Here is a 144179-nt window from a genome sequence, read left to right as displayed (position 1 = left end):
TTTGGAACTTACCGCACTAGCAATATAATGTTCACTTAAAGAAAAGTATATTACACAAAAAATATATCGATATAACATAAATACAATTCAGATAGTAACTGAATAAACACACTTCTGTCTAATATTGATAAAAGGGAATTGCTGAATCAGCTGTTTTCATCCTGAGCAAATCGTGCTTGATAAGCTGACCTTTAATCTTACTGTCTATCTACATCAAATATATCATACCAGCTGTTATTACACAGCTGGTGCCGGACAAATACACCCAGTACTTTTATGTAATCGGTTAAGTGCCTTGCTTGTCTACACAGAGGTGTGGTGACATTGAGCTCTGCGACTCTTTCAAGTTCATGGTCAAATGTTAATGTGGTAATGACCTTTCAACACGAGTTTACATCACTTCGTGACTGGGATGTTGCAAGCATGATTTTATGCCATGTTCAGCATTATTCCGGCTGTATCACACTTGGTGACATAATGTGAGGATTCGAACCAGGGTCTGTGGCATGATGTGTAAATGTTGTACCACTAAGCTACTAGTGCCTTGCCCTGATGACTGAGGTGCAAAGGTGGGATTTCACGCCTAATGGATTGATTCTTGGATGCATTTCTCGTACTGTTCATGATCTTGCACACATAATGATAAGTGGATCCTGGCACTGCAAAGGAACATAACTCCTCACAGATTTAGATGGCTTAGCCACCCATGCCATTTTCAATATTGTGATGTGAAGATATGGATATGGTGATGATGATGATTTTAATTATTACTATCATACTAGGGCTGGGACGGGTAACACGGGTACTCAGGTCGGGTGGGTCTTGAGTAGGACCCAGGTACCCACAGGACTACCCGGACCCATGGTTAGTCACGTGATATATTGTTTAATGACAAAAACTCACTGTAGCTCAGTGGTTACACTACAAGTCGCTAATGTTCACATTTCTTTCTGACTATGCACAAATTCCTTTTGACTTGTATATGTTTGAGTAAAGATAAAGCTTCAGTCAACTTCAGTGAACGCATGATCTGATTGTTTGATGCATGTAGCTAAATGGTTTTAGCCAGGGCTGCGGTAAAACAATTACCAAACAGACATTTTGTTCCCAACTCTTGAGACTTGCAGTGGGTACCCGGGTAGGGTCGGGTAATTGGGGGTCGGGTACCCGGGTTATAAATTTGGACTCGTCCCAGCCCTATATCATGCAAACCACATCCTACGCAGTACTGGAAGAAATAAGAGCTCCGATGTTCAGCAAGTCACGACATGTTGGGTGTGGTTCGTGTGATACGAGGTCTGGGAAGAGGGATTATTTCCAGTACATCTATCTCATTGTCTTACCTGACTTACAGAACAACGTTTTCACTCTTAATCCAAACTTTAATGATTCTCATTGCTTTTCAGAAATTATTAATTAGAAAAATTCAATCTTACTTGGAATTCAGACCAAGAACCTAAAGGGTATTCTGATAATGATGGTTTGGAGTTTAAGTTTTAATTTTGGGTTTACTGACCCAAAACATTATTGAAGTGAAATAATTTAATTTCTCCTTTTAGACTGATTTTCATGAAAGTCTAGCTTGATTATCACACTTACAAATATAATGAATTAAAATATATCACAGATATTTCCCTGTCTTTACCAAACAAGAAATAAACGCTCCGTGACCCAAAGCTTAGGAAGAAGCAGTCACCAGTGCTATTTACTGATTCAAGCATTGACTGCATGCAGTGTGTGGCTTTGTTCTTTGCAATTGCTACAAATATGTTTACCATCAGTCACAAAAATTCCAAATAAAGCCCTATTATGTTTACAAACTTTTATCTTTATTTCAACTATCTCACCATATTTTGAGAAAATATAAGTCGGTAACTCAATTAAAAATAGTCATGAACTGGCATTGATGCATTGACAACAAGTGGACTGGGACCAGAAGGCCTGTCCTATAAAGTAATGGCAAAGTGAGGGCAGTGGATGGGTTTAATGCTGATGTCAGCAGTGTTTCCGTATTATCACAGCTGTTTGATATGGGAGGGAAGCCCAGAGTGACGCAGGTTGAAGCACGGACCTGTCAATAGATGTGGCACTGTACCGACAAGCCGGGAATCCTAATCAGGGGAAGAAGGTGGGATGACAGGAGCAGCTGATCACAGCAAGTTTGTGTCACCTTGCAAGCGGACCTGTGGGCGGATTCCAAGATTCAAGTAATCATATTATTATATTCAGTGGTACTGGGTGGGGAGGGCGTCATCTGTGTAGCACCACAACAATACATCCTTGTGGGGAATCAAACCTGAATGGTTGATGGCAAGGGGAATCGGTATCTTTTGGGGGGAGGGGAATCGGTATCTTTTGGGATATCTTTGAGGGAAGGGGAAGCGATATCTTTGGGGGGTGGGGAAGAGATATCTTTTGGGGTGAGGGGTAGCAATATCTTTTGAGGGAGGGGAAGCAATATCTTTTGGGGGAGGGGAAGCAATATCTCTGGGGGGAGGGGAAGCGCTATCTTTTGATGGAGGGGAAGCGATATCTTTGTGGGAGGGGAAGTGATATAGTTTGGGGGAGGGGAAGAGATATCTTTGGGGGGAGGGGAAGAGATATCTTTGGGTGGAGGGGAGGCAATATCTTTGAGGGGAAGGGGAAGCGATATCTTTTGGGGGAGGGGAAGTGATATAGTTTTGGGGAGGGGAGAAATATCTTTGGGGGGAGGGGAGGCAATATCTTTGAGGGGAAGGGGAAGTGATATCTTTGGGGGGAGGGGAAGAGATATCTTTGAGGGGAAGAAGAAGCGATATCTTTGGGGGGTAGGGGAAGAGATATCTTTTGATGGAGGGGAAGCGATATCTTTGTGGGAGGGGAAGTGATATAGTTTGGGGGAGGGGAAGAGATATCTTTGGGGGGAGGGGAAGAGATATCTTTGGGGGGAGGGGAAGAGATATCTTTGGGTGGAGGGGAGGCAATATCTTTGAGGGGAAGGGGAAGCGATATCTTTTGGGGGAGGGGAAGTGATATAGTTTGGGGGAGGGGAAGAGATATCTTTGGGGGGAGGGGAGGCAATATCTTTGAGGGGAAGGGGAAGCGATATCTTTGGGGGCAGGGGAAGAGATATCTTTGAGGGGAAGGGGAAGCGATATCTTTGGGGGGAGGAGGAGAGATATCTTTGGAGGGAGGAGAAGAGCTATCTTTGGGGGGAGGGGAAGTGATATCTTTGGGGGGAGGGGAAGAGATATCTTTGAGGGGAAGGGGAAGCGATATCTTTGGGGGGAGGGGAAGAGATATCTTTGGAGGGAGGGGAAGAGATATCTTTGGGGGGAGGGGAAGCAATATCTTTGGGGGAGGGGAAGTGATATCTTTGGGGGGAGGGGAAGCAATATCTTTGGGGGAGGGGAAGTGATATCTTTGGGGGGAAGGGATGTGATATCTTTGTGGGAATGGGAAGCGATATCTATGGGGGGGTGGGGAAGAGACATCTTTTGGGGTGAGGGGAAACAATATCTCTGGGGGGAGGGGAAGCGATATCTTTGGGAGGCGGGGAAGAGATATCTTTTGAGGGAGGGGAAGCGATATCTTTGTGGGAAGGGGAAGCGATATCTTTTGGGATGGGGGGGGAAGCAATATCTTTTGGGGAGAGGGGAAATGATATTTTTTTGGGGGGAAGGGGAAGTGATATCTTTTGAGGGAGGGAAAGCAATATCTTTTGAGGGGAGTGGAAGCAATATCTTTGAGGGAGGGGAAGCGATGTCTTTTTTTAGGGAGGGGAAGCGATATCTTTTGGGGAGGGGAAGGAATATCTTTTGAGGGAAGGGAAGAGATATCTTTGGGGGGAGGGGAATCAAAAGTGCTCATAATTATGGTACCTCATTTTTAGTGAATATTGTTAAATTTTGATAAGATAAGAATAATGGAAACACTAAGGATAATTATTCCTGTGACTGCAGATTATCAAGTTTTCATGTAATTATTTGTAGATACTGGATTAAGTATGGCTACAACAAGTCATAAGTTGTGTCACATCAAGTGATGTTTCAGCTATTGAAGCAACTGGCAAAAACTAATCACCTCAAAATCAGTAAAATATGTGGAAAAATGAAATTGGATTGGGTGCCAAAATCACGACGCACATAGTTTTTTATTCTTTAATCATAAATCATGGTTCTCAACTTGTGCCAGGCAATCAATAGATAGTGTCATCTTTTTTGTCTTAGAAGAATCAAGAAGCATTAGCAGCAGCCTATCAGCTGTCATATATTTGCATTGTCTTGCATCAAAAAGGTTTCGGAGATCATCTTGTCAGTTTTCATTGAGGTCATTGCACTGAGAACCTGGAGAAAACCAGGAGGAAATATTCACAAAATATTTTCTGGTTTGCATTATTTAGGAAGTACATTTTAAAATGCCAAAAGAAAACATTTCAACTGAATTTCTTTTTTTAAAATTTATATTGACTACATTCCTGTAAGAAGTGAGGTGCTTAAAGGTTAACTGCACGTATTTCAGTCATTCTAACTGTGCATTATAAGCTTTGCTTCATGCTGATTGGCTATTTGTTCCAATAGTTCCATTGCTTTTGTTTTCAAAACCCACCTACCCTATTTTGAAATGAAGTGTAAATTGGAACTACAACATCATTTGTATCAGGCCTTCGGGGTTTGAGCTTTGAGGTTAGAGAGTTGGTGCCGGGTTTAAGATAGCACTCAACATGTTTTTTGTTTTATATTTGTTTAATTACAAAACACACAGCTGAAGACTTGTTTCTTTTGTTTATTCAAAGGCACTCAATTTGTCATAGGGCTACTGAAATATTCATACTGTTTTTAATTTTAAGTAATAAGTAAGTAAGTTCCGAGGTCTTACTTGACACTAATCATGTTTCAAGATCTCCCAATAATCAGTTCCCACATGGAATTATACAACTATCCAAATCCAAGGTTGAATAATATTAGCTCCATTTCCCCAACTCATCAATCCCAGTCCTAACCCTGTTTAACATCGACTTGTCCTTTCCCCAATAAGTCACAGTTCTGGTCAGTGTGGACCATTGCATAATGACCTCACCCTTGACCTTGCCTGACCTGAACAATGACCCCTCATGGCCTCTCATGACTGACTGCCCACCCCCGCTGAGCTGTGGTCAAAATAGATGTATCAACCGGTCAGTTATTGTAATAGTATGGCTGCATGTGGTGATACGGTCAATAACTCTGCGGTCAATGGCTTCGGCATGTCTATTGATACCTACATGGTCAGGGCTGACCTGGCTTTAGAGATTTAGATATCCGTGAAAGATGGTAATCCCTTCACTTGCTGAAACCTTCCTGTGTCATTTCAGAAAGGATTAGGAGAGGACAGTGATGTGGGATTCAGGGATATCAATTTGCAATCTCGTTTCCTCCATGAATGACTTTGTTTCCATACAACCAAGGTCAATATTGATAATATTGTTCACCTTTTTCTGATTCACCATGCTTTTAACAGTAGGTGAAGAATAATTCATACTGACATGAAAATATGCTGACTGACCAAAATGAATTAATTTGTCATCATTAAATTGAAATCACTGTGGTCCTGTGTTGGGTGAAGGATTTACTTGTCAGTTTTATTCTCATATCATATCCCCGTCTCTGCAACCTCCATCCTTATGGCTACTTGGTAGATGTTGGGTTTGCTCAAGACTCAAGACTCAATTACTTTCCAAGATGACACATGAAGATCCAGATAGAGAACAGGTCTTCAGCAACCCATGCTTGCCGTAAGAGGTGACTATTGATGGCGCTTGTCGTAAGAGGCGAATAACGGGATCAAGTGGTCAGGATCGCTGACTTGGTTGATGCATGACATCAATTGAGTAGATCAATGCTCATGATGTCAATCACTGGATAGTCTGGTCCAGACTCGATTATTTACAGACCACTGTCATATAGCTGGAATATGGAATTCTTTCAAACGGACTAGTACCTGGTTTTATAATAAGTTTTGTGATAAATAGTTGTTGAGCATTTATTAGCTAGCGTCACATTTAATGCTAATTATGTTTGTAATGTTATTTATTTGTATGTGTGTTTATCAATAAACTGAGACCTTGTGCAAGTAATGTAACCCATGATGTGTTATCTTATTGCTGAGTGCAGTGTTAAACAACAAACAAAACTTTCACAGATTAATATTCATAGTCTCTGAAATTAAATATTGTAAAGAGTGAGTGAGTGAGTTGGGTTTAACGCCCCTTTTAACAGAAATCCAGTTATATCACGGCGTGTCACCTAAATATGGGAGGAAAGCCCGAAATATTGTAAAGAATATTTTATAAATAACAAATGGAACCTTGTGAATTTTTTCATTTTCAGAAACTGAAACTGAAGAAATCTGGACTAGCCAAGGCATTTGTAGACTTACAAAAACTGAAAGAATGTAGACTCCACAAGGAATAGTTTCATATATTTAATTTTTTTCATTTTTTTTTCTTCATTTTTTAAATCTCAAAATGCTTACTCATTTTGGGAAAAACCCAATAGTGTTGATGAATAGATGAGTGAAAAAATATTGGTTACCGAATGAAAAATGTAATAACCCAATTGAAATAGAAACCTTCGAGTAAAAACTCAAGTGCTCAAAAAGTTATGGAGCTCTGGAACTCCCAATTCATTGTAAGTCAAACCCAGGAATGAGGAGTGACAAGCAAACACTTCAACAGGTTAATTACCGTAAAATATCATCTATTCCCTTTTTCCCTTCTTAATCACCTACAATTGTTTGTTGTTGAATGCCCTCACTCAGAAATACTCCAGCTCTGTGATGGCGGTCTGTAAATAACCAAGTATGGACCAGACAATCCAGTGACTGACATCATGAGCATCGATCCACGCAATTGGGATGCAAAGACATTAATCAAGCAAGTCAGAGAACCTGACCACCCAATCCGGCTAGCTGCTTCTTGCAACAAGCATGAGTTGCTGAAGACCAACACTGAAGACTAACACTGATCTTCACGGATTTCGACTATATACTGTTATTCAACATGAAGTTTGTTTTTTAAATAATTCCTTGTTCAATACATTGTGAATATTTATCACCCACAAAAAATAAAATTGATGCATCATACATGTCACAGGAAAAGATAACAAGGATATAATGTTAAATGAAACTGCAAATGGATGTGAGAGTATGAATATGTTATAATATATCATTATTTGCAATGCAATTAATGTTGGAAGTACTGCTACAATACAGGCCTTTTCATGAGATATCCATGAATTATTCATACAAATGCACAATATTTCATTATATCTGTGTCATCACATCTCTCTACTCCAAGCTTTTTAGAAATCCCTATTACTCATAGAAAATCAGCCACTACAACAACATGACACAAGAGCATCCTATGTTTCGATACAGTAGCCAGATGAGTGACTGGTAACTTGATCTGCACCAGCTGGGCCAGAGTGAGTGAATTAATGATTGATGCAAAAGCAGATTATATATGTTCAACTTTGTCTGCCACTGTAAAACAAACTACCGAATCTAATGTAATTCAGTTGTCATTCAGACATGAATAATTGTAGAGAATGAAAAAATGTCAAATACATATTTAAGAGGTGAGGTGAGGAGAAATGGGGTTTAACGTCGCATCCAAGATTATTGCACTTATACAGCAACGTGAAGGCACGTGTGTGTGTGTGTGTGTGGCTGCTTGTACAAGTCAGGACTAGTGCCAATTTTATAGTGCAGCTCACTGAGATACCATGCCGCAGTTTAACATGAATACCCCACTCAGACACAGTATACAGACTCAAAGCCGACCAGTCCTTGTTTTAGCCCCTAAACCCGAGTGCCAGGCAGGGTAACAACAAGCAACATCTTTCAACGTCTTTTTGTTTGACACGGACGAGGATCGAACCCACGACCTTCCGCTCTCCAGGCAGACGCTCTACCACTAGACAATAGAGGCGGTCACATGTTTAAGAATGTTTGTTTTAAAGCCACACTCAGCAATATTTCAGCTACGTGACGTTGGTACATATTTAAGAATTCTGAACATCATTATAGAAAATATTGATGCAAACAATGATGAGTACTAACTTTTACTTTCGTCAACATCACAGCGGACTCCAAGAGAACTACGTTAATCCACACTCCTATGAAATTTCAACCACTGACAACCTTACTAAGCTTCTTAAGGCCGATGAAAAAGATACATTATATAACACAGCCATAACATTCAATAAAGGTATATTATCAAACATACCATATCCGCCATATTAAACACCTCACTCTCCAACTGGACCAATCTGTAAGTGATCTGTTAAGTACCCTGTACTGAGCCTATTGACATGACAAGCTGATCTCACATGCCTGTAATTGCAGGTGTTTTTACACAACACAGTTTAGAAGGGGTATCTGATTTACAGGTAACTATTATCGAAAAAGATTTAGTTTCATCGACATTTGAACAAGATTGTTTTTTACTGCTCGATTTCTGACAGATTTAACTTGTATATGGTTTTAATAAACGCCTCCCTTCATATATATTTTCCAAGCCCCTATTTTGGTAAATACAGCAGCCTTGTTTCTTCTTCACTATGTCCAGACAAGCCAACAGCTGACACACACTTTACCATAGCGTGCAATTTTGTTGTCAGTCACAGGAGTATTTTGGACTGTAGACCTGTACTGAGATAAATCTATCTGTTATAAATCAAATGACTTTAATTGAGTCAGAATCGTGCATTCTATACACAAAATGGTAGTCTGTCTCACAGTCCTTGAACCATTTTATTTCCCCTTCCCCAGCCCTCACTGTAATGCCATTGCCCTAAATGAAGCAAGTCTAGATTTTCCAAGGCTCACTGTAATGCCATTGCACTAAATGAAGCAAGTCTAGATTTTCCAAGGCTCACTGTAATGCCATTGCCCTAAATGAAGCAAGTCTAGATTTTCCAAGGCTCACTGTAATGCCTTTGCCCTCAATGAAGCAAGTCTAGATTTGCCAAGGCTCACTGCAGCTCTTTTTCAGTTTGAATGTAGTTGCTTGTTGTTTCTACCAAAGTGCCGGGGTAATATATCAACCAAAATTGCTTCATCATCCCTATTTTAGGCACATCTCTAAATGCCCAGCATGACATTCTATGGCCTCAATATGCCCAGGAATCCCTACAGTGTCTACTTCTCTATAACCCAACATGACAGTAATATTTATGACTGCCACATGCGTGGACTATAAGTAATGTCTGTATGTCTACTTATAGTATGCATTATCACTCTCGCAGTGTATCAGATTACCAAGTCCTCGCATCATCAACACTGCTGGCCACTCGGCCTTATGGCCTCTCAACTGGAGGAATAAATCATGATACAAACAACCACGGCCATCCCCTGTCAGAAGTTACAGCGCACCTGGGCCTCATTCCATGAAGCAATCTTAACTCTAGGACTATCAGATATCAAATGCCCTTAGACAAACACACAACATCGATCTTAGTGCTATGATTATCCTAACTCACTTAATCTTACGGAATCACGACAGGGATCTTAGTGCAATGATTATTGCAACTTGCATGCTCTTAGAGGCATATAAAGCAATCTTAGCTCTATGATTATCATAATTAACTCACACGCTCTAACAGAGACATATAAAGTGATCTTAGCACTATGATTATCTAAATTAACTCAAATGCTCTAACAGAGACATATGATAGTGATCTTAGCACTATGATTGTCGTAACTTACATGCTCTTAGAGACAAACGACAGTGATCTCAGTGTTATGACTGTCGTAACTCACATGCTCTTAATGACATATGATAGTGATCTCAGTGCTATGACTGTCATAACTCACATGCTCTTAGAGACATATGACAGTGATCTCAGTGCTATGACTGTCGTAACTTACATGTTCTTAGAGACATATGATAGAGATCTTAGTGCTATGACTGTCATAACTAAAATGCTCTGAGAGACATATGATAGAGATCTTAGCGCTATGATTGTCATAACTCAAATGCTCTTAGAGACATATGATAGTGATCTTAGTGCTATGACTGTCATAACTCACATGCTCTTAGAGACATATGATAGTGATCTTAGCGCTATGACTGTCGTAACTCACATGCTCTTAGAGAAATATGATTGTGATCTTAGCGCTATGACTGCCGTAACTCACATGCTCTTAGAGACATATGATAGTGATCTTAGCGCTATGACTGTCGTAACTCACATGCTCTTAGAGACATATGATAGTGATCTTAGCACTATGACTGTCGTAACTCACATGCTCTTAGAGACACATGATCGTGATCTTAGTGCTATGACTGTCGTAACTCACATGCTCTTAGAGACATATGATAGTGATCTTAGCGCTATGACTGTCGTAACTCACATGCTCTTAGAGAAATATGATTGTGATCTTAGTGCTATGACTGCCGTAACTCAAATGCTCTTAGGGGCATATGATAGTGATCTTAGCGCTATGATAGTGATCTTAGCGCTATGATTGTCATAACTTGCATGCTCTTAGGGGCATGTGATAGTGTTCTTAGGGCTATGATTGTTGTAACTCACAGGCTCTAACAGAAACATACGATAGGGATCTTAGCTCTGTGACTGTCGTAACTCACACACTCTAATAGTCATATGACACAATGGCGCTATGATCATGGCACTATGATTGTCGTAACGTATGTGCTCTTACAGAGTCATACCATAGTGATCTTACTCTAAGAGCAGGATTGACTCTCCACTTGTAGTTAAACTCGTCTTGGGACAGAGAAGTAGCCTTGAGGATAAGGTGGTGGATGGTCATACTTACAGCAGGTTCAATTCCCCATATGAGAACAATATCGATGCCCATTCTTGGTGATCTTGGCATTGTTATGGCTTGCATATTGATGAATACTACACTCACACAATCATCCATCACTGTATTTACTTAAGAAACACTTGATTATAATACGCTCATTCATATATTTATACATTTTGTGAACTCTACAAAGTTAGCCCCAACCACACAAATATCATTGTTTTGACCCAATTATGAATTTGCAAAAAACACATATTTACACACAGCAAAGTGGAAAAGAACCCCTGGAGGAGCTGTTTAGATCACTGGAAAACATCTGATCAACACACCTATTCAAAGGGAAAAAACACCATCCAAAGTGAGCGAGTTTGAAAAATATTTCAGTTAGGTATATATGTTCTAACGTTATGGGTTTTCGAACCCCTAAGTAGTATTCCTCATTGTGTGTCTAATAATCCCAATACACTAAAATTAAGTCTTACCTTGGAGAACATTTATTTCTGTTAACGCTTGGATGGTCAAATGACAACCATGTCTTGTCAATTTTATACTGATAATACCTCTCAGAGGAGGACGAGTCGGATCTTCCCGAGGCAAGAGAGTTAACTGACTTTAAAAGTCCAGTTTCCACCCGTGCCGAACTAGGCTGGTCACAGTTTCGCTGGACTAACGACTCTATGCATAGTCCAATCATAATTGCAGGATTTGCAAAGCATGTGCACCGCCAACTCGTTGTCAACAGATATTTTCCTAATCTTTTTATGTTTTTAATCAAGGTGTTCACATGATTTGATGCACTTCACGATGTAAGACCCGTTTTATCACAATATAGATACTGATTATAGATCAGATCGTCCTGACTGGGCGCCGCCATTTTGTTTTAAACAAATGCAAGTGATACGAGAGGTAGAATCTGATTTGTCCATAGGAGAGGCATAAATGGGACATAATTCGTAATATCCACTGGTGGCGCTACAATCGGGCCCAGGAATTCCAGCCTAGATCGGCAAGGGTGGAAACTGGACTTTTGTAGTCAGTTAACTCCCTTGCCTCAGGAAGGTGGACGAGTCGATCAGGCACCATCTTGTTATCGTTACATGATTTCGAGGCCCGCCATTACAGTCAAGTTAAAAATAGATGCACATGGTCAGTCACGTGACATTACAGACAGGAGGTTTACAAACATCAGCCGATACATAATCAGTAAATATGATTATTCTGATGCAAAACTATCATCAGATAAAGTTTGATAAAAATGTAAATTTGTGAAAAAGTAAGTTTTGAGATATGTTTTCATTAGTCATTAAATATTTTTCCTCGTGAAGTATAATTCGCAACATAAATTCAGCGGTAAGTGGCAAACACTTTGATGTCTTCAATGGGCTTTGAAGTGTCTACCTTAATTACATCATTAAGGTCCTGAAGGATTTAGCTGATTCCAAAGAAGCAAACTGAAACATTTCCATTGCTTACAAGAGTTCAGAATATTTTGAAAATTTTAAGTGAAGATACATTTTTTAAATTTTACAAAAACAAGTCTAAATTAAAATTACAACACAACTAATTAAAATGGGACATAAATAAGCATATGGTTAATCAACAAAACATTCACCTTTCTGTTTTCTTTTACCAAACTCTGAGAAGGCTCATCTAGAAAACAAGAACAAAAATATTGGTCAGCTTTAGCTGGAAACAAAAGTGAAAGTCAGCAACGTTGAGTTTCTGACACGAAAGAGACACAGCATGTACAAGAAAATCTGCTGATTTATTGCCACTGGAAAGGATATAACAATATTTATACCCTCATCAATTACCAAACAATGTTTAATTGCTCAACCCTGACTGGTCAGATGGAACACCCCCCACAGGGGCCAGTTGTTACTGACTGTGAAGTAAGGGTGTGGGTAGGACTATGTTGGTGTATATCAAATTTCATGACTTTCCAAGAATAAGTGGAAATAGTGGTATCTGACTTTAAATGTGTCTGTTGTTGAGTGATGTGAGTGAGAGGGAATACCACATACTGGGAAGAGGATTCTAATTGTTACCAACACTGTTTTAAAGCCTTGGAAATTGCTTAGCTGGCATATGTCAAATGTAATGCCGTTTCATGGGTGTTCAATTCCAATTACCGTAATCGACATAATAAGCGCCCAGGGCGCTCTCAAAATTAGAAATAATGGGCTCTTATTAGAATATCATTTTGGTGAGAGAAAAAACAGAGTTGAAAGATAAATTTCGTGGTTTATGCTGACAGTCTGAAATGTTTATGTACGACAGATATATTTTTTAGAATTTAATTGCCCATAATAAAGGGTGCATATAACACACGAGTACATATTATACGCAAATAAATAAGTCTTGTGTACATTGATCAATCGGAAGGGGTGCTAATTGGGATTGTTCACTAGCCAATATATTTGTTTCCATATCTATCATTTCAAACAATAAATACCCCTTTATAATCAACCACTGACATTTTATGTATAATTATATCATCAAATATGTAATATTGATTGTTTTGTTTTTGTATGTGTCTACAGGAATGTAAATTATGTATGTCTGTATATATGTATGTATGAATCATAATGTCTTGTCTTTTAAAATTGCATCTGTCCCGTAATGGAACTTTTCTGCAATAAATATTATCTAATCTTATCTTATCTTATCTTATTAGCAAATGTTGCCGTTTGCGCGTTTATTACGTCGAATACGGTACATCTTTGTAAAGGATGAAGCAAGATAGCAGCTCTCGCTTGCCCCTCTGGAAATGTCAAATTGTAAAGCTGGGGATACTTTGAAATATTGGTAGGAAAATTATCAGACATTTTCAAATAGCTGACAACTAGCCTTTTTTTCCTTTTTACACATGCCAGTGTTGAACTTCTGACATGATCAAATACATAAGTATGACCAAAATGAGTGAAAAAGCTGAGTTTTCAAACTTCAAATGGAAATCAAAGCATGACCAAGTCTGTGACCAAAGATGCATATTTACCACATGTTTATACTGTCTTTATATACATCTCCAATGAAAACCAGCTTGGTTCAAAGACTTTATCATTTTCCAATATAACAACAATACCTCCTGGAAACCTCCAAGATCTGCCTTTTCAACACATTAGAGCCTTCTGTATACATTATGTTTTGCTATATATCCAAAACATGCAATTATTGAAATAAAGAAAGTCTTGTTCTCATTCATGTGAACACAACTGTCCTAAGAACTGCTAAAAGTTTTGTTCAATTCTTAAACCATATGCATCCTGTAGGCCAATAAGGCCCTTAATCCTACCTTGTCCTTTGATGTTAAAAAACAGAAATCATTTCGGATTTAATACTGACTACTTTATCGATTATATATTAAATTAAGTTGGTTTTAAATTTGAATAGATTTTAGTTCCATCAATACTTGTTGAAGATGTCATTCAGAAACATGTCCCAGGCTATCTTAGCAATTTTTATGTGACCAATGATTTTGTTTGATATTGATCAACTCTGCACTACATGTTGATATTTAGAATTTGATCAAGCGAAATTTAATATAAGTAGTTTTCACCCAGAAACAAGCTGACCTGCTGGACAACATCCAAACCAAGTTTGGTCGAAATATCTGTGGTGCTGGATGCCAGAAAATTGATGATGTCTTCACCATTGTATTAGCATTGATGAAACAAAAACTGGAACGATTAAATTTTCTAATTATGAAAAAACACACCAATATAATCACCATGTTATGATTCCAATCATCTTCCAAAGAATGCAGTTATTAGTCTGAGACTGTCCCAAACCATTGGGGGCACGGGAGGCTCTGTTGTCTAAGCCGCCACAATTCACTGTGCAGAGTTGCGTCCATTGGGCATGCAAGAAATCTACGATCGTTGGTTAGAATCCTTGTTCGCCTGATTATTTTTAAGATTTGTCAGCACCAAACCCATGCTCGTGGGTTTCACCAAAGTGGTAAACTTCTGCACCACTTCGGGCTTCCCTCCCACAGCAAGCTGACACGCCATGATATAACTGGAATACTGTTCGAAGCAGTGTCAAGCCCAACTCACTCACTCCTACCATCATATAACGGAATCTCCTCAAAGCAAGGCACCCAGCTTAATGATGGTATTGGTGGCACCCATGGTTAACTGTATAGGCAGGCTGAGATATTGATCCAAAAAAATTCTATGATTGACATCCTTTCAGTGTTTCCAATATTGTTCAAGATGATTAATCAGCTTCGGAGGCAGTATTCAGTTTAGTATGCATGAAATCGTTTTCAAATAAGCACGAAATACTAACTCTCTCTTTAATCAGTCGATTGTAAAAACCTACACACTTTGAAGTATCAGGACTGAACTACTGGATCAATAGCAAGGAAGAATGTTTTTAACTCTCCCCACAATCATACACTCAGTCTGTGGCTGGCAGTCTTTCAAAACATCTACTTTGATTAGATTTAAATAAAATTTGGATTGTGAGCTGCATTATTCAGTGTTTTCATTGCTTTGATCAAAATGAGTGTTTCTTTTAAAGACACAAGTTTTTTAATCTCTTGCTCAAGTGGAATCCAGAAGGCGTTGTCACATGTCTGTTCCCAGCAAGAACATTGCAGTCTACCATTACTGGTGTCAGTGTTCCACACTTCTAAACACACAAACTTCAATGACATCAAAAAACAATAGTTTTTAATTCCTCCTGTCACTAAACCCAATGTGCATGACCCCCAAGAAAGGGACAGTCCTTTTTAAATGTTATTCTTTCTTTTTATGTGTTTCCATAATTATTGATAAAAAAAATTATTTTTGCAATTAGGGTTGATGTTTATTCAACTTGCCATATCTTGTGTGACCTTGTGTGACCCTGTGTGACCTTGTGTGACCTTGTTAATATTCAGGACTAATGTCTTTTAAGGGGTTATGCAGTTGGTTGTTTTATTAAGAACATTTTACTTAGCTTTTATTTGGGCAGATGTTATTTCAATGCAAGGTCAAGTAGATTATTAATATTGTAAATTACATGTGTTGACCAAATATCAAGTATAGATGACAATGGTAATTAGTTAGTTCCTGGTGTGGAGTGTGAAGCTATTACAGCACACAAGAGTTTTGTTTAGGCAAGACAATTCTCTTACTTTTTTACAGAATATGCCAACCCTAAAAAACAAAATGTGAAAAACAAATAAAATCAGAATTGCATGAAAAAACTTACCTATTCACCCAAGAAATGGGCATACAAGAGCTTAAACAGCAAGAAACTACTGTATTTCCTTGAGTATAGTACACACAGCTGTGTAGAAGGGGGTGCGCATTATTCAAGAAATAATGAGTTTTGATGGTTTTTTCCCCCATGGAAAGATATTACCGTGAGCTCGTAACACCGAAGGTCACCTAGGTTACAATTGATCAACATCGAGACAAACTTGTCTTTGTTTATTTTTGTCCCTTTCCCACCAACTAGCCATGATTTTTCACACAAAACTCGGTATCCTAAATGCAGGATAGGACATTTCTGTCCATGTGCTCAACACAGCAAACGAAAACATGATAAAAGGATCTTCAGTGAGTGAGTGAGTGAGTGAGTGAGTGAGTGAGTGAGTGAGTGAGTGAGTGAGTGAGTGTGTGAGTGAGTGAGTGAGTGAGTGAGTGAGTGAGTGAGTGAGTGAGTGAGTGAGTTTAACATCGCTTTGAACAATATTCAAGTTATGTCATGGCATGTCAGGAAAGCCCGAAGTGATGCAGATCTTAGACGATTATACCAATTTGGTGAAACCCACGAGCATGGGTATGGTGCTGACAAACCTAGAAACATAATTGGGGTGAATCAGAATTTGAACCCATGATCATTGGTTTCTAGCGTGTCCAAGGGACGTAACTCTACACAGTGAATTGCTGCGCCTCAGGCAACTGGGACACCAATGTTCTCCTAAAGATTTCCAAGAGTATGTCATATTTATATGATACTGCATATAACAGGAATACATATGTTGCAGGAACCAAAATGTATCAATAAATAATATAGACATGACATTTGTCGAAATATTTATTGATTCGACAGCGGATTTGTCTCCAATGCCACCAACATGATGGGTGAATAATAATATGACACTGGGGTAAAGGATTGGAGAGGTGAACATTAGTGGAAATAACAGATTTGGACATAACAATAGGCGACAGAAAACACAGCAGACTCGGTGGAAGTAGAATATAACAAACACATAGTATAGCTGTCCCTACCCCTGGGAGTGGTGGGGACTGTCTGTCAGCAGCCATCTTATATAACAAACTGACAGCCCCATGGTGATGGCCTGGACTGTATGTAGCTCAGTTCACACAGTCAGCTGGATCTTCTGTAGGTATTTCATGGTGAACTAGGGTCAGACAAATTCCTTGCATCGATTATAAAAATTGTTCATCCATCTCTTTATCTGTCTCCAAAATCAAATTTTAGGATGTACTTTTGTGACCTTTCAAGATTACATCAATGTCTATGTTATTCACAAGGTAGCTATTATACAACATTATTACACATTAACGAGCGATATACCCCAATAACAGTCAACCGACCATGAAACATAAACCCGCTTTAAGTCTTTGGAGAAACGAATCATCAAAGGATGATGTGTGATAAGGCTCTTGAAGATCTACAAAGATTTTGAAATTAGACAAACCTTTACAAACTGTTATGCATGTTATCAAATATTTTCATAAGAATGAGAACTAGACCTTGTTTATTTCAGAGACCATATACCGAGGGTCGGTATGTGGTCTCTGTTTATTTCAACACTTGCACGTACTGTTATTTGTTTGTAATAAGTCCCAAACAAGCAGGCTAAATGTGTACTGGTATGTAAGGTTTAGTGACATGTGTTCAAAAGCCTGATTTTAAAAGTCTTCACATTAAACATGTATTAATTATATGAAGACAGGCAAGTCTTAGACCCAGCCTGATTGTATAAGGGCATATGGATAAAGACAGTACAACCACATGGTAAGAAAATGGTAAAATAAAAATCTTGGGTCAAAGACTTGCTTTTCACTTGAATTCTGAAAAATCGGCTTTGATGGCTCAGTTTAGCCATTCTGGTGACCTTGAACGTGCCAGGTGTTAAAAATGTGCGGGTGTCAGAAAGTAAAAGGCTAACTGTCAACCACTGGTCCATGTCTGATGATCTTCACTTCATCATTACATAGTTTTACACAACTTTAAACTTTGATATTTCCAGTCTGCCAAATAGGCGCCTTATCCAAAGGCTTCCTTTAATTTGCTCTTGAACCTGGTGTATTTGTTCCACCGGTTCTGTAATCTGTAAGCCTGGTTACACCGGCGCCTTTCATCTACCTGTCCAACACATGTCAGTAGTTGCTCTCCCCACACTGCCCAGCGGTCATTACGGTGAGTTGCGCAGGGGGAGGGGGCAGGCTGGGTCAGTGGTCAGTCAACTGGCTGTCAACTGGTATAATGAGGTTATACAAGGCTGTCTAACGCAAGTTAACCCTGGGACATCGTGGAGGACAGCTGTGCCAGACTGAGGGAAGGCAGGAGTGATTGAGGAAGTAAGGGAGGGTGGAAGGATGTGATGAATGTGAGAGAGGGGGAAGGAAAGAGGGAAGGAAGGAAACATGGGACATGGATAGAGAGAGTTATGTGGGGGTGTTTTTTTTAATGTTGTTTCATTATATCAACAGCATCATAAGCTTGATCACACAGTACATAAAGGCGCTCCTCCACAACCTGAAACAAGATATATGAAGAAATGCTCCATGCAAGTCCATAATTCTTTGGCATGTCTAGAATCCATCACTCCATTTAAGTCTAGCATTATACCGTCCAATGATGTCTACAATACTTTGGCAAGTCTAGAATTATTCAGTCCAATGATGTCTACAATACTTTGGCAAGTCAAGAATTATTCAGTCCAATGAAGTCTACAATACTTTGGCAAGTCAAGAATTATTCAGTCCAATGAAGTCTACAATACTTTGGCAAGTCTAGAATTATACAATCCAATGACGCCTTAAATACTTTGGCAAGTCTAGATTATTTCAGTTTCAGAAAATGAAGAGATTCCCTAGGTTCCATCCTATTGCCTATATATATACTTGCCAAAGTATTGAAGACTTCATTGGACTGTATAATTCTTGACTTGTCACTGTAAACAATTTAATTTCTGAGACTAAAGTAGTAAGCAGTCTTGACCAAACCCATCATCTACCATGTAGCCATGAAGATGGAGGTTGCAGAGACAGGATACGACTTATAGCTGGACATGATATGGTTACCTTCTAGGCAGCCTTTATACTCAGCAAACATTTCAGAATTTCAACTGACAGGGATCAAAATCCACAAATATACTTGTTTGCTCGACTTTAATGTATCTGAGGGAAGGTGGGGTAGCCTAGTGGTTAAAGCATTTGCTCACCATGCTGAAGGTCTGAGTTCATTCTTCACAAGGGTACAATGTGTGAAGCCCATTTCTGGTGTCCCCCGTTGTGATATTGTTGGAATATTGCTAAAGGTGTACAGTGTAAAACCAAACTCACTCAGTCACTTAATGGACTTGACAACTGTTAACTTATAACTTCCCCAGCTGCAAGTACCTAATCACTTGTAAGTAATGCTTGATCAAGTGCAGTGCGTAGTCTCCGGCCACTGCAGATGTTAAACAGAGGTATCTTCTCACAAGTTAACACATACATTCAACATTCAGTACTTTATACAGAATCAGTGTCGTTGTGACCTAATGCTCATGCTATCAACCACTGGTCCATCTATCCAAGCATTGATTATTTACAGCCTGTTGTGATATAGCTGTACTCTGACCGACAGTGGCATTACTAACATTCCCTCACTTACAAATCTGAGATACTTTCCCCTATTACTGATATGATATGACAGACCAGGTAAAGCCAGGATAATCTGGTCCAGAGCGGTTGGGGCTTCACTTCACCTCGGGTGACCAAAGTGACACATGCATTCATTGTACTTGAAAATAATCTCTAATCTAAATATACTTCACCTCGGGGACAAAATGTTACTAAACTATCCGGGGGGTGGGGGGTGGGAGAGAGATTGGATTGAACGTGTAAGTCTGTGAGTGGGACGTTACAAGTGGACATGATCCGACTGGACAAGCCACATGCTGTGGTTACATCAGCTACTTATCTGCCCAACTGACCACAAGGGTGGTCAAGCATTGAGAATGTGTCTAGGAGAGATAGTGAAGTGCCTTTGATGCCAGGGCCAGGGGCTCAGGATGAGAGGTGATGGGAGGGTTGATGGGTGAGGGAGAGAGGAAGCAAGTACAGCTTTCCAGGTTTTTTTAATCATATTACTATGATGGAGATAAAGGTGGGTTGAGGGAGGGATGAGGGGTTACAGAGGGGAGGGGAGAAGGGAGGAGATGAAAGTGAATGAGTACAGTTTTATGGAGCTTTTGGCAATATATAACTTCACAACTAACCAGCAACTTCACACCTTACCAGCAACTTCACACCTAACCAGCAACTTCACATCTCACCAGCAACTTCACACCTAACCAGCAACTTCACATCTCACCAGCAACTTCACACCTAACCAGCAACTTCACATTTCACCAGCAACTTCAAGATATACCTTCACATTTATGTTGAATCATGTGGGCAATCAGGCCACCAGGTAACAAGTGAGTTGGGTCTAATACTGTTTTCATGGGCGAGCAAGCAAAGGTTTTCAAACCTAGTGCTCTCTGCATCAAGAGATCACTTTGCCAAATAGTGCCATGACATGAAGTGGTCACAGGGAAGAGAGGGCAATGACACACAATCACACTGGTCATCCCGAGTGTCCGTCTGTCCAAGTAGTACACATAGTATGCAGGCATTGTGTCCATCTGATCCCCAGTTGAGTTGACTTCAGTTAATTTGGAGGGGTAGATGTGGACTCTGGCACACATAGGAAAGAAGTGAGGTGTCCTGCACAAGAGCAAGGGGCAGCAGGACACTACTGTATGCACAACTGATTATGGATAGTCAGTGAAGTGGACTTCTGTTGAAAATATATAAAAAACATTATAGAGTGATGACCAAAATACTGGACCTGTGGCAGTGAAGTAACAGGGTTAGGATATTCACAGGAAATAGGTACTTAAGACAATGACAGCAGATTCACAAACATCAGGCTACTATTTATAAGTACATTTAAAGATAATGAAATACTGATACACATTTCAAATTTAACTCTGACACATGCTATTCAACGTTTGCTAAGGACCACGCCTTTAACTAAAGATGACTATCTTGGTCCTTAGCAAATGTTCAATAGTACATAAGAACAAACCAATTTTCATATGGGACTAATATCCTGAACAAGTTCAAAATAATAGAGTGCCTGGCCTGAAAACATGTATCTCGGTCAATCTATACCAATACTATAAGACCAATAACTAAAGTCATCTAGCACAATTTTTCAACTGACCACACATTCTAAATAGCCACGACAGCAGTGTACTGAGTCCAGTTCACAATCAGATAGACTTTTCTGACCACATTAGCTTAATTGCCCTTGTGGTCACTGGCTATGAATGGTGGTGGTCGAGCTGCACTGATGGCCTTGGTCAAGGTATATTATCCCAGCGGTCAAGCACCTTGTGTAAAACCTGGCTTACAATAACAGGATCTGGCTGAAATCCCTGTCCGTTTTCTGGACTAAACCTTTTGTGGCAGCGATTGGTGGCATTTTCAGCTGTTGAATATCTCAGAGCGCATGAGCCAGTGGTCACATTTAACATGATTTACATGGATAAGCTCTGTAGAGGTTTTGTGGTGGGGATTAGGAGAGGTTGACAAATGAATTAACATCTCAGCATCTTTGACACTTAATACCTTGATTTCTTGCTTGGTCTTTCTATTTACATATCTAGTTGTTTTTCGGTCATTTGTTTTCTTTTCAAGTCAATTTAGGAATAGCTTGGAGATTGTAAAGTACCTGCATGAATGGTTGGAGATAGGTTGGATGAGCCTCAGTGTGCTGTGGGTTGAAGTGAGGTGAAATGGGGTTTATCGTCACTTCAATGATTATTGCACTTGTATAGTGACGCGCAGGCACGTGTGTGTGGCGAAGTGAGGGGAGGTGTAATGGGGTTTAACGCCATGTCCAAGATTATTGCACTTGTATAGTGACGCGCAGGCACGTGTGTGTGGCGAAGTGAGGGGAGGTGTAATGGGGTTTAACGCCACGTCCAAGATCATTGCACTTGAATAGCGACGTGCATGCATGTGTGTGTGTGTGTGTGTGTGGCTGCCTGTACTAGTCTGGACTAATGCCAATTTTATAGTGCTAGCCTACTGAGATAACATGCCATAGTTTAACATGAATACCCCACTCAAACACAGTACACTTAGAACCAAACAGTCCTAGTTTTAGCCCTTTAAATGCCGAGCACCAGGTATGGTTACAACAAGTCGCATATTTTAGTGAGTGAGTGAATGAGGTTTTACGCCGTTTTTAGCAATATTCCAGCAATATCACGGAGGGGGACACCAGCAATGGGCTTCACACATTGTACCCATGTCGGGAATCGAACCCTGGTCTTCGGCGTGACGAGCGAACGCTTTAACCACTAGGCTACCCGACTGCCCGTAGCATATTTAAACATCTTTTGGTATGACAAATGGGCGGGGATTGAACCCTGGACCTTCCCCTCTCCAGGCGGACGCTCTACCATTAGACCAACCATAGATGCAGTCTGTTGTGGGTTGAGGGGAGAAAGGATGGTTTGGAAGTGGTTGTGTTCTGTGGTGTGTTGTAGGGTAGGGTGGAGTGGAATACAGCAAGGGTGGGTGATTGAGTTCATCAGCAATATCTTAGCCATTTTGCAACTTCAACATTTTATTCAAAATTATGATAAACCTGTTAACGAAGGACAGTACAATAACTAGCAAAATATGACGGATTGACTTAAAACAAGTTGGAGAACATTAAAAGCATTAGACAATGCTATATATATATTTTGGGCTGTGGCTAGGGTATGGCACAGGGTAGGGTATTGAAGGAGGGGTTGTAGGGGTGTTGGATGTGTGAGCTGGGGCAGAATGGGTTGGTCTGTGGTAAGGTGTTGGAGGGTATGTCGGAGGGTGTGGAAGGGGTGGTGTAGGGTGTTGAAGGGCATTGTGGGGGCTGTGATATAGTGTAAGAGAGGGTGTCAGGGGTCTATGATAAAGTATAGGAGTTATGATCTTAGTGCTAAAATCATTTGCCTTGCAAATAGATTCTAACTCAGATGTAACTCACTTTTCGGCCAACAGCCTCTGTCACCTGCAGTCAGAGACCACAGAGCAGTCTCATTGACAACACTGACTGATGTGAAAGTTAAATCAAGACTGCCAGAAAGAATCTTTTGAAAATACATCCCTAATGAGAGTGCACCACATTTGCCAGCTTCCCCTGAAAGCATCCGGAGGACTTATCCACTCCACATCTGTAACTCTACACCATAAAGACATCACAGCCCATTCCGCTGCCTTCATAATCTCTTTGGGGAGCCATCTCTCATTTAAAAAAGATAAAAATTATTTTTAAATGCCCAACCAAAAAATATTCATGAGGAGTTAAAGGTCATCGAGGTTAAAATCCCGAACAGATGATGCGATCTTGAGTTGAGGTTTATCAATAGTAACATCAATCTTTATTGGCAAATTGATAAACCAGGAACATAGAGCTATTAAGGTCAAATTGCAGGTGTTGAAATGTACACCATGTGTAGCCTATATTTAGAATTCCATGAACATTATTAAATAACTGTTCAGGCTCTGTCAGTAATATGAATCATATACTGAAAGAATTAAATACTACCTTATAGAAATATTATATACGACACATGACCTGAGTACCTTATGTTCTACATAGGTTAATATACATTATTAAAATGTATTTCAAACACTATTGACTGTGTGTATACCGTGTCAAGAATAGAATTAGGGAGAGACACCAGTATCCCATAGAGGTTCTGTGGAAGAACAGGCCACCAGTATCGTATGGAGGATCTGTGGAAGGACAGGCCACCAGTATCGTATGGAGGTTCTGTGGAAGAACAGGCCACCAGTATCGTATGGAGGTTCTGTGGAAGAACAGGCAACCAGTATCGTATGGAGGTTCTGTGGAAGGACAGGCCACCAGTATCGTATGGAGGTTCTGTGGAAGAACAGGCCACCAGTATCGTATGGAGGTTCTGTGGAAGAACAGGCCACCAGTATCGCATAGAGGTTCTGTGGAAGAACAGGCCACCAGTATCGTATGGAGGTTCTGTGGAAGAACAGGCCACCAGTATCCCATAGAGGTTCTGTGGAAGAACAGGCCACCAGTATCGTATGGAGGTTCTGTGGAAGAACAGGCCACCAGTATCCCATAGAGGTTCTGTGGAAGAACAGGCCACCAGTATCCCATAGAGGTTCTGTGGAAGAACAGGCCACCAGTATCGTATGGAGGTTCTGTGGAAGAACAGGCCACCAGTATCCCATAGAGGTTCTGTGGAAGAACAGGCCACCAGTATCGTATGGAGGTTCTGTGGAAGGACAGGCCACCAGTATCGTATGGAGGTTCTGTGGAAGAACAGGCCACCAGTATCGTATGGAGGTTCTGTGGAAGAACAGGCCACCAGTATCGCATAGAGGTTCTGTGGAAGAACAGGCCACCAGTATCGTATGGAGGTTCTGTGGAAGGACAGGCCACCAGTATCCCATAGAGGTTCTGTGGAAGAACAGGCCACCAGTATCATATGGAGGTTCTGTGGAAGGACAGGCCACCAGTATCCCATAGAGGTTCTGTGGAAGAACAGGCCACCAGTATCGTATGGAGGTTCTGTGGAAGGACAGGCCACCAGTATCGTATGGAGGTTCTGTGGAAGAACAGGCCACCAGTATCGCATAGAGGTTCTGTGGAAGAACAGGCCACCAGTATCGTATGGAGGTTCTGTGGAAGAACAGGCCACCAGTATCCCATAGAGGTTCTGTGGAAGAACAGGCCACCAGTATCGTATGGAGGTTCTGTGGAAGGACAGGCCACCAGTATCCCATAGAGGTTCTGTGGAAGAACAGGCCACCAGTATCGTATGGAGGTTCTGTGGAAGAACAGGCCACCAGTATCCCATAGAGGTTCTGTGGAAGAACAGGCCACCAGTATCGTATGGAGGTTCTGTGGAAGAACAGGCCACCAGTATCCCATTGAGGTTCTGTGGAAGAACAGGCCACCAGTATCCCATAGAGGTTCTGTGGAAGAACAGGCCATTAGTATCGTATGGAGGTTCTGTGGAAGAACAGGCCACCAGTATCGTATGGAGGTTCTGTGGAAGAACAGGCCACCAGTATCCCATAGAGGTTCTGTGGAAGAACAGGCAACCAGTATCGTATGGAGGTTCTGTGGAAAGACAGGCCACCAGTATCCCATAGAGGTTCTGTGGAAGAACAGGCCACCAGTATCGTATGGAGGTTCTGTGGAAGAACAGGCCACCAGTATTGTATGGAGGTTCTGTGGAAGAACAGGCCACCAGTATCCATTAGAGGTTCTGTGGAAGAACAAGCCACCAGTATCGTATGGAGGTTCTGTGGAAGGACAGGCCAGCAGTATCCCATAGAGGTTCTGTGGAAGGACAGGCCACCAGTATCGCATGGAGGTTCTGTGGAAGAACAGGCCACCAGTATCAAATGGAGGTTCTGTGGAAGAACAGGCCACGAGTATCGTATGGAGGTTCTGTGGAAGAACAGGCCACCAGTATCGCATAGAGGTTCTGTGGAAGAACAGGCCACCAGTATCGCATAGAGGTTCTGTGGAAGAACAGGCCACCAGTATCGTATGGAGGTTCTGTGGAAGAACAGGCCACCAGTATCGCATAGAGGTTCTGTGGAAGAACAGGCCACCAGTATCGCATGGAGGTTCTGTGGAAGAACAGGCCACCAGTATCGTATGGAGGTTCTGTGGAAGAACAGGCCACCAGTATCTCATGCTTGTCTTTCGTAAACATGGACTGAGGTCTGTCCAATATACTTGTCAATGTGGCTGATTGCATGTCATCTGCACAGTGGTTTGCATTGTTGCTCAGGCTTCCAATCACTGGTCTAAACTCCATTATATACAGCCTCTTGTGATATAGCTGGAATATGGCTGACAGCAGTGTGACTCACTCACTCACTCGCCAAATCAACCACCCACTCACTCACTCACCAACCAACAAACAACCAATAGAGCAACTCAGTCATCCACTCACTCACTCACTCACTCACCAACCAAACAACCAACCAATACAGCAACTCACTCACTCACTCACTCACAGTCACAGTCACCAAATCAACTACCAACTCATCCATCCATCCACTCACTCACTCACCAACAAACCAACCAATAGAGCAACTCACTCACTCACTCACTGGCTCGCTCGCCAAACCAACCACCCACTTGTCCATACACCCACTCACCAACCAACAAACCAACCAATAGAGCAACTCACTCGCTTGCTCACTCACTCACTCACTCACTCACTCATCCATGTTGCTGATGTAAGGTGACGCAGTAAGTACCAGCAGCTAATTTCTTCACTCAGTGAGGTGTTGATTTAGCTGTTGAATTCCACCAAAGAGTGTATTTTACCTGGAATGTCGCCAATGTGGAACAGATTATGGCAGATATTTAAACACAGATACATCATAGAAATACTCAGCAACCTATAGCTCAGCCTAAGGAATAAAAATAACCTACATATACTGAAACCTTGTCAGTATGGACGCCGTTATTCCAGAAACCTTGTCAGAATGGACGCCGCTAGTCCAGAAACTTTGTCAGAATGGATCTCCTCCTGTCTAGTGGATATAGCATCTGCCTGGAGACTCCCTCCTGTCTAGTGGATATAGCATCTTCCTGGAGATCCCCTCCTGCCTAGTGGATAGAGTATCTGCCCTGTGATCCCCTCCTGTCTAGTGGATATAGCATCTGCTCCACCAAAGAGTATCTGCCCTGTGATCCCCTCCTGTCTACAGGACAGAGCATCTGCCCTGTGATCCCCTCCTGTCTACAGGACAGAGCATCTGCCCTGTGATCCCCTCCTGTCTACAGGACAGAGTATCTGCCCTGTGATCCCCTCCTGTCTACAGGACAGAGTATCTGCCCTGTGATCCCCTCCTGTCTACAGGACAGAGCATCTGCCCTGTGATCCCCTCCTGTCTACAGGACAGAGCATCTGCCCTGTGATCCCCTCCTGTCTTCAGGACAGAGCATCTGCCCAGAGATCCCCTCCTGTCTTCAGGTCAGAGCATCTGCCCTGTGATCCCCTCCTGTCTACAGGACAGAGTATCTGCCCTGTGATCCCCTCCTGTCTACAGGACAGAGCATCTGCCCTGTGATCCCTTCCTGTCTACAGGACAGAGCATCTGCCCAGAGACCCCCTCCTGTCTACAGGACAGACTATCTGCCCAGAGATCCCCTCCTGTCTACAGGACAGAGTATCTGCCCTGTGATCCCCTCCTGCCTACAGGACAGAGCATCTGCCCTGTGATCCCCTCCTGTCTACAGGACAGAGCATCTGCCCTGTGATCCCCTCCTGTCTACAGGACAGAGCATCTGCCCAGAGATCCCCTCCTGTCTACAGGACAGAGTATCTGCCCTGTGATCCCCTCCTGTCTACAGGACAGAGCATCTGCCCTGTGATCCCCTCCTGTCTACAGGACAGAGCATCTGCCCTGTGATCCCCTCCTGTCTACAGGACAGAGCATCTGCCCAGAGATCCCCTCCTGTCTACAGGACAGACTATCTGCCCAGAGATCCCCTCCTGTCTACAGGACAGAGCATCTGCCCTGAGAGTGAAAAGGTCTGTGGTTCGATCCCCTGGCTGCGTCATACCAAAATAATCTAAATGACAGTACTTCATGTTACCCTGCCTGGCGCTTGGCATTAAGGGGATTAAAAAGGACCAGGTGGCTCAGAGTCAGTTGAATGGGCCTGAGTTGGATATCCATGTTAAACTGTGACATGGGCTAACACTATAAAACCTTGCATTATTCCTGACTAATACAAACAGCCCCACGAAAAAGTATATCCACATTGCTTAATAAGTGCAATACACTTGAAACGGCAACATTAAACCCCATCTCACCTGACATCCCCCGACAGGTGAGTGAGTGCATCATGTTCTATAGCGATGGAATGTGCACTGTACTCGCTGATCAAACAGTTCATAAAAAAACAGCTGTTCACCAAGTGCACAATCTCATATTGATAGAAAGCCTGGTCACATTTATTCACCAATTAAACTAATCAATGTATAACTTTACATAACCCATACATTTTATGATCAATTGCGTACTAGCTCACCTTTTATAAATCAAGAATAGTGTAGTTTCTTAAATAACCAAGAACAAATATGTTCATAATCATTGTTCTTTTTTGTAAAGGCATGAACTCCGCATATTATAGCATGGGTGTATTAATTTGTACAACCAGCATGAAATGAAACAGATTTATTTAATGGGTCATTAAGTCTAACATTACATTTGAATATGTTTTCAGTAAAATGTTATGGAGTAGTTTTAATCAATGCCTAAAAGACAGGCAGTGTGGTAGTATTCTCCATTAAACGCTGATTCAGCATTATTTCTGTAAATATTTGTGTCTTGGCCATGCAGTGGTTGATTATCATGGCTGATAACACACCTATGCCTGACCACCTGATACAGTTTATTCACCTCTTTTGTTTGTTTGTTTGTTGTTTAATGCCACACTCGGCAATATTCCAGCTATATGACAGCAGTCTCTAAATAATCAAGTCTGGGCCAAACAATCCAGTGATTAACATCATGAGCATCGATCCTGTTAGTTGCCTCTTATGGCACGCATGGGTTGCTGAAGACCTACCTCGTATTTTAACATGGATCTTCACGGGTTTGCCTCTTATGACAAGCATAAGGTACTGGTGATCTGAGATGAAAGGAGTTTAACCTTATGTCACCCTCAAGATCATTGCGCTTCTATAGCAACATGTGTGAGGCTGCTTGTACCAGTCCAGACTTATAAACAAGTACAGATTCAAGTACTAACGTGCAGCGACACCCAATTGATGATGTCATACAGTTTTATGACCTCACGAAATGAAATGAGGATACAAAGCATTGATGTTATTGTTTAAAGAACCTTGCGGCCCAACAACCATTAACTTTTGCTGTGAGCGGAACATGATCTCAAATAAAATGGGAGTTAATTGCAAGTTTTGTTTGATATATACTGCTTAAAAGAAGTTAGAGAAAACCCTATTTTGTTTCATATAATATTTTCATCTATCCTTAATCTGTCTTGGTCATGGCAGATTGACAAGAGTCATATGAAAATATCAGGTGTTCTTTGACTTCTTTTGAAAGGGGATGGCAGATTGACAAGAGTCATATGAAAATATCAGGTGTTCTTTAAGGTTTTTTTTAGCAGAATATAATAGCCTGCCTTTTATGCTTTGACTTTTAATCTTTGATTCTTGCCTGCAACATTTTACTTGGGTGATATATTGTCTTCAAACAGCAGATCATTCTGTATCAGTGGGTTCTCCTCAATCGCAACAACTCACCACATGCCCCATTACATTGTGTTTATTTGGACAAATCTTTCAGCGAATGAACAAACTGATGGATTTAGTATTTAATTAAGGGACATCTGGCCACTATGTCTGGACAATGGCCACACACAGAAGGTCAGTTCCTCACTGGCCTGGCGACTCAGTTATCACTGACCCTCAAATATTCTAGTTGTAAGTAAAAGCATTAAAGCACCGGTTCCTTTTCAACACGCTGGTGTATACACATTTATCACTGGAGTATATACATTGAACACTGGAATGCACAGACACCAATACATGGGAAATCTCCCTATAAGGAGCTGAGGCATCAAGGAGAGGCTGCAGGGGCAGATGCAGGATTTGACAAGTGGGGTGGCCACCCTCAGAAACCCACCCACACCCACCCACACCCACCCACCCCCATATGGAGCTGGGGTATCAAGGAGAGGCTGCAGGGGCAGATGCAGGATTTGACAAGTGGGGTGGCCACCCTCAGAAACCCACCCACACCCACCCACCCCCATATGGAGCTGGGGTATCAAGGAGAGGCTGCAGGGGCAGATGCAGGATTTGAAAAGTGGGGTGGCCACCCTCAGAAACCCACCCCCATTAGTAGCTGGGGCATCAAGGAGAGGCTGTAGGGGCAGATGCAGGATTTGAAAAGTGGGGTGGCCACCCTCAGAAACTGACCCACCCACCCATCCGCCTGCTTGCAGGCACCCGCACGTACACACATAGGCACATGCCACTGCATTTAAAAAAAAACAAGAACTTTCATTGAAACACTTGTGTTTATTGTCAAGAAAGATCCTCTGCATCCAATGGCACAAAATTCAAAATATGAACCACCAACTGTTGAGGCCTGTTGCTTTTTAAGATCAAACAACCACTGGGTTTACTACACGCTCTGTCAACTTCAGCTGCCATACACCTTTCAGACCAACTGACAAACTACAGAATAGACTCCACTAGCAATCCTGATACACTGAAATATTAAAACCATACTTGTTATGTTTAAGTAACCTATTGGAAGTTCACTGGCACCCATTAAAAAATGTCTGCTATTATCTGAACATTACATCAACTCAGATACAAAAGGGGTGGTTAAAAGCATTAATCAGTGATCTTTAAATGGATTACCTTTGAGATATATTCCTCCTATAACTAGATATAACCATTGAATCAATACTAACAGAATCTTTCCAGAAAAGAAGAAGATAATAAATAGTTTTAATTGAATAATTCAGTCAAATGCAGAAACAAATCTATAAATCCACTGAAATGACTTCAGAATTGTTGCCGACTTGACACGGAACAGAAATGGAAGAATCATGAATATTTGATGACACCTAAAACTACTTGATGTTCCTTTCATGTGAACAAATAACAAAGGAAACTATGTCTGTGGCTTGTCATTGTTATGTCTAAATAATTACTCTTGTTAAATATTTCTGTTTCCTTGCTCTCTGGAACTATTGCAATCTACACAGGGCAAGTAATGGAATATATGATGAATGATTGTTTGTCTGCAATGGAATGCTGAAGGAGGGAGGGGTATAGTATGACTGACATACTGTTCAGTCAAATGACACTGTGCTGCCTCCAAGTAGTTGCCTCTTTGGGAAATGGAGGACAACATTATCTCTGATCTGCAACAGTAAATACACAAGAGATGAGTGGAGTTGCTACATCAGATAAATATCATAAGTGATGTTGAAGAAGAAGGAGGAGGAGGAAGAGGAAAAGAGAAGATGAGGAGGATATGAGGATGAGGAAAGGAAAAGGAGAAAGAGAAGAGGAGGAAGAGAAGACGAGGAAGAGATAATGAAAAGGGGGAAGAGAGAATGAAAAGGAGGAAGAGAGAATGAAAAGGAGGAAGAGAAGGAAAGAATGAAAAGGAAGAAGAGGAGAGAGAAGGAAAAGGAAGAGAAGGAGAGAAGGAAAAGGAGGAAGAGAAGGAGGAGAGAATGAGGAAGAGAGAAAGAGGAGAGAAGGAAAAGGAGGAAGAAAAAAGGAGAGAAAGAAAAGGAGGAGAAGGAGAGAGGGAAAAGGGGTAGAGAAGGAGGAAGAAAAGGAAAAGGAAGAGAAGGAGAGAAGGAAAAGGAGGAAGAAAAGAAAAAGGAGGGAGAAGAGAAGGAAAAGGAAGAGAAGGGGAGAAGGAAAAGGAGGAAGAGTAGGGGGAGAGAATGAGGAAGGGAGAAAGAGGAGAGAAGGAAAAGGAGGAAGAAAACAGGAGAGAAAGAAAAGGAAGAGAAGGAGAGAGGGAAAAGGGGAAAGAGGAGCAAGAGAAGGAAAAGGAAGAGAAGGAAAGAAGGAAAAGGGTGTAAAGGAGGAAAAGGGGAGAGAGAAGGAAAAGGAAGAGAAGAGAAGGAAAAGGAGGAAGAAAAGGAAAAGGAGGAAAAGCGAGAAGAGAAGGAGAGAGAAGGAAAAGGAAGAGAAGGGGAGAAGGAAAAGGAGGAAGAGAAGGGAGAGAAGGAAAAGGAGGAAGAGAAGGAGAGAAGGAAAAGGAGGAAGATGAGAAGAAAGAGAAGGAAAAGGAGGAAGAGAAGGGGGAGAGAGGGAAAAGGAGGAAGAGAAGGAACAGGAAAACAAGGCGGAAAAGGGGGAAGAGAAGGAGAGAGAAGGGAAAGGAAGAGGAGAGAAGGAAAAGGAGGAAGATGAGGAGGAAGAGAAGGAAAAGGAGGAAGAGAAGGGGGAGAGAGGGAAAAGGAGGAAGAGAAGGAACAGGAAAACAAGGTGGAAAAGGGGGAAGAGAAGGAGGAGAGAAGGGAAAGGAAGAGGAGAGAAGGAAAATGAGGAAAATGAGGAGGAAGAGAAGGAAAAGGACGAAGATGAGGAGGAAGAGAAGGAAAAGGAGGAAGAGGAGGAAGAGAAGGAAAATGAGGAAGAGAAGGAAAAGGGGAAGAGAAGGAAAAGGGGGAAGAGAAGGAAAAGGAGGAAGAGAAGGAAAGGAGGAAGAGGAGGAGGAGAGAAGGAGAAGGGGAAGGAAAGAGGGTAATGGGAAGAGAAGGGGAGAGAAGGAAAAGGGGGAAGAGAAGGAAAGGAGGAAAAGGGAGAAGAAAAGGGGGATGAAGAAGAGGAAGAGAGGAAGAAGAGAAGGGGAAGAGGAAGAAGAAAAGGGGAAGAAGAGAAGGAGGTAGAGAAGGAAGAGAAGTCCATTCATAGAGAAGTCCCCTGATTCCTTTCACCACGTTAATGTTGCTTGGCCTACACATGTTTTAGCAAGTGTTGCTAATCAAAGCTGAGTGAACTAGGATAATGCTGTTTGAAGAGATGGGTTTCCGATGAGCTTTGGAAGATGAGACTGATGCTGACAGTTTAAAATCTGGGGGCAATTTCTTCAACTTCGTTTATGAGACTAGCGAACTCAAAGGCAACTGAATTTTATATTTGACTTTTGAGAAAACAATTTGTAGCCAAGATTTTATCAGCGTTGTTCATAAAAAAAGGGTGAATTGTACATATAAAAGTCTTTATTCTAACAGTATACTTTCAGTATCTTGGTAAGACTTAACAGTACTAATTTGGAAGTTGCAAAAATAATTTAAAAAATTCTCAACCACCTTTATTGAATTTTAGGCATATTGTTTGAAAAAAAACTAACAAAAAATAAAGGCCCAAACGATGATGTATTTCATCATTAATATGCATTTTGACAAAAACAACAGAGGGTGTCTATCCTTTATGATAGCTCTCTTTCTCTGTGTCTCTCTGTGTCTCTCTCTATGTCTCTCAAGTCTTACGTTTGAGTTTTCCTGTTTATACCATGCAAAGATGAATATAGATATATACATCTTTGCACCATGAATTCAAAACAAATTTCTGGGTTTCAAATACTCTATAACACCCCCCAAATACATAATGCTCTATGTCCTCACTCACTCTCAAACTTGTTTTGATTCATTATGTCTTCATGTTTGTTATAAATACAAACAAAGGGGAGAGCATGCAGCATTGCAACTATCTATTCCCTCAATGTCCCCTAATCTTCTTCCAACAATATTATTGATTTTGGACCTTTATTTTGTTATGAGTGCCTCAATAGCTGCCCCATGCCCTACATATGCACAAAGAATCCACATACTGTCCACAATCATGCTCCATTTTGTCCATCTGATCCCCATTGTAGTTGCCATTATACATGATGTATGTGGCATTGAGCCCTGCAACTATAACAGAAAGCAGAGCCAAAAATGAACTCCCCAGTGAATAAGTAACTTTTTATGGAGAAACAGTTAACAAAACCATTTATATGGTTTCAGAAACATATAAAAAAATATATTTGAAAAAGAATGTGGTTAAATTTAACCATTTTTTAAATTTAAAAAACCCCATAAATTTGTTCTAAAATTCTAGACACTGTCAACAGTTTATGGACTAATAAATGTATAAAAATAATCAACAAAGAATCATAACAACAAGATAATCAATCTCTAATTTGATAAATGTTCAATTTAATTGGCCATAATTAAGGGTGCATATAACACACGAGTGCGTATTATACATAATAAATAAGACTTTTGTACAATGATCAATCGGAAGGCGTGCTAATAAATGTATAAAAATAATCAACAAAGAATCATAACAAGATAATCAATCACTAATTTGATAAATGTTCAAATCTATTTTTGTTTAAATTTTTGTAAAGCCATTAAAATTTAATGTGAAAGTCTGCTAACAGTAAATCCATCTGCACAGCATCCTGGGTCACGCCAACCTATCAGGAAGATCAATTTCAAAGGCCAATAGACAAGCAAGGGGAGGCAACTCCTGTCTAAGAAACAGCTGGCATCTGTTTCTGTGGCGTATTTCATCCGCCAAGGGCTGGATTTGACAGGTTGAGAATGGATCACTCTCTTAATGCCACAGATTTTTGTCTAAAGGATCCATAGAAGATATTTTTATGAGAGGTTCTAATCTTTTTCAAAGGGTGACGGCACGCTCCCTTGTTCTTTGAGATGCTGTGTGTGATACATTTCATCTTTCTGGTCGTGTGATAAAAAGCTCCGTGGGAGTGTGGTTTGAATGTATAAAGTTTTATCAATTTACTGGCGCTAAATTGTACAGTGAACTCTACCTCTGGGAAATGAAATGACTCTGGTATTCTCTTATTATCTGAAAACCTCAGATGGATTTTTTAATGTCATCGCTGCAGTGTAATTTTCTTATGTGATAAATAGAGATTATTTGCCATGTGTGTTTCCATACCATAAACATCATATATTTGGAATACAAATTACATTACGTGCGCCTAACAGTTTATTGAGTAAAAAGGCATTGCATCGATCAAAAGCGTATATATACGTCACTGCATCAGTGTATGGTGTTTGAATGGAGTCTACGCTAGGCGACCTCATTGGCATATTTATCGGATTGTGATACCAAGTCTACCGTATTCGTTTTAAGCATTATTACACAAGTCAATATCTGATAAATATGGTTACAAGCCAAGTGTATCCATATCATAAATATGTATTAGGGATAAAAACTGTATTATGTGAGCCTTTGGCCTTATTCCTAATATATGATATTTATGATGATGAAAAACAAGACCTCTTTATCATATGTCATTCTTAAAATAATAAATGTTTTGTAACTTCTCTAGTAGCTCTAGAAACTGTGTATGAATACAATGTGTTTGAGTGAACCTCCAATTTAACAGATACCGTATTCGATGTAATAAGCGCCCAGGGTGCTCTCAAAATTAGAAATAGGGAGCTCTTATTAGAATAATATTTTGGTGAAAAAAAAACAGATTCGAAAGATAAGTTTTGTGGTTTATGCTGACAGCCTGACATGTTTATATACGACAGATATATTTTTCCAGAATTTAATTGGCCATAATTAAGGGTGCATATAACACATAAGTGCGTATTATACACGAATAAATAAGTCTTTTAAACATTGATCAATCGGAAGGCGTGCTAATTGGGATTGTTCACTAGCCAATATATTAGCAAATTTCCCCGTGGGCGCTTATTAGAGCAGGGTGCTTATTTCATCTAATACGGTAGTGTCAAATGACTGGCAGCCATGTTTGTCTACAGAAACACAGAAGCCCAGTAAAAGCATTTTGGGAATGTCAGTTAACAGCTTATTGAGAAAGAAGGCATCGCATTGATGTATGGAGCTTGAAGGTCGTTCCTGCTAGTTGACCTCATTTGCATATTTATCAGATTGTGATACCAAATTTAATGTATTGGTTAATCGCACACTCCGGTACTGTGGTGACAAAGCATAACACCAGTGCCACAGCCTAATTTGCATATCACGTGACCAGACTTTTCTCTTGTTTGTAAACAAACATGCTTTTTCAGAAATCAGAATGGAACGGACTAATGCAAGTACTTAGGGGCGCTTTTTATCTTGTTTTGCATAATTATATAGATACGTTACTACACCTGTGACAGTGAGTTGCATGACAATACATATTGACACAACAAAGTGACCGTATCGCTTGCTCTCCGTCAGGCTTCGATGACACATGGAGCCGTACAACCAATGTAAACATGGGATAACTATGCAAATGGAAATAGTTTTTCACGATTTAGGATGTTTGCTCAATGAAAGTATATGACATATGTTTATCTTGATATGGAGACTTGTCAAAATTGAAACAGATAAAAAACATAACACCATCTTGAATGGACTGTGTAAAATGTGACGAATCGTCACATGGCGATGGCCTGTGGCAGAGTTACTATGCTGGTCGCATGGAACTCTGGGTAGGAGAGTGGGTTTATCGTATCAATAACACTAGCCATTATATGATAACAGTCTATGGATGTGTTCTTTTAATGTATAATGTCTTATTTCAAATTTATGTGTTTAAAAAAACACCCATACCCATATAGTTGGCATTATTTTACTACTTGTATCTCTAGAGTATTTTGAGGTCTATAGTTAAATAAAATGCAAATATTCTTCCTTCAAGAATATTAACACATTAAATATTTTTTCTGATTCTAGCTAGCATTACCTATTTTTATCTCGACAGTTTTGAGGATTTAAAAAGAGATATAACAAAGTGGTATTTTGCTGATGTGTTTTGGCATAAAATAGAGAGAGAAATTGGCTGGTGTGGTCTATCAGAGCATGTGATCAGTGGTGATTTTGTGTCTCGGTTCTCGTAGCTGGGATCTGTGTCTGTGCTGATTGCATGTCCTTGTGCCTGATGGGTGATCGATGCTCATGCTTTTACTCAATGGTTTTCCTGGTTCAGACTTGCTTATCTGAGGCTTCTGTGATATAGGTGCCATATTGCTGACTGCTGCACTAAACGACACTCAGTAAGTTCACTGCAGCTTGATGCCCAATGTGATGAAGAAACATTTACTACTTGAAGGAAACTCACGAGGCTTTGCTTGGGGATGACTGTCAAGATATAACAGCAGAGGCAAATCATGATTGGAAACCATCTGTCGATCCTTGCTAAAGAGTAAAATATTTTGTTATATAATATTTAAATCAGATAATTTACTCTGATATCATCACCCTGCATCAAAATCTGAGGACATCTTCATAGTAGGTGGCATTAGGTGAACTTTCTGATCAAACAATTAGCTTTGAGTCTTATCAGAATAAGAGTCAACTCTGAATATCAGAGAGTGAATCAGCAAAACAAGCATATCTGATTTCTGTTTCTCAAAAATGAATGTAATCAGGAAGTTTCAAATGTAAAGCTGTAAAGCTGTGCTTTACATTGTTGTACATGTTTTACAAAGTCATTTCTGAGCTCAATGGCACCTACACAAAAAAAGGAGCACTATAGAGTGTTTATTTGTGTCTTGTGGTGGTTTGCTTTTGCAGATAATCAAAATTCAGAATCAAGGTGGTAACGAAATGAAGCTGAATCCTTTTAGAGAGCTGAGAACTGATTGGCTCAAGAACCCACACTTCTTTCATTTACAGTAAATTGCAACAGCTTAGAGTACCTGGTCACCTGCCCCTTAACATAAAAGGACTGCATTTGAATCACCATCTTTAGTGTTCAACTTCTTATGATTACATTTTTGTGACAAAAGTTGATAAACAATTATTACACATTCATACTGATATTTGTTTTCATATACTGAACAAAACCATGAGGGATACTTAATATTTTGGGGGTTATTTTTATGAAATTGAGGGTTCAGTCTTCACTACAAATATGTTCATGATACCTAACTCTTTTTGTTCAGTACACATACTTCCAGCCCTTTGATGCTCTGTAAATATGACATCATGAGCATCGATCTATCCAAATGGAATATATGATCGATGATATGCATCAACCATGTCAGCGAGCCTGACCACTTGACCCAGTTAGTTGCCTCTTACGACATGCTAAATACAACCTGGATCTTCATGCACAATTCTAGTTTCTCCTGCTTGTCATCACAGCAGTGTCAGATCATAAACAAACCGGTACTCTCTCACAGGCCAGCACAAACCAGCTGTTGTCACAATTGATAAAAGTCTGGAATTGATTTTTCATTTAAATTGTTTGCAAAATGTTCATTTACATTAAGTAGGACAATTTTTGGTGAAGAATATAAATAAAAGGCTCTGTTTTTAGTAGATATTGTTCTTTTTCTCACAATATTCCCCACAAGCAAAGAATACCACACTGGTCACAGGATGACAGACATTTCAAATCTCACGTAAAATTACTTTTTGGTGTTGTCAGTTATACATGTTTTGTGCCTTTCATGTAATTACTTCCGCATGGGAACATAAACAACTTAAAAAAAACAATAAAACACTTCAACCTTGACAAACTGGATCCATAAAAGAAGTATTTCAGCAATTGTCCAAATGCATCAACTCGTGGGGTGTCTGTACAAACTCAAGAAATTAGAGAAAACATTCTGTTTTTATATCCTATTTTCCTTCGGCCATAATGAAATATCTTTCATCCTCACCCACCCCAAAGCCATCAGTTTATTGTCCCAAGAATGCAGGAAAACGTAAAGGTCAAAGGCTACATCTTGAGCCCAAAATCAAAATATGCCCCAAAACATTTTATATGTCATGTGCCTTGTAGTTTCAAAGGAGATGTTTAAAATGTAAAAAAAGTATGACAGACGACCTTATAGTTGACGATTAATTTGCCATGGCATAAGCTTGCTTGGCTTTCTGTTTGTGTGGTTCAAAGCTACACTCAGCAATATTCGCGCTATATCGCGTTCGTCTAAATTTTCAAATCTGGACCAGACAATCCAGTGATTGACATCATAAGCATCGATCTACGCAATTGGGATACAATGACATGCAATAACCAAGAAAATGAGTCTGACCACCCGATCTATTTTAGAAGCCTCTTGCAACAAGCATAGTCACTGTGGACAATAATTCTTACCCGGAATGTCCACAGATGCACTTTACTTTCAGTCAGGTGAGCTACAAATTCGATGAAATCTATCAATTTAATATGGCCTTGTGCATCACTATTCCATATAATGACTTCTCTATACATTCTCCCTTGTAATGATTGAGAGTGAATACATAGTGTGTTAAAGGCAGACACCTCATACTGAATAACAAGCTGCTTTATAAAAGCAGTTATTAAAATATAAATAAAATAGCAAATGAAAACAGACAATGAAATTGTTTTCTGTCAAAATGCTAATGTACATACATAATAGATTGTGATCCCCCATGCATGCTGGTTTTTCAATATACCATCCCATTATGAAGACTTCAAAACTAATCAGCACATGTGATAGGAGCGTGCCAGGGACAGTGTACAGAGGAGTCATGGCCAATATTGATGTGCAAGGACATGACAAATTAATTAATAGATTTTCATCCAACTTTAAGCTCACCTGACCGAAAGTCGAGCGTACCCATTGGGATTCTTGGTAAGAATATGATTCTGGGTAAGAATATTGGTCCCCAGCAACTTCTGCATGTAGTAGGAATGACTAAATGGAACGGGTGATCAGGTTCGGTGACTTGGTTGATTGCATGTTATGTATCCCAATTGCATAGATCAATGCTCATGATGTCAATCACTGGATTGTACGGCCCAGATTCGAAGGTTTACAGACTGCCATCATATAACTAGAATAGTGTTGAGAGGTGCATTAAAGAAACAAAAACCCAAAACGAATCCAGATCAGCTTGACAATGAAGATCTTAGTACATTGTGGTACATATTTATTGTAAATCTGAACATTTTGGACCCTGTCTTGATGCCAGAGCCATGACACTACGAACTTCTGAAACCAGATAAATTGATCAATAACTGATCTCCTCGTCCCAATTACTTGACTATCCTGCTAATTGAGTGAAAGGACCACTTGGCTTTCATTTACCTGTTCAATGCGTTAGAATTTGTAAGTCTGGTGTGGTCTATGAAACATTCATACCTGTACAGTATGTCCATGTCATGGTGACTCCCAGTACCTGAAGATCAATGGAAGCAGAGACAGAAATATCTGTTAGCTCACCTGGATGAGTGACTGGGGACCTGAGGCAGATCTATTTGTGTTAGCTCACCTGGATGAGTGACTGGGGACCTGAGGCAGATCTGTCTGTGTTAGCTCACCTGGATGAGTGACTGGGGACCTGAGGCAGATCTGTCTGTGTTAGCTCACCTGGATGAGTGACTGGGGACCTGTGGCAGATCTGTCTGTGTTAGCTCACCTGGATGAGTGACTGGGGACCTGAGGCAAATCTATGTTTTAGTTCACCTGTATTTGTGAAGGAATACCTGTGTCAGCTTACCTGGATGAGTTAATGGTGATCTAAGGAAGAAATACCTGTGTCAGCTTACCTGGATGAGTTAATGGTGATCTAAGGAAGAAATACCTGTGTCAGCTTACCTGGATGAGTTAATGGTGATCTAAGGAAGAAATACCTGTGTCAGCTTACCTGGATGAGTTAATGGTGATCTAAGGAAGAAATACCTGTTTCAGCTTACCTGGATGAGTTAATGTTGATCTAAGGAAGAAATACCTGTGTCAGCTTACCTGGATGAGTTAATGGTGATCTAAGGAAGAAATACCTGTGTCAGCTTACCTGGATGAGTTAATGGTGATCTAAGGAAGAAATACCTGTGTCAGCTTACCTGGATGAGTTAATGGTGATCTAAGGAAGAAATACCTGTGTCAGCTTACCTGGATGAGTTAATGGTGATCTAAGGAAGAAATACCTGTGTCAGCTTACCTGGATGAGTTAATGGTGATCTAAGGAAGAAATACCTGTGTCAGCTTACCTGGATGAGTTAATGTTGATCTAAGGAAGAAATACCTGTGTCAGCTTACCTGGATGAGTTAATGGTGATCTAAGGAAGAAATACCTGTGTCAGCTTACCTGGATGAGTTAATGGTGATCTAAGGAAGAAATACCTGTGTCAGCTTACCTGGATGAGTTAATGGTGATCTAAGGAAGGAATACCTGAGTTAGCTTACCTGGATGAGTGAATGGTGATCTAAGGAACGAATACCTGAGTTAGCTTACCTTAATGAGTGAATTTAAATTATTATGGCAAAAAGAGGCAAAACAAAAAACAACAATATTTTTGACAGTTGATTTGCAGTTAACTTCCAAAAGTAACCATGAAACTTTAAACAGAAATGCAAATAATAAGATGTTCATAAAGAATTTATTTTCAGTGAAGTACATATTTTCAGAAAATTTCTCTTACCAAGTATAGGGTCGTCTTTAAAACAACAACACGAGCTGGTCATAATCCAAACTGCTCGGAAAGGTGAAGGACATGTTCTCAACGCCCTCATCCGACACAAATAGTGCTCAGAGAAATAGAGAGTGAAACACAGTTTTCTTTGTGTAGGAATTAACGTAGTGATCAAAATATGCATTGAAACTACAAGTCAGGAAATATTAACCCTGGTGTCTTTTCCTTATTTCATTATCAGAAAAACATCAGGTATGTAATTCAGTTTCACTTTCCATGCAATCCTCCTTGATTAGCTAGTGTTTTAATATTTCTCCATTTCATTATGATGGGCACAGTCATCCAAGGTGCAACAATTCACTGTGCAGAGTTGCATCCCTTGGGCACGCCAGAGATATATGATTGTGGGTTCGAATCCTGGTTCGCCCCAATTATCTTTCCAGGTTTGTCTGCACTATTCCTGTGCTTGTGGGTTTTCTAAAGTGGTAAATAAAATGTCTGAGACTTCAATCCCTTCAGACTTTCCTGTCACATTAAGCTGACACATCATGATATAACTGCAATACTGAATGCTAATGCTGGTTTTATAGTGCTAGCCCACTGAGATACCATGCCGCCGTTTAACATGAATACCCCACTCAGACACAGTATACTGACTCTGATCTGACCAGTCCTTGTTTTAGCCCCTTAATGCTCAGTCCCGAGTAGGGTAACAAGTACCATGTTTTTATGGCTTTTGGTATGACATGGCCAGGAATCGAACCCCCCGAACTTCTTCTCTCCGGGCAAAGACCTCAGAGATGGTGAGGAAAATCTGAACTAACGATGAGTCTGTAAATGGGGGCATTGTATGTGCTACCAGGGTAATCAATTCCAGCAACCTATTTAGCCTATAAGATGAGGTGAGGAAAATGGGATTTAACAGCATCTTAAAGGTTATTGCTTTTTATAGTGAAGACCCAGTGGAAATAAGGTCATCCCAAAAATAAGTAATAAATCCAGATGAAGTCACATGGACTGAAAGGTGCAGTAAGAAGAAATTGTGTAATTAAAGCTTTAAAGTTTTGTCAGGAAAAGAAATTGCAAGTTGTGATCTCTGATTTGGCTTTGAGTCACCAGGGCACTTTACTCCCCACTGATAAACCTTTTGAGGTCTTACATTGATGCCAAAAATACAGTTTCTAGTAAAGAATACAAAAACCAATTCAAAATGTGATTTGGTGAGGTACTTTTGAACTCAGGGACAATCCAAATGTCAACTACATATCCCATTCAGTAATGTTCTTGGTCACTCGCCTGACCAATGGTCATCATAAATTCTCACTCAGCCCATTTTTCACTGACAAATTAGCCCCAGAAATATCTGTGGCCAGTTTCTATTAATTCTCACAATGTGAAGCCTGGAGGTTTTATGTCGACATAATAAATCCTTTTCAACACACAGTTCTCAATTTCAGAATAAATATAAATAAGCAAGGACCTATGACATTCCCTGCCATACTCCATACTGAGATATTTATGGGAAAGCGGTCTCCCGGGTCTGCCCGACTGGGTTAATCGGGCCTAGAGGAGTTATCTAAACAAATTTATAACTTCTCAGTAGCAAGACTAATCTTCCATGTATTCTGGGTGCTGTGCACTGAGATTATTCATGTCAGTACAGGGTCATATCCTCACCTGGCAGTGACAAATATGACAGACTCCTCTCTACCGTGTCTATAGAAATATATTTATGAATGGTTTCCTAAAAAAGGTTTCAATCACAATCATTTCTTTTGCGATTGTACATACATATTGCTTAAATATACAGTAAATCAATTTTCCCAACATGAAATGCTGCATGTTAACAGGAAGGACATGTTTTCAAGCAGTCACAGTCGTTTTTGTTATTGTGAATACATCAGACCAGGAAGTAAATCATTTTTTCCCAAAATAGCTATTCTACATGTTAACATCAATAGCATGTATTTTAGACTGTACATTATACTTTTTGAATGTTTGATATTTAAGAAGAAACAACTATTTATCTTGTAGATATTTATTGATAAAATATACAAACACATGTATAAATGTCTTTGAGGTTGAGCAACACTATTAAATATCTTGTACAAAATATAATCAAGAAAGATGATGACTTCTACAAATAATTCTCAATCATGATAAAGAAGTTTTTTCTCTCTGTAAAAAGGAACAATTCTTCTAATTTTATTCAACAGTTATCCAGAAACAATTTCCAAGATCTGTTATTATATCTACAATATTAAATACAGTCCTTGCATATAAAACATTATCATAATTTTGCTCAATTCTCCTAGTTTCCATACCATTATATTACAGTTGTTCTTTAAATGATATCAGCAGAATTATTTGAGTGCATTGAGTGCAGAAAGTTTACATTAATTTTGTGACATCCATATTTTCAAGCCTCAGTCACTTTTCACTTTTATGGGTGATCACAATTTAGTAAAATGATTGTAAAATGGCCATGTTCTATTTCCCAACAAACAAAAATCTTATACAGATTATATGGGACTCTAGTGAAGTATTCTTGGCATCCCCCATAATCTTGCTTGAGATGACCACAAACACAATAAATTCTCAATCAGTTCTTGTCTCCAACCACAGCCAAAGGGTTAAGTACTTTCCCACATGACTGACAGCTGTCACTCACACAGCCGCAGTGTGGCAGCACAGTGGGCTAGCTGTGTCACCGATCAGCTGATGGAGCTAGCAAACACATGGGGCTAGCAACCTGCTCGTGTCATTAATGACAACACATGTTAGGATGAATCAAATGTGCCTGGCATGTGAGTGAGTGAGTGAGTGAGTGAGTGAGTGAGTGAGTGAGTGAGTGAGTGAGTGAGTGAGTGAGTGAGTGAGTGTTGCTTTACACCACATTGGAAACCTTGCAGCAATTCATGATTTGTTTGTTTGTAGTTAAAGGCCGCACTTCGCAATATTCCAGCTATATGATGGCGGTCTGTAAATAATCGAGCCTGGACCAGACAATCCAGTGATTGACATCATGAGCATCAATCCTGTTACTACCTGATCCCTTTAGTCACCTCTTACAACAAGCATAGTCGCCTTTTATGACAAGCATTGGTTGTTGAAGACCTATTTTACCCCAGATCTTCATTGGTCACAATTCATGGTGATGTTCCTTATAGAAGCAAGTATATAGATTGCAGATGATGGAATTGACATGGAGTAAAGAGGTTAGATAGGCATCACCTTAACTGTATCCTAAACCAACCTGTATACCACACCCATCTGTAGACCACATCCATCTGTATATAACATAGTGGCCCATTAACAATATAGCTCTACCTAGATATGGAGCATAGTGCCCCTTTAACAACATAGCCCTACCAAGATTGTGGAGCATAGTCCCCCATTAACAATATAGCTCTACCTAGACTGTGGAGCATAGTCCTCCTTTAAAAACATAGCTCTATCTGGACTGTGGAGCATATTCCACCTTTAACAACATAGCCCTACCAAGATTGTGGAACATAGTCCCCCTTTAACAACATACCTCTACCAAGATTGCGGAACATAGTCCCCCTTTAACAACATACCTCTACCAAGATTGCGGAACATAGTCCCCCTTTAACAACATACCTCTACTAAGATTGCGGAACATAGTCCCCCTTTAACAACATACCTCTACCAAGATTGTGGAGCATAGTCCCCCTTTTAACACATAGCTCTACCTAGATTGTGGAACATAGTCCCCCTTTTAACACATAGCTCTACCAAGATTGCGGAACATAGTCCCCCTTTTAAACACATAGCTCTACCTAGATTGTGGAACATAGTCCCCCTTTTAACACATAGCTCTACCAAGATTGTGGAACATAGTCCCCCTTTTAAACACATAGCTCTACCTAGATTGTGGAGCATAGTCCCCCTTTTTAACACATAGCTCTACCTAGATTGTGGAACATAGTACCCCTTTTTAACACATAGCTCTACCTAGATTGTGGAACATAGTCCCCCTTTTTAACACATAGCTCTACCAAGATTGTGGAACATAGTCCCCCTTTTTAACACATAGCTCTACCAAGATTGTGGAACATAGTCCCCCTTTTAACACATAGCTCTACCTAGATTGTGGAGCATAGTCCCCCTTTTAACACATAGCTCCGTCTTGACAGTGGTGCATAGTGCCCTTTTAACAACCAAGTGATACCTATAGACAATCTACATTTTTTGCTCAGGAAAACAATTCGAGTCCTCTCAACCAATTTCCCAAGTGTTTCTTTCCACAGCAATCAATCACCTGTTAACCAAATGGTAAATGCCAAAGCTCTCCCATACTGATAATCATCCATCTTAAACAGCAACAACAGCAACAGCGCCAACACCAGTTGGTAACCACTCAGGACCAGGTACAGCTACAGTTGATGGATGAGAGAAGATGATTTTCTCATATTCATCCTCAGCACCAGCTGAACTCTGCTACAATATCTCATAATACATCTACATTACAGTCCAAGAACGGTGAATTCTGAGCGCAATTAGACTTCAACCTATATGAAGGATGCATGGGTTCTACAGCCAATCAGATGTCAGCTTTTCAAAATGATTTGGCTTCATGTCTTTACCATTTTAAATTGAAAAGGAAAGAAAACCCATGAAGACAGAAATATTCCTTTGACAGTCTCCCTTTAGGGTGAAGATGCCATGGAGCTCTGAAACGACAGGGTGTCTTAAGCATTCACGACAATATAATTGCATAACCTTTATTATGTACATTCGGGAATGGTTGATTAAGTTCATTTTCAGGATTTTGTAATTACGACAATAGAGTAGAAATTGTTATGCCTCTTTGTTCCCAAATCATTTACTTTTTAGTTCAGTGTACACATGTATTTTTTTAAGAGTTTAAAAACTAAGGAGTCATTTTAACTGCCTGTCACTATTTTCACTCACAGCGACAGAGGAAGTTAACTCAATCCCTTTGTGTTTACAGGTTCATAACTTTTGCCAAAATGAATTTTCAATTAAAACATTTGGTGTACTTAAAGATAAATGGTTTGGGAACAAAGGGGTATAAGAATGAACACTTATGAAGGCGGGTAGAAGATCATGAAAGTGTGAGTTGTATTTACTTATTAGTGATCAGTGGATGTAAGATAGTAAAAATGGAGCAGTATATAGCTACAAATATGCAGTTAGGGTAGGGTGATGTCAACAAAAGATTTTCTATCAGGGGATTCTGGGATTCAAGCCCATTATCATAGGATTCTGACACACCTATAGAGAGAATTACATTGGCTTAGATGACAAAGCCATGCAGGTCATGCGACTCAACTTTCAGTCAGGGCACAACAAGTTAATTATTTGCTGTTGGAATCTGCTCCCCTTGCCTTAATTTTCAGAAAGACATGACCTCAGTTGGCTCCTGAATGACCTTGTGTTGAAGAGAGTAAAAGAAGTACTGGATAAAATAGGTATTCTGTAATGACTTAGTTTGTTTTCGTCGTTTAACGCCGCACTCAGCAATATTCCAGCTATATGATGGCGGTCTGGAAATAATCAAGTCTGGACCAGACAATCCAGTGATTGACATCATGAGCATCGATCCATGCAATTGGGAGCAAGTCTGACCACCTGATTAGTCCCCTCTTACGACAATCATCGTCGCCTTTTATGGCAAGCGTGGGTTGCTGAAGACCTATTCTATCCCGGATCTTCGTGGCTTAATAGCAAGTGAGTTACCGGTATGTTTAATGCCACTTTGAACAGTATTCCAGTTATATCATGGCGTGTCATCTTCATGTAGGAGGAAAGCCTGAAGTGATGCAGGTCTCAGAAATCCATGAGCACAGGTATGGTGCTGACAAGCAAAGATAGTCGCAGGGAAAGTGTGATTCAAACCCATGATAATATCTTCACAGTAAATTAGATCACTGGGTCACCCGTTCCCAGCACAGGCTCAGTCGGTTACAGTCGGAAGACAGGACCCCCACAGACTCCCATCATTGATGTCCCATCATTTGACATACAAACATCTGCCAAAAGAAAACGTCTAAATCTTTTGATCTTCCAAATAAATAATGGTTTAATTGAAAAAACTTCATTCTCCATATCATTATTTTTAACAAAAATCCTGAAAAATAAATAATTTATTTTGCAAGGCCTTACAGGAATATATTTTAATTTAAGCAAAATATTCACAAAATGTGGTTGTTCACAAAACATCCAAATGTAAACAAACATTTAAAAAAAGTCCCAAAAATCAAACAAAAAACAGCTTTACATGAAACCTTTTCATAACACAATGGACTGGTGTTGACCTTGACCTCTTAACAGGTTGCAAATAGCCTTAGCGGGGGAAGGAAAATTGATAGGCTGGCAAGTCAATAGTGTCAGAGTAACACTATGGTTACCTCACCCCATATGCGAGCTGACATACTGGCATTTGAGGCACTTGAGCATATCAGGGATAAGAGAATGGCCAGTATGTGCCCCGAGGCGTTTACAGCTCAGTGCCCTTAACATTCTCTGTAAGCTTATCAGACCAGGCATATTGCCTATAGAACACGCTTGTCAATCCTGGAACTGCGGTTTCAGCATGGATATTTTTCTATTCAGTTCCTTTTATTTTTTTACCAATAGCTGTAATCTTTCTATCGAGTGGAATGTTGTCTTCTTTTACACATATGTCAGACTGTGTCATCCATGGTTGGATACTGAAAAAGTAACATTTAATCTCCTAAATAAAATATTTTTAGAGTTGTATGTTAAAATCCCATGTCTTGTGAAAGACTTGATTGCGATTTTGTTGCGTATAACAAGTTTCGTACCAAGTCTACAACTACCAGATCAAGTAATGTTAGCTTACAGTTTCTGTCTGAGATGTCCATTTAAGATGAATGGATCAAGTTTGTGTTGGTAAAACGACCAATTTTCGCAATTTGTCAGAATATTTCTCAGGCTGTTGGCTTAGAAGAGGACTGGTTTGGAAGAATACACTGTCCGTTTCTGCCATACTGTCAATTCAAATGCTGTTGAAGCTGAAAAAAGGGCTCATAGACCAGACAACAACATTGCATACATTGTTGAGTGTGTGAAACAACCTCTGATCTTGAAATTGTGGATAATTGAAATAACAAGTGATGTCTGTAACTATCTTTTAATTCCTAACACCCTATTTGAGTACCATAAACCACCTGCTGGCACCGGAGACAAGAGATTACATCACAAATAATCTGCCAGGGATGAATCCCCTGAGCAGACAACTGAAGGTGTCTCTTATGTTGTTATTAGTTCTTGGCATAAGTCATGGACATGACAATTAAATGGATGAGCAGACAGAACAACACTGTAATGAGATTACAAAATCCAAGATGGAAGCAGGCAGGCTGGGCAATCATTGAAATTGCAACAAAAAACTGGCAGCTAGTTTTAACCATTTTTCATTTTCGTGATGATTTAGCCTTTTTATTGTCTGTATAACGCTATCTCCGTTTTCTTTAAATTTTATTTTGGTAAAGCATTTATGATTAAGCATTCCCTGAAGTAAAATCTGCAAAGTTGCTAGTTTCACTCGACTTGTCCTTTAAATTGTCTTTTAATATACAGCAGAAAGGTGCCAATAGAATAACTTCATAAAACTGGTTGTTTTTGTTGTTAAATGTTGCACTCAGCAATATTCCAGTTATAATACAATGATCTGTAAATAATCCAGTCAGGACATGACAATCCAGTGATTCATATTATGAGCAATGATTCACGCAACCAACCGAGCCTGACCACCAGATCCCTTAGTGGCCTCTTACAACCAGCAGAGGTTGCTGGGGACCAATCTTAACCTGAAATCCCCACAGTATTTAACCTGAAATCCCAACAGTATTTTGTCATGAAACTGAGGAAATCTAGACTTGCAAAAGTATTGTAGACTTCATTGGGAGTTGTCAGATATTTTTGTTTTACTGTCTGCAAGACTCTGGAGTTACAATCCCAGATTGATCATTTCTTGTTTTTTTCTCTGAAGACACAACATTCCAGCTTCTACCATACACTGCTAATCAGTGAGTAGGGGCCAGGCACACAAGTGGTTGATAGCATGATCCAGTTCTCTTGGGGTAGATGGACAAACAAAGACACAAAGACACCTAGCTTCACCAACCAATCCTCAACCAATCTCTTCGGACATGAGGCACTGGGAACCTATTTCTGACAAACCGTACTGAATTAAAGAAGACATCATGATTTACACTCTTATCACCAACTATAAAAATACAACTGACCCAAAAGGAAAGTCATTGGTGGCAAAGACTAAGATAGTAAAACAACAAGCAAACTTCTATCTGGGTTCTACAAACCCAGGAGACCTGGTTGTCATGGAAACATGGCATCATCAATTATTTTATTATGGTGCTGTATCAGAAACAAGGATGCTGTCCCTCAGCTGCTGGGGCATGTATAGACATACAAACAGACCACTGTGCAATAAAACACAATGAAAACGTGTGACCCACAGCATAAGTCCGGACACCAGCGAAACAGCCAAAACAAAACTTGAAAATAACTAATGTCGGTGAACAGGATAATGCTCACAGCAACGAAACAACAAAATGACAGGAAAAAGATGATTTCAGCCATAATGGCTGATGAAGGAAAACAATCTGTTGTGGTCAGCAGGATTTGACCTTGCATAGTGTTATAGTGAATCTAACAATCAAATATCACAGTATAACAGCATTACATAGATGCCATTTGATTGCGATACAATGTATATACATTCAAATAAACTGGTAAACAGTTTCATAAGATTTTGGTCTTCCTGACCTCTCTTTAGATTTTTATTTTGATAGAATAAATATATATATTTTTTTTGCATTACCTCATCTGATTGTATGGGGGATGTGATGTATTATGCAACTTCACATTGACAAGGTTGGACTAAAATGAACATATTCTACAGAAAAAACAGTTGTGAAATTATGTTTATAAAAAATAATGCAAAAGGGCCCAGATACTCTCTTCATTTTCATACTGCAGTAGTCTAGATTCTTGGTCTGTATTGGGCATATTTGTTTCAGGGTCTCTGGACAGCCCATGCCAGATACAAAAATGCTCAAGAGGGGAATCAGGAATACCCCCCACCCCCAAAGATCCCCATCAGGATCTCGTTAGTGTATCTGACTGAAGCACTGATGGACAATCCCCAAGAAGAAATCCTACCTAAGTCCATATGAATTGCAAACCAGGACTATGCATGAAGAGTCCATCAATGTGTCATAGTGCGATGGTGCCTCTACCTCATCATCTTTCCTGTTAATCTTCTCCATCCATCATCAGTCCAACATCAGTACCAACATAGCAAGACGAGATGTTCATAATCTCTTCTTAGTGGACTTCTATACACTATTAAGCCAACCATCCATTTTGGACAATGGAAAATATACAAGGAAAACTTAAGCCATCTTCCTGGACTGGCCTGGGTATTAAATGTCAAATCACTCCGCAATTAAAGGGGATTTCGTTGGTCATTGACTGATGCTTAGCTCCAAAACCTGGTGCTGAAGACGTATGTTTATAGGATTGGAGGATATAAGTCCCCTATGTTTCAGTGGGTCAGTAATAGGGATTGATTGACCTTTTTTTCTAGGTTATAGATTTCAGGACAAAAAGTGCCCCAATTGTGAGTTAACACCTTCATAAGAAATGAATATGTTATTATGTCTAAGCAAACATTAATGTTCATTTCATAGACAAGCCTTCCTTCAACATGCAAGAAATAATTGAAATGTTGTATTTAATTCAATGTATTCTTTTTTAACATATCTTTCTGTGTACTTTGATACAGTTAATTTCAAAATCTTGAAATAAAGTAACATCAACACAAATAAAAAAATACATATGTTCCTTAATGTCCTTTGACATATTGATCAAGAAACACTGTGAAACAAGCCATTCAAATTCGTCTGGTCTGAAACCTATTAATAATCTTCAATACCAAGAAAAATTACTTAATAAAAACAGTGCTGACTCCCACTTGTCTAAACTAAGTTCACAATTCTTATGCAAAACAACCTATCTACTTATTTTTTAAAGGAAAAAAATGCTTCTTTGTGATGAAATTGCTTATTAGCTCACCTGGGCCAACTTTCACTCTGTGTTACAACTGTTGTATAAGGAAGTTGCAGTCTTAGTTTTACAACTGTTGTGTAAGGAAGTTGCAGTCTTAGTGTTACAACTGTTGTATAAGGAAGTTGCAGTCTTAGTTTTACAACTGTTGTGTAAGGAAGTTGCAGTCTTAGTGTTACAACTGTTGTATAAGGAAGTTGCAGTCTTAGTGTTACAACTGTTGTATAAGGAAGTTGCAGTCTTAGTTTTACAACTGTTGTATAAGGAAGTTGCAGTCTTAGTTTTACAACTGTTGTATAAGGAAGTTGCAGTCTTAGTGTTACAACTGTTGTATAAGGTAGTTACAGTCTTAGTTTTACAACTGTTGTGTAAGGAAGTTACAGTCTTAGCGTTACAACTGTTGTATAAGGTAGTTGCAGTCTTAGTTTTACAACTGTTGTGTAAGGAAGTTGCAGTCTTAGTGTTACAACTGTTGTATAAGGAAGTTGCAGTCTTAGTTTTACAACTGTTGTGTAAGGAAGTTGCAGTCTTAGTGTTACAACTGTTGTATAAGGAAGTTGCAGTCTTAGTGTTACAACTGTTGTATAAGGAAGTTGCAGTCTTAGTTTTACAACTGTTGTATAAGGAAGTTGCAGTCTTAGTTTTACAACTGTTGTATAAGGAAGTTGCAGTCTTAGTGTTACAACTGTTGTATAAGGTAGTTACAGTCTTAGTTTTACAACTGTTGTGTAAGGAAGTTACAGTCTTAGTGTTACAACTGTTGTATAAGGTAGTTGCAGTCTTAGTGTTACAACTGTTGTATAAGGAGGTTGCAGTCTTAGTTTTACAACTGTTGTATAAGGTAGTTGCAGTCTTAGTTTTACAACTGTTGTATAAGGTAGTTGCAGTCTTAGTGTTACAACTGTTGTATAAGGTAGTTGCAGTCTTAGTGTTACAACTGTTGTATAAGGAAGTTGCAGTCTTAGTGTTACAACTGTTGTATAAGGAGGTTGCAGTCTTAGTGTTACAACTGTTGTATAAGGTAGTTGCAGTCTTAGTGTTACAACTGTTGTATAAGGAGGTTGCAGTCTTAGTGTTACAACTGTTGTATAAGGTAGTTGCAGTCTTAGTGTTACAAATGTTGTATAAGGAAGTTGCAGTCTTAGTGTTACAACTGTTGTATAAGGTAGTTGCAGTCTTAGTGTTACAACTGTTGTATAAGGAAGTTGCAGTCTTAGTGTTACAACTGTTGTATAAGGTAGTTGCAGTCTTAGTGTTACAACTGTTGTATAAGGTAGTTGCAGTCTTAGTGTTACAACTGTTGTATAAGGAGGTTGCAGTCTTAGTGTTACAACTGTTGTATAAGGAAGTTGCAGTCTTAGTGTTACAACTGTTGTATAAGGTAGTTGCAGTCTTAGTGTTACAAATGTTGTATAAGGAAGTTGCAGTCTTAGTGTTACAACTGTTGTATAAGGAGGTTGCAGTCTTAGTGTTACAACTGTTGTATAAGGAAGTTGCAGTCTTAGTGTTACAACTGTTGTATAAGGTAGTTGCAGTCTTAGTGTTACAACTGTTGTATAAGGTAGTTGCAGTCTTAGTGTTACAACTGTTGTATAAGGAGGTTGCAGTCTTAGTGTTACAACTGTTGTATAAGGAAGTTGCAGTCTTAGTGTTACAACTGTTGTATAAGGTAGTTGCAGTCTTAGTGTTACAACTGTTGTATAAGGAAGTTGCAGTCTTAGTGTTACAACTGTTGTATAAGGAAGTTGCAGTCTAACAATTTCTTTTGTGACAGGCTACCGGTACATATAATACACTCTATTAAACTTACATTAGGCGAGGTGAGGTAAGGTAAAATGGGGTTTTAATGTCACATTCAAGATTATTTCACCTGTATAATATATTGACATGCATGCATTGTGTGTGTTTGCTTGTCAACTCCAGACTTTTGCCAGTGTTATGGTGATAGCTCACTGAGATACCGTGCCACAGTTCAACATGAAAGCACCATTCAGACACAGTATATTGATGTCGAACCAACCAGTAACTAATGATGAGCATCAGTCCCATGTTTTAAAATTTATTGGCATGACGCAGCCAGGGATCGAACACTGACCTCTCGCTCACTGGAAAGACGCTTTATCCACTAGACCATAGAGGCGGTCCATAATAAATTAATTATTAGATTTCATCACCACCAGTTTCACTATCACAACCCTCCCCATCATATTTAGTCCCAAGTACCTATAGTTAAGTAGCCTGGTGGTCAAGGTGTTTGTTCTTCATGCAAAAGGCCCAGGTTCAATTCCCTACAATGTGTGAAGGCCAATTGTGGCCAATTGCTGGAATATTGCTTAAAGCATCATGTTACCATACCCACTCATTCCTTCAAATATTGCCAACCATTTAAATAAAAGGGCAACCATATTCACCATACTGAGTGCCCAGCTCCAATAAGTGCACAACCATTAACTTTTACAGCAAGCTGCAAATTATCTGCGCCCGAAAGTTTACATGACAATTTGCTATATTCTGTGGTATAATTCACATTCTTACAGGCATTATAGCTGTTATTTGTTTGTTTGTTTGTTTGTTTATTGTTTAATGCCACACTCAGCAACATTTCAGCTATATGATGGCAGACTGTAAATAATCAAGCCTGGGCCTGACAATCCAGTGATTGACATCATGAGCATCAATCTATGCAATTAGGATATGATGACATGCATCGACTAAGTCAGCGAACCTGACCACCCGATCCCATAGGTTACACCTGACAACCAGCATGGGTTGCTGAAGGCCGTAGCTTAACAGTATCTTCATGGACAATACAGCTGTGTAGGACAGGGTCATCACACAGGAAAGAAGTTACGTTTTCCCACCTTGGGAGCCTGAGAAAAGAGTTTACCTCAAAAATAATCAGAGGACGTCTGTTGAAAATCTAAAGCTTTTCTGGTGTGACGACAGCCAAAGTGACAATTTATGGCTATGATGTAATAGAGGAATTAAGTATAATAACACTAACTATCATGACCCACTCCTCCAGACCCTCAGTTTCAAGTCTTTTTTTATCAGGTGTTTACCCAATGGAGCCTCGTGATCACCCTGCCAAATAAATGTTCACTTGGGTTCAGAGTCATCGTTAACAGGTGTTACCAACATTTATAGAGCACACCAAGTCCCCCAGGCTGTCTACTCTTACATACTCAACTCCCCTCCTATCTTAACACTTGTTCTCACGCTGGATAGGAGGACTACATTTCATTTGCATCTTTGCTGACCTGTGTTGTGCATGGGGGTGGGGTGGGGGTGTCTCAGATGTGTTTAACATTTCTGGACAAAATGTGTTGTGTGCAAAAAATATTACATCATCATCAACATGCTCCTCATCAACAATCATTATAAACAATGATTATGCACTGGAACACAAAATATTTCTATTTTGTCTGCAAAAATTCTCTTTCCATAGATATAAAATTACCCCCCTTCAACTGCACCTCACATCCCCCCCCCCCCCAGTTGTTACAGGGCGGGTGGAGATTACAGTTGGTTCTCACGGTTTCCACTGAGTGACTTTCACACCTCCCTGGCATCTTTACATTGTGTCACCTGGGACTGATGACCTCGAGAAGAAGAGGTCAGAGAGTTTTGTCTGGAATCCGTCTATGTGTCAGTCTGGGTATGTCAAAATGCTCCAGGGAACAACATACCCAAATGCCTGTCCAAACAGTCCGACAAGACCAGTCCTTGGACCATCTTGGCATGCCCACCCCAACAGTCCGACAAGACCAGCCTCTGGATCATCTTGACATGCACGTCCCAACAGACTGACAAGACCAGTCCCTGGAGCATCTTGACATGCCCACCCTAACAGTCCGACAAGTCCAGGCCCTGGAGCATCTTGACATGCCCACCCTAACAGTCCGACAAGACCAGTCCCTGGAGCATCTTGACATGCCCACCCCAACAGTCCAACAAGACCAGCCTCTGGAGCATCTTGACATGCCAACCCTAACAGTCCAACAAGACCAGCCTCTGGAGCATCTTGACATGCCAACCCTAACAGTCCGACAAGACCAGTCCCTGGAGCATTGTGACATGCCCACCCCAACAGTCCGACAAGACCAGTCCCTGGAGCATCTTGACATGCCCACCCCAACAGTCCGACAAAACCAGTCCCTGGAGCATCTTGACATGCCCACCTCAACAGTCTGACAAGACCAGTCCCTGGAGCATCTTGACATGCCCACCTCAACAGTCTGACAAGACCAGTCCCTGGAGCATCTTGACATGCCCACCCTAACAGTCCGACAAGTCCAGGCCCTGGAGCATCTTGACATGCCCACCCCAACAGTCCGACAAGACCAGTCCCTGGAGCATCTTGACATGCCCACCCCAACAGTCCGACAAAACCAGTCCCTGGAGCATCTTGACATGCCCACCCCAACAGTCCGACAAAACCAGTCCCTGGAGCATCTTGACATGCCCACCCCAACAGTCCAACAAGACCAGTCCCTGGAGCATCTTGACATGCCCACCCTAACAGTCTGAAAAATCCAGGCCCTGGAGCATCTTGACATGCCCACCCCAACAGTCCGACAAGACCAGTCCCTGGAGCATCTTGACATGCCCACCCTAACAGTCCGACAAGTCCAGGCCCTGGAGCATCTTGACATGCCCACCCTAACAGTCCGACAAGACCAGTCCCTGGAGCATCTTGACATGCTCACCTCAACAGTCCGACAAGACCAGTCCCTGGAGCATCTTGACATGCCCTACCCAACCGTCCAACAAGACCAGCCTCTGGAGCATCTTGACATGCCCACCTCAACAGTCCGACAAGACCAGTCCCTGGAGCATTGTGACATGCCCACCTCAAGAGTCTGACAAATCCAGGCCCTGGAGCATCTTGACATGCACACCCCAACAGTCCAACAAGACCAGTCCCTGGAGCATCTTGACATGCCCACCCCAATAGTCCGACAAAACCAGTCCCTGGAGCATCTTGACATGCCAACCCCAACAGTCCAACAAGACCAGCCTCTGGAGCATCTTGACATGCCCACCCCAACAGTCCGACAAAACCAGTCCCTGGAGCATCTTGACATGCCCACCCCAACAGTCCAACAAGACCAGCCTCTGGAGCATCTTGACATGCCCACCCCAATAGTCCGACAAAACCAGTCCCTGGAGCATCTTGACATGCCCACCCCAACAGTCCAACAAGACCAGTCCCTGGAGCATCTTGACATGCCCACCCCAACAGTCCGACAAAACCAGTCCCTGGAGCATCTCCAAGATGTGGAGATGCTGCAGGGACTGGTCTTGTTGGACTGTTGGGGCACTGAATCAGCACCATCACCAGCATCACCTTTTTCACCACCACTAACATCATATCACCATCCCCAGCACCATCATCTCCACCATCCCCCCTCCCCAAACAAAAAACAAACATCTCAATCCCACCAAATCTGACATCAACAATTACCCACATCATCTGCACAACAAATGTTTTTCAGTCTGACAGACAAATATGAAAACCAATAAAACTGAGCAAGCCACTCCTCCAAACAAGGATACTGCACCAACAACACTCCCTAGAAACAGGATATGCATACTTTATGTGCCACAGCACTAAATACATCACAGCCCCTCAAAGTAAAGGAAGCAGAAAGCATGCATAATACTCATATTACTTCGCTAAAAAGTCATAACATTCTAAACATAGAGTTATTGCATTATTGTTGATGTCTCTCTCAGGCCATGAGTTGGTCGAGTCCCCATCTAATATGTCATCAGGATAAATCCCAGCACATTACAGATGTATGGGATAATTTTAGCTTGGGGCTGCCAAAACAATTTCCTCTTGATTAAATAACCAGCAGAGAAAGATAAGGGCAGGCTCTGCTTGCAGGGTCTGGCGTGGCTGCTTCGGACCAGAATTACATTTTATTATGTATTTTGATACGATAATGATTATGACCCATGACATACACTTTGTGTTGCCATTTCAAGTACTGTAATTCATTCAAAAAATATATGCTCATTTGTTTTGTTGTCGATAGTTATTTGTTGTTGCTGTACAGTTAATGGGTGGGTGAGTTAATGAGTTGGGTGAGTTGGGTGAGTGGGTGAGTTAATGAGTGGGTTGGTGAGTGGTTAGGTGAGTTAATGAGAGGGTGGGTTGGTGGGTGAGGTAATGAGTTGGGTGAGTTAATGAGTGAGTGGAGTGGGTTGGTGTGTTGGTGAGTGAATCAGTGGGTTGGTGGGTGAGTGAGTGGTTTGGTTGGTGGGTTGGTTGGCGGGTGAGTGGGTGTGTTGGTGAGATGGATGGTCATTGAGTGTGTGAGCAAGTGGGTGAGTTAATGAGTGAGTGGGTTAGTTAATGAGAAGATGGGTGAGTTAATGAGTAGGTGGGTGAGTTAATGAGTTGGGGGTGAGTTATGAGTGGGTGAGTTAATGAGTGGATAGGTGAGTTAATGATTAAATGGGTGAGTTAATGAGCGGGTTGGTTGGTGAAGGCTTGGGTGGGTAGGTGAGTTAGTGGGTGGGTGAGTTAGTGTGTTGGTTGATGAGTTGATTTGTGAGTGGTTGGATTGGTTGGTTGGTGAGTGGGTTGGTTGGTGGTGAATGCTTGGATGGGTTAGGGAGATCATTGAGTGGGTGAGCGAGTGGTTTGGTTTTGTGAGTGAGTAAGTTAATGAGTGGGTGGGTGGTTTGGTTGGTTGGTTGAGTTAATGAGTAGGTGGGTGAGTTAATGAGTCGGTGGGTGAGTTAATGAGCGGGTTTGTTAGTGAATGCTTGGATGGGTGAGTGAGTGTGGTTGATGAGTTGATTGGTGACTAGGTGGGTTGGTTGGTTGGCTGGTTGGTGAGAGGCTGGGTTGGTTGGTGAACATTTGGGTGGGTTGGTGAGTCAGTAGGTTGGTGGGTGAGTAGATGGCTGAATGAGTGGGATGGTCATTTAGTGCACATCGGATCGCGGCACCGGAGATGGTTTGGTTTTGTAGTTCTAAGATAACCATGTGCCCATACTCTTGCCTAGATTTACAGCTCTTGTGCTAAGATTGCTATGTGACACAGGTACCTCTCTGATTGTTTGTAACTTGACAAAGCGACACAGACCCATAAGAGATCAGCTGAACTCTTCAAGACCTGGTTTGAGTCCCGGAACCTGGAACCTCGTTAAAACAAGCCTCTTCTCCATTCCAGTGTGTAAAGCTCATGCATGCTAACAGCAATTACCCTATTTCCCATGTTGTCCACAGCTGCTTCTCAGAGTGCTCTTTTGACATTTCCATGACTTATGGATTTGCCACATGCTACAACCCCCAATTAGCATCTCCGTTATAACATTGTACCTATCTAAGCTGCATTTATACAGGAGAGATCATGGACACCGACTCCGGAGGAAGACACAGGTGAAGGAGCAGCGGGATAGGAGGTTTTGTTAGACACCGCCTGCCCAGCTGTACTTCTGTGTAAATATGGAAACTGTTGCCTCTGTGCTTGTTTATGTGTGTGCAGAGAAGCTTACACTAGCATTATCTGAAAATATTTTCAGATTCCTTTAGTAAATTGTCTTTTAATATATTACTGAAAGGAGCCGGGTGAAACTGAAGAAATCTAGACTTACGAACTTATAGGTGTTTGCCAGTTTGCCTTTACATAGGAGTGTCAACATGATTTATTCAGTGGATGTTTTATAATGTTAATGGAATCTATGCCTGTTTTGTCCTACACCATCACAATCCCCATAACAAGGCCTATCACAATCCCAATCACGAGCCCCATCACAAGGCCCATCTCAATCCACAAATCAATCCCCCAAACACAATCCTCATGACAAGGCCCATCTCAAACCCCACCACAATCCCCATCACAATCTCCATCACAATCCCCATCACAATCTCCATCACAAGGCCAATCACAAGCCCCATCACAATCTCCATCACAATCTCCCATCACAATCTAAAGTCGCAAGGCCCATCACAATCTCCATCACAAGGCCCATCACAATCTCCCATCACAATCTAACATCACAATCTCCATCACAAGGCCAATCACAAGCCCCATCACAATCTCCATCACAAGGCCCATCACAATTTCCGATCACAAGGCCCATCACAAGCCCCATAACAAGGCCCATCACAATCAACAACTCCATCCCCATAACAAGGCCCATCACAAGCCCCATCACAAGGCCAATCACAAGGCCAATCACAAGCCCCATCACAATCTCCATCACAATCTAAAGTCACAAGGCCCATCACAATCCCCATAACAAGGCCAATCACAATCCCCATCACAATCAACAACTAAATCCCCATAACAAGGTCCATCACAAGCCCCATCACAATCTCCGCCACAATCCCAATAACAAGGCCCATCACAATCCCCATCACAATCTAACATCACAAGCCCCATCTCTAGTCCAATAACAAGACCCATCACAATCTCCCATTACAATCCCCATCACAATCTCCTATCCCAATCCCCATCACAAGGCCCATCACAATCCCCATTACAATCAACAACTCAATCCCCATAACAAGGCCCATCACAAGCCCCATCACAATCTCCGCCACAATCCCAATAACAAGGCCCATCACAATCCCCATCACAATCTAACATCACAAGCCCCATCTCTAGTCCAATAACAAGACCCATCACAATCTCCCATTACAATCCCCATCACAATCTCCTATCACAATCCCCATAACAAGGCCCATCACAATCAACAACTCAATCCCCATAACAAGGCCCATCACAAGCCCCATCACAATCTCCACCACAATCCACATAACAAGGCCCATCACAATCCTAATCACAATCTAACATCACAAGCCCCATCTCTAGTCCCCTAACAAGACGAATCACAATCTCCCATCACAATCTCCCATTACAATCTCCCATCCCAAGGCCCATCAAAATCCCCATCACAATCCACAACTCAATGCCTATCACAAGCCCCATCACAATCTCCAACACAATCCCCATAACAAGGCCCATCACAATCCCTATAACAATCTAACATCACAAGCCCCATCTCTAGTCCCATAACAAGACCAATCACAATCTCCCATCACAATCCCCATAACAAGGCCCATCCCAATCCCCATAACAAGGCCCATCACAATCCCCATAACAAGGCCCATCACAATCTCCACCACAATCCCCATAACAAGACCGTTCACAATCCCCATCACAATCTAACATCACAAGCCCCATCTCTAGTCCCATAACAAGACCCATCACAATCCCCAAAACAAGGACCATCCCAATCCCCATAACGAGGCCCATCCCAATCCCCATCACAATCCCCTTAACAAGGCCCATCACAATCCCCATAACAAAGGCCCATCACAATCTCCCATTACAATCCCCATCACAATCTCCAATCACAATCCCCATAACAAGGCCTATCCCAATGCCCATCACATTCTCCATCACAATCCCCATCACCATCACAATCCCCATCACAATCCCAATCTCAATCCCCATCACAAGGCCCATCACAATCTCCATCACAATCACAATCACAATCACAATCACAATCTCCCATCACACTTCCCATTACAATCACAATCACAATCTCCAATCCCAATCTCCATCACAATCACAATCACAATTACGATCAAAATCCCCACCACAATCTCCATCACAATCTCCCATCACAATCACAATCCCCATCACAATTTCCATCACAATCCCCATAACAAGACCCACATCACATTCCCCACCACAAGTCCATCACAATCTCCATCACTATCCCCATCATAATCCCCATCACAATCTCCATCACAATCCCCACTTCAATCTCCATCACAATCTCCATCACAATCCCCAACTCAATACCCACCACAATCCCCTTCTCAATCCCCATCACAATCCCCATCAAAATTTCCACCACAATCTCCATCACAAGCCCCATAACAAGGCCCATCCCAATCCCCATTACATTCCCCACCACAAGGCCATCACAATCTCCATCACTATCCCAATCACAATCCCCACCACAATTTCCATCACAATCCCCACTTCAATCTCCATCACAATATCCACCACAATCTCCATCACAATCCCCACTTCAATCTCCATCACAATATCCACCACAATCTCCACCACAATCCCCACTTCAATCTCCATCACAATATCCACCACAATCTCCATCACAATCCCCACTTCAATCTCCATCACTATCCCCATCACAATCTCCATCACAATCCCCACCACAATCCCCACCACAATCTCCATCACAATCCCCACTTCAATCTCCATCACAATCCCCATCACAATCTCCATCACAATCTCCATCACAATTCCCACCACAATCTCCATCACAATCCCCATCACAAACTCCATCACAATCCCCACCACAATCTTCATCACAATCCCCACCACAATCCCCTTCTAAAGCTCAACCACAATCCCCACCACAATCTCCCATCACAATCTAACATCACAAGGCCCATCACAATCTCCATCACAAGGCCAATCACAAGCCCCATCACAATCTCCATCACAAGGTCCATCACAAGGCCCATCACAATCCCCATCACAATTTCCGATCACAAGGCCCATCACAATCCCCATAACAAGGCCCATCACAATCTCCATCACAATCACAATCACAATCTCCCATCACAATCCCCATTACAATCAAAATCACAATCTCCAATCACAATCCCCATCACAATCCCCATCACAATTACGATCAAAATCCCCACCACATTCTCCATCACAATCTCCCATCACAATCACAATCCCCATCACAATTTCCATCCAAATCCCCATAACAAGGCCCATCACAACCCACATCACATTCCCCACCACAAGGCCATCACAATCTCCATCACTATCCGAACAACAATCCCCATCACAATCTCCATCACTATCCCCACCACAATCCCCATCACAATCTCCATCACAATCTCCCATCACAATCTAACATCACAATCTCCATCACTATCCGAACAACAATCCCAATCACAATCTCCATCACTATCCCCACCACAATCCCCATCACAATCTCCATCACAATCTAACATCACAATCTAACATCACAAGGCCCATCACAATCTCCATCACAAGGCCAATCACAAGCCCCATCACAATCTCCATCACAAGGTCCATCACAAGGCCCATCACAATCCCCATCACAATTTCCGATCACAAGGCCCATCACAATCCCCATAACAAGGCCCATCACAATCTCCATCACAATCACAATCACAATCTCCCATCACAATCCCCATTACAATCAAAATCACAATCTCCAATCACAATCCCCATCACAATCCCCATCACAATTACGATCAAAATCCCCACCACATTCTCCATCACAATCTCCCATCACAATCACAATCCCCATCACAATTTCCATCCCAATCCCCATAACAAGGCCCATCACAACCCATATCACATTCCCCACCACAAGGCCATCACAATCTCCATCACTATCCGAACAACAATCCCCATCACAATCTCCATCACTATCCCCACCACAATCCCCATCACAATCTCCATCACAATCCCCACTTCACTCTTCATCACAATCTCCATCACAATCTCCATCACAATCCCCACCAAAATCTCCATCACAATCTCCATCGCAATCCCCACCACAATCACAATCACAATCCCCACCACAATCTCAATCACAATCCCCAACTCAATACCCACCACAATCCCCTTCTCAATCCCCATCACAATCCCCATCAAAATTTCCACCACATCAATCCCAATCACAATCTCCATCACAATCCCCATCACAAGCCCCTTCTCAAGCTCCATCCCAAGCCCCATCACAATCCCCATAACAAGACTTACCCCAATCCCCATCACATTCCCCACCACAAGGCCATCACAATCTCCATCACAATCCCCATCACAATCCCCACCACAATCTCCATCACAATCCCCACCACAATCTCCACCACAATCCCCTTCACAATCCCCACCACAATCCCCATCACAATCTCTATCACAATCCCCACCACAATCCCCTTCTCAAGCTCAGCCACAATCCCCACCACAATCCCCACCACAATCCCCATCACAATCCCCATCACAATCTCCACCACAATCCCCACCACAATCCCCACTTCAATCCCCACCACAAGCCCCTTCTCAAGCTCCATCACAATCTGCATCACAAGGCCAATCACAAGCCCCATCACAATCTCCATCACAATCTCCCATCACAATCTAAAGTCGCAAGGCCCATCACAATCTCCATCACAAGGCCCATCACAATCTCCCATCACAATCTAACATCATAATCTCCATCAGAAGGCCAATCACAAGCCCCATCACAATCTCCATCACAAGGCCCATCACAATTTCCGATCACAAGGCCCATCACAAGCCCCATAACAAGGCCCATCACAATCCCCATCACAATCAACAACTCCATCCCCATAACAAGGCCCATCACAAGCCCCATCACAAGGCCAATCACAAGGCCAATCACAAGCCCCATCACAATCTCCATCACAATCTAAAGTCACAAGGCCCATCACAATCCCCATAACAAGGCCAATCACAATCCCCATCACAATCAACAACTAAATCCCCATAACAAGGTCCATCACAAGCCCCATCACAATCTCCGCCACAATCCCAATAACAAGGCCCATCACAATCCCCATCACAATCTAACATCACAAGCCCCATCTCTAGTCCAATAACAAGACCCATCACAATCTCCCATTACAATCCCCATCACAATCTCCTATCCCAATCCCCATCACAAGGCCCATCACAATCCCCATTACAATCAACAACTCAATCCCCATAACAAGGCCCATCATAAGCCCCATCACAATCTCCGCCACAATCCCAATAACAAGGCCCATCACAATCCCCATCACAATCTAACATCACAAGCCCCATCTCTAGTCCAATAACAAGACCCATCACAATCTCCCATTACAATCCCCATCACAATCTCCTATCACAATCCCCATAACAAGGCCCATCACAATCAACAACTCAATCCCCATAACAAGGCCCATCACAAGCCCCATCACAATCTCAACCACAATCCACATAACAAGGCCCATCACAATCCTAATCACAATCTAACATCACAAGCCCCATCTCTAGTCCCCTAACAAGACGAATCACAATCTCCCATCACAATCTCCCATCAAAATCCCCATCACAATCCACAACTCAATGCCTATCACAAGCCCCATCACAATCTCCAACACAATCCCCATAACAAGGCCCATCACAATCCCTATAACAATCCAACATCACAAGCCCCATCTCTAGTCCCATAACAAGACCAATCACAATCTCCCATCACAATCCCCATAACAAGGCCCATCCCAATCCCCATAACAAGGCCCATCACAATCCCCATAACAAGGCCCATCACAATCTCCACCACAATCCCCATAACAAGACCCATCACAATCCCCATCACAATCTAACATCACAAGCCCCATCTCTAGTCCCATAACAAGACCCATCACAATCCCCAAAACAAGGACCATCCCAATCCCCATAACGAGGCCCATCCCAATCCCCATCACAATCCCCTTAACAAGGCCCATCACAATCCCCATAACAAAGGCCCATCACAATCTCCCATTACAATCCCCATCACAATCTCCAATCACAATCCCCATAACAAGGCCTATCCCAATCCCCATCACATTCTCCATCACAATCCCCATCACCATCACAATCCCCATCACAATCCCAATCTCAATCCCCATCACAAGGCCCATCACAATCTCCATCACAATCACAATCACAATCACAATCACAATCTCCCATCACACTTCCCATTACAATCACAATCACAATCTCCAATCCCAATCTCCATCACAATCACAATCACAATTACGATCAAAATCCCCACCACAATCTCCATCACAATCTCCCATCACAATCACAATCCCCATCACAATTTCCATCACAATCCCCATAACAAGACCCACATCACATTCCCCACCACAAGTCCATCACAATCTCCATCACTATCCCCATCATAATCCCCATCACAATCTCCATCACAATCCCCACTTCAATCTCCATCACAATCTCCATCACAATCCCCAACTCAATACCCACCACAATCCCCTTCTCAATCCCCATCACAATCCCCATCAAAATTTCCACCACAATCTCCATCACAAGCCCCATAACAAGGCCCATCCCAATCCCCATTACATTCCCCACCACAAGGCCATCACAATCTCCATCACTATCCCAATCACAATCCCCACCACAATTTCCATCACAATCCCCACTTCAATCTCCATCACAATATCCACCACAATCTCCATCACAATCCCCACTTCAATCTCCATCACAATATCCACCACAATCTCCACCACAATCCCCACTTCAATCTCCATCACAATATCCACCACAATCTCCATCACAATCCCCACTTCAATCTCCATCACTATCCCCATCACAATCTCCATCACAATCCCCACCACAATCCCCACCACAATCTCCATCACAATCCCCACTTCAATCTCCATCACAATCCCCATCACAATCTCCATCACAATCTCCATCACAATTCCCACCACAATCTCCATCACAATCCCCATCACAAACTCCATCACAATCCCCACCACAATCTTCATCACAATCCCCACCACAATCCCCTTCTAAAGCTCAACCACAATCCCCACCACAATCTCCCATCACAATCTAACATCACAAGGCCCATCACAATCTCCATCACAAGGCCAATCACAAGCCCCATCACAATCTCCATCACAAGGTCCATCACAAGGCCCATCACAATCCCCATCACAATTTCCGATCACAAGGCCCATCACAATCCCCATAACAAGGCCCATCACAATCTCCATCACAATCACAATCACAATCTCCCATCACAATCCCCATTACAATCAAAATCACAATCTCCAATCACAATCCCCATCACAATCCCCATCACAATTACGATCAAAATCCCCACCACATTCTCCATCACAATCTCCCATCACAATCACAATCCCCATCACAATTCCAATCCAAATCCCCATAACAAGGCCCATCACAACCCACATCACATTCCCCACCACAAGGCCATCACAATCTCCATCACTATCCGAACAACAATCCCCATCACAATCTCCATCACTATCCCCACCACAATCCCCATCACAATCTCCATCACAATCTCCATCACAATCTCCCATCACAATCTAACATCACAATCTCCATCACTATCCGAACAACAATCCCAATCACAATCTCCATCACTATCCCCACCACAATCCCCATCACAATCTCCATCACAATCTCCATCACAATCTCCATCACAATCTCCCATCACAATCTAACATCACAATCTCCATCACTATCCGAACAACAATCCCCATCACAATCTCCATCACTATCCCCACCACAATCCCCATCACAATCTCCATCACAATCTCCATCACAATCTAACATCACAATCTAACATCACAAGGCCCATCACAATCTCCATCACAAGGCCAATCACAAGCCCCATCACAATCTCCATCACAAGGTCCATCACAAGGCCCATCACAATCCCCATCACAATTTCCGATCACAAGGCCCATCACAATCCCCATAACAAGGCCCATCACAATCTCCATCACAATCACAATCACAATCTCCCATCACAATCCCCATTACAATCAAAATCACAATCTCCAATCACAATCCCCATCACAATCCCCATCACAATTACGATCAAAATCCCCACCACATTCTCCATCACAATCTCCCATCACAATCACAATCCCCATCACAATTTCCATCCCAATCCCCATAACAAGGCCCATCACAACCCATATCACATTCCCCACCACAAGGCCATCACAATCTCCATCACTATCCGAACAACAATCCCCATCACAATCTCCATCACTATCCCCACCACAATCCCCATCACAATCTCCATCACAATCCCCACTTCACTCTTCATCACAATCTCCATCACAATCTCCATCACAATCCCCACCAAAATCTCCATCACAATCTCCATCGCAATCCCCACCACAATCACAATCACAATCCCCACCACAATCTCAATCACAATCCCCAACTCAATACCCACCACAATCCCCTTCTCAATCCCCATCACAATCCCCATCAAAATTTCCACCACATCAATCCCAATCACAATCTCCATCACAATCCCCATCACAAGCCCCTTCTCAAGCTCCATCCCAAGCCCCATCACAATCCCCATAACAAGACTTACCCCAATCCCCATCACATTCCCCACCACAAGGCCATCACAATCTCCATCACAATCCCCATCACAATCCCCACCACAATCTCCATCACAATCCCCACCACAATCTCCACCACAATCCCCTTCACAATCCCCACCACAATCCCCATCACAATCTCTATCACAATCCCCACCACAATCCCCTTCTCAAGCTCAGCCACAATCCCCACCACAATCCCCACCACAATCCCCATCACAATCCCCATCACAATCTCCACCACAATCCCCACCACAATCCCCACTTCAATCCCCACCACAAGCCCCTTCTCAAGCTCCATCACAATCTGCATCACAATCCCCATCACAATCTCCATCACAATCACCATCACAACCCCCTTCTCAATCTCTATCACAATCCCCATCACAATCCCCATCACAATCTCCATCACAATCCCTACCACAATCCCCTTCACAATCCCCTTCTCAATCTCTATCACAATCTCCATCACAATCCCAAATTCAATCCCCACCACAAGCCCCTTCTCAAGCCCCATCACAATCCCAATCACAATCCCCACCACAATCCCCATCACTTTCTCCATCACAATCCCCATCACAATCTCCATCACAATCACCATCACAATCTCCATCACAATCCCCATCTCAATCCCCTTCTGAATCTCCATCACAATCCCCATCACAATCCCCATCACAATCTCCATCACAATCACCATCACAACCCCCTTCTCAATCTCCATCACAATCCCCATCACAATCCCCATCACAATCTCCATCACCATCCCGACCACAATCCCCATCACAATCCCCTTCTCAATCCCCACCACAATCCCCACCACAATCCCCTTCTCAAGCTCAACCACAATCCCCACCACAATCCCCACCACAATCCCCTTCACAATCCCCATCACAATCTCCACCACAATCTCCATCACAAGCCCCTTCTCAAGCTCCATCACAAGCCCCATCACAAGCCCCACCACAATCCCCACCACAATCCCCATCACAATCCCCACCACAATCTCCATCACAATCCCCACTTCAATCTCCATCACAATCCCCACCACAATCCCCACCACAATCCCCACAACAATCCCCATCACAATCCCCATCACAATCCCTACCACAATCTCCATCACAATCCCCATCACAATCTTCATCACAATCCCCACCACAATCCCCACCACAATCCCCTTCTCAATCTCCATCACAATCCCCACCACAATCCCCATCACAATCCCGACCACAATCCCCTTCACAATCTCCATCACAATCCCCACTTCAATCCCCACCACAATCCCCTTCTCAATCTCCATCACAATCCCCATAACAATCCCCACCACAATCTCAACCACAATCCCCATCAAAATCCCCACCACAATCCCCATCACATTCTCCATCACAATCCCGATCACAATCCCCTTCTCAATCTCTGTCACAATCTCCATCACAATCCCAAATTCAATCCGCACCACAAGCCCCTTCTCAAGCTCCATCACAATCCCAATCACAATCCCCACCACAATCCCCATCACATTCTCCATCACAATCCCCATCACAATCTCCATCACAATCCCCATCACAATCTCCATCACAATCTCCATCACAATCCTCATCACAATCCCCTTCTCAATCTCCATCACAATCCCCATCACAAGCCCCATAACAAGGCCCATCCAAGTCCCCATCACATTCCCCACCACAAGGCCATCACAATCTCCATCACAATCCCCACTTCAATCTCCATCACAATCCCCACCACAATCTCCATCACAATCCCCATTACAAGGCCCATCATAATCTCCATGACAATCCCCACCACAATCCCCATGACAATCCCCTTCTCAATCTCCACCACAATCTCCATCACAATCCCCATCAGAAGCCCCTTCTCAAGCTCCATCACAAGCCCCATCACAATCCCCATAACAAGACTTTCCCCAATCCCCATCACATTCCCCACCACAAGGCCATCACAATCTCCATCACAATCCCCATCACAATCCCCACCACAATCTCCATCACAATCCCCACCACAATCTCCACCACAATCCCCTTCACAATCCCCACCACAATCCCCATCACAATCTCTATCACAATCCCCAACACAATCCCCTTCTCAAGCTCAGCCACAATCCCCACCACAATCCCCACCACAATCCCAGTCACAATCCCCATCACAATCTCCACCATAATCCCCACCACAATCCCCACTTCAATCCCCACCACAAGCCCCTTCTCAAGCTCCATCACAATCTCCATCACAATCCCCATCACAATCCCCATCACAATCTCCATCACAATCACCATCACAACCCCCTTCTCAATCTCCATCACAATCCCCATCACAATCCCCATCACAATCTCCATCACCATCCCGACCACAATCCCCTTCACAATCCCCTTCTCAATCCCCACAACAATCCCCACCACAATCCCCTTCACAATCCCCATCACAATCTCTATCACAATCCCCACCACAATCCCCTTCTCAAGCTCAACCACAATCCCGACCACAATCCCCACCACAATCCCCATCACAATCCCCACCACAATCTCCATCACAATCCCCATTACAAGGGTCCATCATAATCTCCATGACAATCCCCACCACAATCCCCATCACAATCCCCTTCTCAATCTCCAGCACAATCTCCATCACAAGCCCCATCACAATCCCCATCACAAGCCCCACCACAATCCCCACCACAATCCCCACCACAATCTCCATCACAATCCCCATTCCAAGCCCCTTCTCAAGCTCCATCACAAGCCCCATCACAATCCCCACCACAATCCCCACCACAATCCCCACCACAATCCCCTTCTCAAGCTCAACCACAATCCCCACCACAATCCCCTTCACAATCCCCATCACAATCTCCACCACAATCTCCATCACAAGCCCCTTCTCAAGCTCCATCACAAGCCCCATCACAATCCCCACCACAATCCCCATCACAATCCCCACCACAATCTCCATCACAATCCCCACCACAATCCCCACAACAATCCCCATCACAATCCCCATCACAATCCCTACCACAATCTCCATCACAATCCCCATTACAAGGTCCATCATAATCTCCATGACAATCCCCTCCCCATCACAATCCCCTTCTCAATCTCCACCACAATCTCCATCACAATCCCCATCACAAGCCCCTTCTCAAGCTCCATCACAATCCCAATCACAATCCCCTTCTCAAGCCCCATCACAATCCCAACGACAATCCCCATCACAATCCCCACCACAATCTCCATCACAATCCCCATTACAAGCCCCTTCTCAAGCTCCATCACAAGCCCCATCACAATCCCCACCACAATCCCCACCACAACCCCCACCACAATCCCCTTCTAGAGCTCAACCACAATCCCCACCACAATCCCCATCACAATCCCCTTCACAATCCCCAGCACAATCTCCAGCACAATCTCCAGCACAATCCCCATCACAAGCCCCTTCTCAAGCTCCATCACAAGCTCCATCACAAGCCCCATCACAAGCCCCATAACAAGGCCCAACCCAATCCCCACCACAAGGCCATCACAATCTCCATCACTATCCCCATCACAATCCCCTTCTCAAGCTCCATCACAAGAATCTGTGAGGGGAGAAGCAAAACGTTGTCCCAAACATGTCTGACTGCATTTTCAAAGGTTGTACGGTATGATAAATGAAACAAAACAAATTTTTTCAAAAGAACAATAATAACCGAGATCTGCATCATGAAAGTAGATCAAGGACAAACTCAATTATACTCTACAGGGCTTTTGTTGTGGCATCCGAAACTACAGCGTAATTGTTGGTGAAAATAAACATTGCTACAAGCGGCGAACATTTCAGCTTTGATTGTTCAATGTGCAGGGTCCGTAATAATTTAGGTTATCTGGTTTCAACTCCTAAATAATAAAAGATTGGAGTTACACAAGAGCATGAGAATTCAAGAGAAGAGTATTTGTCAGTTGTTTTCAGCCTTAACTGCCCTTGCATTGAACATTTGCTAAATATTATAGCAGTTTTCAAATTACACTTATCTTAAACACTACTTGGTTTTCTCACTTCAAACAATAATCCTATTATAATAAGCTATTATTATAGTTATTAAAGATTTAATTCTTAAACATCGTGAAGATTCTGAACACGCCTCACCCTCCTATGAGAAACGTTTCTCTGTGAGTGAGTGAGTGAGTTGGGTTAAACACAGCTTTTAACAGTATTCCAGTCTGCCTAATGAGGGAGGAAAGCCTGAAGTGATGCAGGTCTTAGATGTGAAACCCACAAGTATGGGTATGCTGCTGACAAACCTAGAAACATAATCAGGATGAACTGGGATCCGAAACCCACAATCATAGGTTTCAGGTGTGCCCAAGGGAAGCAACTCAGCACTGTGAATTGTGCTGCCTTAGACAACTGAGCCACCCAAACCAGCCTTGTTTGGAACATATATAGTACAGCTTTACAAAGATTCATGGGGAGCTGACAAACTAACATAATATTACGCAAGCAATAGCTTGCTCTGGGGACACCAAAAAATAAATTCACAAACAAGATGATCACAGGTGGCCCAGTTGTATGAGGTGCAGAGTTGCTTCCCTTAGACATGCCAGTAACCTATGGTCATACCCATGTTTGTGGGTTTCACAAAAGAGCAACACATATTACGCCTGTGTAGCGGCCATACAATTTCCGAGTCCTGTGATTGGATTTGAACCACAGACCTTCTGATTAGAGGTCAGATGCCTTGTCCCCTGACCAAAGAGGTGAACTCTGTCAGCAAGACAAGGTAAGGATGTCATCTGTGGGATGACACCCTGCCACGCCTGCATCACCTTGGATCTTCCTCCACATCAAGTTGACCCACCATGATATAACCAAAATACTCTTCAAAGCTGTGTTGAACCAAACTCACTCACTCTCAACACAAGACCATGAGAGGAACCAAGCTGGGTTTTCAACATTCCAAGCAAACTGCTGCCCGTCCGACAGAAAGATGAAAAAAACAGCTCATACATAAAAACAAATGTAAAAAAGTGAAAACAGTTACGAATTTTGACAATCAATCATGCAAGACTCATCAAAAGCCATCTTAGGTCTTTTAGCATCTTTTGAACAAACACACATTCCTATGAAGTTGGAGGCCATAAAACCACAAGAGGAGAAACATTTCCTCCATGACTAAACACATATTTGAACAGTTGCTGTCGCTGTGCGGTGTAATGGAGCAGGAATCGTCAGGCCTGTTTACACCATTTCTAGAAAAGCCATCTTGCATCATAATGATGTGTCTGTGTGATGTTTTGTTATGAGAACAAATACACCATTAACACTGTTTAGAGTGTTACACACTCACCCAATACTTAGTTATTACCTGTTCAATGGAGCATCACACGTTAACACAATTAACACAAGTCACAAATGCAACCACGAAGCTTCAGTCAATGAATCATACTCGTATATTGACACACGTATATACACATTTGTTCTGCTGTTACTGGTGATTTGAAATGAACCTTTATCACGAAATTATCATGGCATTAATCGTGTTTAATCGGTTAATGAGGAATTAAACATGACAGGGTTTGAGGTTTGGGGATGGTGTTGGGTACTCGCTGTTTCATATCAACTGTGTGAGTTGAGGCTTTCGAATGTTTTAATTTTGAATGTTAATATTTCTGTGCAATGGTTTTTACAATCAGATCGTAAATATGAAAACACTGATTGTTTATCAGCATTGCAAATACAAATCTGTGAGAATCTGGATCAAAATAATACGATTCAACTTTTGATTGTGATAATCAGATGTCATTCTGTTTCAATACACACATGATATATGAGAATCAGTATCATGGAAAGATATAAAAATTCCTATCAAAAGTGGAGTAGTATAGGTAACTATCACTGGTTTGTCTAGTCCAGACTTGATTATTTATGAAAAAATATAACCTTCTCAAAATGTGCTTCATTTTAGTTAGACACTCCTATGAGGGCTTGATGAAATTGAACATGTAAGTGAAGGAGACCGTGTCATGACCCAAATGTAAAAATATAACGGTATAAAGGAATCCCGTAACTAACATAGACTCTTATAGAATAGGGGTGGTGGGGTAGCCTAGTGGATAAAGTGTTCGCTCATCACGGCGAAGACCGAGGTTCAATTCTCTACATGGGTACAATGTGTGAAACCTATTTCTGGTGTCTCCCACTGTGATATTGCTGGAATATTGCTAAAAGTAGCGTAAAACCATACTCACTCACTCACTCCTTAACCATACTACTCAAAAGAAGTTAGAACACAGACATGACAGATAAACTATTGTAATAAGAAAGAATCAGGTGTTCTTTAACTTCTTTTGAGTAATATATATAGAATAGAATGGAACCCAGACAACTTCTTCTGAAACTGAGGAAATCAAGACCTAAGAAAGAACTTGCATGGGATTTTTCAGATAGTTTGTTTCAGGGTCTCTATGAAAGGCCCAGGTCCCTAGAATGAAAATAAACTGTACTGCAAACTCCAAGACCTAGACTAACATTTAGTCTCTGAAATGAACATATCGTACATAAAAAAACAGTTGTTCAGTTATCTTAATAAAAATATAATAAAAAGGAGCCCAGTGACTCTCTTCATTTTCAGATACTGCAGTGATCTAGACTTGCCAAACATTATAGACTTGCATGGGCTATTTTTGATATATATTTGTATCAGGGTCTGTAAGACAGACTATCCAAGACCCAATAATGTAGGAATCCTTTAATATCGAAACCTGGAGAAATGTTTGTCCATGGCCAAATTGCCCCTAAGTGAAAATAACCTGAAAATAGCAATACCACCACTTGATTGCCATCCAACTCAATTCTCCCCTCCCTCTTCCACCCCAACCTTCCTCCTCGACCTCCTGCTCCCCCATCCTCCAAACAAATGACAGGTTCCTGACCACTTCAAAATCATGTAATTAGAATTCAGGTCCTCACTGAAACAATACTTTATTATTATGACTGTACACATCTCAGTTGTCGGCTTGTCAATCAAACAATGGAAACAGAGACGATCCTTGACCCCTAATTGTTAACAAATGCTCTTGAATTGTATTCGTGGCACTTTCAGTTGAAACATTCAACACACAGCCTGTCAGCCTTCCAGAATAATATCTTAAATCCATGATATCTTAAATTTACGAGGTTTTTGTAATTTGACCAGTTATCATGAGCCAACCAAATATCATTTGTGATATTTTTTCTTCCAAGTTGGTATTTTTATTCAGCCTCAATGGCAAAAAAAAGTAATTTTTTCAACAGTATTTTTCAAATAAAAACAAGGACAATCTCTCTTTATAAAATAATATTTTCGAGGATTGTTTCATCCTTGTCTCCATAGCGGTTTAGGAAAACACTTGTCCCCACTTAAGTCAAATGGATGGACAGACAACAGACAGTTGGGTGGACAGAGCCCAAGCCTCATATTGCACCAGGCAATTCGAACAAGGAGGGCATTTATACATCAGATGACAGCAGTAACAGATTATGCCCCCCTTTCACTACGACCATGAATAACCTGAATCACCCAAAATCGGAAACTTTTGAAATTTATGATGAATCGGCCAATATTGCAAATTTTCGTGGAGAATCGGTAGGAGGTATGAAGCAGCTACGACAAACGTACGACGGAGTTACAAAAACTCATGGCTAATCGGGTTGAAAAATATGAAGAATGTCAGGAATGGGTTAAGAAACATGCACGAATTGTAAGAATCACCTACGACTAAGTTACAAATATGCTGAATGCATGTACGAATGCAGGACGATCGCAACGAATAAGATATGACTAATACAACATATTTACGAATAGTTTGCGAAAATTGGTACTTTTCCTGATACTTCTGCATGTTCTTGGGTCCCAAAAGGCTGGCCAACCCGTCATTTCCACCATGGAGGTTCAACGGAGTGCATGTGTTGCTATGGTCCTGGCCCTTGTGGAATCGTGTTCTTCTTACTTAATTCTTACAAAATTGCAATTTGGGGACCCTTCCACGAAAGTTTTTGAAAAACAAAATCTTTCTCACCAATTCGACAAACCCCTGCGAACTGTATGAACGTTTGGGAATCAAATAACATTCATTTAAGAACTTGAGAAATGATTGCGATTTATCTACGAACATGAAATATTTCCTATTCAGGGTGATTCGGGATATTCGTGGTCGTAGTGAAATGGGGGCATTAAGGCCACAGCTTTGCATTGTAGGGTTTATAGATTGTACTTGCATTAGATTTACCACCATGGGTGAATTTAGATAACAAATATAAGATAAGACAAATATATAGACGTAACTCAATACTTTATTATCTTAAAGTTTTTGGTGTTGGTCGGTTTCATAGGATGGACCAATGCTTATATTGTTTTAAGTGGAAGATGGTTTAATGTCTTTACAGCATCTTCTTCTGAGTACAATGCATTAGATCAATTATTACGTACAAAAACTACACCCACCCACTCACTCACCCATGAAATTATAACTCTCCAAAATGTTTCGGAGGAAATAAGGAGATACATAACTACAAAAATGTCCTGGTCCAACTTGAATCAGGCAAGTTCTGTTGTGAATACGGTACCTCTTGATTACTGATCAAATCAATTCTTCAATAAAACCTGACCACTCCCCCATGCCTCGGGCCCCACAATGTGGACACAGTTCTGTTAATAGTCATAAGGAACTTGGAACTGCCGTCCAATGAGCGCGTGTGCATCTACCTTCCACACTCACACATCCAGCTCGGCCTCCCATGGTTTGTCGGGCATCCATAGAACTATATATGTTACATACATTATTAAATATGGCCTTCACCTTGGTAGGCTCTATGTAAATTGTAATTTTGCCAGGGACACTGTCCAATAACTAAGCCAGAGACTAGCTGGGTTGTACAAATAGGTTTAGGTTATATTAGGCCTCTTTTAATCAGTTACTTGGTTCACAGGTTTTTTTTCAAAACTGTAGGATTGACAAAAGTAATGACAATAAAAAGTGTTTTGGAGAGTTATTATGTCATGTGTGAGTGAGTGGGTGGGTGTAGTTTTTGTACATAATAATTGATCTAATGCATTGTACTCAGAAGAAGATGCTTATTTCAGATGTAGACTAAAATCTAGTCTCTGAAATGAACATATCATACATTAAAAAAAACAGTTGTTCAGTTATCTTAATAAAAATATAATAAAAAGGAGCCCAGTGACTCTCTTCATTTTCAGATACTGCAGTGATCTAGACTTGCCAAACATGATAGACTTGCATGGGCTGTATTTGATATATATTTGTATCAGGGTCTGTAAGACAGACTAATTTCAGATGTAGACTAAAATCTAGTCTCTGAAATGAACATATCATACATTAAAAAAAACAGTTGTTCAGTTATCTTAATAAAAATATAATAAAAAGGAGCCCAGTGACTCTCTTCAGTGATCTAGACTTGCCAAACATGATAGACTTGCATGGGCTGTATTTGATATATATTTGTATCAGGGTCTGTAAGACAGACTAATTTCAGATGCTGTAAAGACATTAAATCATCTTCCACTTAATACAATATAAGCATTGGAGCATCACATGTTAACACAATCTGAAACCGACTGTTGGTAGGTGATAAAAAGACATAGAAAAATGTTTTTGGGAATGACCGTTGAAAGGGTTACGTCACTTCTTGTACTAACCTTAGTTCAATTTATATACATACAGACATTAATTCTAGACCCTAATTTCTAGCCTATACATAAATAAACTAACTGAAAAATGCTGTCAAGATCATGTTAAATGCTTCACAGCAACCAACACTCAGTGGATGGGAGGGAAATGGGAGGCAAATCAGTAGCATAATGTAGTTGGGGGGTAGGGGAGTGGATAAGGGTCAGATTGGAAAGGTGGGTGGCACGTTGGGGAGGCAGGGGTCAGGAATGGCTATAAAACGGTACCCTGTTCTTATTGTCTTGTATGGACTTGTGCTTGGCTTTGTTTGTTTGTTGTTTAACGCAGCACTCAGCAATATTCCAGCTATGTTTCAGCATTCTGTAAAAAATTGAGTCTCAATCTCATTAAATCAGATCTTAGTTCTCGCTATCGCTAATCGAAGATCTGAGGACATCCCATTACGGGTCACGTCAGAACGATTTTAATGAGACTGATCGAGTCTGGCCCAGACAATCCAGTGATTGACGTCATGAGCATCGATCCACACAATTGGGATACGATGACATGCATCCACCAAGTCAGCGAGCCTGACCACCCGATCCCGTGTGCTCAGCACTAATCAGCTTACAAGGAGAGCAACAATATGTGATATTCAGGTATAAATCAAAACCCTAAGACATTCATAATGCAGGTGTTAAGGAATGGGAAGACCCCCTTACATGAAGCAACCTTAACCACAGCCGATTGTAACACTCATACACAACCACAGACTGAATAAACAACAGTCACATGCATGCCTGGTCCAGAGGAGGGTACGTGCAGGCTTTTGAGCAGTCAAGGATGTCATCATATCCAAACTTCAGCAGAAATTTTTAAACATTTATATTTTTCATATTTACCCTACATTTGGGGAATTAGTATTTGGGGAATCAGTTGACCTGGGATACACGCTGACCTTCCAAGCTCACCCATGAAATCACTTCCTGTATGATATGCAGTGGACTACAGGAATACGTAGGAATATACTGACCCATGTATGAGGCCACATGGGTCAATATTATAAATATTTTTTTGTGTACACCTACGTATTCCTTTGCTTGGACAAAGGACGACTCCACAGTGTAAACAACATACAGTGGATGGACTGATACAGGAATATTTTGAATCCAAGCTCACTGGACAAGCCAGCCTTCACTAATCTTATCAATCCAATCTAATCTGGGACAATCCAACAAATGACATTGCCAAGTCCACTACCAACAGAGAAGACAATGCTTCATTAACAGATAACTTTACCTGTTTACATTCACAAGATTCAATGTTGGTTAAGAGTATCAGTCGACCTCCCTGGATTTTAAAACCTGACATTGACATTAACAATCACGTCACTAAGATATATTTAATACATTGACGATCACATCAGTAAGATATATTTTAATACATTGACGATCATATCAGTAAGATATAATTTAATATATTGAGGATCACGCCACTAAGATATATTTTAATACATTGACAATCACGTCAGTAAGATATATCTAAATACATTGACGATCACGTCAGTAAGATATATTTTAATACATTGTCGATCACGACACTAAGATATATTTTAGTACATTGACGATCATGTCACTAAGATATATTTTAATACATTGATGATCACATCAGTAAGATATATTTTAATACATTGACGATCACGTCAGTAAGATATATCTAAATACATTGACAATCACGTCAGTAAGATATATTTGAATACATTGATGATCACTTCACTAAGATATATTTTAATAAATTGATGATCACTTCACTAAGATATATTTTAATACATTTATCATCTCGTCACTAAGATATATTTCAATACATTGATGATCACACCACTAAGATATATTTTAATACATTGACGATCATGACACTAAGATGATTTAATAAATTGATGATCACTTCACTAAGATATATTTTAATACATTAATCATCTCGTCACTAAGATATATTTCAATACATTGATGATCACGTCACTAAGATGTATTTTAATACATTGACAATCACATCACTAGGATATATTTTAATACATTGACGATCACATCAGTAAGATATATTTTAATACATTGACGATCACGTCAGTAAGATATATTTAAATACATTGACGATCACGTCACTAAGATATATATTTATACATTGATGATCACGTCACTAGGATACATTTAATACACTGACGATCATGTCACTAAGATATATTTTAATACATTGATGATCATGTCACTAAGATATATTTTAATACATTGACGATCACGTCACTAAGATGTATTTAATACATTGACAATCACGACACTAAGATGATTTAATACATTGACGATCATGTCACTAAGATATATTTTAATACATTGATTATCATGTCACTAAGATATATTTTAATACATTGATTATCATGTCACTAAGATATATTTTAATACATTGACGATCACGTCACTTAGATATATTTTAATACATTGACGATCACGACACTAAGATGATTTAATACATTGACGATCATGTCACTAAGATATATTTTAATACATTGACGATCATGTCACTAAGATATATTTTAATACATTGACGATCACGTCAGTAAGATATATTTTAATACATTGACGATCACGTCACTAAGATGTATTTAATACATTGACGATCACGTCACTTAGATATATTTTAATACATTGACGATCACGTCACTAAGATGTATTTAATACATTGACGATCATGTCACTAAGATATATTTTAATACATTGACGATCACGTCACTTAGATATATTTTGATACATTGACGATCACGTCACTAACATGTATTTAATACATTGACGATCATGTCACTAGGATATATTTTAATACATTGACGTTCACGTCACTAAGATGATTTAATACATTGACGATCATGTCACTAAGATATATTTTAATACATTGACGATCACGACACTAAGATGATTTAATACATTGACGATCATGTCACTTAGATATATTTTAATACATTGATGATCACATCAGTAAGATATACTTTAATACATTGTCGATCACATCACTTAGATATATTTTAATACATTAACGATCACGTCACTAAGATGTATTTAATACATTGACGATCATGTCACTAAGATATATTTTAATACATTGACGTTCACGTCACTAAGATGTATGAAATACATTGACGATCATGTCACTAAGATATATTTAAATACATTGACGATCATGTCACTAAGATATATTTTAATACATTGACGATCATGTCACTAAGATATATTACAAGGAAACAAATGAGAAAAAAAAAAAATAGCAAACGGCACAACTACAGCTTATGGTGAATGTGTGTACCACGTTTTTTAAAGGTAGCAATTATAGCCTTTGAGCAAGGAAACAAACGAGCAAACATGGGCACAGGATAACATACGAGCAAACATGGACACATGCAAACACAGACACAAGGAAACAAACGAGGAAACACAGAGGGAACCGGTTTCAACATCCGCTGCCAACTCGGATGTGGTGGGGGACACACATACTAAGATGATGTTACAAATAAAAGTGTACCACTGCAAATATAATTACATACTGGTCACGGCTACCATTGTGACACAGTTGATGAATAATGCCGAGACTGTTAAGTGGTATGCTATTGATGCAACTGTGACACAAAGTCAGAAGTGAGTGAGTGAGTGAGTGAGTGAGTGAGTGAGTGAGTGAGTGAGTGAGTGAGTGAGTGAGTGAGTGAGTGAGTGAGTGAGTGAGTGAGTGAGTGGACAGTCTAAGGAACATAATCAAGGCAAATCTAGAATATGAGTTGCCACATCCTGGTAAGGAGACACTACTCTGCAAAGTCATCAAATTGCCGTATCTAACAGCACATTGATAATTTTCCATTTCACTGTAGTTTTTCATGTATTGAAGCAGACATTCACCATTACATTCCACACCTGATACTGGCCGTGTTCATGTAGAAGCAAACACATAAAAAGACCAAATAATCTATATTTCTCCTTTACAACTGACAATGACCCATCTGTTTTATTTTGTCACATTAATGTTTACATTTATCTTACAAGATTATTTTCTCCCCCCAATAAACTTTTTATTATTCTGTTTTCTTGCATGAAATAACAAGGGAGGTAGATTTTCATCTGAAGCTGACTGCTGCTGACATTTTACAGTCTGTTTCCAGTTTCCCTCCATACAATCATCACTGTGAGAATTTCATTGTAAAGCCCTGAGTAACCAAGGCCAGATGAAGTCATTTTCTTCTTAAGTGGCCAAGGGCTAGATATTGTGTTCTTGATTAAAAATATGTGGTTTTAGTAATTTTACATCTTTTTGTTTATTGGTTTAAGGAGGCATGGGTGGCCCAGTCGTCTAAGGCACTGAAATTCACTGTACAGAGTTGCGTACCTTGGGCATGCCAGAAACCTATAATTGTGAGTTCGAATCCGGGTTTACTAGGTTTGTAGGTTTGTCAGCACCATACCCGTGTTCACCAAATTGGTAAACATCCGAGATCTGCAGCATATTCCAGCAATATCACGGCGGGGTACACCAGAAAAGGGCTTCACACATTGTACCCATGTCGGAAATCAAACCCGGGTCTTTGGCGTGTTGAGCGAACGCTTAAACCACCAGGCTACCTGACAGCCCCTGAAATATGATAAGTTAATAGATGCAGTCATATATTTGAAGTATACTTTAGACATACTGGCACTGTATATTTAAAATTAATTACCAATTATGTATGTAGCATGGACACAAATATAGGCGCATCAACACTGGAGAACTAGTTATAATAATGGCATGTGTTTGTTTATATTTTGCTTATATTATTTTAACATTATCTCTGTTTTTTCTTGAAACTCATAAACAGGACAGGAAACTAATCTGGCCTGATGACAATGATATATCCTCTTGTGTTTTAGAATTTAAAAAATAATAAAAACACAAAAATTGCTCAAGCATCCAGAATGGTGACTTAAGCATGAAGGAATACATAAGTGCATGTGTGCTTGCACATGTATTTTGCAGAGCAGTGTCTTTTTAGGTCAAATCTTTTTACAGGCAAACCACTTGGAACCCGTGATTGAGTTGCACCAAGTCACACCCACTTTCTCCACACAACAACAGTATCGCAAGCAAATACACTCTCTGAATGCCTTGTTAACTCCGCTGGAATGACAGCTATTTCACAACAAAATACGAACTACTCGGATTTCATAAATGAGCGAGCAAGCCGAGTCTATTGTTCTGTTTTCAAACAGGGCCGTGTTGTTGTAGCAGAGCATTGAATAGGGTGCATTAGATACCAGTCCACGTTCAGTGTCTTCCCTCGCAGTGGGGGTCCACCCAACTGGGAAAACATATGCTGGCAGTAATAGTCCGACCAAAGAAATGATTGGCTTGAGAATCAACAAATGTCTACAATAATTTACTACTGTGTACAAACAAAACTGAAAAAAATAATATTTTGTACACTTTGTATGCTTGGCTGCGTATTTGAATATTGAACATTGCATTAGCAGTGTAGGTAAGTAACTCTTAGTATGCACATGTGATGTATCCACCGAGGTTCTGCATGTTGTTTCGCAATAGAGACAATGGCCTCTGCAATGACTCCATATAAAAAATATAACAAGCCTAGTACTGATGCATCTCAATGAGGCAGCAAGTTAATTAGGAGAAGACGTTACATGTTTTCTATTTTGCAGATGTTATTAAACATTCGCTTCCTGGAAATCTCATTTTCCAAGTTGCAGGAGCTGGTGGTTTCAAATTTTAATATTTCACACGTTGACAGGGTCTTACCTTCACTTACAAATAATTAATTTTAAGGCACCATGCAGGCAATATGAGAGTCCTGTAAAGTAATGAAATGGTACTGTGTACTGTACGTTTAGATAATTACTTCAGAGCCTGGAATGAATCAATGATCATGTGGACAGTGGTCATGATTGATGGAGGAGATACAGACACCCACAACTGCTCGCGATGCACGGTAGGCACAGTGAATATCATCATGCATCCTTGGGGACCCAGTATATTTTATTTCTGCATCAATTCTTTACACGTGTGCTGGATGCTGAACATTGCTGAAAACTCACAAACACTTGAGAATTACTTTTTACACTGTTTCAAAACTAATATTGTGATGCACTTTGTTTCATAAAAAGACAATATATAGGAATCTTATCATTTATCATAAAGAAACAGAAACAGGATTTTCTGAACATGGAGAGGTCTTAATCAACATTGTGGAATAGTTCCAAAGTTTGCTATTTGATAAAATACTTCATTCATTAAGTTTACCTCTGCAACTAACCTGTGAAAATGTTGACCTTCTCAGGAAGAATTTCGGAAAGACAAAAACAGAAACCATAGTACTATCCAACTGATTTTATCAAAGCAAAGTCGTGCACAGCACGACACCAACACAACACCAACATAGCAAACAGGCATGACCATACTATCGTCTCACCTCATGTTACCCATAGCTATATAGGCTACAATAGTCATGCCGTTCATTTGTTCATTTTGAAAGTAAAATATGATAACTAGAGTTGTTATTTATTGAATTCATCTGTAAATCCCCTAAAGGCTGAATTGTCAAAAGGAAAGCTTTCAGACCTCCCCCCCTTCCCAACCCACACACAAGCAACTGGAAATCTGTTGTTGTTGTTGTTGGTTTGTTGTTTAACGCCGCACTCAGCAATATTCCAGCTATATGACGGCGGTCTGTAAATAATGGAGTCTGGACCAGACAATCCAGTGATTGATATCATGAGCATCGATCCACGCAATTGGGATCGATGACATGCATCAACCAAGTCAGCGAGCCTGACCACCCGATCCCGTTAGTCGCCTCTTACGACAAGCATAGTCACCTTTTACGGTAAGCATGGGTTGCTGAAGACCTATTCTACCTCGGAATCTCCACGGGTCGAACTGGAAATCTGAAGTGTCCTCATAAGCCAGGGGTGCTAATTACTCCCATTACTGACAACAGCTCCACCCTGGGGCAACATGGCCGACCCCTGAACCCATCTTGGGAAATGAACCTTTCGAATCATCTTGGTTGTTTGTTTGTTGTTTTAACACTGCACTCCACAATATTGTAGCTATATGACTGCAGCCTGTAAATATAGAGTCTGGACCAGACAATCCAGTGATTGATATTGTGAACAATGATTCATACCGTTGGGTACAAAGACCCGCAATCAACTGAATCTGACTACCTCATGCATTCAGTCGTAGCTTTGGACAGATTAGATTTCTGGGAACCTATTCTAACCCGGAATCCCCATGGGTCTGTGACTGATGAACTGATGAACAAAACATCCATTAGGCTACTCCACGTAGCCATACATGACTGTTATGAATATCAGTGAGTGATATTCCAGCTATATGACCATGGTCTGTAAATAATCAAGTATGGACCAGACAATCAAGTGACTGACATCATGGACATCGATCCACGCAATTGGGATACAATGACATACGGCACATCAAACAAGTCAGCGAGCCTGATCACCCGATCCCTTTAGTCGCCTCTTAGGACAAGCATGGGTTGCTTAAGATCTATTCTAATCTGGATCTTCACGGGTGGTTTTGGTCGGTAAACTCTGATGATAATAGCAAGACAGCGAGGATGACCACGTGATCGTTAGTTGCCTCTTATGGCAAGCATAGGTTGCTGAAGACCTATTCTACCCCAGACCTTCACAGGTGTTATGGTGTCTGAAGACAGTCTTGTTAAAAGAGGGTTTAGGGATTCATGACCAACTCATGACCACCAGATCTGGCAGCTAGGCACACATGACCACTTGGAAGATCAGACATGGGTTTGAACCCAAGACAAGCAAGTCCTGGCAGCAATTGCCGTTACTCAAACCACTAGGCCACCTCCTTCCCCCAAATGAAGATCAGACTTGGATTTGAACCCAAGACAAGCAAGTCCTGGCAGCAATGGCCGTTACTCAAACCCCTAGGCCACCTCCTTCCCCCAAATGAAGATCAGACTTGGATTTGAACCCAAGACAAGCAAATCCTGGCAGCAAGGGCCGTAACTTAAACCACTAGACTACCTCCTCCCACATGATTTTTGTTTTGTTTGTTTGTTGTTTAACGCCGCACTCAGCAATATTCCAGCTATATGACGGCGGTCTGTAAATAATCGAGTCTGGACCAGACAATCCAGTGATTGACATGATGAGCATTGATCGGCGCAATTGGGATCGATGACATGTATCAACCAAGTCAGCGAGCCTGACCACCCGATCCCGTTAGTCGCCTTTTACGACAAGCATAGTCGCCTTTTACAGCAAGCATGGGTTGCTGAAGACCTATTCTACCCCGGAATCTTCATGGGTCCCTCCCACATGAAAGAAGATCAGACATATATATATGTATACATCCACCTCCAGGTCCTGACGACCTTGAATGTCCTTCATATTCTCAACTGACAGGAAGCGCAAACTAAAAGCAAATTATCAGGACTTAATCAATATCACAAAGCACTGGGTTGGAACATGCCATTAAGCACCTGCAAATAGATGCAAATACTGTGTTTTGTTCATCATTCAGTCAGGTACACAATGAAAAAAGTCAAACAATTTGCAAAATTTATTCCAAGGCAGACACCACATCATAAATATTCTTTCCATGCCATCAATTTAGGAATACTATCATGAAAACGTCATTGTTATGTATCTCGTACCAAGCACTATCTACACAATCTCACATTATACTGGATGAAAGTAATGAAAGTGTCATATGCTAATGAAACCAGGACAGGAGACTGTTTTGAAACATTAAATATTCGCTATGTTAGTTATTATCAAATAAATGCAGGCATTAAGCCACAGCAAATATTTTACTATATAATGGACAAGGGAGATAATTCTAGTGATAAATACAGTATAAATGGAAATGAGTGAGTGAGTTTGTTTGGACAGTATTCCAGTTAAACTTGTCAACTTGAAGTGTGAGAAATCCCCAAAGAAATGCGTGTCTTTGACGTTTACCACTTTGAGCACGGGTATAGTGCTGACAAACCTAGACACATGATGAGGGTGAACCGAGATTAAAACCCATTACCACAGGTTTCAGTCCCGCCTTAGATACATAACTGTACACAGAGAATTTCAGCATCTTAGATGACTTCCCCATGCTCCCCCAAATGCATCAGAACAATCAGACCCCCTGCACCGTTCTGAACATGTCCTACAAACAATCTGTATGTGGGAGCGTAAATATTTTGGCAGAACCTTGAAACTGTCAGCTTCATGTGTAATCTCCCTGCCTCAGCCTATTGTTTAGATAAATAGGATTATCTGTGCAGTTTTATAAAGACGAACGAGTCATAACTGTTAGAAATCTAGTTTACTTATTCATTCCATAATCAGTGAGTGAGTAGTTTGGTTTAACGCCGCTTTTAACAGTATTCCAGTTACATCACACCGTGTCAGCTTAATGTGGGAGGAAAGTCCGAAGTGATGCAGGTCTCAGACCTTTACCACATGGTGCTGACAAACCCAAGGGACGCAACTCTGCACGGCGAATCACGGCGCCTTAGACGACTGGGCCACCTGTGCCCCCCACTCCATAATCACATTTGTCTGTATTGCAATGTTTCTCTGAAAATCAATATTTAGCAGAACAGATGGATTCGAAGTACAACTCTGGTAACAAAAGCAAAATGCACAAACATGCAGACCATTTATGGAAATTGCAGGAAACGTTTCTAAAGAATAAATGTCAATAATTAAAAAATCATGTAATGATATGCTTAAAAACTCTTTGTGAAACGGAAAGATTTCAATGGCATTGTTAATTACCAGTATTCAAATAGCACTTTTCTTGCATCCTGTTAAATCGTTACAATGGCTACCTTTCATCACTTGTAATGATGCGAGAGTGGAGTGAGGAGGCATGCAAGGAAATTGTTTTTATCCTATTCTTTTTATGACAAGAACACACGGACGGCCATTACTGTACATCAACAGCCGCTCTTCCTCATGATGACAGAAACTGTGTGGAAACCTGGCAAACTGTTTCCCCTGTATCAGGGACCATCTCAAACATTCTTGTGTGACCACAAGTGGTTTTTATTACTTTCTCTACAGCTCACCTACATAAGTGTACAAACGAGGAATGCAGCTAGGATTTTGAAACCTAATTTCTTTCTTTCTTTTTAAAAAGTGCTAAAAATCTCAAAAGGATTGTCACTCAAAGAAAACAACCCAAGCACCAATGTCTTTTCAATAATTGTTTTTACTTCACTTATCTATCAACCATTATTTTCATACATCATACTAAAATATATGTGTTCAGGAATATTTTTAGTTTTATTTCTACCAAAATCATATGTAAGACAGTAGCCTAATGTTGTGGATATGTTTGTAGGATTTATTAATCACTGCTCAACCAGAGAGCTTCTAACCACCACATTATTATTATTATTATTTACAGATTAAAATACAAAATGCAGCAAAGAGGGTTTGGGTGATCCTGGCACAGTCAGGCTGGTTAGGCTCATCATCAGCTCAGGGCCCTTGCCCCTTCTACACGCAGCCCAGACAGCAAAAGGGATATCTCCCAGGAAGCGCTGCTTAGTCAAACCCTCCCACAACTGTTCGGAGAATGTGAAGACTCCCCAACACTGCAGCCTTCTGCATTACCATTTTCAGAAGGGCTGTATTCCTGGTAGCAATCTCGGGTACTCTCCCAATGTCAGTCAACAGATTGGGAGGTACAAACCTAAGCCACCGAGAACAATGGGGAGTCGGACAACTTGGTACTTAGGATGTAACCATGACATTTCAAAAGCGAGATCTGCATATTTGCCATGTTTTTCCTGAACCTTGTCAATCACATTAATGTCAAAAGGGACAGATGATGATGATTATTATTATTATTATTTGCTTTTATAGACATAGAATACTACGTTTATTATCTGCATTCCTTCCAAAAGATAATGAAATTGTCTGACGGCTATGACCATCCGAGTTCCTTGTCACTGCATCTGACAAGAAGATTTGACAGCAGTCACAGCAGAGCCTGACACCATCAGTTCATGGTTGGCACTAAGTGGAGCTTCATGTTAAAAACCTGCAAAAAGTGGGAAGTCATTTGAATAAAAATGGACAATTGGAATTTTCTAAAATGACAGAGGTTATATTTCACATACGTGCCCCCCCCCCCCCCCAATACTCCAGTTTTTATTAGAACAGCCCTTGATTTAATTAAGAAATGACTACTGCAATCTTTTAACGGTATTATTTCTCCACTTTGGGGGGATCTGTTCAATCCTACAGCTTTAACTCAGAGCAGGTTCCGATGCTATGATTGCTCTGTGGAACAAAAGGCTCTCGTGTACAACAGAGATACTTAACAAGGTCCTGGTGTACAACAGAGATATATCAAGAAGACCATCCACTCTACCATCTCTCCATCCCTCCACCTGTTTCAACAGCCCAGACCTCCCCATTCTCCCACTCACCACGTACCCCTCCCCTCCCTCCTCACACCACCCACCATCTCTCTACCCTCCCATCCCTACCCCAGCCAATCGCCACAACCCACAGATAACACTCCGTCCAGGCATATATCAAAACCCATAACTCACACACACAAAACACCTTTCGCAATGAGGCATATCCTTCAAATATAATTTTTTGGCGCCTCATTCAAGAAAAAATAATGTTCAAATGCCACCTAGCAGAACAAGAAGCTATTTTGACCATCAATCACCTTGAGAGCTCTCCTTCAATACCTAATCTAGTAACATATTTCCCTGACACTTAAATGACAGCCCAGACATCCAGAGTTTAGGGATGAAGTTCTTAGTATTCTTCCCAGCATGCCGTTCACTCTTGGGTGCATGACTAAGTTAACAACAGGTCGTAACCCAACCGTCTCCGCACAGGCTCTTGAAGCCCTTGTCCTGGTTGTCGGCCAGTTTCCTGCAACAAAGCTACACACAAGAAACGTGGAGCAGCATGGTATCTACTGTATTAGCGGTCATGCTTGGGGGTTTATTTCACTTCAAGGCAAGAAACAAACACATGCTTGTTTATGCATAGGGTCCTTCTAAACTTTGCAACAGAATGAAACTGTTTTTTTAAATGTTCTGGAATGAAAATATGTCTTTTTATAAATTATTTTGTAACTCAAAATAACATAAACATAGTCTTTGAATGTTCATTGAAACATGTGGTGCCCCCTTACGCAAGTGATTTTGTTTGAAATGTGCTCCTGACTGGGTACCCGGTGGTTAGGCAACTGAAACACCTTGCACCTAAGAGGCAGCTTGGTTTGCATAATCCCCAGGGAGCTGAGAATGAAATGTGAATGCACACTGCATTCTAGCTGACCAGGGTAATGCTTCTATCCAACAGTGTATGATTACCTCTTATCATTTCTTCTAGGTAACTAAAGTCAATGTTAAACCTATAGTAATGTCACCCTATCCTCATCCTGAGTGAGTGAGTGAGTGAGTGAGTGAGTGAGTGAGTGAGTGAGTGAGTGAGTGAGTGAGTGAGTGAGTGAGTGAGTGAGTGAGTGAGTGAGGTTTTATGCCACTTTTAGCAATACACCAGGGCTTCACACCAGGGCTTCACACATTGTACCCATGTCGGGAATCGAACCCGGGTCTTTGGCGTGACGAGCGAACGCTTTAACCACTAGGCTACACGACCGCCCTTCTTCATCCTGAGGTTTCTTCAAATAGCGGAGAAATAACTTGGTCGCTAGTATCCATTCCCAGGGCACGCTCATAGAATGCCCCTGTCTTTTTTAACTTACCACAAGAGTGTTACATCACCAAAGATTCATAACATCCTTTCGATATGCATCTAATGTTGATTTTGACGGGTAAAAAGTCACAAGTATTTTACATGAATCAACCTGCAATTTCACAAATCATGTTTAATATTGTAACCCGCTGTTTTCCCACTGAGCCACTGGGGCAGGTGATTAAAGGGTGTTCACTCCTACATGTCATTGACTTCAGTTGACTGCATGCTGCATGCTCTCGTGTGCTGTCATCAAAATCATTTTATACTGCGACTACTGTATTATTTCACTGTAAGGTATCCCTATGTTTTCTTATTTTTTCTAGTATTCCATGCACTTAGTTCATATAGTTAAAACACACAACTCCAAGGTTCTGGTTGAAAATGAAAAACTGCAAGCGAGGTTTTACATTTTCGAGCAAAACTGAGGTGTGTTTTAACTAATTTATGGATGGTCTAAATGCAGGAAATATTTTGGCTTGGCCTAATTCTACAGTTCAGTGGAGGTGTATGGATACATAGCAACCCTCGATGCATAACAGCCCTCGACTGACAGCAGGTTTTGCTTAACAGGTTTCAGATTTCAAGGTCGCCTGGTAAAAAGCCACTTGCCGGAGAGGGCTGATATTTGAAATGTGTAGTTGTATGCATAATGATGGCATTGATGGGGCAAAATGACAAATAAATACTGGGAGAATTCAAATTTAAACTGCTTGACATTTAGAAATGGTTTTCCTTCAATTAGCTTTTTGTGAAAGGGCTACTTCAAAGTGCTTGGCACAGCTGTATAACAGACTTAAAAATATTGTGCATCAAGCGGAATAGATGAATGATATGATGTTTATCTCTGTAAATACAAGTGGATCTCCGAGAAGGGTTCAGGCAACTGTTTTGTCGCAGATTACACACTTGAAAGGAAAGAATGTCGACATTAAGGACTGATTTCAATGAGGAGTGTATTGATACATCAAAGCCGGATTAATTTTGCAACAGTCATGAGATCATGGCACTTAAAGAAATAACAGTATTGTGATGTTTGGTTAAATGTTTCATTTTGATCGAATGCTTTAAGCAACATTTTATCAAGGCATTATTTCTGTTTGTAACAATTTATTTTCAGAACGCTTGCTTAATGCTTTCATAAAATTGTCCAACTTCGTGTTATATATTGAAATGAAACTCATAGACCATATCATTCTCTCTTGCAAACTCTACGCATAAAAAACATTCATTTTGCCACGTGTTACCATGGTTACAGGCACCTCACATTGTAGAAAAATAAACTAATATAAAATACATCTTAAATAAACATTCTCGTCAAACAAGAAAAGACTTGATAAAAAACTAAGATTAAAAGTTTGTAAACTGCACATATGAAAAGAGATAATCCATAAAAGCATATTGCCCGAAGTATGATCGCATTCAGAACATTTAAAAAATGAGATAGCTATTCATGAACCAACAGTTTCATTGCTCAATTCTGCAGATTTTATTTTCAGGCGAAGAAAAACAATACTCCGGAAGAACCTTAGAACAAAATGTGCAACTTTTCAAAATTGATAAATGAAGACCAGACTTCGATTGTTTACCATTTTGATCAATTTTCTGCATGTCACAAAAACAGGTTGAAAAAACACATCTTGAAAGTAAATCTGGTAAACACATTTACGCCTGTCTGTATAACTGACAAATCGGTCAAAATTCTGATACAAACAAAACAAAACAGTCGCTATAAAAAGCTCTGAAAATTATTGATGTGCTGATGTCAAGAGTACCGATGTTCAGGGCTGGTCTGTCACTCAGAGTATCTCGCTATTGTGGGCCAAATGTTCCCACTGCAGGAAAAGACATGATATTTGACAGGGGCATTTCTCAACCACCTCCCACTTAAAATGTCAAGCAATAAGGCCGCCATGGGAAAACTATAGCAATAGCAGCATTGGCAGACTGACAGGGTGCAAGTTGTTGCTATCAGTCAGTGCATCGAGCTGAAATTAGCCTCGAACCCTGTGTGTACTAAGCCTCATCTTTCATCAGCCGCCAGATTGTACAAGCATCTTTAACCTAAACTGCATCATTTGACCACTGACTGAATTAGTCAGATTCTTTCTCTTTTGTTGGTGTGTGTAACGCGTGAGTTGTATTACTCTGTTGGAGTACTGGTGAAGCTTTGGGAATAGCTTACACTAACATACTCGTTCGTTATCTGAAGTACACAAACAGATATATCTTCTTGGGATGTTTGTGGAACAAATATCACATTATCTTGTCTTTCATGTTGCCCCTGATAGATTTCCAAGATAAGGATAAGCTAGGTGAGAATGTGGGAATTATCTCCTGACTGCTTTTGCTGCTGTTCCACTGCATCACACATACAGATCTGTCTCAGTTGTAGCATGGGTACCAAGAGGTATTTTGGGCATTGTGAAGGACACAAAAACATGCCATTGCTTTAGGATTAGTTGACCATATATAGGGACACCTGGAGGGATGTATTGTGTATGACACAAAAAAAGGCCACTGTTTAAGATCCAGTTCTCTCTCTATATATATGGATACCCAGAGGGATGTATTGTGTATGACACAAAAACAGGCAACTGTTTAAGATCCAGTTCTCTCTGAATATATATGGGTACCCGGAGGGATGTATTGTGTATGACACAAAAACAGGCCACTGTTTAAAATCCAGTTCTCCATATATATATATATATGGGTACCCGGAGGGATGTATTGTGTATGACACAAAAAAAGGCCACTGTTTAAGATCCAGTTCTCTCTATATATATATGGATACCCAGAGGGATGTATTGTGTATGACACAAAAACAGGCCACTGTTTAAGACCTAGTTCTCCCTATATATATATATATATGGATACCCGGAGGGATGTATTGTGTATGACACAAAAACAGGCCACTGTTTAAGACCTAGTTCTCCCTATATATATATATATATATATATATATATATATATATATATATATATGGATACCCGGAGGGATGTATTGTGTATGACACAAAAACAGGCCACTGTTTAAGACCTAGTTCTCCCTATATATATATATATATATATATATATATATATATATATATATATATATATATATATGGATACCCGGAGGGATGTATTGTGTATGACACAAAAACAGGCCACTGTTTAAGACCTAGTTCTCCCTATATATATATATATGGGTACCCGGAGGGATGTATTGTGAATGACACAATAACAGGCCACTGTTTAAGACCTAGTTCTCTCTCTCTCTCTCTCTCTCTCTCTCTCTCTCTCTCTCTCTCTCTCTCTCTCTCTCTCTCTCTCTCTCTCTCTCTCTCTCTCTCTCTCTCTCTATATATATATATATATATATGGGTACCCGGAGGGATGTATTGTGTATGACACAATAACAGGCAAACTTATGGCTGACAGTGTAAACATCAACCTGCTTGACTCACTGCTCATTGAAATACCATTCATACAGCCATTTTGACCAAACAATCCCCTTTAAGTTTACTCTTACTAAAAGCAGTGTCAGTTTTAGAGCTGTAAATTTAACCAAGCAACTTACACTGCCACCCAATCCTCTGTTTAGTAACCCTGACAACAAACAAGCAATGGCACTTTCTGAGAAATTAAAAATGAACTGAAATCTTCCCGAAGTCTGGGTGCTGTCGGCCTGACCTACACAGTGCTGATGCACCTGACAACATTAACACTGTACTACACCCAGGCTATTTCAGCTAAAAGGATGTTTTCCCACACTCCTCTAAAAATAAGTCCAACCTAGAGTGACTTGCCACAGTTTCGACATGCAAGTACATTCATATTACAAGTGTTGTGTTGTTTACCCCCCTTCCTTGCTGCATGGCTCGATGCTGATGCAGCTTCATGTCCCCTTTCTCCTCACCGGATGGGTGGTCAGACTCACTGACTGGGATGCAATTGGAGATCGCCATCATAGCTGGGATATTGCTGAGTGAGGCGTAATACAACATACAAACAAACACATAATGTCCTCCATGTGTATCAGGGCATCTACCTGTCCTTCACACATATACTGTGTCTATCAGGGCATCTAACTGTCCTCCACACATATATTGTGTGTATCAGGGCATCTACCTATTCTCTGTTTATTGTGTGTATCAAGGCATCTACCTGTCCTCCACATGTTTACTTGTTCTCTATTCCTACTGGTGTCAACAGTCCAACTTTATCACAACACCAACACTACAACATCGCTATTCCAAAATCACTACTACAGTATTAACACTACAACATCACTACTACAGTATCAACACTACAACATCACTACTACAGTATCAACACTACAACATCACTACTACAGTATCAACACAACAACATCACTACTACAGTATCAACACTACAACATCACTACTACAGTATCAACACGACAACAGCACTACTACAGTATCAACACGAAAACATCACTACTACAGTATCAACAAGACAACATCACTACTATAACAACATCACTACAACCTCAATACTACAGTATCAACACAATGCTGACTACATCTGTAGGCCTGCACACCTGACACAGGTAAGGTCGAACCAGGCCGGCCCCTGGAAGGGTAATCTGCCACAGGTTGTAAACACACCGTGTATTTCAGTCCTCTACCCTGGCAGGCAATCAACAACAGGCCCCTGTGGCCTACATAGACAGTCATTGCATCACAGCTATTCTTGCTGATCAGCTGCAAACATAAATAAGTTTGAGTTTACAAATGTATGTATATAAGTTTTTGTTTACGTGTCAATTTTTATAGGATGTAGGAATGAAGTAGTTCCATTAAAACATTCTCTAAAACTGCACTGACATCATAGCAGGAATTTGTGAAAACTTTTAGATGCTTTTGTTAGAAATAATTTACAGCAGGCCAAAAAGTATTGTTTTGCTAATCATGATGTCAGGTATGGACGAATTTGCTTGATTATAAATAGTGCTCATAGGTTCACAAACAAGCCATTCCAACAGGTGTCTGTCAGGACACTCCAGTATGTGTGAAGGGTGTGTGTGATCAGGGGGTGGGGTGTGTGTGAGCTGGGGGGTGGGGCATGTGGGTGCTGGGAGTGGGGTGTGTGTGAGCTGGGGGGTGGGGCATGTGGGTGCTGGGAGTGGGGTGTGTGGGAGCTGGGGGTGAGGTGTGTGGATGCTAGGAGTGGGGTGTGTGGGAGCTGAGGGATGGGGCATGTGGGTGCTAGGAGTGGGGTGTGTGGGATCTGAGGGATGGGGCATGTGGGTGCTGGGAGTGGGGTGTGTGGGAGCTGGGGGTGAGGCGTGTGGGTGCTGGGAGTGGGGTGTGTGGGAGCTGGGGGTGAGGTGTGTGGGTGCTAGGAGTGGGGTGTGTGGGAGCTGAGGGGTGGGGCATGTGGGTGCTGGGAGTGGGGTGTGTGGGAGCTGGGGGTGAGGTGTGTGGGTGCTAGGAGTGGGGTGTGTGGGAGCTGGGGGGTGGGGCATGTGGGTGCTAGGAGTGGGGTGTGTGGGAGCTGAGGGGTGGGGCATGTGGGTGCTGGGAGTGGGGTGTGTGGGAGCTGGGGGTGAGGTGTGTGGGTGCTAGGAGTGGGGTGTGTGGGAGCTGGGGGTGGGGCATGTGGGTGCTAGGAGTGGGGTGTGTGGGAGCTGAGGGGTGGGGCATGTGGGTGCTGGGAGTGGGGTGTGTGGGAGCTGGGGGTGAGGTGTGTGGGTGCTAGGAGTGGGGTGTGTGGGAGCTGGGGGTGGGGTGAGTGGGGGGTGGTGTGTGTGTGAGCTGGGGTGTGGGGGGTGTGGGTGCTGGTGGGGGTGTGTGAAGGAGCTGGAGGTGGGGCATGATGGTGCTGGGGGATGGGGCATATTGGTGCTGGGAGTGGGGTGAGTTGGGGGGGGGGGGGGGGTGAGCTGGGGGGGGGTGTGGGGGTGTGTGGGTGCTGGTGGGTGTGTGTGAAGGAGCTGGAGGTGGGGCATGATGGTGCTGGGGGATGGGGCATATTGGTGCTGGGAGTGGGGTGTGTGTGAGGTGGGGAGTGGGGTGTGTGTGAGGTGGGGGTGGGGAGTGTTGGTGCTGGGAGTGGAGTGTGTGTGAGGTGGGGAGTGGGGTGTGTGTGAGGTGGGGAATGTTGGTGCTTGGAGTGGGGTGTGTGTGAGGTGGGGAGTGGGGTGTGTGTGAGGTGGGGGGTGGGGAGTGTTGGTGCACGGAGTGGGGTGTGTGTGAGGTGGGGGGTGGGGAATGTTGGTGCTTGGAGTGGGCTGTGTGTGAGCTGGGGGTAGGGGCATGTGGGTGCTGGGAGTGGGGTTTGAGTGTGATCTGTGTGAGCTGTGGGGAGGGGTGTATGGGTGCTGGATATGGAGTGTGTGGGTGCTATGGCTGTGGTGTGTGTGAGCTAGGGGTGGGGTGTGAGTGAGCTAGGGGGTGGGGCATGTGGGTGCTGGGAGTGGGGTGAGTGGGTGCTGGAGGTGGGGTGAGTGAGTGCTGGGAACAGAGTGTAGGTCGCTGGGATTGAGGGTGTAGGAGCTTGGGGTATGGTGTGTGTGAGCTAGGGATGGGGTGTGTGAGGGATGTGTGTGAGATGCCGGTGGGATGTGTATGAAGTGTCCTGGGGTGTGTGTGAGCTGAGGTTGAGGTGTTAAAAAATAATAAGTTGTTCCAGTAAATGAAAAAAAAAAAAGATCTTGCCTCAGGTCTTTCTAAAAGTAAATAAAATATTTTACAATATTATATCTGAATATGCTTGCTCCAAGAGAATAATAATTGTTTTTCTTGAAAACTATTTTTTCTCAATGAAATTCACAGCCCCCACTCTTAGCTGTGTATACACTGACTGTGTGGTTCATTACAAGAGATATCAGGTCAGTCAGTCTCCCAACACAACCCCTGTATGAGACTAACATATAATCTATCAAACCTTTTATTAAATTTTACATTATTCTCCTCTGAAAAAATCCTCATGCTGATCTCATATCTGGCAAGACTATTTTTGTGATCTAGATTTTGTTTGTTTTCATTAAATACAAATATTCCACAGTCATGGTTCAAAGCAACCTTTATACACAGTACCATGTTTATCTTGATGTCAGGAATCAAAGTTGTCAAGATATTTGCTCATGTATGAAATATGGGTCAGGACTGGCTTCTCAAGATTCATCCATTCTATCTATTTCAGATAGCATCTTTACTCAAAAAATAATATTGCCAATAAAAAGCAGGGGAGAATGTTATGGAGGTGTCGAGTGTCGAGTGTTCATATCGTCAATCCATCTTTACTTCAACAGCTGTATGAACACCTGAGGACTGGAATACGCTGGCCACTACTATCTCATACCAGTGAAACTCTCCTAAATGTTTTGTTGTGCTTTGTGAAAACAAATATAAATTGAAATACATTTTCAGATAGTATGTCATTACTATGAGAACACAGACATATTATACAAAAATATATTGCTATTCATAAACAAAATGCAATATAAATATTTTTATCATATACAGGTCTGTTACCATAAAAAGTATTTATTTAGAATTAGAAATATGTTAAATAGATGTTTATAATATTATTTCTTGTTCATTTTTTATTGCACATATATTTAAAAAAAGAAGAATGTTAGTTTCTGCATTTAAAAAAATATTTATGGTATTCTAATATTGATGTTTTATATGTTGTGAGTATACCAGGGTCCTGTAAGTTGATATGTGGTGTCCGGTGCTCTGTGCTCATTGCTCTGTGTATGTTTATCAAGTGAGAGTCTAATAAACTAATTCTGTCTACAGGGCTCCTCACTTGTCTGTCTTACAGACCCTGATACAAATAAATATCAAATACAGCCCATGCAAGTCTTAATGTTTGGCAAGTCTAGATCACTGCAGTATCAGTATCAGAAAATAAAGAGAGTCACTGGGCTCCTTTTTATTATAATTTTATTAAGATAACTGAACAACTGTTTTTTTCTGTACGATATGTTCATTTCAGAGACTAGATGTTAGTCTAGGCTCCTCACGTTCAGCATCTCAATTTAACACAATAATACCACACTTATTTGTTCTATCCAATTCGCTGAGGTTAGTCAAAATAAAATCATAAATACATTTGAGCAGCTAAATATTTATTTTTTCATTTGGCATTTAGCTGTTTAGGCCAGGTATTGTAGAGGGGAAAGTAAGTCCTAATATTGTATAAAGTACAGGATGTTTAGGCCAGGTATTGTAGAGGGGAAAGTAAGTCCTAATATTGTATAAAGTACAGGATGTTTAGGCCAGGTAGTGTAGAGGGGAAAGTAAGTCCTAATATTGTATAAAGTACAGGATGTTTAGGCCAGCTATTGTAGAGGGGAAAGTAAGTCCTAATATTGTATAAAGTACAGGATGTTTAGGCCAGGTATTGTAGAGGGGAAAGTAAGTCCTAATAGTGTATAAAGTACAGGATGTTTAGGCCAGGTATTGTAGAGGGGAAAGTAAGTCCTGATATTGTATAAAGTACAGGATGTTTAGGCCAGCTATTGTAGAGGGGAAAGTAAGTCCTAATATTGTATAAAGTACAGGATGTTTAGGCCAGGTATTGTAGAGGGGAAAGTAAGTCCTAATATTGTATAAAGTACAGGATGTTTAGGCCAGCTATTGTAGAGGGGAAAGTAAGTCCTAATATTGTATAAAGTACAGGATGTTTAGGCCAGGTATTGTAGAGGGGAAAGTAAGTCCTAATATTGTATAAAGTACAGGATGTTTAGGCCAGGTATTGTAGAGGGGAAAGTAAGTCCTAATATTGTATAAAGTACAGGATGTTTAGGCCAGGTAGTGTAGAGGGGAAAGTAAGTCCTAATATTGTATAAAGTACAGGATGTTTAGGCCAGGTAGTGTAGAGGGGAAAGTAAGTCCTAATATTGTATAAAGTACAGGATGTTTAGGCCAGCTATTGTAGAGGGGAAAGTAAGTCCTAATATTGTATAAAGTACAGGATGTTTAGGCCAGGTAGTGTAGAGGGGAAAGTAAGTCCTAATATTGTATAAAGTACAGGATGTTTAGGCCAGGTATTGTAGAGGGGAAAGTAAGTCCTAATATTGTATAAAGTACAGGATGTTTAGGCCAGGTAGTGTAGAGGGGAAAGTAAGTCCTAATATTGTATAAAGTACAGGATGTTTAGGCCAGGTAGTGTAGAGGGGAAAGTAAGTCCTAATAGTGTATAAAGTACAGGATGTTTAGGCCAGGTATTGTAGAGGGGAAAGTAAGTCCTAATATTGAATAAAGTACAGGATGTTTAGGCCAGCTATTGTAGAGGGGAAAGTAAGTCCTAATATTGTATAAAGTACAGGATGTTTAGGCCAGGTAGTGTAGAGGGGAAAGTAAGTCCTAATAGTGTATAAAGTACAGGATGTTTAGTATGTTTAGAAAAAAATATAGTAGAGTAAACTGCCGTTATAACGAGGTCAAAGGGACCGCTAATGTTAGTTTGTTATAACCGTTGTTGGTTATAAGCATATATGCACAGATATACAGGAGCAAAAAGACCAGGTTGGTGTATCCGTCAGTTCAATCCTCACTTGGCATTGGCCAGAGACATGAAGTGAATTTTATTAATTATCATTTACAAAGTTAATGTGAATTTGTTCACCTAAAATGTATTTTTTTAAAAAGGTGCACAATTGTATCAAGAAAATTGAGAGCCTCTGGATAAAGAAAAATTGGTCTCTAAAACTACTGCATGTTAATTCTGACCTTGTTTGTTTAAAGTAGCGTAAAACATTCAGATTCACACACTTTCATGAAAACTGATAGAACAGCTTTTGGTCTAATCTGGCCTAGATCAATAGAATCTGCTTCCTAATGCATGTCATTACCATATTCACCCTGTTAGACACAAGAAAATATGGACTGGCATGTCAATTTCTGGAATAATGATTATTACAGATTGGTCTAGAACTTGGCCAGGGATGCTTAATACAGCCAATATGGTAAGGCCACACTATTTTAATTTTAAGTTTCAAAGATAAATTCCATTTTTTCCACACAAGATCGAGCACAATAAACATAAATATAAATAGCAACTTCAATTATTTATTTATTTATTTATTTATTTATTTATTTATTTATTTATTTATTTATTTATTTATTTATTTATTTAGTCTTGTGCAAAACAAATACAACACAATAATATAATACGGGGAAATATCAAAACTCTTTGTAGGTGTGTATTATACATACTCCCCTTAACACAGCTGTAATATTTTTTCGGAAAAAGTGTGCTCTTTATTCAAGAAAATACGGTAACATGTTTTATTATTTAAGAGGGACTATTTTACAAGCAGGAACCATAATAAAAATATATGTTCTTATGAGTAATTTATTGCATGGACCAGCAGATTATCAGCCCATGAAACTAAAATAAAAAAACGTGTGGCCTAAGCTAAATATATGTCTGTCATGTTAATGATAAGATCTGTTGCAGAGGACAATAGACAAGCCTGGTATCGACCTACTACACCAGGCCTGGGAAACTGAAGATGGTGGCAGTAATAAGCTGAAACAACTGGGAAATCTTTGTACAATGTCCAAAGGGTTGGCTTGATACACACTTTGACAAATAGAAGGCTGATTTTAAAATACTTCCTCAAATTATTCTTTTCTGAAATAAACCTTACATATGCAACATAATAACATATACTGAAGGAAAGAATAAAAGTAATGACCATAAAGCACAGCAAACATTTTGCATGAAATTTTGTTATGAGTGAGTGAGTGAATGAGTGGGTTTAATGCCATTTTAAAAAGGATTTCTGTATATCACAGTTTAGCTTGATGGTGCAGTAATGTGATGCAGATCTTAAGATATTTCCCACTTGGAAAACCCCCACAAAAATAGGTATGGTGTTGACAAATCTAGAAACATAAAAAAGGTGAATCTTGAATTCGAACCAGAAATCTTAGGTTGCTGGTTTCCAAGGGACATAACTCTGCACATCCTTAGACAACTGGACAACCTGTGCCCCCCAAGTGTGATTCCAGATGGAGTGAACTCTCTACATGCTATACTGTCCATCTTCACTGTACTATGTTGGTATAGATCATTAAAAAACAAGTAATGTTATCATGATGTTGAGCTGTATGTTCCCCTATTTCTTTTCATTGATATATTCGCATGGATACGGTGATGATCATTTAATTATGTCACTATTACATATTCAACTCTGCCAGTCTCACTTCAAGTGAGTGAGTGAGTGAGTGAGTGAGTGAGTGAGTGAGTGAGTGAGTGAGAGTGAGTGAGTTGGGTTTAATGCTGCTTTGAACAGTATTCCAGTTATATCACGGCGTGTCAGCTTTTTGTGGTAGGAAAGCCTGAAGTGATGCATGTCTGAGATGTTTACCACTTTGGTGAATCCCACGAGCATGGGAATGGTGCTGACAAACCTAGAAACATAATGGGGGGACCTGGGAATCGAACCCCCATTTCAAGGTTTCTGGAATGCCCAAGGGATGCAACTGAGCAAATTGTGGCACGCTAGATGACTGACCCACCTGTGCCCCACCTCACTGCTAAACAGCCTCGCTCGTCAGTTTGTGCCCCCAAATACCTACAAAGACAATGAATGTATATTTGTCCTTCTTTCAGTACTTGATGAATTACATCAATCACAGAATCCAACGAAACATTCATGCTTCATGTGAAACATCACGTATGCTTCAAAATTTTATTTAAAAAAAATAAAAATATTGAAAATTAAAATGCCTTTGACGTGTGATTTAAAAAAATGGGCATGAAAATCTAATTAATTTTTGCCTAATACCTGGTAGCCTCAAATACCTCTCCCATGATTTTTCCCATGTCTATCGACTTGCGGAATGGGAACGAATCCCCGACCTTCCACTCTCCGGGCAGAAGCTCTACCACCAGACCACGGAGGTGGTCTCCCAGGCATGATCAAGGGGAGCCCAGAGTGACCCTGACTTCCACCACAAATAGCAGGACATATGAGTATCATAAATGGGGAATATATTTTCAAACAAAACTTGCAGAAAATATAAAACTCTTTAAAGAAAAGAAATATCCACTTATTCTTCCATCAATGCTATAATTGAATGAGTTTTAATGATTAAAACGGCACTAAATTGAAATTTGCCCAGGTCGCATTACTTATTTTTAACTACCATCATCGTTTTATTGTTGTCATGCAACATATGTGTACTGTAAAACCCAGAGTTCACAATGAATCTCATGTACACAATGTAGAGGCATTCATAATCTGCGTCACATAAAAGCTGTTCACAATGTTCACAATGTAAGGTTCATGTGTCTTTCAAATCTTGCTGACTCAGTACTAAGGGATATTCCTTTTCTGCAAGGATCATAACCATTAAATATGCATATAAAAGAGTTGATCGACTGGATAAATATCAACAGAAATGTGAGCACAACAAACAACAATGACACATTCCATAAGTGACTGAATGTGACGGCACATATTCGCTCAAGATGAATACAGCATGCAAATAGCCACCAAGTCGTAAAACACTTGATAATAGTCTTTCTCATAAATCTTGGGTCAATGATGCATGTCAGCATTGATTGTTATGATAAGAGGGTAAAATGATGGCTTATCATAATATGAGCAAATTCTGGTATTGATCTCGGCCCAGCTGTTTACGATGTCTACTCTCCTTCATCAATAGATGGAGCTAGTGATGTGGTACTTCCTCGCAAACAAGTGATGATTTAAGAGTTAGTTTTTGTGGTATTGAGAGTCTGGTTTGTCTGTAGTTGGCAGTGATATAAAATATTTGCATCTTGTAATGGAATACCGATTTTAACTCTTAAGATCTCATAAATATCCCATGAGCAACGATCATGCATGTCGTAAAGAAGTATAGCGTATTCTTCTGTTTTCTTTGATGTCTGAAGAACTGCATACACATCTGGATGAGTTAAAGGCTAATATATATTCTCTGCATGTGTTGCTTGCTTTCATGCAGTGTCTGCTGACTTGTTGGAGACTTGCATGAAACAGTACCTTTAAGTAGTGTTTAGTTTGTTTGATGCCATACTCAGCAATAATTCAGCAGTCTGTAAATAATTGTTTGTTTGTTTGTTTGTTGTTTGACGCCACACTCAGCAATATTAGTGATATATGATGGTCGTCCGTAAATAATCGAGTCTGGACCAGACAATCCAGTGATTGACATCATGAGCATTGATCTATGCAATTAGGATACGATGACATGCATCAACCTAGTCAGCAAGTCTGACAACCCTGAGACGCCCTTTACATTCTCAACCAGGATCTTCACAGGTCCAATAAATAGTCTGGACAATCCAGTAATTGATCTCAAGAGCATCGACCCATGCAACTGAGATACTATGAAATGAGAATCGACCCACGCAACTGAGATATGATGACATGAGCATCGATCCAAGCAACTGAGATATGATGACATGAGCATCGACCCACGCAACTGAGATACTATGTAATGAGAATCGACCCACGCAACTGAGATATGATGACGTGAGCATCGATCCATGAAACTGAGATTCGATGACGTGAGCATCGATCCATGAAACTGAGATATGATGACATGAGCATCGACTCACCCAACTGATATCAGAGTATGAAACTCACAAAAATTTCAGCCAGACCACAGGACTGGCTAGCTGAATTACTTGCCAGCCATGACCAAAACCTGCCTGCCCACTATAATCATATGTTTCTCAGGATAAGCTAACGGGGTTTCTTTTTGGTTACATTTTATCATTCATCTTTACATGTGAATTAATGCTTATCATCGGGAAATATTTAGAATATTTTCACATATGAAATATAACCCGACCGTCGGGCAGGGGGATTTGATAATCTGGCAGCCCGAGTTGAAATCAACCCATCTCGGACGGTCGGGCAGGCAGGTATTTCGAACACTGCTGATATATGATGACATGAGCATCGATCCAAGCAACTGAGACATGATGACATGAGCATCGATCCAAGCAACTGAGATATGATGACATGAGCATTGATTCACCCAACTGAGATATGATGACGTGAGCATCGATCCATGAAACTGAGATATGATGACATGAGCATCGATCCACACAAGTGAGATATGATGACGTGAGCATTGATTCACCCAAAAACTGAGATATGATGACATGAGCATCGATCCATGAAACTGAGATATGATGACATGAGCATCGATCCACACAAGTGAGATATGATGACTTGAGCATCGATTCACCCAACTGAGATATGGTGACATGAGCATCGATCCATGAAACTGAGATATGATGACGTGAGCATCAATCCACACAAGTGAGATATGATGACACGAGCATCGATCCATGAAACTGAGATATGATGACATGAATATCGATCCATGAAACTGAGATATGATGACATGAGCATCGATTCACCCAACTGAGATATGATGACATGAGCATCGATCCAAGCAACTGAGATATGATGACATGAGCATCGATTCACCCAACTGAGATATGATGACATGAGCATCGATCCACACAAGTGAGATATGATGACGTGAGCATCGATCCACACGAGTGAGATACTATGAAATGAGAATCGACCCACGCAAGTGAGATATGATGACATGAGCATCGATCCATGAAACTGAGACCATGACCATCGATTGCATTTAAGATACTCCTGATACACGATTTCAAGTTGCACAGTGCACACCAGCCATACCAGCAGATAACCATTAGAGATTCACCATATGATATTCTGAAGGGGATGGGGGATATACAGACTCCTCAGATTTTACACACAAAAATAAATTTCCCACTGAACCAGAACAAAATTGTTGTGAAAGTTCTTTTTTGTTCTCTGCCTCCTTTTCCAACAAAATTGTTTATTTTCCAAAAGTCACTGACAAAATAAGCCCTCTCTAACAACACTGAGCATGTATAGTTTAGCAATATTCCAGCAATATCATGGCACGGACACCAGTAATGAGTTTCACACATTGTGCCCATGTTGAGAATCAAATCCGTATGAGCGAACACTTTAACCACTGGGCTACCCTCTGTCCCCTCTAACAAGAAACCCTAGCTGGTGGGTCCCCAAATCAGCTTTTACAGAAACATTGACACAGTGAATACTGGAAATCTCTTGTCCTGTTACCCCCATATAGCAACAATAGATATCTTACATTAAGATTACAAGGAAAGATTCATTAGCATCAACATTATTTTTGTTTCTGTATTTATTATCCATCATCTCTCTTGGCCCTAAACAACCTCAAAATATTATTCTTGAAATGTTGACAGATGTTACGAAAATACCTTGCCTTTGGCAATAGTCTGTGGAGTGTGTCTATCCAAACAAGGCCAGTATTGTGTGCACACTGTGACAATTCCCAACATTATCACAACAAGTGACACAGCTGTCACTCAAATTGAAACCATTATTTATGAATAATGACGTCCCGGGCAAATTCAGCGTCCCATCATGGTCAAAGGGAGAGAACTCTTGCAGCCAAGCTTCTCTGCTGAAACTCTGCAGTCCAAACACTCCGAGCAGGTAAATCTATGGCTTTAATAACATTAGCTTATTGATTTTTGTTTTACAGAGGGTATGGCTTTGTCAAAATAAAGATACATATACATTTGCTTAGCTCAATATATTTTATTTAATCATTCAAAACTGGCTTCCACAGGAGATATATATAACTTAAGAATGAAGAGATCTGATTGATTCACGTGATCTTGATAAAATATTATGTATCCTGCCTTGGAGGGAAATGAATTTCTCAGCATGAGAATAAATCTCATAACCCGCTACAGACAAGACTAAGAGAACTTATTTCCTGCTTTGAAAGCAAATAGCCGCACGCTGTTTCTGAGCCATGTGACAAACACATTTAACCTCAGCTCAACCTAACAGCTAATTTTGAACTTGTTTAATTCTTTTACAATGTCATATTGAAACTTGTCATGTAAGATAAATTCATTGTAGCAGTAAAAGGAGGGGTACAAGGGGTGGTTTTATGCATCTCCAGCTCGTGGTATAAAACCTATAATATAAAACGTGGGATGCACAAAACCACATGTACCCCTCGTTACTGCTACAACTAATAATGTATCCTGTCTTGAAGGGAAATAAATCCCTTATACCCCGCCATGAAGAAGACACTGTACATGGATTTCTGAGTGGGAGAATACATCCCTTGTACCCAGCTTTGAAGCAAAAAAATTTCTGAGTCAAAACCTCAGCTCAATTGAACAGCTGTTTTCTATCAATTTTGAATTTGTTTTAATTCTTTTACTATGGCAGATAAAAACATATCAGTAAGATAAATTTGTTGTAGCAGTATCACGAGGGATCTTATGCATCCCGTCTTAGCTTAGCCTAACGTGGGACGCATAACCACATGGACCATTCATGTTGCAGCCACAACTTATAATACATATCTTAAGAATGATTTTTTTGTAAGATATGATAACAGCAAGTCTTTGACTAAAGTTTATTTTCTCCCGTAAAATAAGCACATACAAGTGGCAAAAAAGTCATCCTGGGTCATGGACTTTTTAATATTTGTAACGTTATTTTTTTTATAGCAGAAAATAGCCACGATTTACATGTAACCCTGACAACGTGACTTGCTCATACTTAGGAAAATTGGTCTCTTTCACTTGTATCAGCCACACTTAAGTACTTGATCATGTCCGAAGTCAAGGCTAGTTGACAGCCATTAGAATATGATAATGATGTGTCAAAACTAATGGCAACTTCAAAACCAACTTTAAAATCCAGTGGATGACTTCCGGTTGTTATCCTGCCTCCTTTAATTTTCTTTCAATTTGCACATAAAATCATTTGTGTAAATTTATTGCAATAAATAAAACAATAAATGGATATGCTGAAAGTGCTGACTTTATTAATTACCCCAGTCAATGCATTAGTGTGCACTCAATTTTCTTCATCCACTCACTAAGGAGTAGACAACTCAAGCTGCTTGGGAGGCGCTAGGCTAACGGTCACATAACCATCTCATCCTACCGGGTACCCATTCACTGCTGGGTTATCTGAGGCATATTTCGACAACAGTCACTTGCCGAAAGAGGCACATGCTATATGTGCTTCAGTGTGGGGCAGGACCAAAGCCCCAAATTCCAAATTCAGTCACCCATCCAACTACACTCTGTGACCAACATTGAAATTCACCTGATTTGTGACCTGAACGCTGTGCACAGGACCATGTGCCACCAGAGGACGTGCTCCAAAAATATGAATGATCATATTGATCATAGCATTCAAAAGACATATTTTATTTGTTCTCTTACAATGCAATATTTCAGCTATGGTATATAATGGCCGCCTGTAAATTATCAAGTCTGGGCCAGATAATCCAGGGATTGATATTGTGGGCAACGTTCTTCCTTTGAGATTCTATTACATCAAATCAACATCAGTCCTTCGGCCAGCAGTTTTTGTGAAGATTGAGTGCAGATTGAGCAATTTGGCAGCTGTGATTAGATGAAATTGTGTAAGATGTTTAATGTCTTTTTAAATTTACATCCATCCAGTACTTAAAATTGACCTTGTTTTTCAATATTTAGAGGTCTTTTTAAGATGCTGACTTATGCTGAATGTGATCACAGATATTTTCAAGCAAGTGACATTTGGTGCGGAAATGGGGTTGGTATGTTTTGCTTCCTGTACTTGGAAAAGGAACTGGATAAGCTAGCTTAACTTTGTGATTTTATTACAGCTATAAGACCAGTCTGCATTCATGTCATGTCATGTTTGTTGAATCCTTTACTATTTTCAAAAAAAACAATATAATGTAACTTTTGATGTCAATGAGAAAACATTTGTTTTTGTGTTACAAATGCCAACATTATCTCCCTCTGTCTCCCAGATGCCAACATTATCTCCCTCTGTCTCCCAGATGCTAACATTTTCTGCCTTTGTCTTTCAGATGCCAACATTATCTGCTTTTGTCTTCCAGATGCCAACATTATCTCCCTTTGTCTTCCAGATGCCAACATATCTCCCTTTGTCTCGCAGATGCCAACATTATCTCCCTTTGTCTCCCAGATGCCAACATTATCTCCCTTTGTCTCCAAGATGCCAACATTATCTCCCTTTGTCTTCCAGATGCCAACATTATCTCCCTGTCTCCCAGATGCCAACATTATCTCCCTGTCTCCCAGATGCCAACATTATCTCCCTTTGTCTTCCAGATGCCAACATATCTCCCTTTGTCTCGCAGATGCCAACATTATCTCCCTTTGTCTCCCAGATGCCAACATTATCTCCCTTTGTCTCCAAGATGCCAACATTATCTCCCTTTGTCTTCCAGATGCCAACATTATCTCCCTTTGTCTCCCAGATGCCAACATTATCTCCCTTTGTCTCCCAGATGCCAACATTATCTCCCTTTGTCTTCCAGATGCCAACATTATCTCCCTTTGTCTTCCAGATGCCAACATTATCTCCCTTTGTCTTCCAGATGCCAACATTATCTCCCTTTGTCTCCAAGATGCCAACATTATCTCCCTTTGTCTTCCAGATGCCAACATTATCTACCTTTGTCTTGCAGATGCCAACATTATCTCCCTTTGTCTCCAAGATGCCAACATTAACTCCCTTTGTCTTGCAGATGCCAACATTATCTCCCTTTGTCTCCCAGATGCCAACATTATCTCCCTGTTACTTCCAGACACCATGGTTAACCTATAAAGTTGAATATCACTAACATAACATAATAAGGTATTACCTAATTCACTCCAGAAAGAAGAACAATGGAGAAGCAACAATATTGCAATATTTTCCATTTGTGTTGAGATTATACAAATAAGAAAATATTATTAGATCAGTAAAATGTTTATTCAAATCTAATCTACTCTTTCACATTTTGACAGTAGACATTTTCCAAGTCCCTCGAGCAGAAATATTTTGATTAATACAAAAATCATGCATTTTTAATCTGAAACACAGTGTACAAATCTGCCCAACGGGATAACAAAGCAATAAGCCTGTTCTAAGCAGAGGCGTACAAAGTCTAATTCATTATAACAATACACATGCCATAATGGTAAACAAAAATATATAGATGTCAATGTTGCCTTTTGGCGCTACATATTAAAAAGACACATATGTACACAAAAGTATCGTTACTTTTTGCAGAAATCTAATGACAGCAAGTGGATACAAGGATGACGCACAAATTTGACAAACACTACAGAATATTCAATATAAATCTCTGTATATATCCAAATGTTGACATTCAGGGTATGTTGTCATGATATTAGTCTGAATGGGGCTCCTGCTGCTCTGAACAGTACTTTAGTCATATTACAACAGCATGCCAACTTGATATGGGAGGAAAGCCCCAAGAGATGAAGATGTGGACATTTAGCTCTTTGGTGAAACCTGCAAGCATGGGTATGGTGCTGATAAACCTAGAAACACAATCACGGTAAACAAAGGACTCCAACCCATGGCCATAGGTTTCTGGTATGCCTAAGGGACACAACTCTGCACAGCGAGTTACAGAAGGGAAATAATGTGAGTATTCTTTCTGGCAAGTCAGGACAAATAACCTGATGCTCAATCACATTTTTTTATACAGATTCCTAACAGATTCCTTACAACTCAACAGAAAGGGAAATTAAAATGTAAACATATTTGTTTCTTCCCTTGCAATAATTTTCAAGAAAAAAACTAAAAAATTATTTTGACAAGGGAAGGGAAGTAACTCTGGCTTGTCAGTCAAAGAAATATTCCAGCAGCAGGTGAAGTTCTTTCATTTGTCTTTATTTCTCCCAGATTTGTAACAGCAAAACAAAACAAAGCTGCATGTAATCAAAAGGTCTTTACCAGAATCTTGGATCTCAGAGTTTTACACTTTGGTATGGCACCGACTGCTCAAGGATATAATCGGAGAATGTTGCACTCAATGGAACCAAGCATGGCTGAGTACCAAAAGGTGCAGTGTGAAGTATAAGCGTCTGGGGTCACACCACTGCCAATCAAGACAACCCTTCCCTTCACACGTGTTCTGTTATTGCCACCTCTGCACATCCATGTTACACAGTTTGATTTTTATCATTGACATTAACCTCTATTTGACTAGTTTCTTCAGCTTTGGTAAAACTTTAGAAATAAATGCGTGTTTATTCAACATATGGAAGGTGTCTTGTCTACATATATTGTACAAATGTACATTTTCTACAGATTTCTGTAAATGCACAAAACACCCAAAATACAACTGAACAAGCAATAACGACAGAGGACATACCTTCAGTAAAATCAAATAAGGACAACACTTAGACAAAATAAAAATCTCGACAACAGACACTTTGACATGGTAAACGATATTTTTGAAAAACTTAAGAAAAAACATACTACAGTTAGCAGATTCTGCTTATTTCTGTCTATGAAATCAAACTAAAAGTGTAAAAAGCTGTTATTCATGTCCTCGTAACAAAAAGCTAAGAAGTTAAAATATTTCACTGCTCTTGACACCCATCACCAAACTACATTTCAAGCCTGCATAGCTAGAATAACTCTCTCAGTCGACCTAAAACTGGATGCATGTTCGAATCAGTTGAAAAGGGGCATTCAGGAATGTACTATTAAATAATGCAAAGACTTCGGCCATATTTATTGGCCGAGAAGTGGTCACATGTCATTTGGCAGAAACACATATGGACTCCAGTCAGGTCTGATTACCCAGGACTGGTATTCCAATCAGATATCTCGGTTTGTTGGAACCTCATGACGTTATTGTAGCTAACATACTTTGATATATTGAATCTGCTTTTGTCTTTTTATTATATATTAAAACAATTATAGACTATATATGAGGTCAATACCAGTTATGTATGGACCCGAAAAAGCATACATATTAAGTCCTCTGTCTAAAGTGTTTTTTTCAGGGTTTATAAAAACAGGTATTGACCTCATATATAGTATATAATGGTAAGTAGTAACCCCCCAAATTTTAAAGAACTTATGATATACATCAGAGGTTCAAGACATGACTGAAACCTAGCAACTTATCCCTGTTCAACCCCAGCATCAAAGATGCAGTAAGTTCAGAAATGTTAAAGCATTGCAATACAGATAGATGCCAAGCCCATCAAAACACGCCACACTTGTTGACTGTACGACGTCAGGTGCTATTGCACACCTTGTATATAGCGACAATCGGTGAGTATCATATCTTGCATGACTATATGAAAGTATGTACCATAATGCAAAATATACATGAAAATGAGTAACATGTACCATACAATATCATCATCATCATCATCATCATCATCATCATCATCGTTAACTACACTTTTTAACTAGATTCATATCATCAACATCGTCATTGGAAGTGTTAACTACAATTTAAAACTAGCCGTATATAATGCCATAATCACTTCAATGACTTCAGTATTCCCTGATAAAAAAAAATACTTCAAGCAATATTTCTATGAATCCAACATGGAGTTTAGGATGGGGGAAAACTGAGGGTATTCCACAGTGAGGAAAAACAGTCCCTTACTTCACGAATGTTCTGACAGCACCATGAGATACACTGAGGGCTGTAACCATGGTAACAAGGACACAATTAAAGGAAGGAACCTTAGATACAGTAGTGTTTCACTTTTTTTAGGATGTTGTGTGTAACGATCCACACGGTCAGGGTATGCAGGTCATGTAAATACCCTCCACCCATTCATTAAGTCGGCGCTTACGATCAGCATAGGTTCATGGGGACGTATTTTAGTATTATAATTTTAATCTTGGAATCCCTACGATTTGTCCACTTGCCAAAGATAGGGTCACTGGGATTGTACTGAGAAAGGGCAGCATACAAAAATACAAATACCAGCAGACATCCGGGACAGAGGATACACCGCTGTTACAACAGGACAGGTATCCAGCATGTTGGAAACACGAAACATTCACGGACGTGGCGTCAAACTTCGTTGAGGACAGTCCTTTGTTCCTAGACCTACAAGATTGGAAATGATACGAATGATCGGAAGGAATGTTTACAACTGCTTTTATGTTTATGTCACTCAAAAGAGTGAGTGAGTATTGTTTTATGCCGCTTTTAGCAATATTCCAGCAATATCACGGCGGGGGACACCAGAAATGGGCTTCACACATGGTACCCATGTAGGGAATCGAACCCGGGTCTTAGGCGTAACGAATGATCACTTTAACCACTGGGCTACCCCATCGTCTCCTTCCACAGATTGAAATTAAGTGTTTTGAAGCAGTGATAAAATATCCTGTTTGGTCCAAGAAAAACCTCCCAAGAATATTATAAATTGTGTATTTTGAAGAAAATCTGTCTCTGACAAAAGATCCCAGGTATCCCCGAGAGTATTAAATGGTGGACCCATTGGAGATTCAAGTTATGCTCTTATTTTGAAGTAAACAGTTTCACTGCATAGTTTCACTCAATATAAGTTTCCTAATTGCCTATCTTACTGCATCTGATATATAGGCTTGTTCATGTTAATGTTTGGCCAATTCTTATTTGCATCAAACAATACTAGCTTCATCTTGATTCGGGCTGGGGTTTTATAAAATAAAATAAACTATCCCTAAAAATGCTTGACAAAAATAATTATGCTTCATATTGTTGGAAAAGGAAGAAATTGTCTGCCACAAAAATTACATTGATGCAAAGTGCTTACTAGAAAAAAACCATTTTGGCTCATATAAAAATATATCTGGTTTTGCAGCTGTAGCTGAACAAATATCGAGTCTCCAGCCCCCCAGCCACCAATAAACAATATGAAACTGCCTGTCCCCAAGGTGCCATCTGGCAATCTCTCCATGGGTCAGTAACGGCAGGTGGACCACGAGCAAACCTTGATCTTCAAATTAAAATGATGGATGTGTGGGTTTGGGGGCAAACTTGATCTCACAGTTTCTTCCCATCTCATTTAAAAGTCTCAACACTCATTGGCTGATTAGAAAGTTCACCGGACACAAATTCCTATGGCAGTGACCTCCCACCAGAGAGGTACAGCATTGGTGTAAAACATCTGATTTTAAAGGTACTGTGTTTCTGCGTATTTCTACACCACCTCTGTCTCGGTCTCATTTGGAAACTTAAATCCTCACAAAAGAAATGTTCCCTGTAAGTACTATTCCCCTTCTTGGTGTATATGGCAGGTCGCTAAGAAATGACATGTATCCACAAGACGAGTGACCTTTATTATTCTCCATACAGAACTGTCTGTTCACATATGTTTTCAAGATCAGAAATCAGGTATGTTGTTCCGAATCTTCACTTCCACCTTCGGAGATTTTAGAAGGGTTTGCAAGAAATGTGATGAAGGGAGGTGTTAAATTGTAGCAAAATATCTTAATTCAATATGATTGGGTAATGAACAAAAGCTGAAGTGTCTTAACATAGCTTTCAGAAAATCACCCTTCATTTGTCACTCACTGAAAAGGTCAAAGTCGAAATGTCTTTCCTTACCAACAGAAGACACATCACCTCTAGCTCAATATGTGGAAATCATTTTGTAGGAATAGTATCAATAGTAATCAAGTTCTGTCCCCGGGAGTCCCAATCCCATGTCAGACTATTTTCCATACAAAAAATAAAAATAAAACACTTAAACCCTAAGTAGCAAATGAAATGCTTCATGACTGTGTGCAGTGAATAATGAGGAAATACTGAATGTTTTTTTCATTCTTGTCTTTCTTTCCACTGCGACAAGTGAACATTCTGATGAAAATGTATAATATGCAAAGGGAGATAACTGCATGCAATGAGTCCGTCACACCTAAATTAGTTTCAAACTGAATACATTTTACATGTCAAAGGATAGAGGAAAAAGATTTTGCTACACCCTACACAAAGAATAAAAATGTCCCCAAAACGTCTCAAAATAAACATTTGTCTGTTTCAATAATGACATTCATCCATTTGTATAATAAAACCTTTTTGTGAGATCATGTAAAATTAATGTTAAATGCCCTCGGCATATGGCCAATGAAGATGAAGATGACACAATGAATGGATGACAGCGCTGTAACTGGTAGACTATGGCACAAGTGTTGGGGCTGGAGATGACACGATGAATGGATGACACGCTGTAACTGGTAGACTATGGCACAAGTGTTGGGGCTGGAGATGACACGATGAATGGATGACAAACTGGCCTTCACGAGGGGCATACACACCTGGGAAAATGTCACTGCTGACTGTAAATTTCCACATAAAATAGCTTCTTTTTAAAAACTCTATTGATTTTCTGACAAATTTCTTTAATGTGTGACATATTCAAGGTTTTATGATACGTAATTCTTGTGTATCTGACACAATAAGTTCTTGAAATACTCGAAAAAGTTCTTGATACATGTCATAATCGACACAAAGAATTTGCCAAGGAAATCTAAATTAAGACTGATTATTTACAATATTTTTTAGAGACACTGACTGTTGCTCCACCAGTTGTTTAAAAAAACAACAAATCTAATAACTTAAATGAGACTGAAATAACTTTCATAAGGTAGGAACTTGGAATTTCGACAGTTCAATGGATCGCTGTCGCAATGTGTAACTGGCATGACAACACACCATCCAATCAGCTGGGCGTATTTCTGTCTAGCATCTACTGCAGTCTACTGTATTTGACAGCAAACAAGATTGTCGGGGCAAGTAAAAAAATAGCAGGGTATCAATTCATTTTAAACGACTCCAAAATTTAGAAAATGATCCCCCCAAAGTAGGTGGTGAGTCATTATGAATCCCATTGTCACAAGACTATGTAAAACCCTTATACTCAATGTGAAATAACTGAAATTGATCATCTAATGGCATATTTTGTAACTGTTCCACGGCAATAGTTTTTCATCTTCCCGAGGCAAGAGAGATAACTGACTATAAAAGTCCAGTTTCCACCCTTGCTGAACTTGGCTCGTATTATGGAGTTACAATTTTGCTGGACTAACGAGTCAATGCATAGTCCAATCACAATCGCGCACCGAAATTGAAAACCGGTTTGTTAACTGTCGATTGCAGGATTTGCAAAGCGTGTGCACCACCAACTCATTGTCAGCAGTTATTTTCCAAATCTTTTCATGTTTTTAATCAAGGTGCTCACATGATTTGATGCATTTCACGATGTAAGACACGTTTTATCACAATATATGATTATCGATCAGATTGTCCTGACCAGGGGCCACCATTTTATGTGAAGCAATGGCAAGTGATCCGAGACGTGGAATCTGATTGGTCCATAGGAGAGGCTTAGAAGGGACATAACTGATAATAGCCACTGGTGGCGCTACTATCGAGCCCAGTAATTCCAGCCTAGTTCGGCAAAGGTGGAAACTGGACTTTTACAGTCAGTTAACTCACTGAGATAAACCACACTTAAACATCCTTGGTATATAACTATTATTTTTGTGTGATTTAATACTTTTTTAAACAAAGTTGTGTCATTTTGTACAAATGTAAGGCATTTCAAGTTATTTTGGTGATTTTCACGTCTTTTCAAGGTTGACACTAAAAATCAAGGCCTTTCAAGAGGGAACTTAAATTCAAAGGCCTTTTCAAGCTTGAACGAACCTTGTCAATACAAAGCTATGATGGTGAATGGGTCCGTGGTATATATCATAAGATGCTGGAGATACAATAGACTGGACAATGGGGGGGGGATGAAGAGGAATAATGCTTAACATGTATCCAGGAGCATAGTCAACACAACAGCGTTCCCAAAAACATTTCCACATGCAAAACAACCTGGAATGAACTGGTTTGAAAGTAAAAAACCTTTTCCTCACTGGTAGACAGAAATGGGGTTTCTGAAATTCAAATGCCCTTGCAACTTTTTCAACACACGATGAATGTTTGCCCAAATTTTCTATCCATTGAAATAGTCTCTGCTACAACACAACAGACAATGAAATGTATGCTTGTAAATTTCAGCGAAAAGTTGTCTCAAAATTGTGCTACATTGTTCATATTTGTGATGCAATTAAAACTAGGGTGTTTTTTCCTCAATGATAAAACCTCAACGGACTAATTTCTTTCAAAATTACATGAGACTGAGAAGAAATCTTTGATACAACCATTTCCATGATGTTATCAGACGTGTTTAACCACCAACATGGTTCAATAAGAAAATACCACTCTTCATCTAACGTCAGAAAAATAGACCTTCACATGGCACATGATAAAAATTAGCATATGATGTAATTAGTTGTGATAGCATTTCACAACAAGTCCAATGTTCACACAGTTCAACAAGTGCACTGTAACCATGGCAACACAACTGAATATGTAGTGACCATGGCAACACAATTGAAGTGCACTGTAACCATGGTTACACAACTGAAATGGTACTGAACGACCAACTTGTGCAGGTCACTCACAGCGTCTTCAACAGGTGTCTTGTCCATCGCACTCATTCACTTAAAAAGCAACTAGTTACACAATCTGAAACAGAAATTGAAGAGAAGAATAAACTGATATGACAAAAAATAAAACAAAACTTGTGATCCTGACTTCATTGCAAGTATATATGAAATTGTCCTTGGTTCAAGACATACTACAAGATTGGGACATCTAGACAAGCAGGGTGAGTATTGGGACATCTAGACAAGCAAGGTGGGTATTGGGACATCTAGACAAGCAGGGTGGTTATTGGGACATCTACACAACTAGACAAGCAGGGTGGATATGGGACATCTAGACAAGGAGGGTGGGTATTGGGACATCTAGACAAGCAGGGTGGGTATTGGGACATCTAGACAAGGAGGGTGGGTATTGGGACATCTAGACAAGCAGGGTGGGTATTGGGACATCTAGACAAGCAGGGTGGGTATTGGGACATCTAGACAAGGAGGGTGGGTATTGGGACATCTAGACAAGCAGGGAGGGTATTGGGACATCTAGACAAGGAGGGTGGGTATTGGGACATCTAGACAAGGAGGGTGGGTATTGGGACATCTAGACAAGCAGGTCAGGTATTGGGACATCAAGACATGCAGGGTGGGTATTGGGACATCTAGACAAGCAGGGAGGGTATTGGGACACATAGACAAGGAGGGTGGGTATTAGGACATCTAGACAAGCAGGGTGGGTATTGGGACATCTAGACAAGCAGGGAGGGTATTGGGACATCTAGACAAGCAGGGAGGGTATTGGGACATCTAGACAAGCAGGGAGGGTATTGGGACATCTAGACAAGCAGGGTGGGTATTGGGACATCTAGACAAGCAGGGTGGGTATTGGGACATCTAGACAAGCAGGGTTGGTAATGGGACATCAAGACCACAACAATTATCTTTAACAGTATAAAAAGTTCATAGAGCTAACTTTCTGAGCAGACTTTCAACTATTTGAGGGAGTAAATGAGTTGGGTTCAGTATGATCTAAGACATGTTCAGAAAGGTCTAAGTATGGTCAGAGTGGTCCAACACATGGCCAGGTCTAACCAACATATAGTAGGGTCTAACCCATGTTCAGGTGAGTTCAACCTCATGTCGAGTTTGGATGGTTGGTTTGTTGTTAAACGCCGCACTCAGCATGTTTAGTAGAGTCTAATGAATGTTCAGTAGGATCTAAGCCATGTTCAGCAGGGTCTAGCCCATGTTCAGCAGGGTCTAACCCATGTTCAGTAGGGTCTAACCCATGTTCAGCAGGGTCTAACCCAAGTTCAGCAGGGTCTAATCCCGGTTCAGCAGGGTCTAGCCCATGTTCAGCAGGGTCTAACCCATGTTCAGTAGGGTCTAACCCATGTTCAGCAGGGTCTAGCCCATGTTCAGCAGGGTCTAACCCATGTTCAGCAGGGTCTAACCCAAGTTCAGCAGGGTCTAACCCCGGTTCAGCAGGGTCTAGCCCATGTTCAGCAGGGTCTAACCCATGTTCAGCAGGGTCTAACCCATGTTCAGCAGGGTCTAGCCCATGTTCAGCAGGGTCTAACCCAAGTTCAGCAGGGTCTAACCCTGGTTCAGCAGGGTCTAACCCTGGTTCAGCAGGGTCTAACCCCGGTTCAGCAGGGTCTAACCAATCTTCAGCAGGGTCTAGCCGATGTTCAGCAGGGTCTAACCTATGTTCAGTAGGGTCTAACCCATGTGCAGCAGGGTCTAACCCTGATTTAGCAGGGTCTAGCCCATGTTCAGCAGGGTCTAACCCATGTTCAGTTGGGTCTAGATTAGGTCTAATCAGTAGGGTCTACCTTCATGTAGATTCACTGCTGCTTCACTCAAGGTCATCCATGCTTCTGATGTGTTTGGTCAACCACTTCATCATCCCGAACATCCGAACCCGCTTCCTGCCTGCCACACAAACACAAGGGTTGACACTATGTTCTGTGCCTATTATCAACATTTGATGACCAGATTTGTTTGTTTGTTGTTTAACGCAGCATTCAGCAATATTCCAGCTATATGACGACTGTCTGTAAATAATCAAGTCTGGACCAGACCATCCAGTGATTGATATCATGAGCTTCGATCCACGCAATTTGGATATGATGACATGCATCAACCAAGTCAGCGAGCCTGACCACCTGATCCCATTATTCGCCTCTTGCGACAAGCATGGGTTGCTGAAGATCTATTCTACCCCAGATCTTCATCGGTCTGATGACCAGGGATCAACAGTTCAAACATGGTTTTGAATAAATCTCAAACTGGCTGCAGATTCTCAATTTGATACTAAACTCAATTACTGGTTACTGAGCTGATCAGTGTGGGAGGTACCCTCATTGTCACTCAGTTACCATGGTAACACATTTATAAATATAATATTCAGCTTGTTCAGTCAAAAGGTACATCTCCGTATGTGGCCATGAGAACATAAGAACACTATTTCATAGAAAAAAGACTATCGATATGAAGAGAATAATTACCAAATATCTTTTGTAGTTCTTCGTCACAAACCATAAATTGTTTATTCTTGGGATCCTGAAACACAAGTCATTAGAGCCTACAGGTCTATAAAACAATATACACAACAATGCATTAATAAAAATCAGTTTAAAATTGATAAAACAAAGAACATGCCAAAAAATGTTCCGAATGTTCCCTGAATACACATGTGACATTTTGTGACACCAAGGAGGTCAGACAAACAAAGGAGTGTTAACTGTTGATGTTTGTGTGTTTGTTTGTTATTCTCCATCTAATATACAATCATGTATGTAAGCAAGTATGTTACTTCATGTTTGTTTGTTGTTAAACGCCGCACTCAGAAATACTCCAGCCAAATGACAGCGGTCTGTAAATAATCGAGTCTGGACCAGACAATCCAGTGATTGATATCATGAGCATTGATCCACGTATTTGGGACACCATGACAAGCATCAACCAAGTCAGTGAGCCTGACCCTGTTCGCTGCCTCTTACAACAAGCATGGGTTGTTGCAGACAGACCTTTTCTAACCCGGATCTTCACGGGTCTACGGATGCCTACCTGCAGTTCTCGCTCCCTCATCACCTCCCACATCCGCTTCACTATTTCATGCCGAGACAACTGAAACACAGGACATAAACAGTTGGGAAACATACATGTACCTGTGAAAAAATAGGACCAATACAAGTTTGATCTGTTTTCAAACCAAAAACATACATTTTTTGCTTTCCATTTTGTATTTGTAACCAGTTGAAACCAACAAGCACTGCATACATGTGCAGTTTATTTTGAACAGATATCAGCACAACACTTGTCCTACCTGGTCCTGACCAATGACAGCAGCCAGCTCCGGTGACAGCTGACACGGCTTGCTGTACATGGATGTTCCTGAAGCAAGAGTGAGTGAGTGAGTGAGTGAGTGAGTGAGTGCTGTACATGGATGTTCCTGAAGCAAGAGTGAGTGAGTGAGTGAGTGAGTGAGTGAGTGAGTGCTGTACATGGATGTTCCTGAAGCAAGAGTGAGTGAGTGAGTGAGTGAGTGAGTGAGTGAGTGAGTGCTGTACATGGATGTTCCTGAAGCAAGAGTGAGTGAGTGAGTGAGTGAGTGAGTGAGTGAGTGAGTGAGTGAGTGAGTGCTGTACATGGATGTTCCTGAAGCAAGAGTGAGTGAGTGAGTGAGTGAGTGAGTGAGTGAGTGAGTGAGTGCTGTACATGGATGTTCCTGAAGCAAGAGTGAGTGAGTGAGTGAGTGAGTGAGTGAGTGAGTGAGTGAGTGAGTGAGTGAGTGGGTGGGTGGGTGGGTGAGTGAGTGAGTGAGTGAGTGAGTGAGTGCTGTACATGGATGTTCCTGAAGCAAGAGTGAGTGAGTGAGTGAGTGAGTGAGTGAGTGAGTGAGTGAGTGCTGTACATGGATGTTCCTGAAGCAAGAGTGAGTGAGTGAGTGAGTGAGTGAGTGAGTGAGTGAGTGAGTGAGTGGGTGGGTGGGTGGGTGGGTGGGTGGGTGGGTGGGTGAGTGAGTGAGTGAGTGAGTGAGTGAGTGAGTGAGTGAGTGAGTGCTGTACATGGATGTTCCTGAAGCAAGAGTGAGTGAGTGAGTGAGTGAGTGAGTGGGTGGGTGGGTGAGTGAGTGAGTGAGTGAGTGAGTGAGTGAGTGAGTGAGTGAGTGAGTGAGTGAGTGAGTGAGTGAGTGAGTGAGTGAGTGAGTGAGTGAGTGAGTGAGTGAGTGAGTGGTTTAACACTATAACAATATCACAGCTCATCGCCAATCCTTCACATAACCCCATCTCCATGGCCTAATGGATAGAGTGTCTGCCAGGAAAGACGGTGGTGGTACTTGTTGTTGATCTGACTGGCGCTTGGCATTAAGAGTAGGACTCAAGGACTCGGAGTCAGTACACTGTGTCTGAGGGGTATTCATATTAAACTGCAGCATGGTACCTCAGTGTTCTAGCATGAGTCTGGAATACCACAAGCAGATCCATAACCTCTTATGTTCTCGTACACGGTGATCACATTTAGACTCAATTCCTGACCATGACGCTTACCACCTTCCCCTGATTTATAATATAAGTAGTATGCATGTTGTCTGTTGACACAAACAGGAACTTTCCAGCTTTCCACTGTCATGAAGCCCCATGTTAGATTGCAGAACCTACTCACAATCCTAGTTGTGCCTTTCATTATTATTTCTCCCAGCTCATTAGCATCATTAGCCAAAGAATGATGCAGTCTTTATGACAAATGCTCACATGAATCTTCAGTCAAGGTGAGCAAAACAAAGAGAAAGAAAGAAAATCAACTGAAGATAATACCTTTCCTTTCTTTCTTTTCTTTGGGTTTCCTGGGGGCCTGTGAACAACAAAGTCACACATTCACTGAGTGAGGGAGTGAGCAAAATATCTAGGTACAATTGTAATTCCAGGGTAATTATTCAGGAAAAATACACAGAGGTTTCTTATCAAGGACACAAAGAAACAGCCCATCAGTTGACTGTATAAATCATACCCAGCTCAATGGCAACACATATATACCGTATTCGACATAATAAGCGCCCCACTCTAATAAGCACCCACAGCGATATTTGCTCATATATTGGCTGGTGAACAATCCCAATTAGAACCCTTCTGATTGATCAATGTACACAAGACTTATTTATTCATGTATAATACACCCTCATGTGTTAAATGCACCCTTAATTATGGGCAATTAAATTCTGGAAAAACATATCTGTCATGTATAATACGCACAGACTTTTCTTTTGTATCATTTCAGACTGTAAGCATAAAGAACGAAATTTACGAACTTTTAACCCTTTCACCAAAATTATTTTCTAATGAGAGCCCCCTATTTCTAATTTTGAGAGCGCCCTGGGCGCTTATTACGTTGAATATGTTAATGTAAGATGGAATGAGTGTTTTGAATGCCGCTGTATTGTTTATTCCGAATGGGTAAATCTCTGCGTGAACTGACAAATGATCTACAGGAAGTCGTGTCAGGCGGACATCATAATCAGCCAATCAGGGCCTCGTTCCACAAAGCATTCCTAGCACTATGGTGATCATAACTCCCATACTTTAACAAAGACCTACAACGTTGCATGAGGTGATAATAACGGCAATATGCCACCACACAGGGTGACGTCACCAGAATATCTGAGGTTTGTTTGCTTGGTGTTAAATGCTGCACCTATTCCAGCAATAACCAAGTCTGAACCATGAGATAGGGGTAGGATGACATGCAACCAAGTCACTGAGTATGACCACCCGATCATGTTAATCATGGGTTGCTGAAGACCAACTCTAACTCGGCAAGCCTCGGAGTTTTAAACTGTTCGTGACTCCTGTTGACATATTTGATATCAAGAGATTCTCTATTTGTGTTTGGCTGGATTCTCAGCCCTGTGAATGCCAGTGAAAACATATCAGCCAGGAGTATCAGTAATGATGTGAGGCTGCATCACAAGGTATGTCCTGGTTCACTCCAGTGAGTATATATGTTCAAAACAAAACCTTGTAAGATGTAAGGTCAGATGCAGGGCCACACATTCCCCGTTCCCCCCAACAAAGGAGTCCCGGGGACCTGGGCTTCCCTGGTCTCCCTACAGTGGAATCTCCAGGTGATACCCAGTAATGTACTTTGTCATGCCGTATATGGACATATGTACAGGTGTCCAGATATACATCTTCCCGAGGCAAGGGAGTTAACTGACTGTAAAAGTCCAGTTTCCACCCTGGAATTCCTGGGCTCGATCGTAGCGCCATCAGTGGTTATTACGAGTTATGTCCCTTCTAAGCCTCTCCTATGGACCAATCAGATTCCACCTCTCGTATCACTTGCATTTGTTTCATACAAAATGGTGGCGCCCACTCAGGACAATCTGATCGATAATCAAGATCTATATTGTGATAACACAGGTTTTACCACGCGAAATGCATCAAATCATGTGAGCACCTTGATTAAAATCATGAAAAGACTTGGGAAATATCTGTTGACGAGTTGGCGGTGCAGATGCTTTGCAAATCCTGCAATCGACTGAAATCTGCACAACAGTTTACTAACCGGATTTCGATTTCAGTGAGCGATTTTGATTGGACTATGCATAGACTCATTAGTCCAGCCAAAATGAAAATCCATAATACCAGCCTAGTTTGGCAAGGGTGGAAACTTGACTTTTATAGTCAGTTAACTCCCTTGCCTTGGGAAGATGGATTTGTAGGACATGAACCGATTGTCATTTGATATGTCCTCAAGATATATAATTAGGTAACAATAAGAAAGTCCTTTGAAAAGTTCATAAAATAATGAAAATGTCCTGATGCGTAGTGTCGCCACAAAAAAAAAATTCAAATAAATATTCAGTTTCAACAAACAATGTGACAGAGAAATAGTTAATTATTTTTGTGCTGGATATGACAGCTGTACTCACTACAGGTTTCTTCTGTGGCCGCCGCCGGGTCCTGAGATTCATCTCTTCCTCTTGCTGCAGCTGCTTGGCCAGCACCTCATCATCTACCTGTCACACAGAGGAGGAGCTGGCTGAACATACTGTCAGGGAGGGAGGGAGCTGGCTGAACATACTGTCAGGGAGGGAGGGAGGGAGCTGGCTGAACATACTGTCAGGGAGGGAGGGAGGGAGCTGGCTTAACTTACTGTCAGGGAGGGAGTTGGCTGAACATACTGTCAGGGAGGGAGGGAGGGAGGGAGTTGGCTGAACATACTGTCAGGGAGGGAGGGAGCTGGCTGAACATACTGTCAGGGAGGGAGGGAGGGAGGGAGGGAGGGAGTTGGCTGAACATACTGTCAGGGAGGGAGGGAGGGAGTTGGCTGAACATACTGTCAGGGAGGGAGGGAGCTGGCTGAACATACTGTCAGGGAGGGAGGGAGGGAGGGAGGGAGGGAGTTGGCTGAACATACTGTCAGGGAGGGAGGGAGGGAGGGAGAGAGGGAGGGAGCTGGCTTAACTTACTGTCAGGGAGGGAGGGAGTTTGCTGAACTTACTGTCAGGGAGAGAGGGAGGGAGCTGGCTTAACATACTGTCAGGGAGGGAGGGAGTTGGCTTAACTTACTGTCAGGGAGGGAGGGAGGGAGTAGGCTTAACATACTGTCAGGGAGGGAGGGAGTTGGCTTAACTTACTGTCAGGGAGGGAGAGAGGGAGGGAGTTGGCTTAACATACAGTCAGGGAGGGAGGGAGTTGGCTTAACTTACTGTCAGGGAGGGAGGGAGGGAGCTGGCTTAACATACTGTCAGGGAGGTAGGGAGGGAGTAGGCTTAACATACAGTCAGGGAGTGAGGGAGTTGGCTTAACTTACTGTCAGGGAGGGAGGGAGGGAGGGGGGAGGGAGGGAGGGAGTAGGCTTAACTTACTGTCAGGGAGTGAGGGAGTTGGCTAATCTTACTGTCAGGGAGGGAGAGAGGGAGGGAGTTGGCTTAACATACTGTCAGGGAGGGAGGGAGTTGGCTTAACTTACTGTCAGGGAGGGAGGGAGTTGGCTTAACTTACTGTCAGGGAGAGAGGGAGCTGGCTTAACTTACTGTCAGGGAGGGAGGGAGGGAGTTGGCTTAACTTACTGTCAGGGAGGGAGGGGGGAGCTGGCTTAACTTACTGTCAGGGAGGGAGGGAGGGAGCTGGCTTAACATACTGTCAGCGAGGGAGGGAGTTGGCTTAACTTACTGTCAGGGAGGGAGGTAGGGAGCTGGCTTAACTTACTGTCAGGGAGAGAGGGAGGGAGCTGGCTTAACTTACTGTCAGGGAGGGAGGGAGTTGGCTTAACTTACTGTCAGGGAGGGAGGGAGTTGGCTTAACTTACTGTCAGGGAGGGAGGGAGGGAGCTGGCTTAACTTACTGTCAGGGAGGGAGGGAGGGAGCTGGCTTAACTTACTGTCTGGGAAGGAGAGAGGGAGGGAGCTGGCTTAACTTACTGTCAGGGAGGGAGGGAGTTGGCTTAACTTACTGTCAGGGAGGGAGGGAGGGAGCTGGCTTAACTTACTGTCAGGGAGAGAGGGAGGGAGCTGGCTTAACTTACTGTCAGGGAGGGAGGGAGGGAGTTGGCTTAACATACTGTCAGGGAAGGAGGGAGGGAGCTGGCTTAACATACTGTCAGGGAGGGAGGGAGGGAGCTGGCTTAACTTACTGTCAGGGAGGGAGGGAGGGAGTTGGTTTAACATACTGTCAGGGAGGGGGGAGTTGGTTTAACATACTGTCAGGGAGGGAGGGAGCTGGCTTAACATACTGTCAGGGAGGGACGGAGGGAGTTGGTTTAACATACTGTCAGGGAGGGGGGAGTTGGTTTAACATACTGTCAGGGAGGGAGGGAGTTGGCTTAACTTACTGTCAGGGAGGGAGGGAGGGAGTTGGTTTAACATACTGTCAGGGAGGGAGGGAGGGAGCTGGCTTAACATACTGTCAGAGAGAGAGGGAGGGAGTTGGCTTAACATACTGTCAGGGAGGGAGGGAGCTGGCTTAACTTACTGTCAGGGAGGGAGAGAGGGAGGGAGTTGGTTTAACCTACTGTCAGAGAGAGAGGGAGGGAGTTGGCTTAACTTACTGTCAGGGAGGGAGGGAGGGAGCTGGCTTAACATACTGTCAGGGAGGTAGGGAGGGAGTAGGCTTAACATACAGTCAGGGAGTGAGGGAGTTGGCTTAACTTACTGTCAGGGAGGGAAGGAGGGAGGGGGGAGGGAGGGAGGGAGTAGGCTTAACTTACTGTCAGGGAGTGAGGGAGTTGGCTAATCTTACTGTCAGGGAGGGAGAGAGGGAGGGAGTTGGCTTAACATACTGTCAGGGAGGGAGGGAGTTGGCTTAACTTACTGTCAGGGAGGGAGGGAGTTGGCTTAACTTACTGTCAGGGAGAGAGGGAGCTGGCTTAACTTACTGTCAGGGAGGGAGGGAGGGAGTTGGCTTAACTTACTGTCAGGGAGGGAGGGGGGGAGCTGGCTTAACTTACTGTCAGGGAGGGAGGGAGGGAGCTGGCTTAACATACTGTCAGCGAGGGAGGGAGTTGGCTTAACTTACTGTCAGGGAGGGAGGTAGGGAGCTGGCTTAACTTACTGTCAGGGAGAGAGGGAGGGAGCTGGCTTAACTTACTGTCAGGGAGGGAGGGAGTTGGCTTAACTTACTGTCAGGGAGGGAGGGAGTTGGCTTAACTTACTGTCAGGGAGGGAGGGAGGGAGCTGGCTTAACTTACTGTCAGGGAGGGAGGGAGGGAGCTGGCTTAACTTACTGTCTGGGAAGGAGAGAGGGAGGGAGCTGGCTTAACTTACTGTCAGGGAGGGAGGGAGTTGGCTTAACTTACTGTCAGGGAGGGAGGGAGGGAGCTGGCTTAACTTACTGTCAGGGAGAGAGGGAGGGAGCTGGCTTAACTTACTGTCAGGGAGGGAGGGAGGGAGTTGGCTTAACATACTGTCAGGGAAGGAGGGAGGGAGCTGGCTTAACATACTGTCAGGGAGGGAGGGAGGGAGCTGGCTTAACTTACTGTCAGGGAGGGAGGGAGGGAGTTGGTTTAACATACTGTCAGGGAGGGGGGAGTTGGTTTAACATACTGTCAGGGAGGGAGGGAGCTGGCTTAACATACTGTCAGGGAGGGACGGAGGGAGTTGGTTTAACATACTGTCAGGGAGGGGGGAGTTGGTTTAACATACTGTCAGGGAGGGAGGGAGTTGGCTTAACTTACTGTCAGGGAGGGAGGGAGGGAGTTGGTTTAACATACTGTCAGGGAGGGAGGGAGGGAGCTGGCTTAACATACTGTCAGAGAGAGAGGGAGGGAGTTGGCTTAACATACTGTCAGGGAGGGAGGGAGCTGGCTTAACTTACTGTCAGGGAGGGAGGGAGGGAGTTGGTTTAACCTACTGTCAGAGAGAGAGGGAGGGAGTTGGCTTAACTTACTGTCAGGGAGGGAGGGAGGGAGTTGGCTTAACTTACTGTCAGGGAGGGAGGGAGGGAGCTGGCTTAACTTACTGTCAGGGAGGGAGGGAAGGAGAGAGGGAGGGAGCTGGCTTAACTTACTGTCAGGGAGGGAGGGAAGGAGAGAGGGAGGGAGCTGGCTTAACTTACTGTCAGGGAGGGAGGGAGTTGGCTTAACTTACTGTCAGGGAGGGAGGGAAGGAGAGAGGGAGGGAGCTGGCTTAACTTACTGTCAGGGAGGGAGGGAAGGAGAGAGGGAGAGAGCTGGCTTAACTTACTGTCAGGGAGGGAGGGAGCTGGCTTAACTTACTGTCAGGGAGGGAGGGAGGGAGCTGGCTTAACTTACTGTCAGGGAGGGAGGGAGGGAGTTGGCTTAACTTACTGTCAGGGAGGGAGGGAAGGAGAGAGGGAGGGAGCTGGCTTAACATACTGTCAGGGAGGGAGGGAGGGAGGGAGGGAGGGAGTTGGCTTAACTTACTGTCAGGGAGGGAGGGAGGGAGGGAGGGAGTTGGCTTAACTTACTGTCAGGGAGGGAGGGAGGGAGCTGGCTTAACTTACTGTCAAGGAGGGAGGGAGTCCGCTTAACTTACTGTGAGGGAAGGATCTGGCTGAACATACTGTCAGGGAGAGAGGGAGGGAGTTGGCTTAACTTACTGTCAGGGAGGGAGGGAGTTGGCTTAACTTGCTGTCAGGGAGGGAGGGAGGGAGTTGGCTTAACTAGGCTTACTCTGCTTTGACGGAGGGAGTTGGCTTAACTACCGGTAGGCTTAAGTAGGACAGCAGTGGAAACATTTTTAGTCCACTTGTCTTCATAATGATAACATACAGCAAAACTCCTCAAAATGGCAAATTTTCTACTAGACCTTATAATACTTTAACTATTGCGCAGTATGACAAGGACTTCAGGACGGGTGCCAAATTCTAATGTTGGGGGTGTTGGCTTCACGAGGCATAAGTTTTCCCTGAAGGAATTGAAGGTGTCTGCACTGAGGGAATTGGCTTAACTCGGCTTAAGTCTGTGCTGAGGGAGTGAGAGAGGGAGTTAGCCTAACAGGACACGACACACCATCAACATCAATTAGCCTCTTATGGTGAGCATAGATTGCTGTGAAGCACTTCTAACCCGGAATGCCAATATGTAACGCAGGCTCCATAGTGTGTGGGAACCGGTGCTACAGCTGGTACACAAATCACTACTTTCACTTCATCAGCTTGTTGCCAATTAGCATCGCAAATATTAACTAATGATGAAGATGATATGTCTACCTCATGTATCGATACATACTTTGAGTGATGATACAATATGCATCACAATGCAAAATTTGTACTGTTTTTGCTTGAACTTAGTGTTCAATGCAACATTGAAAATATCTTTCCTGAACCTTTCCTATTTCTATGGACGTATTACAGTTAAATAAGTTCATATGGAGCCTGATACAATGAAACAGCAGTGTTTAGCACCAAGTTAAAACAAACAAGTATAATTTAGAAAATGAGTAAATTTTACTTTTAAAACATGAATTGATCCATTGGTAGGCATGTTGTGCATTGTATCGTCAGGTGTAAGCAATCAGTTCATTACTGTATCATTGCATCCCGAATGGAGACTTACCTCATCATCATCATCGTCTGATAATGCACTGTCTGATGTCTTCTTAGGCTGAAACAGAAATGTTCAGCAATGGTACCATAACATGAACCATATGCAAGTCTGTGTGAGGTGAGGTGAGGTGAGGTGAGGTGAGGTGAGGTGAGGTGAGGTGAGGTGAGGTGAGGTGAGGTGAGGTGAGGTGAGGTGAGGTGAGGTGAGGTGGTGAGGTGAGGTGAGGTGAGGTGAGGTGAGGTGAGGTGAGGTGGGTTTAACATCGCGTTCAAGATTATTGCACTTATATAGCAACTTGCATAGTGCTAGCCCAGTGAGATACCATGCCGCAGTTTAACATGAACACCCTACTCAGACACAGTATACTGACTTCATGCCGACCAGTCCTTGTTTCATCCCCTTACTGCCAAGCACCAGACAGGGTAACAAGATGTACCATCTTTTAACATCTTTCAGTATAGCATGGCCAGGGAACGAATCCCCGACCTTCCACACTCTGACGGACAGTAAGTCTGTGCCCAAATTAAACAGTGAAATCCCATTGGATCATACAAATGAATCACAACAGTTGCATGGGTTCCATCTGACAGCCTGCATAAATCACATGTACCGACTCTATTAGAGTATTACAGATCATCTGTCCCTCATGAATTAATGTTTTAAAAATAATTTCAATTGGGAATCGAGCAGATCCACAATTCCTCATTTCTGGTAGGTTATTCTGTAAATATTGGAGATATCTGGTCATGCGACCGCTGCTCCTAAAAGTCTTGTACCTGTGGTTTCTTTTCAACTTTCCTCTTCTTTATGACTGGAACAGGATCGGGCTGAAACACATCACACATATCTCAATACAAAACACATCACACACATCTATATACAAAACACATCACACATATCTCAATACAAAACACATCACACACATCTCTATACAAAACACATCACACATATCTCTATACAAAACACATCACACATATCTCAATACAAAACACATCACACACATCTCTATACAAAACACATCACACACATCTCTATACAAAACACATCACACATATCTTTATACAAAACACATCACACACATCTCAATACAAAACACATCACACACATCTCAATACAAAACACATCACACACATCTCAATACAAAACACATCACACACATCTCAATACAAAACACATCACACACATCTCTATACAAAACACATCACACACATCTCAATACAAAACACATCACACACATCTCAATACAAAACACATCACACACATCTCTATACAAAACACATCACACATATCTCTATACAAAACACATCACACACATCTCTATACAAAACACATCACACACATCTCTATACAAAACACATCACACACATCTCAAAACAAAACACATCACACACATCTCTATACAAAACACATCACACATATCTCAATACAAAACACATCACACACATCTCAAAACAAAACACATCACACACATCTCTATACAAAACACATCACACACATCTCAATACAAAACACATCACACACATCTCTATACAAAACACATCACACATATCTTTATACAAAACACATCACACACATCTCAAAACAAAACACATCACACATATCTCTATACAAAACACATCACACATATCTCTATACAAAACACATCACACACATCTCAAAACAAAACACATCACACACATCTCAATACAAAACACATCCCACATATCTCTATACAAAACACAGCACACATATCTCTATACAAAACACATCACACACATCTCAATACAAAACCTAGCATCCAGAGTCCAAATTGTATCATCAGTTCATGGACAGATTTCTGCCAAGCCTGTGCTTGGTCATTGTTTGTGTGTTGTTTACCATTGTGTCATGCCCTTCTATGTAATATTTCTGCTATATCACAGAATATAACGATGACTTGTAACCAGATCTTGCTCATAATATCATCACTGGTTCATCTCATGAGCCTGAAATATTTTTAGAACCAAGAAGATCCAGGCTAGAATTGGTATTCAGTAACTTATGCTTATCATAAGACTAAGAGACAACTAACAGGATCGGGTGGGCACTCTCACTGACTTAGGTGATTCATGTCATCATGACAAAATTACATAGATAAATGCTGATGATGTCAATCACTGGATTGTCTAGCCCATACTTGCTTTTTTACCAACCACTGTCATATAGCTGGAATATTTCAGAGTGCGGCATTAAACATTAAACAACGAACAAACAATTATTTTCAAGGCCTTATCAAGTAGCTGGAATATAGAATAAGGCGAGCAGAGCTGGGTAAGCTCGGGGGTTATCGACTATTGTTTACAAATCTTCAGAACGGTTGACTTCCCATCCCTCTACGGATCAGGTCACATTCCACAACAAGTTGTTAGCCCCATGATGAACGTAACTCACATGTTCTAACATAATTTGACGATAGTCTAAGCGCTAAGATGGCTTTTTTTATGGGTATCATTCATTCACTCAGATAAACCTCAATATCTCGTTTGTTATTCTGTAAACATTCTCACTGCATCAAACGATGAATCGGAGTCGTCTCCCATGTCTTCTGCATCACTTGTGTCTTTTTTCGCCCGGCCATTTTGTGTCATGTGATCATTGCCTTTTGATTTTATGTTGGTTGTTTTCCTTGATTTTGACTTAGGTTCTTCTTCTTGCTCCTCCTTCTCTTCCTCCTCTTGTCCTTCCGTAATCATCTTCATGGTAAGGGCATCGATCTCTTGTTTCCTGTGAACCCAAAAACACATCGTAACACGATCCCACCTTTAACGTGATCTGCCTTATTTATTGCAAACAGTCGCCTAAAGTGATGCAATTCACTGAGCAGAGTTGCTTCCCTTGGGCACGCCAGTAACCTGAAATCATGGGTTTGAGTCCCAGTTTGCACTGATTATGTTCCTAGGTTTGTCAGCACTATACCCATGAGAGTGGCTTTCACCAAAGTGGTTAATGTCTGAGACTTTCTTTCCTTCTGGTTTTCCCAACACATTAAGCTGACACGCCATGATGGAATACCCAACTAACTCACTGCAAACAGTGGTGCATGGTGATGGAACTAAAGTGAGTGAGTGAGTTAGGTTTTACGTCACATCGGGTGAAAATAAAGATGCTGTCGGCATACGAATCAATTAATGGGATAACTCAAATTCACATATTTTAGAAGGCTGACAGACCGCTGTCCATTTCCTGTCAAATTCGAGACCTTGTAATCAGTAGACGACAGTGCCATGTGTGTTACCCAGACACTAGCTTTGCATGATTAGGCCGAGCTCCAGACAAGCTGCGTATTTGTGCAAACATCACAAAATATATCACCATTACCCAATCAATTTTGAGTTGCGAGCGTAGAAATATGCATGGAAACAGTTTCTTAAAATAGTATACCACCACTTCGAGTTGCTGACCAATGTATTTGTTTCAACTTGTGTATACTCGGACCTCGTGGTACTGTGGCATTCATCGTATCGCGGCACTTGTGATTTCCGGTAGTTCACCTGGGACACGCCTCTTAGCGGCTGTCTTTTAATGCAAATCAGTAACCAGGAAGTGCTTGCTTTGCAAACAATTTCAATTTCCTCTAAATGTTCCGTCTGCTGTATGTAAGGAGTTATTAACGCGTTGATACTTACTTCTGGCATCTTTTTTAATATTGCCATACCCCCATCTATCATTGGACAATGATATAACCTGCAATTTCCCAAGGAGACTTTCTCTATTGACCTGAACTAGATCATCTGCATATTCATGGCGACTAATAAGGTAACGGAAGTTACGTAGTCCTCACATTTTCCCCCCTCTCTGTGCCCAGAATCTGTTAGGAGATCATAAGGGCCATAATGCCATACTTAGAAATACGTTCTTCAATAGTAGCCAAAAGATAAATACATACTTTGGGCATACTAGGAGTGCTTTTTATTTATTTATTGTTGACTTTTAACATTTTTCCAATTTTTTTTAACAAATTATTGTCATCCAATTCATTTCTGATATTTTGTTGATGTTTTTGTTTTATTTTTCTCCTACTTTTCGGTAAATATACATTGATAACCTATTACTGATAGAATTTTAGAATTTTACTTGTGCTGTCTTTGCACTTGTCTGAACAAATCACTGAAGTACGGCATCATCATACTATATGGTTGGTAGAATTATGTCCTCTTTTGTCCAATTCGGACCTCCATACACAACTTTTCTCTGTACCGCGATATGATGGAGTTCTCTCCCTTGTCAAACAGAGCGCGAGGCCCGGGTTTTACTCGGAGCTACTAATGTAAATAATGAACTTTTATCAGTAAGATATGCATTGTTTGATAAAATAAATGATATCTGATATAGAGAACACGAATAATCATAAAGGTTAGTGAGTGCATTTTGTTCCGTTTAGCGTACATGACAAGTATCGCGATACCCCGAGGTTGCAGGCTAAATGAGTAAATGTGCACTGGGGAAAAAAATCTCTGGAGGTAGGTAAATTAACTGGAAGGTTGATGTGCAGAATATAATGTATTTTTAAAATGAAAAATTCAAGACAATCAAATTGATTCTTCAGCTCTTCAAATAGTAGGTACACTGTAGAAGATATGTAGGCCTGCATGTAGACATGTATCCTACCTCAATAATTGATAGATGAAGCCATTACTTAACATATACAAACAAAGCATTACGCCATTTAACACTTACAGAAACAAATACAAATTTATTGTAATTAAAGGAGGAAATATCGATTCAGGAATAGAAACAGTTCCGTTTGTGCCTGTTTACACTAGGCGACAATAAACAGTCGCCATAGCGAGAATCGGGGAGTAAACACGTGTGGTTTCGCGACATCGCCCATCCGGTTCTCACGTGGTGACAACAAAATGTTTGTTTTGATCCCGTTTAGTGTAAACAAAACACATGCTATACAAATTGCTTGATAAGCGCTTAAATCTTTTGCAGGTAAACTAAAATATTTATCTGTTTCTACTTATTTTTCAACAAATTACCTCGCTGTAAGGTCGATTCCGAATGTATCTTCCAATTTTCGCCGAACTTTCTTCGCCGACAAAGAGTCGAGGTCGGCATCTTTCAAAATGTCTGAAAATTGAAATGGCAGAAAATACATTCAAATGATATAGGTTGCTTGTTGAATCTATCACTTTGATTTTATGTTCTCAACCATAATCTCAGCTGCATAACTTACTTTTAATGGCTTTCTTTAATTCTCCTGTTTTCACTGAGGCCGCCATGATGCAGATTCACACCAAGGGAAGTTACTCTAAATCTTTGTTAAAAATCGCTTTTTATCGTGGACGAAAACAAAAGGGGTTCGAATCCACGGAGAAAAATATTACGCGCTGTGGACTAGATCAAATGTTTATTAGGCGTGTAAGCTTGCCCCTTCACAAAAGGTTCGCAAAATCTGCATAATTTAAGAAATGGGCTAAAAATTATATTTGTATTGTTAAGTTTTAAAATGTATTCATATTAACACTAAATATACTCATAAGGATTAAATGCATTTTTCACAAATTGAGCATGAGCATATATTTGTCAAAAGCACGTAAGAAAGTCTTCTTAAGATATGAAGATAAAAACAGTTTATACAAACGCATGAAAGATCGTTATCCTACTTTTTCCTTTGTAAAAAGGTTTTCAAAATGTTGATTTTAGATGTTTACAGGACCGTCGGTTTCTATACATGTAACAGGGATGAATTTAGTGATTTTATATCGTGTACATAAATATAATTTTAATCATTTTTAGCTTATTTCAGGTTTTAGTGATCTGGCAGACGACGACAAGTTTGTGTGTGTGTGTGTGTGTGTGTGTGTGTGCGCGTGCGTGCGTGCCTGCATGCATGTATGTATGTATGTATGTATTTTTGTAGCCTGCAACCTCGGGGTATCGCGGTACTTGTCATGTACGCTAAACGGAACAAATTGCACTCACTAACCTTTATGATTATTCGTGTTCTCTATATCAGATGTCATTTATTTTATCTAACAATGCATATTTTACTGATAAAAGTTCATAATTTACATTAGTAGCTCCGAGTAAAACCCGGGCCTCGCGCTCTGTTTGACAAGGGAGAGAACTCCATCGTATCGCGGTACAGAGAAAAGTTGTGTATTGAGGTCCGAATTGGACAAAAAGAGGACATAATTCTACCAATTACTTGGTACGATCATGCCAGACATCAGTGATTTGCCCAGACAAGTGCAAAGACAGCACAAGTAAAATTCTAAATGTGTTATCAGCAATAGGTATTCAATGCATATTTACCGAAAAGTCAACATCAAAATATCAGAAATGATATTTTAAGATTGTTTAAAAAAAATTAGATGGCAATAATTTGTCACAAAATGGAAAAATGTTAAAAGTCAACAATAAATATATAAAAAGCACTCCTAGTATGGCCAAAGTATGTATTTATCTTTTGGTTACTAGTGAAGAACGTATTTCTAAGTTTGAAATTATGGCCCTTATGATATCCCAATAGATTCTGGGCACAGAGCGGGAAAAAATGTGCGGACTACGTAACTTCCGTTACCTTATTAGTCGCCATGAATATGCAGATGATCTAGTTCAGGTCGATCGAGAAAGTTTACTTGGGGAACTACGGGTTATATCATTGGCCATTGATAGATGGGGGTAAGGAATATTACAAAAGATGCCAGAAATATGTATCAACGCATTAATAACTCCTAACTTACAGCAGACGGAACATTCCGAGGAAATTGAAATTGTTTACGAAGTGTGCACTTCCTGGTTATTGATTAGCATTAATAGACAGCTGCCAAGAGGCGTGTCCCGCGTGAACTATCGGAAATCACAAATGCCGCGATACGATGAATGCCGCGGTACCATGGGGTCCGAGTATATGTATGTATGTATGTATGTATGTATGTATGTATGTATGTATGTATGTTGCAATTAGTTGTCCGATTGCCTCCGATTATGTTTACTGCACAGTTCTGTGTCACAGGGTATATAGTCTATTTGGGTTGATCTATTCTTATGAAGAAGAAGAAGAAGAAGAGGAAGAAGAAGAAGAAGAACATATTTTATTTATGTGTCACATGTTGTATGTGTACACATTAACCATAAATAACCTTACATACAATATCAGGCCATAAAAGGCCATTGAGACACAATGAACAATGAAAAACATTATTTACATAAAAGAAATACGACTTGCGGGATTGCGAAACCCAATAAATTTTTTACAATTTTAAGTAATGAAATGTGGCCTACGTGCAAACATTTTTTTTATAAATAAGTGCGGCAAGAGGTTATATGTATACGTGTTACAATTCATTAAGAACACTGGTCCACAGGAGAGAATGAAATAAATGGAGGATCAGACTTTATTAACCATAAATCATATCATATCATATCTTAAGTCAGAATAAAATGGACAATTAACGTGAAAATGTATCTCATCTTCTACAGCGTTATTGTTACATAATTTACAAATTCTACCCTGTAAAGGTGTGATAGGTTTAGCAAATCTACCAAATTCAACTTGTAAGGGTAATGTGCCGCAGCGTAACTTGCTATAAGGATACTACGATGGGACCTGTTCATAACACATGTAACATTGGGTTCAGCTGACAGCGAATGTTTGAACAATCTATAAATACGAAGCTTTCTATTTATGTCATTATCTTTGGTGTCTTAACAATAGCCCAGGCCCAACTTCTCAGTTGATTGGTCCTGTATCACATTTCCATGTCATCCGCCATGTTACTAACCAGTTGCACTGTGTGGGGACTGGGCACCAGTTGTAATATTGCCCAGTTCGAAGGTGAGTTATTATACATTTTAGTTGTTATATAACTTGTATATTAAAGTCTAATATAAATCATTGCATAAAATAGGTATAAATATGTTCATGATAAACCTAATGTAAGTATATACACAATCTTCCACTGTATAAATGTGCGCATAGTTTGTTTTCTATGTTTAATCTGGTCAATATGCTGGCTAGTAATTCTTGTTTTGTAACTGTTTTGTATGATGTTATGATGTATGATTGATATATCTCATCAATCCTGTATTGTAGAATTTCATAGTGGTAGTTACAATTATGAATATATGTTTCAGTGAGTTTAATGGTAGCCATTTATCTCTTATCTAGTTGACCAGAAAACACGTGATCAGTGTTTTGTCCTTTATATAGGATTCCTGCACGCGTTTTGCTGTCCCGCTACTGGGTACGGGGACACACTCCCGTGTCACCCATAGGGTAGGTGTCTGGCCACTTACTTTATAGTCTGTTTCATTATTATGCCGTGTTAATAGGATAGTCTTTATGTCAACATATATTTTGTTCATCACGTGTAAACGTGATCATATAAAGTCACCTGTATCATTTTGTTTTATTGTGTTATACCTGTATATGATTATAGACAGCCACATTTATGTACTTTGTTCATCATGATGTTATATGTTGTGTGATTTTATTATATGTATATTGTTTATTTATTAGTATTACAGAGTGTCTGCTCCAACTACCACGGAATAAACAGATATAGCATCACAAGCCGTAGCCTGTAGTTTATGTAATAAACAGATATAACATCACAAGCCGTAGCCTGTAGTTTATGTAATAAACAGATATAACATCACAAGCCGTAGCCTGTAGTTTATGTAATAAACATTTATAACATCACAAGCCGTAGCCTGTAGTTTATGTAATAAACAGATATAACATCACAAGCCGTAGCCTGTAGTTTATGTAATAAACAGATATAACATCACAAGCCGTAGCCTGTAGTTTATGAACGTAACCCATACCACCACTATCTCATGGCTGCAACATACATTAACATGAACAAGTCTTTGACTAAAACCCCCGTGAAGATCCAGGTTAGAATTGGTCTTCAACCCATGCCTGTCGTAAGAGGCGACTAACGGGATCGGGTGGTCAGACTGGTAAGGCTCGGTGATTTGGTTAATGCATAATCATCGTCTCCCAAAATGCGTAGATCGATGCTCATGATGTCAATCACTGGATTGTCTGTCCCGGACATGATTATTTACACACCACCGTCACACAGCTATCTATTATTTACATGTTTAAATATCCACCTAAAACGATCTCCATGTCCCTCGAAGACACGAAATATACAGAAATGGTATATAACTGTTACGCGATGATTTGTTGTATATATTTGATCAAGTGGATAATATTTCTATCAGAATTTGAAATAATGGTCCACGATACTTTATTATTGAATAAATAAAAAGTGACGAAGTTACACACTTAATCCATGAGAAAGTTGTGAGCCGGCTTTTGTTGAGAATAATATCATTAAGCATTTAGATGGCCAGGAAAATGCAAACTGTACTTTATGGGAAGATCTGGCATGCCAAGATTTTAGGATTGTATATTATGGTTTCTTTAGTTGCCGTATACGGTGTCATATTAGGTTAGCAGGAAAATATTTTACACTATCTGGTATCCATATCGCACATGTCGAGTCAAATGAAAACTTGACACTTTCTTTCGTTGACTTTAACCTAAGAGTCCAAACCTTGTTGACAATTTTAACTATAATCTTTATGAATAAAGTCACAAACATGTCCTAAAAAAAGATTAATGTCCTTGCACATCACAATTAATGACATAAAAACACAAAACATTGTCGAATAACGAATTTACCAGAATTTTCACGTGAAATATGTGAAATGGGTGTTGGAAATCCAAGATGGCTGTTACTGACGGTATACGGTCTCATATCTTGGATTACACCACATTATACGGGCTGTTGTTCTGCTCTCTGATTGGTCAATCTAACTTTCAGGCATGATAAAGTTGTAAGTACGTTCGGTGAAAAATACTACTCAAAAGTTGTTAAAGAATACACGAATCTTTCATATTACTATACAGTCCAACTGAGTTGTGTCGAAGTTGAAGGGACCTACGTTATAAATACTTCGGGTTATCCGAGGTTCGACATAAATGATAAATAAAGAAGGAATACGAGCGGACCATGCTTTTACTTCGAGACAACCGTGAGGTCGACACAACGGTATTTAAGATGTCATGTGTCGGGGTTCTTTGACTTCTTTTATGTTCTTTTTAAAATGTGTATATCATAAATGGACGATTTGGTCCGAATTCGGGATTAGGGATTTTCAACTTATTGGCAGTAGAGGTGACATCATTGTAGACTATATCATCACTTGAGGGTTTGTTTTACATGAAGCAGAATAGTGAATACTTTACGCATAACAACGGCTAGCCACTGCTAGTACCATTGGACGCTATAGAGTATGGATGTTGGAATGATTGTAACTAATTGAATTGAAGCATGTATACGTGAGATTTATCTGATATTTCTGTTCTCATAAGAAACACAAGCAATGTGTGGACAGTCCACGTCAGATATTCTTCATTCAATCACGTTTTGATTCAAGCAAGGAACTCCCCGTCTACAATAAGCATAAGAAGGCAGACATGCTTTGTACATTTTAGCGTTGATTCGGTGTGACCACCTTAAGATTCCCATTCAGATGCCAAGGACTCTGGGCTCTCATTTCAATGCCCCGTGCCCCACTTTCAATGTGCCCAACTTTCAATGTGCCCCACTTTCTATGTGCCCCACTTTCAATGTGCCCCACTTTTAATGTGCCCCACTTTCAATGTGCCCCACTTTCAATGTGCCCCACTTTTAAAGCATTGTACCCGGTGTTCGAAAGAAACAAATTGCCAGGCTGCCATCAGAACCCACAGACTTTAGAAGCTTTCAGACCCAAACTAAATTCTTCAGGCCCTCGTTTAAATACAAAAACAAATAATAGACACGGAAATTTACTGCAGGCCAGAACGCACCAAGAGTCCCGAGCACTCACGAGTAAATAGACCAAGGAAAGTCACTGTCACGTCATCATGTTTAGACACCGTGTCTCGAACCGAATCCAAACATGTTCCAGTTGTGACTGAGTTACGAGCGCTTCTTTCACGTACAACTGATACTTGTGGGAGTGTGGGTTTACCACGTCCAGCTTTGTTTGGAACAGCAACGAAGCGCATGTTTCTAATCAATATTTCATCAAATGAAACTATAGGCCGAGTAGACAAAGCTCTCACATGTATGGAAACAGGACCAGGTATATGGCTATCTCATTTAATTCCAACCTTTACGATACGTACTTCTTCACACAGCGGCATCGTATCTGAGTGAAAGAGCTAGTTGTGTTTTAGCTTTGCTACACATACATATACTGTGTAATATGCATTATGTACTGCAGAGGAAACACGAGGAACATGTCCAAGGTATTCGATAATGAATGTCATAATCTCACTCACAAGATCTATTAATAACAATCAAAATGTATATTAATTCAAATCAATAATCTCACTGTTTGAGAAAAATGAAAGAGGTCAATAAGCAATTACTCAATGCATCTTGGCTTTACCATTACGCAGTGTGTCTGTGTTGACAGTGTTTGATCAGGCCTGGATACAGAGTCAGTTGTGGAAACAGATCACGAACTGCACATATTCTCCTGCAGTGGGCTACTTTATCAACCAACTCAGGAACCCTTTCACGATTTCATTCATGGCGGACCGACTCTGTGGTTCAGTGGTAGAGCGTCCGCCCGGAGAGGGGAAGGTCGGGGGTTCGATCCCCGGCCGCGTAATACCCCAAAACGTTAAAAGATTGTATTTGTTGTTACCCTGCCTAGAGTCAGTTTACTGAGTCTAAGTGGGGTATTCATTTTAAACTTTGGCATGGTATCTCATGGCATTATAAATTCGGCATTAGTCCGGACTAATACAAGCGCACGTATGCACGCACGCACGCACGCACGCACACACACACGCATACATACACGTTGCTGTCTGTATAAGTGGAATAACCTTCAACGCGACCTAATACCCCATTTCACCTCACCACAATCTGGGGGGCGGTCGGGTAGCCTAGTGGTTAAAGCGTTAGCTCGTCACGCCGAAGACCCGGGTTCGATTCCCGACGTGGGTACAATGTGTGAAGCCCATTTCTGGTGTCCCCCGCCGTGATATTGCTGGAATATTGCTAAAAGCGGCGTAAAACCATACTCACTCACTCACTCACCACAATCTGGGCGACCACCAAAATAAAAATGTCAACATGGCGTTCACAAGCTAATAGGTTACATTGTATCAGCCGTTTAGGTGCTTACACAATGGTAAAGCTTTCATAATACGAATAACAACGCAAGGCAGCATGTCTCAGTCTGGGGTCTGCGTGATGGTTAATATCATTGTCTTGTAATGTGTCACATCTCTGACACAAGATATATGTCACATGTGACGTGTGAGTGGTCATTTGGGATTTAGACGGCAAGGCGAAAAGGTTAACTTTGTCAAACACAATTAGTAATGTCAGACAACGTGCGCGAAAAGGGAGTATTGAATTGACCTGACTTTATCATCCATCGGTATGTACATGCGGATGTTTTTGTTGGGGCTAATTTTCATGTCCTGTCACAGTGCCATATCAAATGCGCACTGTATCTAGTTCATTTGGAGGGTCTGGCACTTTACAGCAGTCATCATCATCACCATCACCATCGTCGTCAACGCCGTAGTCGTCACTACTACTACTACTACTACTACTACTACTACTACTACTACTACTACGACGACGACGACGACGACCACTACTACTATTACTACTACTACCGCTGATGCTGCTACTACTACTACTACTACTACTACTACTACTACTACCACCACTACTACTATTACTACTACTACTACTACTACTACTAGTGCAACGACTTCTTCTTCTACTACTGCTGCTACTACTACTACTAGTAGTACTTCTACTACAACTACGACTACTAATACGACGACGCCGACAACTTCTACTGCAACTGCTTCTGCTACTACCACTGTTACTACTGCTATCACAACTACTACAACGACTACTACAACTACTTCTACTATAACAACAATTACAACAACTTTACTTAGACAACAAAAACAAAAACAACAACAACTACTACTACTACTACTACTACTACTACTACTACTACTACTACTACTACTACTACTACAACTACTACTACTTTCGCTCGTCACGTCGAAAACCCGCGTTCGATTCCCCACACGGGTAAAATGTGTGAAGCCCATTTCTGGTGTCCCTCGCTGTGATATTGCTTGAACATAGCTAACAGCGGCGTAAAACACTACTCACTCACTACTACTACCTCTACTACTGCTACGGCGACGACGATCACTACGACTACGTCTAGGGCTACTACGACTACGACTTCTTCTACTAATACTGCTGTTGCTACTACTACTTCTATTGCGACGAAGACTACTACGACTACGACGACGTCGACTACTACTGCTAAACCGCTGCTTCTACTACCACTATTTAGACGATTACTACTACTGCAACTGCTTCTGCTACTACCACTATTACTACCACTTACACGACGACTACTACAACGACTACTACTACCACTATCACGACGACTACTACGACGAATAGGACTACTACTGCTGCTACGACGACAACTACAACTTCTATAACTGCTGCTGATTCTGCTTCTACTACCACTATTATCACGACTACTACTACGACGACTACTACTACTACTACTACAACTACAACAACTACTGCTGCTCGAATGACGCGTATGACTCATTACATACCAATCAGCAGTTCGACGAAGGTTGCGAGGTGCCAATCTCCACTGCTGTCGACCTTTTTTGAGACGTAAAGGTGAAAGGTTTAGATACAATTGTGTTATTGAACTAAATCGTTGGAAAGGTCCATCTAGGACGGTTTGGGGAGGATTGTTCTTCCGGAGTTGTGTTTACTCTGTTGTCTTCCCTTGTTAACTCAGTGCCGAAACGATGTGCAGCCGAACCACACAACACACGAGGCCATTCCCGCAGCTAAATGTGATTCAAAGAGACAAACTACAATCTGACTTTTAAACGTTAATGTGACCTTGAATCCTACAATACGTTCAGGAAATAATGTCGCAAGTGCTATAACTGCCAATGTTAGAAAAAATATCAACAGCATGTTCCATTTACCACTCTAAATTCTCAAAAACAAACTTAGCGTATCTTAAGGAGTTGAGTGTATATTATAATTTCACTGATATGAATTTCCGTGGTACAAGGTAATGCTGTAACGAATGTTTAACATTATTACAAATTTTGACAGGGGGAGCCTACAATGGGAGACAACTCTGCCAGGACAAGCAATGCATAGAGGTAAATTTGGGGAATATGTTGATACAGTTATATTTTATGATTACAAAAAAATCGCCAAGATATGGCATTTTACATTAATTCGCTGTACATGCACATGGTTCAAGAAAATTCATGGTTTAGGCAGCATAACTCTGAACGACAGTGTGAAGTAATAAGGAGTTTGGGTTAACGTCGCTTTGAACAGTATACCCGTTATACCACGGCGTGTCAGCTTGATGTGGGAGGAAGGTGATGCAGGTCCCGGACGTTAACCACTTTGGTGAAACCCACGAGTATGATGCTGACAAACCTGGAAACATAATCAGGCTTATACGCGGATCCAAGAGAGGGAGGGGTGTGGGTGTGGGTGTGGGTGTGGCTGTGGGTGTTGCTGTGGCTGTGGCTGTGGCTGTGGGTGGAGAGATAGGGGGTGCAGAGCTGTGTTCCCCGCACCTTTGTGAAGCATACTTAATCATCTACACGTTCATGAATGTTATAGGAAATCGGGTGTACAGAGAGTACTACGCTGTAACTGCTATTTTCGAATTGCCAAATGACAACATGAAATCCTCCTTTTCCCGAAAACTGTATCCTAGCTTGAAGGCAAACCGGGATTCAAGCCCACGACCACTGGTTTCTGACCCAAGTTCGTCACATAAAAATCCCGGTCGCAGAGCTACCTGTACTATCGCTGCCACCAGTAACAACTCCCCACTGAGATATCTGCCGTGACACCGAATGCTCTTCCCCAAGCTAAAGAAAGTCTTTTCTTTGTTTGACACTTTTAATTTCTATTTCTTTTCAAATCTTTTTTTAACTGGTGTGGTTAGAATGTAGGGGAAGTTGGGTGCTTTTTCCGTTAGTCTGCAATCTCGAACTAATCTGTTTAAAACAATAAACACGTACATTTTCTGGGAAACCTTTTCAAAATCCTCTGTGATGACATTCCCAAAGAAATACATTAAAATATAAATGTCATTACGTTTGGGGTAGGCGACTATGCTTGTCGTAAGAGGCGACTAACCGGATCAAGTGGTGTTGGTCACGTTGATGACATTAACAAGCTGAGGGGGATGCTGACGACTGAGCACCGTAATCGCGGCGATTTGGTGAGACTCACGATTGATTTCCCTACATTGGAGAAACATCTTCGTCCCAACCGAACACACCAACCTCATCCCCATCCCCAGACCGGCATCCACAGTCCGCCCCCCCCCCCCCCCCCCCCCACCCCACCCACACACACACACCAACACACACACACACCCCACACACCCCCACACCCCCATACACACACATCGATTTTTAAATCCCAAACCAAGATTTATGTCAGTAACCAGAGCTGATCTGACTGAAAAAATTCATATAAGAAACACATTTCTAAGATTGAACATTTTGAAATAAAGCTTCACTATTGGAAATAGACCATCCAAAACTGAATACATTTATATTACCCCAGCCGAGTCTAATTGGAGTATTTAAAAAGATTTAATTCGTTTCCTGAAACACCACATAACATTCATGATCACTGGTGCCGAAGAAGTTCTATGAGGTCTGTGAGTGGACCAAAAGGTTCGTCAAAAACAAACAAATCAGCAGAAATGTCTGATATAATCGATAAACAAACACTGACGCACATATACTTATATTCTTGAAAGAGCACTCGTTTGCAAAACGTATTCAAATCAAATATTTATTTCGAAGAACACCGATTTGAAAAAGGTCCTTTGAAACAATCCGATAGATAACTGCAAGTTAATGACTGTTGGCGCTCAACCTAAAGTAGATATGTTTATTCTTCTCACAATAGGTTACTAAAATTGTCCTCTTCGTGAAAGAAATGAATTGATTTCTGTTTGCATACTTTGACAGATTCCCCAATGGTGATCAATGCTGCCAGTGTTATGCTTCAATGCGGCA

The 144179-nt window shown here is 41.1% G+C and overlaps 3 protein-coding genes and 1 long non-coding RNA gene across 5 annotated transcripts; 3 read left to right on the top strand and 1 right to left on the bottom strand.

Annotated features, from left to right (window-relative positions):
- Window positions 1-30653: 30653 nt before the first annotated feature.
- LOC124138465 (glutamic acid-rich protein-like) lies at window positions 30654-133317 on the bottom strand. 2 transcript variants are annotated; one of them, XR_007218569.1, is made up of 13 exons: window positions 133248-133317; window positions 133051-133141; window positions 130576-130792; window positions 128827-128877; window positions 128060-128107; window positions 122973-123059; window positions 120859-120895; window positions 119367-119434; window positions 119108-119167; window positions 118546-118600; window positions 117871-117970; window positions 116063-116126; window positions 30654-30996 (listed from the first exon to the last, which is right to left on the bottom strand). XR_007218569.1 is itself a non-coding variant. In XM_046505104.2 (12 exons), the coding sequence occupies exons 1-11, from the start codon at window positions 133291-133293 to the stop codon at window positions 117894-117896; spliced, it is 837 nt and encodes a 278-aa protein (XP_046361060.1). In that variant the 5' UTR covers window positions 133294-133317; the 3' UTR covers window positions 115695-116126; window positions 117871-117893. The 2 variants fall into 2 exon arrangements, 1 of the variants encoding a protein (XP_046361060.1); XM_046505104.2 differs by lacking the exon at window positions 30654-30996 and having other exon boundaries at window positions 115695-116126; window positions 119367-119433; window positions 120858-120895.
- Window positions 55968-66375, top strand: LOC125374215 (putative uncharacterized protein DDB_G0290521). Its single transcript, XM_048385134.1, has 5 exons — window positions 55968-56388; window positions 58903-58974; window positions 62779-62914; window positions 63347-63434; window positions 66322-66375. The coding sequence occupies exons 1-5, from the start codon at window positions 55968-55970 to the stop codon at window positions 66373-66375; spliced, it is 771 nt and encodes a 256-aa protein (XP_048241091.1).
- LOC125374214 (putative uncharacterized protein DDB_G0290521) lies at window positions 66396-68316 on the top strand (the record flags this gene model as incomplete). The annotated part of the gene is made up of 2 exons (XM_048385133.1): window positions 66396-66452; window positions 68173-68316. Coding segments are annotated over 2 exons (201 nt in total), but the record flags the coding sequence as incomplete, so codon positions are not given.
- Window positions 133318-135776: 2459 nt separating the features above from the next.
- On the top strand, window positions 135777-136629 carry LOC125374219. Its single transcript, XR_007218566.1, has 3 exons — window positions 135777-135854; window positions 136230-136295; window positions 136539-136629. It is a non-coding gene; the product is annotated as an uncharacterized LOC125374219 (long non-coding RNA).
- The last annotated feature ends 7550 nt before the right edge of the window (window positions 136630-144179 follow it).

Source organism: Haliotis rufescens, unplaced genomic scaffold (assembly GCF_023055435.1).
Source record: "Haliotis rufescens isolate VD_foot unplaced genomic scaffold, xgHalRufe1.0.p SCAF_54, whole genome shotgun sequence".
NCBI classification, from domain to species: domain Eukaryota; kingdom Metazoa; phylum Mollusca; class Gastropoda; order Lepetellida; family Haliotidae; genus Haliotis; species Haliotis rufescens.
The sequence above is the reverse complement of the archived record's forward strand: the minus strand, read 5'-3'. Positions and strand labels throughout refer to the sequence as shown.

Excerpts from the sequence above, each read along its gene's own strand:
- LOC125374215 (XM_048385134.1), top strand. The coding sequence starts at position 55,968 with ATGCACACCCCAACAGTCCAACAAGACCAGTCCCTGGAGCATCTTGAC. Across the intron at positions 58,975-62,778 it reads ATCACAATCTCCATCACAAG|TTTCCACCACATCAATCCCA; the intron begins GCCAATCACAAG and ends TCCCCATCAAAA. Across the intron at positions 63,435-66,321 it reads ATCACAAGCCCCATAACAAG|TCTCCATCACAATCTCCATC; the intron begins GCCCATCACAAT and ends TCCCCATCACAA.
- LOC124138465 (XM_046505104.2), bottom strand. The coding sequence starts at position 133,293 with ATGGCGGCCTCAGTGAAAACAGGAGAATTAAAGAAAGCCATTAAAA. Across the intron at positions 123,060-128,059 it reads CAGACGATGATGATGATGAG|GTAGATGATGAGGTGCTGGC; the intron begins GTAAGTCTCCAT and ends TCTGTGTGACAG. Across the intron at positions 119,434-120,857 it reads GAAAAGAAAGAAAGGAAAGG|AACATCCATGTACAGCAAGC; the intron begins TATTATCTTCAG and ends TCTTGCTTCAGG.